The sequence below is a fragment of the Parambassis ranga genome, chromosome 9 (genome assembly GCF_900634625.1).
Source record: "Parambassis ranga chromosome 9, fParRan2.1, whole genome shotgun sequence".
NCBI lineage: Eukaryota > Metazoa > Chordata > Actinopteri > Ambassidae > Parambassis > Parambassis ranga.
Window position 1 is genome coordinate 16,306,793 of NC_041030.1, and position 121,896 is coordinate 16,428,688.

General features: G+C 42.4%; 8 protein-coding genes across 19 annotated transcripts; 2 read left to right on the forward strand and 6 right to left on the reverse strand.

Moving 5' to 3' along the window:
* Window positions 1-22,032: 22,032 nt before the first annotated feature.
* pi4kab (phosphatidylinositol 4-kinase, catalytic, alpha b) lies at window positions 22,033-41,681 on the reverse strand. 4 transcript variants are annotated; one of them, XM_028413373.1, is made up of 55 exons: window positions 41,538-41,681; window positions 40,755-40,871; window positions 40,125-40,218; window positions 39,824-39,912; window positions 39,669-39,741; window positions 39,324-39,586; window positions 39,124-39,190; window positions 38,743-38,891; window positions 38,577-38,642; window positions 38,377-38,473; window positions 38,071-38,262; window positions 37,847-37,947; window positions 37,595-37,724; window positions 37,059-37,188; window positions 36,859-36,954; window positions 36,590-36,773; window positions 36,074-36,177; window positions 35,782-35,950; window positions 35,646-35,696; window positions 32,282-32,390; window positions 31,807-31,943; window positions 31,585-31,718; window positions 31,412-31,494; window positions 31,249-31,319; window positions 31,023-31,147; window positions 30,848-30,929; window positions 30,663-30,746; window positions 30,328-30,412; window positions 30,086-30,210; window positions 29,310-29,324; window positions 29,101-29,193; window positions 28,859-29,015; window positions 28,641-28,768; window positions 28,401-28,559; window positions 28,165-28,316; window positions 27,975-28,082; window positions 27,762-27,889; window positions 27,522-27,680; window positions 27,332-27,411; window positions 27,026-27,225; window positions 26,861-26,951; window positions 26,228-26,395; window positions 26,076-26,129; window positions 25,885-26,005; window positions 25,660-25,789; window positions 24,670-24,813; window positions 24,514-24,584; window positions 24,319-24,425; window positions 24,133-24,237; window positions 23,922-24,047; window positions 23,704-23,824; window positions 23,418-23,577; window positions 23,246-23,335; window positions 23,081-23,164; window positions 22,033-22,998 (listed from the first exon to the last, which is right to left on the reverse strand). In XM_028413373.1, the coding sequence occupies exons 1-55, from the start codon at window positions 41,634-41,636 to the stop codon at window positions 22,947-22,949; spliced, it is 6,309 nt and encodes a 2,102-aa protein (XP_028269174.1). In that variant the 5' UTR covers window positions 41,637-41,681; the 3' UTR covers window positions 22,033-22,946. The 4 variants fall into 4 exon arrangements, with proteins under 4 accessions (XP_028269174.1, XP_028269173.1, XP_028269172.1 ...); XM_028413372.1 differs by having other exon boundaries at window positions 30,086-30,205; window positions 30,323-30,412; window positions 41,538-41,636; XM_028413374.1 differs by lacking the exon at window positions 29,310-29,324 and having other exon boundaries at window positions 22,941-22,998; window positions 30,086-30,205; window positions 30,323-30,412.
* On the forward strand, window positions 32,666-35,360 carry serpind1 (serpin peptidase inhibitor, clade D (heparin cofactor), member 1). 2 transcript variants are annotated; one of them, XM_028413376.1, is made up of 7 exons: window positions 32,666-32,796; window positions 32,965-33,228; window positions 33,431-34,074; window positions 34,172-34,320; window positions 34,417-34,541; window positions 34,664-34,808; window positions 34,925-35,360. In XM_028413376.1, exons 2-7 carry the CDS (start codon window positions 32,966-32,968, stop codon window positions 35,114-35,116), a joined length of 1,518 nt encoding a protein of 505 aa, XP_028269177.1. In that variant the 5' UTR covers window positions 32,666-32,796; window position 32,965; the 3' UTR covers window positions 35,117-35,360. The 2 variants fall into 2 exon arrangements, with proteins under 2 accessions (XP_028269177.1, XP_028269176.1); XM_028413375.1 differs by having other exon boundaries at window positions 32,742-32,846.
* Window positions 41,682-41,904: 223 nt separating the features above from the next.
* Window positions 41,905-44,959, forward strand: snap29 (synaptosome associated protein 29). The gene is made up of 6 exons (XM_028414274.1): window positions 41,905-42,034; window positions 42,704-42,937; window positions 43,057-43,250; window positions 43,507-43,592; window positions 43,672-43,776; window positions 43,971-44,959. The coding sequence occupies exons 2-6, from the start codon at window positions 42,704-42,706 to the stop codon at window positions 44,129-44,131; spliced, it is 780 nt and encodes a 259-aa protein (XP_028270075.1). The 5' UTR covers window positions 41,905-42,034; the 3' UTR covers window positions 44,132-44,959.
* Window positions 44,960-47,080: 2,121 nt separating this feature from the next.
* Window positions 47,081-59,920, reverse strand: LOC114442059 (somatomedin-B and thrombospondin type-1 domain-containing protein). 2 transcript variants are annotated; one of them, XM_028415329.1, is made up of 5 exons: window positions 59,447-59,920; window positions 50,695-50,877; window positions 50,245-50,335; window positions 48,387-48,545; window positions 47,081-48,294 (listed from the first exon to the last, which is right to left on the reverse strand). In XM_028415329.1, the coding sequence occupies exons 1-5, from the start codon at window positions 59,694-59,696 to the stop codon at window positions 48,189-48,191; spliced, it is 789 nt and encodes a 262-aa protein (XP_028271130.1). In that variant the 5' UTR covers window positions 59,697-59,920; the 3' UTR covers window positions 47,081-48,188. The 2 variants fall into 2 exon arrangements, with proteins under 2 accessions (XP_028271130.1, XP_028271128.1); XM_028415327.1 differs by having other exon boundaries at window positions 50,695-50,880.
* A 1,669-nt stretch (window positions 59,921-61,589) lies between these two features.
* On the reverse strand, window positions 61,590-76,876 carry si:dkey-178e17.1 (tricarboxylate transport protein, mitochondrial). Its single transcript, XM_028415184.1, has 9 exons — window positions 76,334-76,876; window positions 69,306-69,413; window positions 68,030-68,129; window positions 65,421-65,559; window positions 65,182-65,266; window positions 64,938-65,042; window positions 64,728-64,843; window positions 64,535-64,608; window positions 61,590-63,940 (listed from the first exon to the last, which is right to left on the reverse strand). The coding sequence occupies exons 1-9, from the start codon at window positions 76,443-76,445 to the stop codon at window positions 63,826-63,828; spliced, it is 954 nt and encodes a 317-aa protein (XP_028270985.1). The 5' UTR covers window positions 76,446-76,876; the 3' UTR covers window positions 61,590-63,825.
* Window positions 76,877-77,442: 566 nt separating this feature from the next.
* On the reverse strand, window positions 77,443-99,640 carry cltcl1 (clathrin, heavy chain-like 1). 4 transcript variants are annotated; one of them, XM_028413544.1, is made up of 31 exons: window positions 99,338-99,640; window positions 92,849-93,056; window positions 91,332-91,600; window positions 90,098-90,259; window positions 89,767-89,880; window positions 89,289-89,660; window positions 88,865-89,065; window positions 88,612-88,764; window positions 88,393-88,515; window positions 87,825-87,962; window positions 87,575-87,739; window positions 87,263-87,443; window positions 87,005-87,168; window positions 86,787-86,912; window positions 86,561-86,703; window positions 85,569-85,803; window positions 85,368-85,490; window positions 85,146-85,291; window positions 84,884-85,067; window positions 84,462-84,654; window positions 84,223-84,380; window positions 83,981-84,145; window positions 83,622-83,897; window positions 83,018-83,167; window positions 82,796-82,927; window positions 82,597-82,707; window positions 82,252-82,422; window positions 81,878-82,099; window positions 81,570-81,590; window positions 79,062-79,137; window positions 77,443-78,976 (listed from the first exon to the last, which is right to left on the reverse strand). In XM_028413544.1, exons 1-31 carry the CDS (start codon window positions 99,377-99,379, stop codon window positions 78,837-78,839), a joined length of 5,064 nt encoding a protein of 1,687 aa, XP_028269345.1. In that variant the 5' UTR covers window positions 99,380-99,640; the 3' UTR covers window positions 77,443-78,836. The 4 variants fall into 4 exon arrangements, with proteins under 4 accessions (XP_028269345.1, XP_028269344.1, XP_028269346.1 ...); XM_028413543.1 differs by having other exon boundaries at window positions 81,564-81,590; XM_028413545.1 differs by lacking the exon at window positions 81,570-81,590.
* Window positions 99,641-100,401: 761 nt separating this feature from the next.
* LOC114441473 (B-cell linker protein) lies at window positions 100,402-108,806 on the reverse strand. The gene is made up of 20 exons (XM_028414424.1): window positions 108,781-108,806; window positions 108,626-108,691; window positions 106,772-106,797; window positions 106,633-106,661; window positions 106,509-106,546; window positions 106,241-106,331; window positions 105,798-105,865; window positions 105,664-105,667; window positions 105,470-105,574; window positions 104,779-104,807; window positions 104,236-104,272; window positions 104,034-104,103; window positions 103,932-103,962; window positions 103,716-103,752; window positions 103,540-103,636; window positions 103,362-103,399; window positions 103,185-103,228; window positions 102,558-102,626; window positions 101,591-101,749; window positions 100,402-101,507 (listed from the first exon to the last, which is right to left on the reverse strand). Exons 2-20 carry the CDS (start codon window positions 108,626-108,628, stop codon window positions 101,391-101,393), a joined length of 1,092 nt encoding a protein of 363 aa, XP_028270225.1. The 5' UTR covers window positions 108,629-108,691; window positions 108,781-108,806; the 3' UTR covers window positions 100,402-101,390.
* A 472-nt stretch (window positions 108,807-109,278) lies between these two features.
* plat (plasminogen activator, tissue) lies at window positions 109,279-119,457 on the reverse strand. 4 transcript variants are annotated; one of them, XM_028415135.1, is made up of 15 exons: window positions 119,352-119,457; window positions 115,314-115,411; window positions 114,992-115,034; window positions 114,563-114,697; window positions 113,759-113,869; window positions 112,365-112,539; window positions 112,176-112,267; window positions 111,911-112,085; window positions 111,732-111,817; window positions 111,582-111,647; window positions 111,287-111,491; window positions 111,069-111,205; window positions 110,679-110,819; window positions 110,399-110,547; window positions 109,279-110,315 (listed from the first exon to the last, which is right to left on the reverse strand). In XM_028415135.1, exons 2-15 carry the CDS (start codon window positions 115,374-115,376, stop codon window positions 110,148-110,150), a joined length of 1,746 nt encoding a protein of 581 aa, XP_028270936.1. In that variant the 5' UTR covers window positions 115,377-115,411; window positions 119,352-119,457; the 3' UTR covers window positions 109,279-110,147. The 4 variants fall into 4 exon arrangements, with proteins under 4 accessions (XP_028270936.1, XP_028270932.1, XP_028270934.1 ...); XM_028415131.1 differs by having other exon boundaries at window positions 114,911-115,034; XM_028415133.1 differs by lacking the exon at window positions 119,352-119,457 and adding an exon at window positions 116,734-117,078 and having other exon boundaries at window positions 114,911-115,034.
* Window positions 119,458-121,896: the final 2,439 nt, after the last annotated feature.

Genomic DNA, 121,896 nt, shown 5'->3' on the forward strand with positions numbered 1-121,896 from the left:
GATTTGTAAAAGGTTTGTAAATAAATCATTTCTGTTATTTCTGGGACACTGAAGCTGCTCACATATGTGTATGTGTATGTTTTAAACTGTATCTAAATCAGTGAAAGGACAGTTATGTGCAACACATGCAATTTAAAGGCAAGGAATCTGTCAGCCACTCAAATAATAAGTAAAGCTGCTGTAGCAGGATTCAAACACACTAATCGTGTAGTGCTGCCCATCCTCACTAGGAAAACCTAACATGAGTTCAGTATTTCAGTCCCTAAAACAGTACATGTGTCCGTATGACGTTTTTTCTTATTCATGTTATGAATGTGTCTTTTAAGATGATCTAAAAAAAAAAAAAAAAACCTTTTCTACTTTTTATGACAAATCTTACAGAATGAAGCTCATGGCTCAAGGGCTCAACCTCAGACTCCTGAGTGAAGGGCCGCCACATTGCCCCCATGTACCACCAGTGTCCCCTGCCTACTTCCTTAGTTGGACATTTGTGGCTGTATCGTTCCCTCGATCAAAATAGGTAACAGACTAGGGCAACATTGTTTTGGTTTGTAGGGGTTCAATCAGGGCAGGAAACAGGGCTTCTCTGTCCATATGTAAAAGCAGCTTGTGTTTCTGATTCTAAGGTGTGTGGATTCTCTTTGTTTATGTAGAGGTAAATATATTTGGATTTTGAGCATCAATATCACACATTGAAGCAAAAAGATAATCAAAGTGGAAAAAAGAGGATTATAACAGTGTGCATGTGACTGCTTTAAATAAGTGGCTCCACTGGTTGTTTCTCAGTCCTTCGCTGTGTATAATGAGACATGCAGCTCATTCAAGTCATGAACGTTTGACGGGTGTGATGAGGGGAAAGGTGTTTGTCTCCAGGAGTAATCAGTGTCACAGCTTATGGGTAAACTCATTTGCTCTCTAATCTCCTCCCCTTTGTAATAATTTGTTTATATCTCTCCTCCTGTGTGTGTGTGTGTGTGGTTTTCTTTTTAATTGTAATTCCCTTTGGTGGCGAGTGAATTAAAACTTGCTTCCAATTTATCACTCACTGGCTGAGTCTCGGTGTTAATCAGTGTGGACACAAACACACTTATCTCACACACGAGCCACCACAATCACACAGATAATCATGTGTTGAAAACACAGCAATTAAATTACAGGCTGCTGCTCATATACAGTGCTCATTTAATAACAAGAGTGTTGCACATTTTTTCTGCTGTATCCCAAGACGGGATGAGCATCATTCTCTTAAAGGAAGCATACGTCCAACCATTCATTAGCTCCATTGATACACAGGATGGACCAGTCTGTCAGCGTTAAAACACATCCACACCCACAGCTTAGATCCAGATAACCTACGGTAACCTGTATATCTCTGGACTGTGAACGACAACCCACACAGGATGAAGATGTAAACTCCACACCGACAGGCTCCATCCTTCAAAGAATTCGGCCTGTGTGAAAGAAAAAAGCATCTAATTTCAAGGGTTGAATATGTTAATATAATGAAAAGAGCCTTGGAAGATGTGGCATTGTTAGAAGATCTGTAGCAGAGTTTCTGTGAACACACAGCTGCAGTGTGGGTTTTTTTCTCCTTGCTAAAGGCCTTCAGGATGTGGTGTACTCATACAGAGCTGTTATATAGACTTTATGTAATATTATAGTTATATACAAAAGGTAGAGCTTGTGTGTCTCTCCTCTCCTCTCCTCTCCTCTCCTCTCCTCTGTGAGAATACCTCCTCCTTCCTCTAAGCATTTCACTTTACGCCTCAGCTCCTTCTGTAATTGGACAGAACTTCCTTTTCCTTCTTTTTTCTTATTTCTCTGTCTTGCTCTCTCTTTCCCTGCAGCCTTTGTTCGTTGTCTCTGTTGTTGTCTTTTGAACATTTTTCTTCTTTTCTCTCAGTGACAGAGGAAAAGAGAGGACTAAAATAAAGGGTGAGGGCTGCATGTTGAAGTGTACGAGGAAAACCCCCTAACAGCACTGAGCTACACCCTTTGCCCTGAAGCCACCAGGGTGCATTGTGGGAAGAAGGTCAGTCAGGCTGTCTGTCTGTAGAGAAGAACAGTTGCTCAGTTTACAACAATGTGTAATATTTATGGAGACTAAACTGCCTTCTATTTAGCCTCTCATCTTACTCAGATCACAGACACATAATGCTTAATTTTCTGATCTTAAATTAATGTTTGTTGGTTGTGATAAATGTTTTCTGGGTCTTCAGTTGGCTGGCAAAACAAGCTGAAATGTGAGAGAAGGTGAATAATATCACACGTGTTGTGCCACAGTTAGCTTGCTTTACATACAGTTGCATAATCTCCATAAATATTAGTGACCCTGCACAAAAAGTGTTGCACCGACACATAAAAAGAACCTGCAGTCACAGCTGAATGGGGTCATTTTTAGATTGAAGGCACCTGGAATGGGTTTAATAACCTTAAGAGCTGAGCCTGACCCTGTATTCAAGACACCATTACCATGCTAATGCTTACACTGCAATTGTGGCAGCATTGTTCAGTGAAAGCTTTTTTTCTTTTTCTTTTTTTTAAAGTGTGCCCGTATGAGTGCATTAGAGAGAGACTGAGAGAGAGAGGGGGCGAGTGTGAAGCTGCTGCATGTAATGAGTGTACATGTGTACATGCGTGCGTGTGGCATCCACAGCTCGTGCTCATGGAATCAGATACTTCCTGCGCCTGATACCTTCCAGGAGATAATGGAGCCCACAGTGGAAGAGTGAGTGGCAGCTTCTTGCAGGGGTTTCACAGATTCATCAGCTCTTACCTCGCTCCCAAGTTTCTTCCATGCCCTCCCCCAAGCTTCCTCTCCTCATTCTTGGCTCGTGGTGATTGGCTGGTAGAAAGGAAGGATGTTATAGTGTATGAATAATTGAGGAGGTTGGAGAGAAGGAGAGAGGCAGAGATGTGTAAACTGACCCTTAGCTGTCTTCACCCGGAGTCAGTCCTGCTCCGGAATCTACCTTTGACTATACACAGCAGAAATAATACCTGCCAGGTATAGGAAAGGGTTAAAGATAGATAGAGTCGAATGGTGAACCTGTGTTTCCCTTTGAACCATGGCGCTTGAGTCTTATAGCTTAGTGTGTGTGTGTTTGTGCGTGGGTGTGCACGAATGAATGCATCTTCATTCAGCCAAGGGTCAGACTGAGGTTGCATTGCACTTACCCTTCCATTCCCACGAGACCACCACATTCTGCAGCTGTACATGGTCGTGTGTGTGTGTGCGGAAGAAAGCATATATATTTGTGTGTGAGTGGGTGAGTCGGTGAATGAGTTTTATGCCCTCCTGGTTTCTTTTAAGGATCCTGGAGAGTCACAATGGAGGAAGAGATTGTTGCCATGCAGGCTTGACCCTATTCAGCTCCTAAAAGATGTGGAGTGGCTGCAGTGAGGGCCAGTGCAGGCAGTCAGGCTGTGTGAGGCTGATGGGCACTGGAGACCCTTAAAGGCAGGTATACACACCACACACGCTCTTGCTATACCTTGCGATGTTGCCATGGTTTCTGGGGAATGTCGTTGGGCAAGTTGAAGCACGTCTGTGGTAATTCCACCCTGCCTGGCAGCGCTGTGTGTGTGTGTGTGGCAGACAGGAGGGTAAATATGCTGCAGCATGCAACCAGCGAGCTGATTCCAGATTTCACATGAGGAAAAAGACGAGGAGCTTATCTGTTTAGACCTAATATGTGCTTCCACAGCAATATCATTTTTCCACAGAGGAGCAAAAAACAATGATTTCACAATGAGTCAGGACTCAGGACTGTGTGATTGATTGGAGCTTCTCCTCAGTGTGACTCAGTGCAATGCTATGTATGGAATTAACAATTATATAGCTACAGTGATAATGAGTATTGATTTGGTGTGGCAGTGAGGCTGCTGGTCATAAGACCCAGTGCTGTCATGTTTTCTTCATGTCATGACAGAATGGCCCCTGATGTTTCAGAAAAACAGCTCCTTCTGTCTCAGTGACCTTTTCTCTGCAGCTCATCTCAGCAGGGATCTGATAAACCTCGTTTTAAAAGCTATTAATTAATAGCTTCATTCTATTCTGGGAAACAAAGAGTTAAATAAAACATCATCAAGTGAAATTAGCCACCTAATCTGACTGTCAAAATTATACCAGTCTACAAGTTTGTTTACATGTAAGAGGCTGTGGTTAGCGTTTGGTTTAGCATGTTTTGTGCTGCTAATCTAAGATAAACAATGTAATCTAACACAAAATTACAGACCCCAAGAACACCATCAGTTCTCTGTCTGCCTCTGCCTCCATTCTCTGTACTTCATGACTGTCTGCATAATGCAAACACACTACTGCACTTAGCTGCTGACTTTTCCAGAAAGTCAGGCTGACATGTAAACAAAGTGGTGTGTAATAAGTGAATAAATCAGCTGTCAAGGTATGTCTGATGCTGTTGGTAATTGGTTAATACTGTATATGTGTGTTTACCTCACACCTTGTTTGCATGCTGTTTTTTTATGACTCTTAACAAGAGCATGACTCCTAGAGCCTCGGTGACCACATTAGTGGTGAGCACAGCGGGTGAAAGTAAAGCAGAATTATCCTTTAAGTTTCGGGTTATGTCTGTTAAGTCATCTCATTGGAAGTGTTTGCACAAGTGTATACCTGCAAGCCTATAATCTCCCTACAAATATATACTAGCATATACAAGATAAACTACTACTCAGTCTCTCTCTCTCTCTCTCACACACACACACACCTATGCATAAAAGCTGTGTCCCGGAGCTGGGAAGTGGCCTCTTGACTTTGAATGTTGAACCAATAAAAGGCAACTTCATTATGGTCTCACCTCCAGCAATTGGACAGTTACACCGCAGCAATAAGTCGACAGGCAATAAAATCATGAGCTACCTCAAGGGGACGAATGAGCCGCACACACACACACACACACAGAGGAATGGATTTATTAATCTTTACTCAGGGTCTTTACATGCACATGTACATTAGATTAAAGGTAAACTCAGCTCTTTTTTTGTTTAGCAATTCCTGTACAAAAGCACATTTTCTGTTTTTTTTTAGACTTGACTCCTGACACACACACACACAGGATTTGCTCCGGGCTTCCTATATGTGGTTATTTGTTCAAGCTCTGCATCTGTGACGGACACTTTCAAACACTGACTGTGCTCCAGTTATTTCATATTGCTGTCATTTCCTGGTTTTTACTGTGGGGATGTGCAGAGAGAGGAGAGGGAGATGATTGCTTTACTCAGCCCACCTCAGCATTACTCCTCTCTGTGTGGGGTCTCAGTGGCCCTGTCCCTTCTTACGCTCTCCAATTCAAAACACCCACCCTCGCCCTTAATCATAGTGACCCAGCCCACCTTGAGCCTATCTGCTTTGGCATACTCAGCAGTACTGCAGTAATCAGTAATCAGCCTATGGGTCTAATCTTCTCTCTATACCAACAGCTCTCTGGGCTGTTCTGTCATTTCATCCGAGTCAGAAGGATGAGAGCTGAGCATCACTGGACCACTGGGCCTTTTGTCCACACAGAGAAATGTCAATCATTTTTATATCAGTGGGCAATAGCTGCTGTGAATGACTTGATATATACAAGAATACAGATGGAGACCAGGAGGAGTGTGTACGGACAACACACTTTCAGGAAAAAGGACAAAAGTAAATATTGAACATGCTGTATAGTGGTTGTGTATTCATGGTGATTTGCATGATTACACTGCTCATGGCTTAAGTCGTTCAAATGTAATAATTTTCTTTGTTGATTGTTTGATTTAAACCATTTTTGCAACACTTATTCAGCTGATTAACACTTTTTCAGACAAACAACTGATTCAACTGTAACTGTTCCTTCTGTGTCTCAGCTAGTTGCTCACGCCTTTGTTGATCTTGTAACACAAAATATAAAATAAAGTCAAATCACAGTCCTGGTGCTGTCGCTCTGAGCTTTTGGCAGCGGCTTCACAGAACACGAATCTGAAAGTGATGTAGAGCGTGGAGTGTTCACATACATGCCAGCTTCAATCAGTTACTGCGCCGCACCTTTACGTAGTATCTGGAGGAAAGAGCCTGCACACAAAGACATGTGGGGGTGGGTGTCATTAGTGTTGCTACAGCAACCTCCATCAACCCCCCCTTCCTCATTTTATGAATTTTCGCCACAGTAATCTAGCCCAGATATAGGGAAGCGGCAGTAAATGATTTATTAACAAGCTGATGGAATTATTCCTGATCATCACTCACAGACATTAATTCTCAAAGTGCTCAAATGTGACACTGTACATGCATTCATTTGCTGTACAAATAGGCATTTACTGGCTGGGCATTTAACAGAGGTCATCTTCATCATCTTACCTCCGATCACTTTCATTTAAAGGAGCACAGCATCTGAGGCATTATCTGATTTAATAATCTTGTCATCATAGTGTCACTCAAGGCTTAATACTGCACCGTTTTTGCCTGAGAGAAAAGAATGCAACTTAGTGCAGTTAATATAACTCAGAAATCCAGGAGTACGTCTGGTTTAGAATGATTATACACGTCACAGGGAAATCAATTAGGTCATCAGGCTGTGTGTGTGTGTGTCACCAGGAAATGAATGAAACCATTGACAGATCTGCTGTAGGTGACACTTAAAGCGCTCTCTCCCTACAATCATGAAGGATAAAAACACAATACAGCCTAATGCATCATCTGCAGTAACATCATATAAACCAACATGTCAGCAGCATACATATAAAGTAAGACGGGCTAATCTTAATGCATCCCTTTATGCATGAAACAGGCCACAAATCACTGAGCGACCACTTTGTCTTGGAAGCTTTGAAGCTGCTCATGTGATCAGCTTCAGACTGAGCCTTGTTCTGTAGAACAATAAAGAATGGGCCTGAAATTTTACACAGGAGAGTCACGATGCAAATCAATCAAGAACAATCAATTGGGCATCATAGAGAAGTGTTGTGGTCAGTTTAACTCATGTATGCATAGATAGATAGCTCAGACCACTGTGAGAATATGAGCACTGCATTGTGGGAGCTCTCTTCCATTCGATGTGCAGGTCAGGCCCCCTCCATACACCGTGTTCTCCCTGCTGTCATCATAAAAACCTGGTCGCTACAGGATCTGATGGTGGACTGTGTAAACCCACATTCTCTGTGATCGCCCCCACCTTTTTTTTTTTTTTTAACCACTGTCCCTTCTCTCTTCACTGCTTTATTAATATCCTTCCACATATCTGGCAATCTCCCTCTTATTCCGGTCTCTTTCATAACCAACCCCTCTCTCGCTCTTTTCTCTTTCTTTGCTTTCTGGCATGTTCATTAGTCTGACAGGAGAGTGCTGTTAATCGTGGCGAGCAGAGGAGGGAGGTGAGAGAGCCCCAGGTCCATAATGGGAAGCAGCATGGTGCATATGGTACATAAACACATCAATGCTGCCACCACAGACGCCCTACAGAAAGGAACCGAAGAGCTGCATGTGTGCGCGTCCTCAACAAAACAATCATTATCATGACCATAATAGGCACGGGTTACACACACACACGGCCAAGCGCTGGTTCACAGGAGAAAGAGCACACGTTCGCTATAAGGTTCCCTACAGGTCGTTCATTAGGTGCTCTGTAATATTTGGGCCCTTCCTACTGTACTTCCTGCTGGATAATCACCTCAAATGGTTGCTGCAGCTAAAGTGTGTTTACACTACTATTTCTTTGAGACTATTGACTGAAATCTGACAAGTGTTTGAGCAACTGCTGTTTAATTACCACCCATGTAACGAGTGCCAATTTTTTCCCAGTAAAAGAGGCTGACAGCCAAGTACCAAGACTGGCTCCAAGAGCGGGTTAATCCTCCATTAAAAATGGCCGAATGGATAATCAAAGGTGTTTACAGCCTGGTACAAAAAGAGCTTTTGTCTTTAACTGAACCAGGGTTCATTTTAATGTAAAACACCCATTTAGACCTAGAATTTAGGGTGAGGCCTCTGAGCAACAGTTACTTCAGCTCCACCCCTACTCCACCTCTTTGCCCGTATTTGGATTAAACTGTAAGGGAAAACTCACACTGAGCTTCAAAATCAGTCTTTAGGAAAATCTAGTTTCAAAGGTGTTTGTCTATGTGCGGATAAAATCTAAAACCTGATTACTACTATTTTGACCTATGATCCAAACTGTAATATATTTTAAGGCTAATAAGCACACTTTAAGATACATTTTATTGAACTCAGATACAGTATCATGTGATCTTGCAAATGGAAAAAATGAAGCCCTCAACTCTAATTTGACATAAGAATAACATGAGCCTGTTCCAGCTGTACTCTAATGTGCCCCTAACTATGTTTAATTCTGCTTTAATCCTTCTTTTTTAACATTATTTTAAATGTCACCCTCTCTCTATCAACATTTAATTGAGGGAATAATCTGATTAGTAATGGATAACACTAACTTTGAACACTTTGTCTCCTGGCTCGTCAGCTCCGGTGTGGACGTGTGACACCAAGAGCACGAGGAGAACTCTTGAATAACCTTTCTTGTGAAGCCTTCATCAGGATCTGTCAGGGCTGTTTGATTAACATTAATGGAACCAGCCCGCATTTCTCACACTGTTTTCTCTGCTTGCCCTTTTCCCTGATTCTGCTCCTTCTTCCTCTTCAAACCCCCTTGTCGCCCGTCACTGCTCCCTCTATGATCCATGTGCGTCCTCACTTTTTGTTGTCTTCCTTCCATTATTGTCATTCTCTTGTCTTTATTGTCCTCTTACCTTAATGACCTCCTCCTTTCTAACCACAACTGAAGATGCTGCCTCCTCCTCCTCTAGAACTAGAACACCTGCATCCTCCCCCCTCCTATATCCTCCATGATCTCACCCCTACAGTCTCTCCGTTCTCCCTCTTTCTTCTGGCCTCACCTCCATGTTCTCCCTTCCCTCGATCTTTCTGCTGTATGCAGATCACTCCCTCTGCTTTTTGCTCTCGACCCTTCTTTCGTTTCTGAAAATCGTGTGGTCCAGCTCCATTCATCTCTGTCAGCCTGTATTAGTGCCATGAGGAGCACACACACACACATGTAGGTCCTCTGGTTTGGTCTGCTGTGGGGGGTGGGTGAGGCCATGACAGCAGGCCTCTCCAAAGCTGGCCAATGAATATAGATCACCTAGCTATTCTCAACTGCTGGGGCCCTGAGACCCTGGCCGGCCCTCTGGGACTCTGGGTTCTTAGACTGGGTCAGACCTGCTCTGTGTAGCATTTTTTCACCAATACAGCACCAGCAGGCTTTCTGCGTGTGTTGTGTGAACACTTTGTCAATAAATGGCCAATTGGGCAAAACACACATGAATGCTATTGTTTGAAAGAAGAGTCCAATTAAATTCTATTTCATATATATATACTGTGTATATGGAAACAGCATAACTCCAGGAATACCAGAGGGGAACAAAGCCAGCATCTCTGGGTTTACTTCAGCAAAGCAGATGGAAAAATGCATGTGAGGTTTTTAGTTAGTGTTCAAATTAGGGCCAAGACCACAAACATCGTGTTGTTTCATGTTGTGTTTTTAGACTTTAAGGCTTATTTATTAAGCTGTCACTTGGACAGGAATCATAAATGTCTAATTCGTCAGTGCAGGTGCAATAGACCAGCATGCTTTGCAGCCATTGACTGGCTCCTGCTCTTACTTTGCTCTCTACAGGCTGAATGACACATGTATTCAAATGTAATATGACCTCTGTACATACATAAAAGATCAACACCAGATGATCAGGCTCAAGTCCTCAGGTGCTGGTGTATGCATGCGTGTGTTGTTGTTGGCTTGTGCTGCACATCTGGAATGTGTTGCATCATGCCTGCTTGCCAACGCCTGCGTAACTTGTGAATGTTTAACACTGCAAGAGAAAGAAATCAGCGGTAAGCCTCCTGTGTAGCTGCGATCAGCCACTGTGCCACTGTGGATAGGTAATCTGTCTTGCTGTATTGTTGGACTCGTGCTCGTGCGCCCAATCCCCTGCAAGCATGCAGTAGGCATCCTAATCTGCTTGGAGAATTACTAAACCAGCTCTAAGCTCAATGCTGTTGTTTCTTTAAAAACACTGAAGGAAAAAAAGAGGCCTCATGTTTAATCAACTGCTTAATGCTTACATTGTGTCTGCAGGCTGTTAATTAGCTAAATTATATATTGTAATGTTAATTTCACCCTTTCTCCCCATGTCTTTTATATGCTTTAAACAATGTATTGATGAATATGTGCTCTGGGTACAAGCATACTGTGAAATTTTAAAAAAAGTGCTGTTGCAATGATCTCAAGCTCAAGGCATTGGATCACCCTCCCATGATCTCATTAGGTGCAAATGACCCACTTGGTATAAGCAGATTGCTGATGAGTTGGCCAGTCTGAGGTCTAAATGCCACCAGTGTAGGAGGATAAAGTAAGAGTTAGGCGTACAGGGAGGCAGGTGAGCACGGTAAAGAATCTCTGATTAGATTTATTTATTTACTTTAACACCAAATCATGAATTCTTCTCAGGCCAATAACAATAAAGCAAGACATTTAGGACTGACCACAGCTCGGCCTGCAGGATGAGAGCTGAGCTAACCCAGCTTAGACCTCAAGAGAGTGATGCTAGCTATCTCGCTAACACTGATTGCACTGTGAGGCAGAGACTGCTGTGGTCTTAAAACATGTGATTGTGCAGCTATTACGTGGGCTCAACCCAAATCATGGATTATGTGGACATTTCTGTGTGTTTTATGTTACACCTGAGCACTAGCCTGGGACCAGAGCTTGTAGTGTTGTTCTTTTATGCTTCACTCATTCATTTTGGCTGTTTATGACATGTACTCACATGTGTAACGCTCCTCACAGTGTTGAAAAAATAGCAGTAAAACTAAAAAAAACAACAAAAAAAACTACCTAAGCCAGTGTAAGATGAGTGTATAAAGAGCACAGGAGAATGTCATGTAGCAAAGGCCCAGCTCCAGCCCCTCTGCCATCATGTTATGATCTCTGCATGCATGCACGTACACACACGTTTGTGGAGACACACAAACACCCAGGAACACATTGCATGCACGTACTAGCAGTAAGTATTAGAAGAGGCACCTCTGCTCCTGCAGCAGTTTGCTGATAAAACACACCGAACTCAGTTACCAGGATTGTGACTGTTAAATCTCTGACACTGTTAAATTGTAATGGTGTTTGGACAGCCCCCAGGACAGTTGGTGCCACAGTTGAAGGTGTGTTATCGTTTCTTTGCGAAGCACAATTGCCATCCGGTGATGACTAATGTTTCCCAGGGCTATTTGAGATTCAAACACAGACAGCTGAACCCCGTACACGCCCCACCTCTAACATGCAAATATAAAGGGAATGGCCTCCAGACCCTCAGGGTAAAGTGCAGAGGGTGGTTATTAGAGGCAGAGAGAGAGAAAATGAATAACAGAGAAAGCAGAGTGAAGAAAACGATCCACATTCTTCCGTGCCAAGGGAATCTAACTTCCTTATACCTGTCAATGACAACAATGTGGCTGCGCAATCAAACCTGTGGTACAGGTTGCCCTGCTGAGAGCTGTAAACTCTGACTAATGTGCCGCTCTATACTGCAGCCAAGCTTTTTACGAGTGCAGACAAAGTTTTTTTCACACACACATTTGAGCGTGTAGCTGTAAAGTGTTTATACACACAGTTTATAAAACAGGGCGGAGCCAGAAAACAGAAAAACCCCAACAACGCACCAGAACTTTAGTGTCATGTTGTTGTATTGTTGCTGTCTCAAAGACATACTAACAGGAAATGAACAGCCATGAGTTTTAATCAACAGAACTGGACCAGTCTGTAAACCGGCTGATGTTCTTTCACACACAGTATGGGCCCAGTTTCAGCATTTCCTCTCTGGTTCAGCTGTGTTTCAGTCTGGTCATGCCACGACTTTCTATTTTGCACAGTAATACCTGTTACCGTGACAAACAACATAACTTCTCCCCTAGTGCTAAAACTTGGTGTATGCAATGTTTTTCTATTTTTTTGTCTATCTGGCACTAGATTACTAGATTACCAGATTACTGGATTACTGGATTACTGGATTACTGGATTGCTTTTGGACATTAATTTACATTACTTTAATCACACATTAAATTTAAAAAGAAGCACGAGCTGTTCTCAGAGACGAAGAATCTCACCTATACAGAAGGAGGGAGAAAAACAAGTCTGCCCATTTTACTACAGTATGGAACCTCCCAATTTAATTTGTATAACATCTTTTACAAGCAGAATTGTCTGTAGGTTTGTACAGAAACCCAGAGTCTGACCCCTGAGCAAGCACTTAAAGGCAAACAAGAAGAGGTCCTCTTTAACCAGAAGTGTGTGAGATAAACAATATCGGCAAGTGAAGACAATACACACTGTGCTGGTCAGAGGCGCGGACTGCAGGTCAGCATGCAGACATGGCAACAGAGATCCCTGCAGAAAGACACAGATACGTTGATTGATAAGTTTGTGGCCTAACGTATTAGTAATACTTCTTTGTCTGAGAAGAACTTATCATTGAACTTCAGTATGTGATAAATCACTGATTTATCATCATGTCAAATACACATAGTTCTATAGAGAGAGAGAGAGAGAGAATGTTTACATAATTGCAGAGGGTAGCAAACCCTGACCTCTGTTTGTGCGTGCATGTGTGTGTGTGTGTGCAGATTTTATGTGAAAACGAGGGAGAGAGTCGTTGGCTGCTCCCTGACCCCTCTCGTGTAAACACGGACACACTCCGACGAGGTGCTGAATGGCAGTGATTATGAGAGAGAGAGCTCTGTGCCACACACACACAGACACACACACACGCACACACACATGCTCGCAACACTGGGATCGCTGCCAAGGAGGGAAGACCTACAGAGCAAGGCTTCCCCTGGCTCGCTGCCAGCACTCCATAACACAGGGAGGAGGAGAAGGAGGAGGAGGAGGGTGGAAGTGGGAAAAAGAGGAGGTGAGGAGGAAGGAAGGAAGGAAGGAAGGAAGAAAAAAAAGTGAGGAGGGAATGAAAGTTGGAAAGGTTTTTTGTATGGGGTCTTAGAAGAAAAATACGTTTTCTATAGTATCAGTGTTTTAAAAAGAAAAATGTGTATTTAATCAATGACAACATCAAAAAAAGAATGAATTAAAATTAACAGGACCACCGAGAAGAATGCCAGCACTATCACTGAATCACCAGACCAATAAAAACCAACATCTTCTGTTTAAATAAGTCGTCTATGCAGTGAGAGAGCAGTGCTTCTTTAGAGAAGCCGAGCATGCACTTCAAAGGTGAGTGGCAGAGAGACGCCATAAGAGAATAAAGGAGACAAAAAAAGGACAAATAGACAAAGATCTCTGCAGGGTCACGTGTTGTTTGCCAGGTCATGCTTTTGCTGTCCTTTGCCCGTCTGGCCTGTTATCACAGAGTGGCTCAGCTTGTCAGCTGACTACAGATGGCCATGTGCTGACCCCTGCAACCACTAATCAAATCATGTGATGGCTGTATTTGCCCCGAGAACCACAGTCAGCTGGACATGCTCATCTTCCAACACAAGAGAACTCCAGTCACAGAAAAGTCTGACAGGGAGACACTTCAGCGTTATCAATGAGGCAGTAAATAATTATACAGTAGAGAGAAGTGTGAGCGATGTTTCTGCTACTTCACGGCCACGCAGACTGCTGTGAAGACAAGATGTGCACTTACCCTGGGCTGTGATCCTATTACGTTTCATACCCCCAGTATCCAATTGACAGAGGTCACATTTAGTCTCCTATCAATGTGACCTGAACAATGACAGTGCTATTTATGGTGTCACAAACTGGATCAAATTCACTAGAAGTCCATGCAAGACGCTGACTGAAGTTAAAGTCATTAAAAACAACAGGTCAGACCACACATGACAACTTTTAAAGGTGAGCAAGCTCTTTACATCCCCTCTGAGGTCAGGGTTGTATACTGACACAAACATCATCATATTTATTCCCATTTCACACCCATTGAATTTATGTTGTGCATTTATTTACTGTATCATCCTAGAAATGATTTCAAGTCAGCTGATGATGCAGAAACATGACAAGTCTGCAGGGCAAGCAGAGGGTCGTTTATTGGTTAAGAGTAATCTTAAACAAATCCTTCTTTTAAAGAGGACCAGCACAGGAAGTAGCCAAAAGCTTCAGCTAATGACCAGAAAACATGACACAACAGCTGCTGTGTCCTCATCCTCTGCTAGCACACACAGGCTTTCAGAAAAACTGACTGACTTTCAAAAATCTCATCCTTCTTATGACACATCTGTGGAGGACACAACCAGCGAACCCTTAGCCGTCCTCAGTACTCCATAATCCTCTGTCCATCCACAGCATCACAGTACAGTACAGTAGCTTTACGTCCCATTCTGGATGGCCAAACATGATTTTATATATATAAATAAAACTCCTGCTGGTGGTCTGATTTATAAGTCTGCTTTATTGGAAGAACTCACATCACACGTTGGGAATATATATATATATATATATATATATATATATATATATATATATATATATATTCCCAACGTGTGATGTGAGTTCTTCCAATAAAGCAGACTTATAAATCAGACCACCAGCAGGAGTTTTATTGCAGTGTTCGAGCAAATACTAATCAGCTCACACAGTTTGTAAATATGACATGGCTTCATCAAACAGCTCAGAACGTTAATAATAATAGAAATAACCTGGTGCACCTTAATGAAAGAGCACGCTCTTGTTGCTAGCTTGGATGTGATGTTTAATACAGGAAGATGTTTGGATATGTTTATAAGTACACGGTGTTTCCCAGACTGTAGGACCTGGTATCAGTGGTTCCTGTTTATATTTTATCAGTCATAATGTCCTGTCCATAAACATTAACATTTCTTCCATTAAGCCCATAGCCCCTTTGCTTTCCTTGGTTCACTGAGCAGCATTCTTGCAATATGAGCCTTCCTCTGTGTGACGCTCAATTTTCTTTGATGCTGCAAAGCTGCACTGGCGAACTGCAAAACAGAATTTGACCTATGTAATGTCCTTTTTAATCAGAGGTAATTGACACAGATAGACCTTCATCATAACTGCATGTGCCCTTGCCAACCGTGTATAGGAGCCCTGCAGTGCTGCGTCGCCAAGACATTCTCCGCTTACAGTAGGTCGACTAAAAAACAAAATCCCAAGTAACTCACAAGTGTGCTTTAACTTTCAAAAGAGAAAGAGTCTCTTCTGGGACTCAACCGAGCAGAATGTTCCCCATGAAACTCCTGCATGTTAAATTGTGCACTTCTTCCCTCCAAGCTGCCTTTTTTTTCTGCATGTTTTGCACAGTTATGTGAGAACTTTGTGCCACTGGATGGTTCAATTAATATACAGTAACCAGTTTCTCCTTTTAGCCCTCATTCTCCTCCCTCCCCTGCTGAGGGGAAAAATGTGTCTCATTCCAATTTAATGCATGGCCAATTCCCACATCGACAGAGCAGTAATTAAAATCCACACGCAAAGCCCCATTCATCAGTGGAGATGACAGAGAGAGGGAGAGAGAGAGGGAGAGAGGGAAGGTGGGGGACGGGGGCTCTGTCTCTGTACCCTTGAATTTAAGAATCCAAACTAGCTCATGAGGAATGAAAAAAAAGCAGCATGGAGAATGAGGCTGATTTCTCCAGACATGTGATACATGTTGTTTTCAGCTCTGAACTACAACTTTAAACAATTACATGCCAAAGTGTGTTTGTGTGTGCAAATGAACACACAAACATGTTACCCCCCCCCCCACCCCCCTTTGTTTTGCCTCACTCTCCAGTACCTGCAGCATTATCACCTCATTAGCATTAGCACCCACCCATTTAAGCCCCACCCCTCATATTAGTAATTTCTCTCCCCCCCTGTCTTATAACTGATCCCCCACCTTTTGCACCCCGTGGCAGATTTTCTGTTTTGACAGAAGCCCTGCTGTGCTCTCTTGGCTTCACACACACACACACACACACAAAACACAAACACTGCACGACCATGACCCTCTGAGAGACCTGTGCATATCCACAATGTCCTTCAGGGGTGTGGGGACACCAGAGGGGCTCTGGGAGGTTGGCGGGTGCATGTGTGTGTCATTGTCATTGTTTGCTGTCTGTGATTACGCGTGTTGCCACCAAGCAGCTGTTTGCATGTTTTATCCTGCGCCTTGGTGACATCACACATTTGAACTCACTTATATCTGCACACCAACATTGTAAGAGACTCTGGGTGCATGCTGCGCCACACTTCAAGGCGATGGAATGGGGCTGTTATTTGTAGATCTGTATTTCATATTTAACTAAAAGGAAAGGTCCCCAGCAAAGAAATTCAAAAACATAAAATCTTTCTTCCTGCTGCCCCTTCAGTCCCAGCAGCCATGGCATATGTCCAAGGCTTCCACACCCCTCTAACCCCCCTTCACTGCTCCAAGTCCCAACCTTCTCTCTGTCTCTGCCTTTTTTCTCTCTGTCCTGCAGTGGACTGCACTTGAGCTTGAATGGCCAGAGCGGGACAGGCAGCTGCCTGGGCCCTGTGGAAGGACGGGAGGGAGGGAGGGAGGACGGGAGGGAAGGAGGAGGTGGGGTGCATAGATTTTAATGAGATGCGCAGTGTCAATGGCCACTCTCTCTGAAGAGGGCAAGAAGAAAAGGGCGCTCTCTCTTTCTCTGCAGTCCCCTCGTCTCTGTGCCCCTTCCTTCGGCTCCCTCTCTGCCTCTCCTGCCCTCCTCCCCAGCTGGCGAGGGGCTTTGTTAGGCGCCAGATGATACCCCAGATGCCCCAGCTCAGCCGGCCCTTTCAGCTACATTCACCAGCCTCCCCTCAGGTCAGAGGTCACCACTGGGCATCTGAATGGGTCTCCGTGGCAACAGTGGCCATGGCGGTTGAGAGAGTGGCAGAGGCTTTTTGTTGTCGACTGCTGTTGCTGTGGACAGTGTTTAATTAATCTGTTTCTTCTCCACAGAGAGAAGTGAAGTACAATTTGGGACAAACATCAGTCAATAAGTAAAAACAGTGCAAAAATAATTCTACTCATTTATTTGGAAATCTGTTTATTGCATTAAAAAGTGTTATAAAATCAAATGCAATTATGTGAGTAGTTTTAAAAAGGTGAAGTGTTGCTGTTGTTCTGGCTTTAATATAGAATTACATGATTTTGTGCTGATGTTTTTTTACCCAAATTTTTCCAAGGGACCTTCCCAAAGGGATTAATAAAGTATATTCTATTCTATTCTCTGATGTCGCTGCAGTTTGGTGCTGCTTCAGCCCTCTGCTGGCCAAACACACAACTGCATGATGCACCATTCAGCTTCACTGGATAACTGTGGGAAACTTTATGCATATCACAGCTCCGTTTTAATGATTTGAGAAATGTGATTTCATGAGTTTTTGTATCAGATTTTTTCACGTGAGAGTCAAAAGGAAGGTTTAGAGGCTGTGTACTGCAGATGTGGCATAACTCTGATGTTTGAGTAATGGTTCAATGTATTGTAGTCCATGCTCGTCTTCTTGAAAGAAACTCGGCAATGCCTTATATTTTTTCTTTACCAGAGAAAGACTAGGATTTGGTATAAAGCTTTAAAATGTGCCGGGCTTCACCCGCTCTGATTCGGGTGTCCCTCGGCTCTCCTCTCCTTGCAGCCTCTGTTGGTCACGCTGTCCAAACAGATCAAAGGTCACACGATAAGGAGAGGGTGAACACTGGGGCCCATTCAGCAGCTCGACCAATAGCGCAAAACATGTGGGCATCAAGAAACAGAGAGAGAGAGAGAGACAGAAAGGAAGGGACAAGGAGAGAGTTTTGGCCCCAGTGTGAGTCTTGACAAGCTCTCAGCGAGTCTTTTCTTTACAGCAGCCACAGAGAAGCTTTTTAAAACACTGATTTGTGATGCTAATACAGCATTATGTTCTGAATACAGTGAAATATATCATCATGACGGTCTCACTGTTGGTGAAGATGTGTGCATATCCTCCATTTGTGCACTGTATATTTGCATTTTACCAACAGGCCTTTAGCAGGTAAACAGTGGCTGTATGTTGGTTACGCCTGTAGCTGTGACCCCTCCCTTAGGTCATTATCAGATAACACAACTGATCAACAGTGAACTGGTTAACCCCACCATTGCCCTTTAGGCCACATACTGTGTGTAGCCAGACGAAGTGTCTGCACTTGTTTTCTCATTTCTAATCATATGTAATATCTCATAAGACCTTCAGTCCATTGCTGGAATATTTAGAGCTGCTTGTTCTTCACATAAACATCCATGATTGTAACTCTACTACGCTAGGCTAAATAGTGGTATTGATGATATATCGCTGCACCATAACAATGCATGGCACAATACATGGGGTGTGGGGGATAAGTGAATAATCATGTCTATTGGCTGCTGGTTTTATTTAGGTGATCTCTGAAAGCCAAAGAACAGACTACAGTGATGATCATTGTAATGTGCTCCAATAGTTCACAACTAGGTGGACTCTTACAAATACCTGGGTGTTCACCTCAACAACAAACTTGACTGGACTCACAACACAGACGCACTGTACAGGAAGGGCCAGAGCAGGCTCTACCTGCTGAGGAGACTGCGGTCTTTTGGAGTAAAAGGGGCACTCCTGAAGACCTTTTATGACTCTGTGGTGGCATCGGTCATCATGTACGGTGCGGTCTGCTGGAACAGCAGCATCACTGAGAGGGACAGGAAGAAGCTGGACAGAGTCATCAGGAAGTCCAGCTCTGTCCTGGGCTGCTCTCTGGACTCAGTGCAGGAGGTGGGTGACAGGAGGGTCCTGGCAAAACTGACATCCATGCTAGACAATGAGTCCCACCCCCTGCAGGATACCCTGTCAGCCCTGCAGAGCAGCTTCAGTGGCAGACTGCTCCACCCTCGGTGTGTGAAGGAGAGATACAGAAGGTCTTTCCTTCCTGCTGCTGTCAGACTGTATAATAAACACTTCTGATAGGTGCAATACTTACACACCACAGTGTGCTTTTATTTACTGTTATTTATTTAGTTGCACGATATACAGTTTATAAACCACTTCTACCTCCACTCACCTGTGCAACAACTGTTAATATGTAAACTGTCTATTTTATAATGTATATATCTTTTTCTTAACTTATCCCTTGCTGTCTGTATGCTGTTGCAAAAATGCAATTTCCCAATTGTGGGACTAATAAAGGTTTCTTAATCTTAATCTTAATCTTAAAACTAATAATCTTAAAAAAAAAAGATGATGAGAAGTGATGATGATGATGAAGGGGCTAGCCTGACATCAACGCTGCTATTCAGGGCACAGCACTCCTGATTAGCTCCAACATCTCATCAATAGGCCTGACTGTCTGCTCTGGCCTTTGGACAAATAGCCCTTTCTACTCAGCATCACTCCTTCCAGATTCAATGACTGGAACAGTTCAGAGAGGAGTTAATTATTGCATAGCACATGGTGGGCATACAGGGCCGGCTGCATCAGTCCAGGAAGCATAAATGTATCACAAGACACCTCACGTTTTAATACATGACATGAACAAAGGCGTGTGGAGCCACAGTGTGTGTTTGTAGAGAGACCAAAGGGAAGATCATGAGGGTGCTGATGTGAAGAAATCACACACATGCTGACAGTTTAGATGTCTCTGACACGACTGCACACATACAAAGGGACAGGCTAACAGAATAAATATGAACACAATGTAAAGAAATAATGGTTATAACACTGTGGTAGAGCATGCTGAGCCAGTGTGGTTTCCATCAGCTCACTACATTAAGTGAACGCAGTAAATGTAGCTGTGGCTTTATAATGATGCTCGATCAGACCTGAAGCTGGTGCAGATTTCCAGCCTGCTGTGTACATTCAGACATAAACATTTTAAATTTGAAACGTCTGGGATTAGATCAGTACACCTGCATGACCACAGGGAGTAGCCATGACATTCAGTGATCTGATCACATCAAAAATACATCAAGGTGTTTCCCCTCCGGACATCTGTATGCAATGAAATATTAACCAAACACAGCGTTGAGATGACACCCACGTGTGGCCATCAGCACCCTTTTCTTTAATTAAATACGGAGGTTTTTGATCAAAAACTGCTGTGAAATGTGAAAGCAGGAACAGAGGAGCATGCTGTCATGGGATCTCCATCTGTCTCTCACTCTCTCCATCTCTTACTGATTGTTTGGCCTCCAGTGTGTTGACTTGAGCTGTGTCTGCTGTTTCCTGAGGGCTCCCACTCTCCTCTGCTGACACATCCAACAGACCACCCCCGCATGCCCCCTAACACACTCCAGGTTATGTAGATGCTGCGGTAATGCTGTTGTTTTTTTTTGTTAGATAAATAAATGAATAATTCAAGATGATGGTAAAGATTTGGAGTTTATCTCCCCACAACGAGTTGTATAAATAATGCTGAATGTCCCCATTCGCCTCTCTCTGCACTCACCCATGAAAATAAAAGTGAAACCTGCCAGTTTGCATCTCCTTGTTTTTTATTTTATAACATAACTTGCTTTGCCTGCCTCTTGTCTCACACAGCTAAAACAGGCAGCTACATGTTTGCCCTCATGTAAAAGTCAGGTCTCTGTCAGAGGGCAAGACATTCTTCAAAAGCAGAGTCCATCAGTGCGGCTTTACAGGCCTCAAACTCTTCTGAAGGTCACTGTCATTATCTGAGAGGAAAACAGGTTGACGGCTGTAACGATTAAGCTCAGTTTCACACATGTTTCAGTGTTATTATGTCATGAGCACAGTGCAATTTTTGAAAGCATGAGAATAAGAAGCTACAACATCACACCATAAAAAAGCTCGGAAGCACACATGCCCTCTGGTGGACATAAACATAATCTAAATTCTTCTGGTTTAAACATCACCTACAAAGACTTATAAAAGAAAATAGATTGGATTTTATGATAGTGTAGCCCTCTACAGTCAGTCATGAGTTTGTTTATAGGCTGTTTCTGTAAAGTACTTTTCTGTTATCACTCAAACTGAACAGTGGTGGAGGAAGTACTGAAGCTTGGTGCTTAAGTAAAAGTACAATTACCCAACAAAATATATACTTAATAAATGTAGAAGTGCTACATCAACAATCCTACTTAAGTTAAGTTAAGTACTTACTTTTAAATGTACTTAAAGTATTAAAAGTAAAAGTACTCACGCACCAAATACATATATTTGATTTCTGTTGCAAATGATATATGAACAGGTTAAAATTATCAAAGAACTCATCTTATAATTAAAATGGACAATGTGTAGTTAATTTACATTTTCAGTACAGACATCTCTGAAATACCCAGAAGCAGCTATGGACAGGTCTGTGTGTCATGAGGCAGGCTGTGGGCATCAAGTGAACAGAGAGGCTGCTAATAAAAAACAGGCATTCACCATTTTTACTGTGTCAGTATTCCTGCTGTAGATTCATGTTATGATTCATGTTAATCAGAGATTAATGGATGGATCTGTGTTCGCCAGACCGTAGCTAACTCGTCAGCTAACTGAGCCAGAGCACCAGCATCATGACTGAGGCTCATTATAAATACACAGCTCGCAGCGTGACACCATCTTCATGTCTGACCTCACATCAGTCCAGCACAGCTGAATACAGCTAAATACACTTGTAACTACAGACATTTTAAAATATATAGTGGAGTAGAAAGTACAGATAATAGCTGCAAAATGTAATGGAGTAAAAGTATAAAGTATGCACTATTATTTTTACTTAAGTAAAGTATAAATACATAAATACATAAAAAGTACAGTAACCAAGTACAAATACTTACTTAATACAAATTCTCCAAATTCATCCTCAAACATCCATTTTATAATCAGGCTACCAGTGTTTGGCTCCAAATTACATTTAATTTAAACACTTTGGACTGGAATATCAAAAGATTACAGGCTGCTCTTCTTTTAACAGAGAGTGATTACAAACTGTATATTTTAACTATCATGGATATCAAAAGCTGTTTCTCTACCTGACAGTACAAATAAACTAATATATACAATGTTCCATAAGGCACCAAGAAGGAGACAATTTAAGTTAATAGATCTTTATTTGATTTAGTATCTTATGCATTCTCATTCAAAAGGCATGAAGATAGAAAAGGAGACAGAAAATGGGTCATGGATATAAATATACAAAGAGAGGCAAAATCTTTACAACCAGTAACAATACATGAAGGCTTAAGCTAACCATACAGACATGGGGCACAGCACTTTGGATTACTAATCACCAAAAGCCACAGTGGACACAGGCCACATGGTAGTAAACATTTAACGTCATGCAACTGCCCGACATTTAAGCTGTGCCTTGAACCTCCATACACAAACAATAGAAAAGTCTGATTTATGTGCATTTATCTTTCCCTCCCTCCCTTCCCCCCTTTGGCAATGCTAAATATACAAAAACTCAACCCCTGTGTTTTCCAAAACTTGTGTGCAATATGAAAAAATACAGACAGCATAACCCATGTCTATACAGTCAAGTCTCACTGTTAAATACAAGACGAGTACCATGCCACAGAACAAAGAGCTCTGACTGGTCCATTAAAAAGAGAAGCACAGTATTACAGTCGAGTACAAGATGACAGGAGAGGCCACTTTGGTCAGAACTGAAACTAGTCGACTTCCAACCTCGTCTAAAATCAACATTCACAAACAAACCATTTAAAATTGGCACAAAGCATTTACTGAACGTGCAGATTAGCAACGGCTCATTTCTCTAAGGAAGTCAAGATGCTAGTGCAATCGTAAAAATAATTGATAATAACATTGATTTCAATGTAATAAATAAGAGACGACTAATGTAAAGAACAAGAAGAAAACACAGAAAACAACAATCAGCAGAAACAATGAGCAACAATCTTCAATGGTGAACATGAACAAAGGCACACACACACACACACACTGTGTACCAGGCAATATACGCACATGCTGAGGCACAAACGTTTAATATGGGATCTGATTTTGGTAATACTGGATCATGTCGTAGGTTCTACTCCTGTAGAAGAAAAACCCAAGAGAGAAAAAAAAATCAGATGAATGTTTCCTTAAAGGTGAAGAACATAATAAGCTGCACAGACCTGTTACTGAGGAAGCAGTTCTGGATGACTTTGATGATGAATGAAGCTGCGTCTTTCTCGCTCAAACCCGGATTAAATCGCTGCCTGAATATGTGGAACAAGGCTGTGAGCAACAATTTTTAAAATGCTCATCTGAATGAAAACAAATCCACACGTGAGACTCACTTGAGCAGTTTGATGGTCTGTCCTCTGAAGCAGGGAAGTCCGGTGTCCAGCATGAGGTTAACTAAAGACACCACTGCATCCATGTAGGGCCTGATTCAACAGAGAAACAACGCTTTATACCAAACATTTCACTGTTCAGTCAGCTGTTACACACTCCATTCTACACACTCACCTGACAGCGAGGTATCCCCTCACACACATCTCCATGAACCACTTGAAGGGCGTCGCCTCCATTTTTCCACCCATGATCATCACCATCTCATCGGTCAGCTTGATATCTGGCTCCCAGCCGAGGTTACCGCCTGGAGAGCTTTCAAACATGAACCCAAAGTCTGGAAACACACATGGAGAATAAGTACATCCTCTCTTCCAGTACTGCACTGCAGCATGTCTTCCACTATTAAAACACACACAGTTACTCAGACAGAATGACATTAAAAAGTGAAATATACACATACCGATGTGGATGAGGTGGCCTTGTTGGTCCAGCATGATGTTGCCGTTGTGTCTGTCTTTAATTTGCAGCAGGAACAGCAGCAGGCTGTAAGCTGCCATACTGCGGATGAAGTTGTACCGTGCCTGATACAAGTGAAGGAAAATCAGATTGAACTGTCAGTAACTAGCACCACTAATGACTGACTGATGGCTGAAAAATCCAGAGCAATAGTGTGTTCACCTTCTGGAATGCTAGCGTGGATTCATCTCCGTACTGATTCCTGAAGTAGTCGTACATGCCGAAGTCTGTCTGTCGGCCCAGTTGGTCACGAGACTTACAGTCCGGGATGCATTCAATCACTCCGCACTGTGGTGGAACACCAGAAAAATTAAGAATAAGACGTTCAGTTTTGAACATTCAGTAGCTCTGGTTGAAAAGTGGATGAACCTACTCCAGGGGCTGTGGCCACCACCCTGTAAGGAAACACATAGAGATCCAGGCCCACCAGCTGGAAGATGTTCTTGAACAGGCTGATGATCTGCAGTGCCAGCATGTCCTACAAACACAAAAACAAATAGTAAAGAAAAAAATCTGGCTGAAATAATTAAGTTAATAATCAGCGAAGTGAAACGGAGACCTGTCTGCAGTCATCTCCAACTTTAAAAATGGCCGCCTGCCAGCAGATTCTCTTGGCCTCCTCTTCATTTTTCCTTTCATCCACAGAATCCGAGCGACACTGCAAACCTGAGCAGAAGAAGTCATGATGAACAGACTCTCACTGACGAGGGGACACCTTGTGTCCTAAAATTAAACTTTTCAAATGATTGAGTACCTTCTTTTTCCAGCTCACTGACTCCACACCTTCTAACCTTGAACTTGGCCAGGTAGGGAGCTTTGGCAGCACTAAATGGAGGCACAAAGTGAAAATGTTCAGGGGAGCTTTTTCTGTCTTTGTGAACACATAAGAGATAAAACTTTTGAGGCGCACCTCTGCATGGGGGTCCCAGACGTGTAGTCTATATCCAAAACTATGGCCTCAGGGTTACTGGGAAGATAACAGCCAGGCTGAACTTTGATCTGTGACATGGCTTCCAGACAGGCCCTCTTCCTCTCCTCTCCTTTGGGAAAGGGTCTGACCAAGACAAACAAAAACAAGTTAAATGCACAGTTCTATACTGCTGAGGATAGCATGCATGGGTATCTCACGGAATGACTACAGATCACAATGACAGCTAGGTGCTGCTGTTAATTACAGAGTGGAGCCACAGGGGTAAAGACTAATGGACTGGAAGCCGGGGGACAGCAGAAGTTTGTCCCTTGGCTTATTGCAATTAGTCCTGTAATGAGGGCAGAGGGGAATTTGTCACCCTCTAGTGGGCTGACAAGACAATCTCTGGATGAAACCTGCAAGAAAACAGCTCATCAGCTGCAGACTGTACACACTGGTGGACAGGTAGTCAGGAGCAGAAGCACAGAACACAGCGTTTTCCACAACAGTGCACAATCGGAGTGACATAAGAGCAGCCAAATGACAAATAAATGAACAACAGAGGGATTTAGAAAGCAGAAGGGGTTTAGAGAGCAGAACACTGGTGGCAGGGAAAAGAGGAGCAAAACATCTCAGCTCATGGGACGACCTGTTACCACCTCACAAACACATGCAAGGTCACCCAGAGGGAAAGTTAAACTGTACAAACCAGCAGCACCGGGCTTTGTATTTCTACCTGTCAGATTAGGACTATGTTTTATTGCATAGTAAGTAAGCATTGAACTAAATACAGATAATAAAAGACAAAGAGAGACAGAGTAAGGGATGAAGGTTAAAAAAAGGTGATAAAACTTTAGATAAAGGCAGAGGTCATGGTTAGTAACAGTACTGCAGGGTCATGCAGGCCTTGTTGAACCTGGTATTTGCTTTAGTGAAAATGAGACAGCCTTAATTAACCCCTCCCAGTGAAAGATTTAAGTGTCTTCATACTTGATAATGGCTGACACGTTGGTGATCTTGTTGAAGAAGTCGAACTCTCTTTGGTAAAAGTCTTTGGCAGGGCCAGACAGAGAGCCGGTTATCTCCTCCACCATCTGCTCCAGCAGCTCACCAATATCCGCTGCACAGAGAGACACGAGCATACTTTCTTTTACATCTGCACGTGTCTGTGTTGTATAGTGTGGAGGTGCACAGATCAAAAAGAGAATGTCTCACGGTCTTTCTGATTTCCTTCCTCATCCAGGTATATGTTGGTCTTCATGTTCCAGATGAACTGGTGAGCCAGCAGTTGAGACTTCTGAGCGGCCCATAGGATGTACTCTCTCACATAACCCATCTACAGCAGGAGACATACACTATCAGAGTCTATCACGTGCACTTGCTTTGTCAGAAAACTGGACATTTACCTTGTCGTAACGAAGAGCTTGGACAATCTGAGGAATGTAAAATAAAATGGCATCCTAGAAGGCAAGAATAAAAAGAAAAAGCTTAAGACTCAAAATTTTAGGCTAAGAAAACTTAGAGTAACTCATTGTGTACATGTACTGTGTGTTCATACAGGAGGGAAGGAGCGGAGCACTTTGACCCCGTACTGAGCAGTGAGGGGGTGAGGAGGGTACATGGAGGAGAAGTACGACAGTCCAGTTGGGGGATCTGCTGGGGCCCAGCACAGGATGTGACTCAGCTCTGGAGAGTCAGCATCAATTGTGTGCCACGTCACCAGGAACTGAAGAAAAATGTAAAAAACAACAGTCCGCTCATATTTATATAAATAAAATAAGCCCTGCTAAATGTGCAGAAAGTACCGCAGGTTTAGATCTGATGTTGTGCTAACCATCCTCTAGAGGAAGCTGTGTTTATCAGTTACTAAAGTGACTGGAATAAACAAGATGTCAACCAGGATCATCTGCTGAATTACAGAGGTCTTTGGGGAGGGCCTTACTCTTCCTCCCCTGCTTCTTATTTAGGCAGGCATGAGGCTCATTAAGAGTTCAATCAGGCAGAACTAAGCAGGAGAGACTGAAGTAAGCTGGAGGGAAAGGGATTACTCAATAACACAATCGTGTCTCATGGGACAAAGTTTAAAACAAAACATGAAAATGACAAATAAAAACTTCTGCTAGATTTTGCTGTAGTTTTTGTTAACAAATATGTTCATTAAGCTGCCTTCCTGTTGCTTTGAGGATCTCACCTTGACGGCTTCAGGAACATCACACACAGCAGCTGGATCCATTCGTACCAATCGGGTCACCTCAGAGACGATAGCCTCTGTGTTTTTAAATCTGAAACGAATAAATATGCAACTTCAATGTGCAGGCCAAACTTGTGGTGTATTGCATTGTGTTTCTCTGTGTACCTGGCAGGTAGCTGCAGTGCGAGGTATGGTGATATGCTCCAGGCCAGGTTGACATTGTCCTTCCACTGTTTCTCCGTCAGGCTGATGTACTTTGACCTCCAGTTAGCAATGCTGGTCTCCACTGACTGTTCTGTGGTAATAGCAAGCTCCTGAGTGGACAGTGGGTTGTACCATATTGTCAGCCGCTCAATCTCACTGGCCTGGAGATAAAAACACAGGTTTAGGTTAGGTTTAGGTTTATTCCTATCATGATGTAGTTCCACTTATTACAACATATTTGTGAATAGAAAGACTTGCTGGAAATACCAGTAAAGCCAGGAGCAGAGTCCTGCGTTTCATGTAGTACTTGTGCAGCTGAGAGCCTCTGTTGCTTTTCTTAGACAGTCCTGAAACAGTACAGGAGCAACACATGAGTATTACATACAAAGCTTTGACATATATATGAACAGATTCGGTGGAAGTTTCACGGTGATCACATTCTCTGCGTGTGTTTCACCTGATTTCTTGGATATGGTGGACATCCCTGAAGACAGAGGATAGGTGTTGATCCATCCCTGAGCAACCTGCTGCCTCTGGCCGACTGCCGCATCCAGGCTGTTCCGACTGTCCGTCACTGCCATGACAGACAGGCTGTTCACGGACATATCCTGAGGATCTACAAAAATAAAATCAATTATCCACGTATCCAGAAAAAAGGCCTCAGCTAGAAAATACAGGCCAGATTTCTCAGCTGTACCTGGAGGAACCAGCTGGTTGGCAGCCAGATACTTCTTGTCAGACTGCAGGCTGGCATAGAACTTGATCATTATACTGATGTCTTCCCTCAGTCTCTTATCTGTCTGAGTGGGGAATTTGGGAGTGACACTACACAGAAACAGAGAAGGTAGACAAGTTAGAGGACAGAGGGACAGCTTTAAGTCATCAAACGTTTTATTTGATGTTTTTCTACCTAAAGTAGTCAAAAGCTGTGGAATAGATCTTCTCTCGGAGCACGTTTCTGATGGTGGCATTTGTCACAACATCAGCATGTAGAAGAGTCAGCCCCATCGTCAGCAGTCTGAAAAACAGAATGGAATGTCAGTGATTCAGAATGGAACAATTTTCACTGCTGTAGACAGACACTACAGAAACGAGAGTACCTGAATCTTGGGCCGATGGCAGCAACATGACAGTTTAGGCTGCTTTTGGATCCTCCGACACTGAGGGACAAGGATCTCTGCAAAATGGCGGTGAAAATCTCCACCTGGTCAACACTGCTGTACTTCGCTATCTCAAACCTCTGCACCAAGAACTGAGAGAAGAACAGACAAGTTTAACAAAAGTCATAAAGTGACATTAAATAATGTTATCTCAGCATACAAAAGCTGCCACTGACCTCTATCCAGAGGAAGTGAGGGATGACATCAGGTGCACAGGGTGTCGGCTGACTCTCCTCTGAGACAGCCAGAGGGCCGGCCTCCACCTTAGTCTCTGAAAACAAACCCATCTTCAGCTCCACTGTCATCTGCCACGCTCCTGCCATCTCACGCATGAACTAAGAAGATGGAGAAGACAAGATGAGAACAAAACAGACACAATGAGTCAACAAATTATTCCAAGAGAGAACTCTACTCACTGGCACTTCCACACCGTTGTGTGCAGCCAGGAGCCATTCCCAGCAGGCAATGGCCGTTTCCATTCCATGTTCTGTAAACATCTTCAGCGGAGACCAGCACAGATGGTGCAGTAGCAGAGGATCGCAGTCTGAAAATACAGACAAAATACCAATTAAAATAAACTGCATTATGACAAAAACCTGTTAAATATAAAACTAAATGAGGCAGAGAAGCTTACTTTTTGTAGTTATAAGAAGGGCGGCCATCTTGAACATGGCTTGGGTGAAGGCCTCTGGGTCTTTTTTGTCCAGAGCGGTGGTCATCTGATGAATCATCAACTTGTTGAGATCTGACTGACTGTGAGTCGCCTCCGAGAACTGGATCATCCCAGCCACCTAGACGAGACATTAACAGAGCAGTGAATGAAACTCGATGCAGACAGCATCATACAGCACACCAATACTTAACAGCAGGCTTTACCTCTCCTGTGTACCGATTTCGCAGGTTGAGTGATGCCATGAAGTTGGAGTAGTCCTTCTTTACACATGCTGGTCTCTCTGTCAGCTGGGTGGTCTAATGAGAAAGCACCATTTATACGGCTCTTAAGTAAGATGCATGTCTGTTCTGTAACAGTGGATATACTATCATGCCTGAAGCCCTGTCTCTCTATATTTAATATTTAGACCAACCTGAGGGAAAGCAGCCTATGGTTGGCCACATGATGGAGGACAGCACCAGCATAACCAGTTAGCCAAATGGGCAACCAGCCAACCAACCCACCCGTCCATTGCCGGTAAGTAACCAGGTAACCAGCAAATCCGTAAACCAGCCAAGCAACCAGGTAGGCAGTTCGATGCAGTTTAATAAAGACAAAATAGACCAAATGAAGCAAATGAAAAGACAGATATAGCAGAACGCAGGCCCAAGAACATATAAGAAATGCATAGCAAGCAAAATAATACACAGACCTGTTAGCATGCACACATAGACATACACTACTGTAAACAACCGGATGACTAGATTCCAATTGTTTACAGAGCTTTAAAATGCATACAGACAAAAACACATAAAACACACACACACGTATATGCACAAAGGATTCAAGACTTCTGCTCAGTACTAACTGAACTGTAAAGACAAAGCCGCTAACTGGCACATTTGTTAAATCATTAATGATTATTAATATAAAAGCCATTAATGTAAGACAAATGTTAATAAGCATTAAGTCTACATGGTTGTAAGACTATTGGGGAACTTCTGCTTTAAGACCATGACGGTAAGTATTTAGAATATATTTTAAAAACTAAAGCATCTTTAGAGATGTGTTTTTTATATGCAGATCTTTTTTAATACACTAAAAGATCACCCATATATACATATAAATTCTGGGCTAGATCAAATATTTATAGAACAATAACCTCAAGTTTTGTGTGCAGATATACATGGATGTGTATCTATGACTTACACCTAGTGTAGTACTCTGTCTGTTGTAGCCTGCAAAGTGCAGTATGCTCTCTGTGGCCATGGCGAGGCCGGTGTGCTGGGACAGTCCTGACACCCAGTTCTGATGCTTATTCAGGTACTCCTGCATTCACATGGGGTCAGGTCAGACAGAGGAAAAGGAAAAACAATAACAGCCAGTCAACAAGTAATATTTTTAAACTCTACCTTTATTGGCCAACATAAAGGTTAAAAAACTGACCTGCAGGTGAGACTTTGTGACTGAAGGAGCCCATTTCATGGCCTCTTTCAGGATCTCACCACAGCGAGCAGCAAAGTCCTTCACTATGCTCTGAGATAAGGAAATAAAACACAAAACTGCTTTATGAAGAACTTTGGGAGCATTTTCCCCACTGATGCTCTAAATCACTTAACATGAAAATCTATTTTTAACAATGAAATCAATTTATGTTACAATTAAATCTTTAAATAATTAAAATTCTGAAAGATAAAAAAAACTGACTGTGGCGTCACTACTGTGTTAAAAAACAATACACTGCTGCCCTCTTGTGGTCATAGGTGTAATGACAGCCTGAACTCACCTCTCGAGCTTCATAGGTGTCAGGAACTGTGATGCTGTATGGGGTGTCTGGAATATCATAGTAAGGCTGATCCTTGTGAATGTCCTAAGTGATAATAGAGAAGAAATTTGCAAGTTTCGCCCCATATATTTGTACAGAGGTACCAACTAACAACCAGGCTCTGTGTGTTCTCTGCTGATACTTACAGCACTTAGTGACAGAGAGAGCGTCTGCAAAATATCCAACATGGTCTTCAACACTCGACCACTCCAAAGCAGATGGGGGAATCTGGATGAGAAGGTGGGATATAACAAAACATGAATAGTATAAGGGGGACGAACAACGTGGAAGCAAAGACAAAGTTGATTGACTTTGACTCACGTCTCAGCCAGACCAGAGAGGTATTTGTCTGCCACTCTGCGGATCCTCTTGTGGGTGTGGTTAAAGTTGATCAACAGGAACTGGGCATGACGCTCCAACTCTTCTTCATGTTCTTTGGTCTTTGCCTAAAAACACAAGAGATACACAGATGTTTTACACAGTGGTACTCTGCTCTGTAAATTCGATGATGCTTACTGTGATGTAGGAAAATGAAACCACTGCTTACCTTCTCTGCCATCATCTGGAGAAAGACGTCGAACACCTTATCGCCAACACAAATGATGCACTGCAACATGCCTACAGATCAAAGACAAGGCAGATAGCACTTACTTGTATATGTTGAGAAATATGGTACAGTAGCTAATGAAGAATAGCCTTGAAGCTCTCACCAGATTTGTCTTTCTGTATGGCTTTGTCTTCAAAGTATCGGAACATGACCTGGAACCTGTCAGGATCATTGGATCGCAGCATCCTGAGACAGGACGAGACACAAATTTGTTACAAAGTTACACAATCTGGCCCCACTGTATTAAAGCTGATTTAGAATCACAGTACAGCTGACCTCATGTATTCCAATCGGTAGACGGAGAGCAGGTAGGTGGACATGGCAAAGTCCAGCTTGTTAATGAGGGCAGATCCTTCAGGAGGCGGGTCGAGGAGGTTGCTGATTGTTGCCCTCAGTTCACTTAACTCAGCCTAAAGGACAGAAAATTGACAAAATCTGACAGTCAGACCTGCTATTTTTAAAAGTCCTTAACTTTGTGCAAGATAATGAACACTGTACCGGAGTCACTGTGTCATTTTTCAGTGCCGAGTTGTATTGTAGTTCAGAGCGAAGAGGCTCTCCACTGGGGAAGGTGAGGAGTGGAGACTTGGTGGCAATCTCGCACACACCCTCATACCACTCCTCTGGCCAAAGCCCTGGAAGAACAAAATATATATGCACAATGTTGGGATGCTCACATCCCTAAACCCATCAACAACAACTTCTGAGCAGGCTTTTAGAGTTACACAGCTTTCTTACATGCATAGTTAAGCTTTAAACACTTATGTAAAATGTTGGAGGTGTCTGACTACTACTTCTTCAGTGGTGCTGAGATGATGATAATATTGACTACTTTCTGGACCTTTAGTGATCTGTGTGACATATAATGTAAATGTAGGAGGAGTTGAAAGGCTTCTACCCCACAAACAAATAAAAGGCAGTGAACAACTTGACAGCTTGACAGAGTTTGAAACACATGAAGTGTGAAGCATACCTGATCCTTCCACAGCAAAGCCCATGACCACAGAGTACAACCAGAAGTCTCTGAACAGCTTCTGGAGGCGGGGCTTTGCCTCTTTGATTGGCGGAAGCCGCCTGGTCAACTGTGAGTTAGAAAGATAGGAGAAAGACAAAAAAAACAATCATTAATGCAGTATTACACAAATGACAACAATCTACAAGTAATGACAAAAGAGTCATTCCTTAAAACACAAAAATGTAAAGTTGTTTTCCTGCAACCAGTTAAAGGAATTAATACAAATAAACAAACAAAAAACATTTGTTACCAGATTAAAGTTTAATTGTTGATTTAAGCTACATATTTTTTAACAGATGAGCAGAATTGTGAAGAGTTAAAGATTTTAGTCAGTCACAGGACTTTTTGGTCTGTTTGATCTGGTCTATTTGTTCAGGAGAAGCCCACATCAAAGTTCAGTTTTGTATTCAATTCTTTGCTCTTAGTCCTACATACAGAAGCAACACAGCACTTCCCACCAGCACACAGCAAAGGTAAGATGAACTGCAGCTGCTATTAAAGGATAGCCATTTAAAAACCTCATGTATGTACAGCGTAAGACATATTAATCTAACTCCTACAGATGTATTTGCTTTCTCCTTTAAAATGTACTCATTCACTAAGTGACAGTAAATGTTCATTCCCTCTGCCTCTGCCTTCAGGATGTGGGTCATCACTGTCATCTGTGCGGCCTGTCTGCTGGCCAGTCCGTGTCGGGCTGGGATCAAAGAACTCAGCACTCACTTTTCTGACCCTAAACCGGACCCCAGAGGCTTTGAACTAGGTGGCGCAGTGGATATAGAGGCCATTCCCTTAGAGTTTCACAAAGAAAACACTGTCACTAATGACCTAGTTTTTGATGGCTTTGAGGATGAAGATTATATTGATTTTGATAAGATCCTGGCTTCAGGCAGTGACGACTATGTGTAAGCCTTCAAGTTTTTATTTGTACCAAATTATTTTATATAAAAATATGAAAAAAACTACAAAGTAAGACCTGATTACAGTTTTATTTTTCATTTTCAATCTGCTTTAGGACATATATACACATAAGATGCAGGTATATAGATGTGTGCAATCTAATGTTTGAAAACTCAGATTAATGATGAATTTCTGAATGTTTCTCAGTGAGGGTGATGAGATCGATGAGATTGCCACACCAGCCCCAGACGTTGACATCTTTGCTGAACCTACTGACCCAAAGATCCGCCGTGCCAGACTGCTACGTCTGTTCCACGGTCGCTCGCGCCTTCAACGCCTCAACATCGTCAACGCCCATTTTGGTTTCAAACTCTATCGGAGTCTTAGGAACGATGTCAACCAGACTGATAACATCCTGCTAGCACCTGCTGGGATCTCCATCGCCATGGGGATGATGTCTTTGGGTGCAGGTCCTGGGACACATGATCAGATCTACAATGCCATGGGATTCGCTAAATTTGTCAACGCGAGCCACCACTATGATAACACGACAGTGCATAAGCTTTTCAGGAAGCTGACGCACAGGCTCTTCAGGAGGAACTTTGGCTACACGCTGCGCTCTGTAAACGATGTCTATGTAAAGAAGGATGTGTCAGTGAAAGATTCATTCCGTGCGGAGACGAAGACTTATTATTTTGCAGAGCCACAGTCAGTGGACTTCAGAGATCCTGCCTTTCTGAACAAGGCAAACAGACGCATACAAAAGCTGACCAAAGGGCTGATCAAGGAACCACTCAAGAGTGTAGATCCAAATATGGTGCTGATGCTGCTCAACTACCTGTATTTCAAAGGTGAGTGGAAAAGAAGTCATCATGTCCTCCACCTGCATTCAAAGGACTATGTCTATGACATCAGTATGACTCTTTGCTTATTTGTTTGTATGTACAGGTACGTGGGAACAGAAATTCCCCAAAGAAATGACTCACTATCGCAACTTTAGAGTCACTGAAAAGACAAATGTACGCGTGCCAATGATGACCAACAAGGGGAACTACCTGGCGGCTGCTGACCACGAACTGGACTGTGACGTCTTGCAGGTTGGTGACCTCGAATTTACTCACATTTACGAATGGAGAGCATATAAACAAGTGAAGTGAGCAGCATAGTAGGGATCTAAATAGTCTTATTTTTAGCTCCCATACACAGGAAACATCAGCATGCTCATTGCCCTGCCCAGAAAGATCACTGGCATGAGGACCCTGGAGCAAGAGATCTCACCCACCGTCATCAGCAAGTGGCTCAAAAACATGACGAACAGGTCTGCTGAGGATGCAGTCAGTTCATTTTTAGTGGACGCTGCAAAATATGTGCTAACAGTTTGGGTAGAAATGTGTAGATTTGGCACTGATTTGGAGGCCGCTGCTCTATGCCTCTCTTTAGGACTCGTGAGGTTGTGTTGCCTCGGTTTAAGCTAGAGCAGAACTACGACCTGATCGAAAATCTGAAGGAGATGGGCCTCACTGACATTTTCAAGGAGAGTGGAGACTTCAGTGGAATGACCTCTGAAAAGGTTGCAATGAACTGGGTGAGTAGCACTTATTGTGTCACAATGTTACTAATACATCCTAAACGCCCTATCAACTTCATTTTTCTACTATTTCTAAATATTTCTGACCTCATTGTATTGATCTCCCTCTGCAGCTGAAGCACCAAGGGACCATCACTGTGAATGAAGAGGGCACAGAAGCTGCTGCTCTGACCCAGGTGGGCTTCATGCCTCTCTCCTCTCAGATCCGCTTCATTGTGGATCATCCTTTCCTCTTCCTGATCTATGAGCACCGCACAGATTGCCTTGTGTTCATGGGCCGGGTGGCCAATCCCTTACACAGCTAAACAAAAAGCTACAAAGCTAAAGCTCTTCTTCATCATCGTGTTTAGTCCCTCTGAGCGGGTCAGTGAATGCTGGTTATCTGTCAGTTAATGTTTTATCTTCCGCAGCAAGTCTAGTGGATAAAATCTCACATTATGTAACTGTTGTTGCTCTAATAAAAAGGACAGCTGGAAAAATAAAACGATAAATAACAATCCTACACAACAGACAAGAGCTTTTGTGAATAAAAACACTTTCATTAAGTTATTTTAAAAAGAAGTGTTACTACTTTAAGTGTCAAGAATTAATGGTCTTTACTTGCAGGTCTGTTTATACTGTGGCATATATAATCAATATATTGTACTATGACTGTGGGAAACAAATAGATCAATAAAAAAGAGTTTAGCAGAGAACTGGAAACAGACTTTTGCACTGAAGCTGAGTAAATATTTAATCATAGAGTTAAAACCTAACTAACAAAGTGGATTATTAGAAGTCATGGGGCTCATTCCTTTGTGCTCTTTTGACATGGACACATGCAGCAAAACTCACCACAGCAATCACTGGAATAAGCACTCCGAGATTTCCTGCACTACTTGAAGCCTAGAAAGATAAGTAGCCGTTAATGTTTTACCAGTGAGGCTGTTATCAATATCCTGTTTTGTTTGGATATTTTATTCCCATGTACCTTCAGTGCTGGTCCCTTGTCTGAGGCCCTCTCGCTGGCCCTCTTTCCTTCCAGGCCCAGTTGGACAAACAGTTCTAAAAGGTTAACCATCAGTTCATCCACCAGCTGCTCCCCCTGCAGGTTGGCTGCAATGTTGGCCAGTGCGTTTATCACTGCCAGAGAGCAGTGCCTTGAAAAAGATGCAGGGAACAGTTACAGGATAGTCCCTTTGGTACTGCTGCTGCTGCTGATCACAGGAAAAATAGGGTGAACTGTCCCTTTAAGCAAAAGCAGTCCCTCTTTAGACACTGACCTGTAACCATGATCTCTGTAGTCTTTGGTGGCAGAGTAGACCACTGAGCTGGCTTTCACGCTGATCTGCTGGAAGAGATTCCACACCTCCTGATAGATGTATTGCTACAAGACAAAGGAACAAGGAGTGACACAGTGAAATCTGGATCACAAGCACTGAAAGCATGAACCTAAACATGTGTATAAAATATATATCAGACTGAGCAGGGGAACTGTATCTGCTACCAGAAGGTCTAATCCATTTTCAGTTCTGTGTTGATTGCAGTAATCACACTCAGGGTTGGCTGGGTGTCAAAAACACCCAATTACACTCCATTGGAGTGAAAACTAGAACACTGAAATCTATTCTTAATGCACACCAGCACAACAGGTTTACAGTAATTACAATGTGTCAGCCGCTTCAGGCATAAGCAAATGGGTTATTTAGGTTCTGAAGTGATTATCAGCATCCATTCCCTGACTACACCAGCACTTAATACTTCTGGAACATATAGTATGTGTAATCATTGTCTCTTACATTTCCTGTAATGACCATGCAGCCAAGCTGGTCTATAATGAGCACATCCAGCTGTGAAGGAGGCTGGCAGAATTTCTGTTGAAGGATTTGCAGGATGTGCTCCATGACTTTAGGAGTGTCTCTCAGAGCGACAGCAATGTGGCCCAGCGCTCGGATGGTGTGATCTGGAATCAGATGAGCATCCCTGGCACAGAGATGAGTTATATTTTTAAACCCGTTCATTAGTGTCAAGGACTTTTTAATATATTCCAACTAGACATGCTGCTCACTTGTCATTCTCCTGTGAAATGTACAGGCGGTTGGATAGACTGGCCAGAAAGGCCTCGACTATCACATGGTCCATCGTCAAACCAGCTTTCAGACACCTGAGGGAAAAAGTTGATTTTATATACATTTTATAATAGATAAAAACACATAAAATGAGTCACAACTGAATTACAGCGGTGCCACCCGTGTGTTTGCCTCTCACCTGCAAATGTTGTCAATGGAAATGTCTCTGAGCTGCTCGTACATAGAAGGCTGGTCCTTCCTGTTTGACAGCACATTGAAGGTGGACTGAGAGTGCTCATTGGTCACATTTATCCTAATTTCTCCTGTGCCTTAAAAAAAACATTACACACAACAAACATAATTTTAACATAATAATATTTTATAAAGTGTAAAAACAAGCAGTGCATTTTGCAGGACAGCACAGACATAACCTAAACTGAATTTCCATTTGACACTCAGATCAATGCTGGATGAGAGCCGGATGTAACAATGACGCTGATATTGATGTCATCTCATCACTGTATCATCAGCCACTCCACACATCCCTCTGATTATTTGTGTGGAACTTTCCATAAGCTAGTTGTGTTACGTGACAAACATCAGCTGTCTAAACACACTTTCAGATTAATCTCACATGCATTTCATGAATTGATGCTGCTTTTAAACGTGAAAAATATTTGTATTTTAAGCCTCTGTGTATTTTAGAACAATGGCTCCAGTCTGTTTTGAATGTACCTGTGCTGTACTGGTTGTGATACTTGTAAAGTTTTACAAGAACAGGTGAAGGAACCACCAGGAAATCCCTGAGGGAGGTTGTGGCAGAGTGAGCAACCACAGGAAACCTCTCACACAGACGTCCCAAGCCCTGAAACAGAGCAGACAATCAGAGAAAATTAAAAAGAATACACAATAAGTTACAGATAATAAAGACTTCAGCATTTGAGGTGCAAAACATCTCAACCTTCTTTCCACCTCACTGTAATATACCTGCAGGCAACAGATGAGCAGGGGCATATGAGCAATGATGACTTTACTGGAGGTTTTTGACTGCAGCTTCTCTGAGAGCTTCATGCACAAATTCTCAGCTCCTAAACAAAGACACAAGGAGGGAACTGTGAAGCAGTGGGTACAGGAGAGCAACATATCCAGCTTCCCTCAGATCATGAGGTCCAAACACACTGCTCTGCTCGCTCTCTGCTGCAATTGATTACCTTGCTCATCTTTGACGGCCCACACCATGAGGTCCACGCAGGCAGCGTTGGCTTGGCAACGAAGCTTCAGGGGGCTCTGTTCCCCCGGCAACCCCCCTGTGTCATGGAGTACCCGCTGCAGCTCTGATTGACTGCTGCTGAACTGTTCCAGTACAAAGTCATGCACTTCCCGTACAAATGTTGGCTGCAAGGCTAAGACACATCATTGAAAAAATGATTACCATATAAAGCAAAGCAATCATACTCTGTTCAGCTTTAATGCATAAAAAATGAGCTGTATGCTTATGGACCAGATGAATCTTTTACCTTTTATGTAGTACAGTGTGTCCCGCAGCATTTTGAACACACACACATAGAGAGGGTCACTGATGGTTTTGTAATAGAGGCTGCTTCCAGGATTAGACTTACAAAAAACAAGACAATGACACACAAGATTATTGAACTGACAACAGCCTATTATTATTATTAACTTTGCATTTCTAATTTTGTTGAAATTTCAGAGTTACCTCTGCGACTTCTGTTATAATGGAATCCAGAGTTTTCAAAAAAGATTCAGAAACAAAATTCTTCACCTGTAAAGCAACATGCAAACACTGGTTAAGAAACAAAATACAAGAAGGGAAGCAGCAGAGGTAATGTCCTGGTAAAATGCTTTTTTTGTTGTTACTGCACCATGCTGAGGAGCTGTCGCAGCAGATCAACAGGCACGTCCACCTCGTTTTCTCCAGCTCCCAAGAACAGTGGAGACACTGAGAAACTGGAGCTAACTGTGGAGAAATAGTAGTCAGGGTCCACTGTGCTGCTGTCAGGAAGATAGGCACCTGTAATCAAAGAGACCAGAAGACAAAACAAGTCACAAGTGGGACAGCATCTGACCGGCACCTGCAGGGTGATTTGGGTAGTACCTCAAGGACATACGAGAAAATACAAAAAATAGCTAACATGACATTCTTTAATCTACTATGCAAACTAACATTATCTGTGTCTTCAGGCTATTATTACTGTACACAAGCCTGATGGCTGAGTTAACAACTTGTATGTTCAAAGTGTTACCTTCAAAGTAATGTGGGCCAGGGGTTGTAGGAGAACAGGGGGAGTGGCCTCCTGGATCTGAGCAGATCTATGAAAAAATTAACTTCAATTAATTAACAAAAAACGATTCTCTGTGATTTTAGCTAAACGCATCACAATGCATGCTCTGTCGTCTTCTCTGATTGTTCCAAACTATATGAAACATCACAACCCACACTGACCTGTGCAGAGGAATCCGGGTTGGTCACGGTGCGTTTGCGCAGAGAGTCACTCTGGCACACTGTGAGCAGAGAGGAGGGCAGAATAGAACGGAAGTCATTGAAGGACCTGCGCCGCACGCCCTCCGTTTCCTCTGTGACGCAGCGGGCCTGAGGAGAATCTTTGGGGAATAACTTAGACAGCAGGGCTTCATCTGTGTTGCTGTAGCGGCCAAATGCTCGAGTCATGCCGAGCAGGCTGGGAACAATATACCTGCACAGAAAGACTGCAAAGGAGAGTGCAGCAGTGAAGTAAAAATATCATTTTGAGGGCTGATGACATACTTGTATTTGTACATATATATATACCTTTGTCATGATTATCAGGTGTTTGGCACATGTCCTGTAATGCCTGCATAACCTCCATTATAGTGTTTAAAATCTATAAGGAAAACAGAAGAAACAGCACCTTAGCACTTGCAATTCTTTGGTGATAATATGTTATCACCAGTCTTCGAGCTGACCTCTAGGCGGGAGTCTGGGTCTCTCTGAGCCACATCTGACAAAAGCGTCACCAGACAGAAACTGAAGTTTTCTGCAACTGGGAGGAATTCTGAGGAGTAACACCAAGACATAGAGTTAAAAGAACAGTGGATCATGCGGTATAATGGACAATATGCAGCAAGTTGTTCAAATCTAATGTCATCTTATGAATGAAAAAATATATAAAACTAAAGAACAAGAATGACTACTGTTGTATATTTCTGTGGCAAGTCAATAAAGGCCATTGTGAATCAAACCCTACTGTAAGAGGATTGTTCTTACCCTTTCCTTTCTTTCCCAAGCTCTCTTCGATCCATTGGACCCGTGGTAGCCCTCTCAATAGGCTCAGCAAGTAGGAAACAAGTATGTCTTTGTGCTGCCAGAGTAAAGCAAATCATTACACACCACAAACAACAGTAGCAACTGGCAGCGCGTTTGTTTTCCTAACATGCTCTGATAAATCAAAATTCTAACAGTTTGTTAATTCTGACAGTCAAACTTGGGCCAAAGAAAATTTATCATAATGAAGAGTGAAGCTGTCATCTCTACACACTCAGCTGCAAGGGAAGCTTTGCACACCATGTCTCAGTGTGATGAGGTTAGAGGCTTACACGGCCAACTGCATGTCTAATCGCCAGCCTAATCAGATTATAAGAGCAAGCTTATCATAGTGATATATATGGAGTCTGTGGGTGGTAGCAAAAGTAGAAGTAATTGTGCTGCTAAGGAATTAAGTCTAATAGTGTATCAATATATCATTCCACCACATCGCTTTTTTAAATCAAATTATTGTTTAATGTTGGGATTTTGAAGCCACCACAGTATGGAAGTTAAATCACATAAATCTGATGTGTCTGGTGTGCCGAACCAGACACATCAGATTTATGTTTACAGCTTAAACCGACCACCCACCTGTAAACCCGATTCCACCAGAAACACAGCCAGTGCAATGACAGCATCTCTGCGACGCACATCTAGAGTGAACACACCGCGCACTTCCACTGGACACATACATTGTAGCTTCTGGACCTGCAGGAGCACAAACAGAGCTCTTAAAAAATACATATACTGTATGAATATGTTTGGACATACAGCATCAGCATTTATAATAACATATGATTTGTTCCTATTTCTATATTCTTTGTGTTTATTTTCCTCCCTGGGATCAATAAAGATTCAGAACCAAGCATTATGACCTACCACCTGTATCTGCTATTTATGACTTTTGATAAGCAGTCCATATGCTAAATAAAATAATATGTTCCTTCGATTTAAAGCACTATATGTAAACTACTTTTTCACAAATTTTCTTGTATTGGCAAACAAATTATTATTGAAAATAATCGTGTAAATGTATGTAAAGCCTAACAGCACAGTCTGGAAACCTGTTTGACTGCAGTGCTAATCAAGCCTGACCACTCTGCCAGCCTGATGCAGTAACAGGCAGCTCAACAAGCTGCGACGCCACTTTCTTCTGCATTGCTCCCTTCTGTTCTTACAGGGTTACATTACTTTTAACTACAGTGGCCACACACATCTGTCATAATGTTAGCTTGGCTGTCACGTCAGCGATCAAAATAAAAACCGCCGCCAGTGCGGAAGCGGAGCTACACCCTGAACAACGCCGTTACTAACTACTGCTAATTAATACACATCTGTTTAAGAAGCCCATCTGGATCTCTCCCCTTTCCTCACCTTTTCGACGGGTGCGGGGCGGTGGGCAGCTAAAGAGCGGGCCAGGGACAGGACTGTGTTGAAATAAAACCCTCTCGTACCACCTCCCATTACAGACATGTTTACCCCTACATCAAACCAGCGCAATTCAGCGACTGGAGGAAACAGCCGATCAGCAGCAGTAAGCGCTGGGAGAGCCGCAGTACGGCGGCTCAACAGGGACAATCTTAACGAGATGTTGGAGTCAGATTACCATAATACACGCAGGGGTTTTGTGCACAAACATACATACTGTTACCACTAAAATGACAGATAAACAACACACAGTGCCAACCAGGATTATAATACAGATGTTTCACTGGAGAAAAAATGACTTCCGTATTACTCTGTGCGTTTTAGTTGCGCATGATTGGCCATATTTGCTGGATGCCGCTACGTCACTAAACGTGACAGGAAGTGTTCAGTCGCTCTGTCAGCTGATAGAGTAACAACAACGGCTGCTGCTAAAACGGTCAAAGGTCTGTATCTTAATTTGATTCCACTTGTGCTTTTACAGTGTCATTTTGTACATGAACTATTAGACGAAAAGAAAATGCCCTTGTTGGCAGTGCGCTGCGCTGTCTTGATGTGTGGATTTAATCATTTACTAGACTAACGGTCTGTGTTGATAAGCTAGCGCTTGGCTAGCTAGCCAACACCCAAGGGTAGATAAAAACTTAGCTGAATTCACCCCTATAATGTTAAATGGTTTCTCTTTCTAAGATAAAGCTTTTGTTTTGGCAGATGATTAGTGTGAAACATTGTGATAGTCTATAGCCGTGATATAAAACTAGTTTTGTGATATGAAAAGTGCAGTTAGCTGAAGCTAACATGGCGGAGCTAACATTAACTTAATTTTCTTGGGAAATACTTGGGATGCCATTCGAGCTGACCGCTTGCATAATGACTTAAACGTGTTTTTTATTTGCACTAATTACTATGCTGTGCTTTGTTACTAGGACTGCTGTTTATGAAACGTCAAAACCTTTTCAAACTCTACATTTGATTTTTTTTTTTACAATATAAAATAAAAACATCTGATTAATCACGAATGCTTTTTGGTAGGCAGAATTAGCAAAGTTACGTATTAAGAAGTCAGTGTGTCCTAATCATCAGTTACTCTTCTACACTATGAAATTTCTTCACAGATGGCCTACCCTAAATCCCACAACCCATTTGCAGATGATGATGACGAGGAAGATTTTAAGCCTAAAAGTAGGGGTTTCAATGATGACCCCGATGATGGGCTGAGTGAAGCAGAGAGGAAGCAGCGATACCTCCAACAAGAAGTGATGCGCACAGCTCAGTCTGCTGTGGACAGCAGTTACCGTTCGCTCGGCCTCATCTATGAATCAGAGAAGATGGGTGTTGAGACTGCAGAGGTATGTGAAACTAGCAGGTTTATCATTATAATTTCATTGTCAACAGAAGGTCTCTTCTTACTCCCCAGCTTTGATATCTATCAGCCTGTCACCCTCTGTTTGTACCTGTGTCTCTGTAGGAGCTGATTCGACAGGGCGAGGTACTAAAGAGGACAGACAAAATGTTGGACAACATGGATCAGGACCTAAAAACCAGTCAGAAGCATATTAACAGCATCAAGAGTGTTTGGGGTGGCCTTGTCAATTACTTCAAGGGCAAGCCAGAAACGAAGCCACCACCCGAGCAGCCAAAAGCCTACGAGGCCAATGACAAGTAAGTTTTAGTTCTTGATTGTTTAGTTCAGCTTTCATCCATCTGAAAATTTGACTGTGTGTTGGAGATTTTCAATAAAGTTGTTAGAGTAATGGCTTCATGATTAATTGTGGCTAAGTAATGCTTTCTTACTTTACTTAAATGAAAAGAAAGTCAGATTTAAACAGCTTTACATAAAATATTGTAATGCAATGTTTTTTTATTTGATTTGTTATTGAATGCCCTTGTCTTGAACAATTCTTATCTTCGTTCTCAGATTACACTCTGCCATGTCCAGTAGCAGGGAACATGAAGATAAGTACCAAGCAAGCCACCCTAACCTAAGAAAGTTGGATACTGGAGGTAAGCATGTGCAAAATCCCTGGCATGGCCTGACCATACTAAAAACTGGCTGCTAACATGTCTGGCTTCTATGTTCCAGGATTTGGAGCTGCTGCATCGGTGGATGGCGGCTCATCTAGACAGAATGGATATCCTCAGAACAGAGTCCTCAGGGAGGCTCACCAGACCCTTGACAATAATCTGGGTATGCAAATCTTTTCATTTTAGTTACTATTTTGTCTAAGGTAGTTAGATCCAGATGGCTTCAACACTTTTAATAATTCTGTTATTTCTGCAATGTATCTTAACTAATGTAATTTACTTTGTTTAACCATGAAACAACATTACTGTCTCGGGCATAGATGATAATGATGTGGATGTCCTTTGTGCATGATATAGATGAAATGTCGGATGGATTGAGAAGACTAAAGAACCTTGGGCTTGGCCTCCAGTCTGAGATTGAAGACCAGGACGATTCCATTGATTCTCTGCTGAATAAAGTGGACAAGATGGATCTTAAGATCCACAACACAAACCAGCAGATTAAGAACCTCAAATGAAGCAAACACTTGGACTCACTCACTCTTACACAGACAAAAACTGGCAACAACTCACTACTCTCTCCAACATGGCCTTTGTTTAACTTTATTTGTTTTTTTTAAAATGGATTCTTCCACTTTCACTTGTGAGTTTTGAAGGGAAGACTCTATTCTGTATGTGTGTGTGCTTCTCAGTTCACTCTGTTTTATTGAATGACTGCTTTTCTGGCTGAATGTATTCAACTGAATTGCTTGAGTATGTTGTTTTAAAAGATGGCAAAAACACAATTGAGTAATCAATTAATTATACAAACGAGGAAGGAAATTTGTGACTAACTGAATAATTTACTATCTAGATGAAAACTGGATTATTTGTTTTGTTTTGTTTTTTGTTTGTTTTATGTCAGTGTTGACTTTCCTAGACCTGTCACTATGTATGTATGAACACACAAGCAAGCAGCAAGCTGAGCTCTAGTCACTTTTGCCTTACATGTAACATGTATGTACATTAGACTAGCTTTTGAATCTGTGCCATGATGGTGTGCTTCACCATGAGATGGTTCTGATATTGATGTTTGATTTGTATGGTCATGTTCTTCAATGCTTTCCTGTGCTTTTTATGAAATTGTTTTATATTGATTGGTGATGTAGCTGCAGAATGGGATTGAGTTGATATTTTCAGCCAAAACAATGTGAACAAAAACTGATGGAATGTCCCCCAATTTCACAAGAACGACCTTTAAATTCTAAGTTACTGTAAAGTGATCAACAGTAAGAAAAAAAAGTTGTTATTCAAGGTTACATTGTTTTTACATTTGTGATGTATTCAATAAAAACCTTTATGGGGGAGTCACGGGTGTGCTGGGGATTGTTTAGTGGTGGTGCAGGATATGAAAAGCATCACAAGATGGCGCCATATTTCTAATTTGGAAACATGAGCATTTGCCGAAAAACACTATTAAGGCCATTAAATGTGCATGTTAGCAGTTTGTCATAGTTTTGGTGAATTCTAATATTTATGTAGGCTGACACTGCTAGATAAAGGAACAGGTATTTTTTTGCAATTTAAGTTTAAAGCAATTTAATACAAAACAGCATTGAATAAATGTAAGTATCAAATACATTGGGAGCTTGACCCTTAAAAAAAAAACATGACACCAACCAAATAGCTTTGCTGTGTACCATCTGTGTTACTCTGTGCTACTCAGGTCCTCATGTTGAGGCGTCCATTCATTATCATTCCTCTGTGTTTGACCAGCTGCTCTTACAGAGGCAACAAGCATTCATTAGGATGACTTGCTAATTACAGTACATGCGTCCTAAAAACACATACACAACATCAGGGAACAAAACAGCAGGGAAAAAAGGGGGTACCAGCCACCCAGGGCCCCAAGTTGAGGGAGTAACCCTGCATGCCTGGACTTTAAGGCATTGTTTTGATACCTTGACTGCTGTACACATGGTGTAAATGCACAAACAAGGTAGATGGAAACATGAAATACAAAAAGGTGCCTGAAGCATATACAGTGTGAACCAGAAAAAGACAAAATTCAGGGCATAAATAGCACAATTTGTGCATGAATAGGTGCATCATCACGGTTCTTTAATAAACTAGGACAACCTGTGTTACAAAAATATTCAAATGTGATGATATCAGGCAGCATCTGTGGATAAACATGCTGAAGAAGGGACCTCAGGTTGAGATGTAACCATACATTTACCAACACCACGAATAAACGGAAGTCACCTCTGGGTTCTTTCCCTTCATGCCATACATAGGGGCCGGGAGGGCTTTGAACAGCTGTCTTGTCAAAAGCAAACAGTGGCCGTGCTGTGACAAAAGCCAACAGTGCAGGAATGCCCCCCTTTTCAGCGGCAGTAATCCCAGAACACACTGCTGTCGGAGCCCATCAGACACTGGGCCAGAGATGGGCCTTCCTGCCCTTTGGAAAGCGGGTTAGCAGCAGAGGCAGGACAGCAGAGGGGATGGACTGTCAGGCTGACAGCACTCTATTGCCACTGTTGTAGTAAGAGAAAATAAAGAGTTGTGCTGACGAAGGAGTGTTTGGTAGAGAGCTGGGTAAGAGGAAGGAGGGAGGAGACCACAGGAGGGAGGGCGGCAGGAGCAATTAATGGAGGAGGTGAGGTTGAAGCGCCTTTGAGATGAACAACATTACCATGTACAGATTTCTCTCTAACAACACATTATTAGGTGTCAAATTGTCTGTCAATTCAGTCATCTCACTTTATATAAAGCCCTCTCAGATGTACCTGTGGTCAGTCTTTAACATTTTTCAACCAAGCAAAATTTCTTTGTTATTCTCACCTTAAGGTTTTAATGGGTGGCCTGTGTTAAGTATACAACCTCAAAAACATCCCCAATCTGTACCCTGATATGAAAAGTCATACAAATTCTACAGACACAAAGCTTTACCTTTACCTTAACATTGTGAAGTAAAATCTTTAGTATCAGGGTTGAGTTCCAACACTATCCCCTCCATGTGCAGTTAACTAGTCCATATATCACACAAAAAAGGAAGTTCCCCCCAAACAAAAAACAAACAACACAAGCAGTTGTACTGACAGACAAGGAAAGGCCATCCAGTGTGTCTTCGGCCTCAGGTTTAGCCTGTCCACACTCCATCTTTGACAGTTTCATCACAAAAACAAACCCCAAATTGCCACAGAATGCAGCTTAAAAGACACGATTATACACATTAGTTGTCAGTTTGCTTGTCGTCATCCCCTTTGCACCCCAGGCAAAAATGTCAAGAATGCAGCAAAAAATATGTTAATACGTGCATGTTTGCATGTGCTGTTCTTTTTAACCAATAAAATTCTGCACGTCAACACATGGTTGAGCTGACAGGGATATACTTATCAGGGTTGTGCTTATAGTCGCTACTGCAAGAGGGAGGGGAGAAGTCAGAAACCTAACAGTGATCTGATGGAATGAAAACATGACAGGAGTGGGAGAGGTGATAGTATAGTTCTTTATTTTCACTAATGGACAGTGTACAGAGTATGATGTGCTGCACTAATAAAATCATCGCTTGTTTTATAATAAATAAACACACAAACACAGACATGGGAGAGAAGCGATAACTGGGATTACACCTGACCCCTTCTTACATCAGCAATTTCTGCTGAGACGACAAGAACGGAGACATAAAAAGATTGTGGGAGTCTGTGCTGTTTGTATTTGTTTGATTTTTTTTGCAAGCAGGGTTAGCTGTGAAAGAGAAGACTTGATGAGTCTTGGACACAGAGGACCGAGAGAACCATAGTGAAATTCTCTGGTATGGCTCCTTTTCCTCTCCAGCAGTATGAAGTCTGAACAGCTGATTAAAAACATCATTGACTGATCATCAGAAGAAAAGAAAAGCTTAATGAGAGACAAAGACACATATCTAAGCACCTGAGAATCAATACCTGATATTCAACTTCACTTGCTGGTTATAGATGTTGAAGAGAAATATTAACAGGAACAAAACATAGATATATTGACTCAAGGATTCTAGCAAATGGATACAACTTGGATGAAGCAGTTTTTAGCGTCTCCAACCCATTGATGATTTAGGACTCTTTGGATTGGGGCTCCAAACTGAACTGTTTGATTTTAAATGGGTGTGGCTATATAGACACATATACATTACACATAAACAATTATAAGTAGAAAATGTATAAAGCAAAATAATATATATATTTATATATATATATATTTGTACATTATGCATTAGCAAATGCACTTGCATTGGTGGAGGTAGATAGCAAAGATTTCAGAGGTAAAAAGGCATATAGATGTTGCTGTGCTTTGGAGAAGAGAAGTACATAACGTGGTGGTAAAAAATGTGGAGTTAAATGCAAGAATATCTGTGTGCTTAGTAACGGTGTATACAGTACAGAGTATGAGGTGAAAGGGAAAAAAGGCAGGATACTGCTGATCTCCTTGAGTTACCCATCCAGGAATCTGGATGAGGGGGTGGTCTGGCTTGGCTGACAGTGGCTCACCCACAGTGAGGCTCTGAGGGGGACACCTGTCCCTGCATGCACTTTGTCTGGGAGCTGTAATGTCAGCTCAGACAAAGAGTACAGAGTAGGGAGGACACCGGCAGCCCTCAGAGGACGACTCCCGAACCCAGGAACCATGACAGCCTGGGACTGAAGCTGCTGCCCAGAACGTTCTGCAAAAATGAGTCACAGGGATATGAACAGATACACGACAGAAGAAAATGAAGGGATTTTATTTTAGTTACTTTATGGTAGTTTTGTTTACCTAGTGCTGACCAGGCCGTCGCCTCCACAGCGATTTGACTTTGACATGGCATCACTCTGACACTCTGCACAGACCAGCCTCTCTCTCACCAGTTGAGCACTCCACAGTTTAGGGTTACACGCTGCACTGGCCTGTTTCACTCGCAGGTACACACAGTAACTGCAAGCAAAAAGGGAGATAAAGAGAAATATTTAAAATGTGTTATATGCACCGGTCAGTTACTGGCTCAAATAGCTCAAATGGAAAAAGTCCAGATGAAGACACAGAACCACAGGAGAGCACTCCCTTCCCCTCCTCTCCATACAACAATCCAACTTGGCTGAAGGATGAAAGCCAAATAGTGATCCGACCCAGTTAAGCAGACAAAATACAAAATTTGCAGATAAGAGATTCGCTCCATTTGAAGGTGATCCAGCAATGTCATGGTCACCTGCACCATCCTAATATCAACACAGCTCAGTCTGCACCCTGGAAACAACAACAGAGTCTTGTTTTTCTCATCACTGTGTTCTCTGGGAGGCACTTTGAACTTCACCCCACTATTTATTTTGTCTCTGATTCAGTCAGCTGTGACAAAACACCATCCACAGTGGGGTGGTTTGTCAAAGACAACATGAAGCTTCAGCCTGTAATGCTTCAGTTTTTCATATTATGCAATGCCATTCAGTATTCAGCTCTGATTTGACACACGAAAACCATGGAGGAGTTCTTTTTTTAGCATATACCATTATTTCAGAATAATGAAATGACAGGTGTGAGTATACAGTCTCTAACACATTTGCATGTACATGCACACATGCAGTTGTTAAAATGGTATTTCCTTTCTCTGGCCCCTCCTGTAATTAGGGTTGAAGTGCAAAAACTAATCTCAAATGCTGTAAATCCATGTTCATTCCACTAAAAATGTCGTCCTGTGCCTTAATCCCTTCAAGATATTAATGCAGGTTTGTGTTAAGCCTTTGCATGTAAAGTAAGAACTGAATAACAGTCTCCTGTTCTTATCCAGTCTCCACCTTGTTATATTAATCACTCAGATAATTTTACAGACATCCAAAGTCATCAGTTCAACCCTCATTTTCTGGGTCAGTTTCCATTACACAACCATGGTTACACCAGATGTCTGTGTGAAAACACCCTCATTCAGTGTAATTCCAGCTGAATTAATCATATTTATGAGTAATGTGCCTTCAGTTCCCCAACGGTTTGTATTTCAGTCAAAACAAAAGTATCCAGTGTCCATTTTAATTAGCGTGAAAAGCTCTTCTCTTGTCTCTGATTCTTCCAGCTCGGGGAACATCTCCAATCAGCTCAGATCAAAGATGACATCTTTTCAGCGAGGGGTTTACCTCTTACACGGATTACAGATACCTTATCAGTAAAGGTCAGCTCATGAAGCAAATATTCAATGACAGGGTTCACGTTACACAGCCAAATCAATTTCAAGCCTCTGTGTGCTATGACAACCTTGGCCTTGGTCCTTCTTTTCTAATCTTTTAGCTTGGGTTTGAACTGAAAGCAACCTTTAAACCGTGGGCAAACTGAGGAGAAACACTGATATGAACATGGGATGAAAACCAGACGCCTTGTAGACTGAAATTAGGAGGTTCATGCCAGAGTGAGTTACATCTGAAAGATCCCAAACATTACCGTTAAACCGTTACACCTTCCATATCTGCATGTATAGGACACAGACTGAAGTCTAAAAATCCCTCAGTGACAGAATACAAACATGCACACATTATCATTCAACACTACACGGTTCAGCTGTAATAACACCCTCTGCACTGATTGCGCTGAAACACATTGCCGCAGACGACAACAAAGTTAGTGGCTTGCAGCTGCCTAATAGAGGCTTTACCTGGCCTTCTCCTCCTTCATCATCATGTGTGGTCGCCTCCAAGGATCCTTGAAGTTCCTCTTAAAAGAATCAGGCAGGATCTTTGCCACCTCTGGAAATCAGGTGATAGGGGAAATGATCTTTAAACATATACCATACTTAATCTGCAGCAGTCACTAAAACTGACTGAAGTGATGTTCGTTTTTTCTTGGCAATCGTCTCCTTGATAAACTGTCTATCTGTGTTGCAATTCAGCTGTAAAAAGCACAACTGAGGTGTTGAAATAACACAGCTGGAGATAAGGCTAATGTGTTTCTACATTTTTCAGAATTCACTGGGGTGCTTCTTGTTAACGGTTTAACGAGAGGCACCCCAGTGAATACTGAAAAATGTAATAAATAAGAGTTCAGAGCAGGAGTAGTATTTATAGCCAAAGCAGCCCAGCTATGTAGAAAGAAGACACAGACTCACCTTTTGCAGTGCTGCATATGGCGTTGTTTCCAAAGCATCCTCTACGCTGTTTGAGGTCAGGACAGGGAGTGCCTCCATTTCTAGGCGGAACAGATACTTGGCGAATCCTCTCTGTGCTGCCAACTCCACATGGAGACGTGCATGACGACCAAGGACCCCATGATCCAACCACACAGTCAATGGCTGCTGGGGAAGCAGAGAGACACAGAGATCAACCTAAGGTTTAAGACAACCAGCAGGGCAGACAGTTTTCACAGTTCTAATGGTTCTTTCATCTCTGGTTAGAAGTAGTGAACTCAGCTGTCACCCACTGTTACAAATTGCAGGACAAATCTCTCAGGAAATGGCAGATTATTGCTCATCATGTGCCAAATCTGTTTCTCATAAGACCCAAGGGGGTTTATGACACAGCAAGCTGACACTTCATCATGGATCTTGTCAGTGGTCTCCTGAGTGGTAATTGTGACCCTCCAGGATGTGGGTCATTTTCCAGGTTCTGTGCAATGTTTAAATCCTGCTGCAGCCTTCTTCACCATTATGGAGCATCCTTTGCTACAGTTGACAGTTGAACACCTAGTTTTTCAGCCTCAGTGAGAGCGTCTGTCGCCTGCACTGGCATCTGAAAAACTTTAGGGTTCGGGTAAGAACCTACAAAGGACTACATAATTTACTTTACAGCATACACACATCTGCAAAAGTTCAAAGTCTGTCTGAAGCAGTGAATAAAGTGGAGATAGTGTTAAAAATAAGTGAAATTAGTCCACACTTTAAATCCACTCCATCTATTTGGAACATGTAGCCACCACACTGAACACCAGTCAGAGAAGCAAAGCATTGAACCTGTTATCGCGGGAGACATACGCAACAGAACGACAGACTACTGAGCATGCGCACATTCTACAGGTACGGGGTCTGTTGGGAGTCCACACAGAGCGCAAACACAAACATTTACTCGAATGAGAAAAAAATGTGTCTGAAAAGACGAATAAAAGTAAACGGAGCGCGACAAAGCAACAGCTCGAACAAGGATTAATGTTGGCCCGGCTTTTACTCGCTGGCGAGAGCTGAAAGACGAGGAGGGATGACTGATGGACTGATGGAGACCTGGTGCTGGACCATGTACCCGGTAAGTAAAAGTTGATTGCTAGCTAGAAGCTAACATGCTAGGCAATTGACGATAGTTCTGATGACATGTTTGAGCACACAGCGCTAGCTCCAAACGTGTTTACCGGTGTCCTTAGCTGCAAGTAAACAAATGTGCGTGTAGAAAAAGAGTTGTAGCAGACAATAACGTTCATCAGACTTGGTGAGGAAACATATTATGTGTTGGAAGTCCTTAATGGGTGGATCTGTGAGGGACCTATTACTTACCCGTGTTCTCTGATCTGACTGTTTTTGAAGCTCAGGTGTTTCTAATGACTGGCTAATGACTATGATGAGGAGCTGAGGTATTGGGACAGGTTAACGACCCTTTCTAGTCAATCCAGCTAGAGTGGGACTGAATATGGATTGCTTTTAAGATCGAATCTGGCTATTGCGCACACATGCTCCATCCAGTCTAGGTGAACTGCTGAGTCCTGTGGAGGTGGCTCTCCTGTTTTGTGCCATTCTTCTGTGGAGTGGTTGTTTAGTTTTACCAATGAACAGGTCGGAGCATTCCTCACTGCACTGGACTGCATATATTGCATACTTTCCCTGGGAGTTTTGTCCTTCGTGTACCGATTTCTGTCTTAGGGTCATGATGGGTTTGAAATGTACCAGGATGTCGTGTGGTTGTTGAAGAGATTTTACAGAGTTTCTCTGATGCTCCTGACACATATGTGATGACAATGTCAGAATCTTCAGTTGTAGGTGAAGCTGATTGGTACAGTTTGTGCTCTGTGCTGCAGGGTTCTGATGACTCCCAGCTTTTCTTCCAGTGGGTGGTGGGAAAACAGCAAGTACTGGTCTGTGTAGGAGGGTTTCCTGTACATCTCCACATTGAGGCTTCTCTCCTCCTCAATGTGAACTGTACACTCCAATAAGGCCAGATTGTTGTCCTTGGTGTCCTCTCAAGTGAACTAGATGTTGTTGTCCACTGCTGTGCTGTGTTCTGTGAACCCTGATTTGACCCAGGTGTCATCCACATATCTACCAGTGAGCTGGAGCAGTTCAAGGAAAGGAGAAGGGCCAGAAAGGAATTCAGGGCCCTTCTCTCCTCTTCTTCCTCGTAGAGTTTGGCCACAATTGGAGACCATGGTAATCCCATGGTGCAGCCTGCTTCTCTCTGTGAAACTTCCCATTGTACTGGAAATAGGTTGTGGTCAGGCAGAGGTCCAGCAGGTCACAGAAGTGGTCTGGGGTGAGGTTGGTTCTGTCCACAAGTGTATTGTCTTGTGAGAGTCATCTCCTTACTATCTCTGTGGCTTCTGAGGTGACATCAAACGAGATCATGGTTTTCTTGGTGAAGCCACACAGATGGTAAGGAGATGCCTCTCACAAGACAACCAGCCATTTCTAGCTGAACATGGATTGATCTTAGACTCAAAGAAAGCTGTAAATGTTCCTTTAATCTTTGCTGTCATGCCTAAATGCTTGGTTTAAAGTTTAAGCTGCAGCATGCATCCTCATATAGACTTCCACATACTGCATTGAGCACTTACTCAGGTAGGCAGGTGGCAATGAGTGACTGGGTCATTAGCAGCTACTTATGTAGGATCAGCTAAACCCAGACTCAGGAAGTCTGTGACCCCAGTCATATGTGTGGGGGCTATTTAAATAAAAGGGCTAATTTTGCATCCCGTTTCTCTGGTTTCCCTTTACCCCACGCCTAAACACACACAAATTAGTGAACTCAGCACAACACATAAACACAGCAACAGCAGCAATCAGGCTCCCTGTTCAGTTGGCTGATTTAGCCAATTACATCAGGCTAAGAGGAAGCTGTATTACTTAGATGGCTGCTCCGATCAAAGCCAAAAGACTCCAGCAGTAATCAAGCCCTGTCCAACACAGAGCTTTAATGGTGGCAGACATTTAACAACCTTGTTTTTAGGAGGAAGTGCACACGTCACATAAAAACATAAACAAAAAAGAAGACGGGCTGTCAAGTGCCAACATAATTTAATGACTGCAAATATCTTACTGAATTAAATACTATATAATTATGTATAATATGTTATTTTTTTCATGAACTTTCATTTTTAGTATAATTTAGTGAGAGCAGGTGCACACAGCTCGAAACTCTTTGTTGTTCTTTGTGAAATAAGAGGGAAGATAAATATACCATAACTGAATCTAATCCTCCCTCGTCATCTAATCTCCCTCACTCTATCTTTATAATACATACTCAACCCCACAGTACAATGCTGCGAGTGAATAAGTATGTGTGTGTGAACAGGAGAAAAAGAAAGAGAGAGAGAGAGCTTTCAAGGTGCCGCCTGTTTGGTTCATTCCCATGGTCCTGTTGGGGTTTCAGAGGAGGAGGGGGGGGGCGGCTGCCTCAGTGACACAGCCGATCCACAAAGCCACTGTGGAATCTCTGAATTCCTGCACATTAGTGCTGCCCACCTGACGCTCGCCTTTCCCATATCACCACACACACAAAACATTTTCTCTCAGATACATCTACTAATTTAAGCTTGTTCCACCCTAAAACACACATACATATGTATATGTTTTCCCGTGTAGACTTGTTGAGAGACATGAACTTTTTTAAAAGATTATTGAACGGCATGGTGCAATCAGACACTACAACCGTATCAACTTCCTACTCTTGCCTCCTCCACCTCTTCTTATCCATGCTCCTGCCTGCCTTTCCTTCCCTCTACATCCTCTGACGTTCACGGGACAGTTTTTATGTTGCTGTTTTCTTTTTCTCATAGAGGGAAAAAACACAAGCAAGAAGGGCAGGTCTTTACTACACAGGGTGTGCTCAGTGAAACCGATAGGGTCGGTGAGTTCCCGCACCCGTGGGGGGAAACAAGGCTATTATCCCTCTGATCTACACCGACAGACACACACACACAAGCAGGACTAAGGCCCTGTCTGGAAGTCTCAGGCTGTTGGCCCTTAGCCACCAGAGGTCAGAAGGCAATTACCAAAACAGTGGTGGTCCACCAGTCAGCTTCTGGTACCACCAGTGCAACAGACCCCACCACCCACATGATAACCCTGCTGACAGTCTGACACAGCCTAACCCACACATCACCCTTGTCCCCTGTTTGTTTAGTTGACGAGAAAGTCCCCATTTAGAAAGTGAGCCACCACCTCTAACCTCTGACCCCAAAACAGGAAACAAATAGGACTCATCAGCATGTCTTGCTTCTGTCTTTTTATAATCAGATATTTTAGTATAGTGTTCCTGAATAATTTAAACTAACAGTGTTTTTATCTGAAACAGTCTGTTCTTTAATCTTTTTGGAGCACAAGGTTTATGTCAAAGTGTACTTTTAACTGTAAAAGAGAGAGAAAACCTAAAAGAAACTGAGAGTAATCGTAGTATTCTTGTGTTATTGTGTTGCTAATTTTCCTGCCAGATCTTTAAGCACTGACCTGAACCCAACCAATGAATGTGTATCCAACATCAGCTCTTTTTATCTTCTAACTTTTCAGCCAATCTCCAGTCACTCTTGTTACAGTGAGATAACAGCGTACTATCTAGCTTTTCAGATTTCTTTTCTTTTCACTGTCACTGAACTGTGCTTCCATTTTAGGGTTTCACAACAAAAGAATTAGTAGACCTGCCCACCCAACTTCCTTTATCTTTTTCTCCCTTTATCACTTTGTCCCCCACTCTTCCTGGTTCTTTCACCTCCATCTGTCTCCTTTTTTGGGTCCTCTACTCCCCCTCTTGTCTGATGGGACCCAGATGTCCAGCTGCTCAAGCAGACCACTGCTGCACCTCAAAACCTCCTCCATCAGCCTGCCTCCCTCCCTCTGTGGAAAGCTGGGCAGTGGTCCCATCAGACAAGTCTTATAATGTTCAGCAACACAAGAAAAACCACATGCCTGTTAATAGGGGTGAAGGACATGGGACTGAGCCCTAATAACAGGTTAGCACGTAAGTGTTTCCTGTAGACACCTTAAAAAGGAGTGCCAAACAAACCAAGTAATTAAAAGGATTCATTACAAACACAGCTGAGGCAGATTATCTGTTGGAACTGATCAGCTTCGCAGACGTGTTTATAGTCCTCACAACACCATGGAAATACAAAGAAATATTATTTTTGAATACTGATTCCACTTAAACCTAACAAAAATATAACTCTTTTCACTTATCTTGTGTTTGTAGCAACACTGAAAGCATTAATGTATATGGACAGATGGCCCCTAACCATCTGTTTTCAAGTTTGACATAAATCAGAGGAACTAAAACAGGCTCCTTTAGGTTTACATTTTTACAACTGAATGATTGCAAAACTTCCTGAGACAGACTCCTAATGTGTCCATTTTATTTACCATCGCGATAGTCCACATAATTGTGAATGTATGCAGAAGTAAAAATGCTAAATTGCATACCAAAATAGGCATTCTAATTGTGTATTTCAATGTTTATCTTTTTGGATTATGCATGTTAGTAAGGCGGCAAAGCTAATACTACCATGCTAACACAATCATGTTATTATGTATATTCTGCTAATAATGTCATGCTAACAATAGTTGTTAAAGGATTGGTTTGGCCAAATCTTTCACCTATGTAAGCATCAAAATGTGTCCCTCTTAGTCTGGATAATCCACAGTGGCAGCTTTCCTTAAAACTGCGTCATGTTAAATTTGTAGTTGGCACCAACTGAAACATGTAAAGTTCAAAAAGGTTTATGGTCATGAAGGAGCCAGAGGCAGCACATCAAATTTGCAATCAGCAGCATGCAGCGTGCAGTATGTTAGTGCCAGGAAAGACTGGACAGTAAGATGTTTGTCTCAAAAGATTTCAACAGCTGGCTCATTTCAGGCTGGCTAGATAAAAACATTCCCTTTATTCATGAAGGTGAAACACATGGGAAGCAAGGCAGAAAGAGAGGGAGTGAGCGTAGGTGGAAAGAAGCAAACATGGTATGACAACATGCAGTGCCCTACAGGAAACGAAGAGAAGCAGGAGAAAGAGCTGAAGATGAGCACACCTCTTATGTGTTTGAGGTAGAGGCTGTAGTACATCTTCCTGTTAGAGTGAGAACTACCAGACCCCTGTGTAGGAGAGGAGAGGGGCTTCCCCTTCCAGCCTCCTGTGGGCCAGTATGATCTCTAGAGTCTATAAAGTGGAATAAACACTTATCTCAATGGGAAACGTGCTGTGAATTATGAAAAGTGCTGCTAAATGTTTACGCATGTTTAGAAATTAGCTGGGACTGATGCCAAAGATAAAAGTGTGTAAGTGCTTAGTTGGAATTTGAAATATTTTCAGTGTGCATGAAAAAGACAAGAAATAAAAAAAATGCACAAAATGCCCACAGGGCTTCATTTTTTTGCTGTCAGAAGTCTGAAAAATGCCTTTTTACTAATAAACCCAGAGTAAATTGTAGTGATGAAGATGCCAAATTATGTCAAATAACTTCACTCCCACAAATGCTAAATTAAGTTGTATATCTTAAACTATGTATCTTCTTTCTATTTTCTGTGGACATCCTCATAATAGCTGCTGTATGTTTTCCTTTTATAAAACCTAAGGGAACATGCATAAATCTCACTCTGATTGGATCATGGTAAACAAAGAAGCCACACTTTTATTATGGGTTACATACTTTAACAGTAATTAAATCAATCTAGCTTCCCTGCTTGAAATGTTAAATTCATTCATACATTCATGGAACATCTTCCTGAAAAATACCTCTTTTAAATTAGTGGTCTCCCCCTCTGAAGAGCTTTAAGTGTTTGTGTTCAAGTGGTGCAAACAGTGTGTCTGTGTTTTTCTGTCTCTCCTCTGATGTCACCCACTCCACGCTCTTTGCTCAGCTACACCTGACATGAGTTAATTACAGACAGTGATGGACAGTACACAGACAAACTCCCTGATGCGTTACAGAGCTGCAGGCTCAGATAAAGGCTATGTGTAATGTGGGTAAGAAAATATCAGGGCACTTTGATGGAATGGAGCCAAACCACAAGATGCATGAAGTGTTTACACTGTAAAGATGCTCAGGTTGCACAGGGAGGAAGTCCGGGTATTTTACTGAGCATCACTCAATGCTTCAAAGGATGTAGTTAAGGTGGCGTGTTTCGAGTTAAGACTTAAGACTGTGGAGTGATTAAAAACGTTTTAAACTTTCATGAATATTCAGCAGACACGTTTTGATTTACAGCTGTTCTCTGCATCCATCTGGAAAACATCCAACCAGTAACACCTGCATCACACCACTGTGCCCGGCTGTTGTTTGTCACATCAGGACTGAGCTGTCAAAGAGAAACCCATGAGTTCCACTGTGCTATAAATGACACGTGAGTGAACTAATGTTCGTGGCAGCTGTGACCTCTGAGAGACCAGAGACTGTGTGGTGATGACTCAACACTAACCTGAGGTGCTATTGTGTTCAGTTTCAGCTGAGGATGGATGAAGTGATGCCTGGAATCCACCCAGCTGGCTGCTGGTTGGTGAGGGCTGTTTCTACATCAGATGAATCTGAGGTATAGCTTTTACCAACACTTTTTATGACATTCAAAGGCCACTTATTTCCACTCTTCATCAACAAATGACTTGTAGAATAGCACCACTCTAAACGTCTAAACTAAAAAAGTAACATGGTTGCAGTATAACGTGTACACCAGTCATAATGTAAGTAGATTAAAATGTAGGAAAACTTTCTCTTTGGAAATAATTGTACTTAAATAATGATTAACAGATCTGTTATCTTTGGAGTAAACACTGAGGTCTAATACACTGTATTATAGCCTCCATCAGAGTGCCTTTGTACAAACTTTTAGCCTGTCTGGATGAGGCAGCCTGCTCACATCACAGCACAGATAAAGCACTTAAACAGAGGTTCACTGTGTATACACAAAATGTGCCTAAATAGAGGGATTGCTGCAGCATTTAAAAAGCTCTTTGCTTCCTGCAAGTGCTGGTTACTGTGCACTTAAGACAGAGGGTCACACTCTGAGGGTATCTATGCACAGATAATCACTCCTTGTGAACTTGAGTTTCAACATACTACAAGAGTTGCCTCAGTTACAGGTCAGAGTGTTTCCTATCTGTCAAATCTCAGACACAGCTCTACTGTAATCCTGACCATCTTAGGCAGTCCGTCCCCATGGTGTCCATTCCCTCATTTGTCCTTATATAGCAGCAGCCAGGACGATGAGGGAAAAGGTTAACCAAACTCAGTCTTTTAATCAGTTGTGAGCTCATGATTCTGTGTTTGTCTGTGTCCTTTGCTTCGCTGAGTGGACTGCTGTTGTTATCTGTTTCCACTTCCCATCCTCTGAGAGACCAGGTGGCGCAATTTGAAGCTTTAATGGGGAAGGCCAAGGGTCAAGACTACAGACTTGAAAACTCTGTGTACTATGTAAACTATGTACACACAACTAGCTTTTGTAAAATTTTTACCAAGTTTTCCTACAAGTGGCCACTCAAAACAAACAGGCATAGATGTCACACTGTAGAGACAGCTATGTGCAGTATGTCACACTGTCTCTCTGTCACCTCAATGCCAGTCAGCCATCACCCAAACTAGACAACAAAGAATAGCTTAGTGTATTTGGAAACTAAACAAAGTATATCATGTAAATAAATGATTTTATGGAGTTATTTGATGTCAAACCGCCAGAACAAGCAACTCACCAGATAGTTGGCAGACGCGCCGATAGTCCTCGCAGCAGTCTCGGGTTTTCTGACAGTAGGTATCACAGTAGCACACCGTTTTCCGCTTGGTGTACTCAAAACATTCGTTATTCCGGCCGGTGCAGCAGTTCGGGCTCGCTCTCTCCCTGCAGCCCGCTTCAGCCCGTGAGACAAACTCCCCGCAGAAAAGCGCCAAATATCCACAAACGACAAAACCCAGACGCGCCGCGCTCCATCCATGCGCTCCCATGACGGACAGAATTTCTGGGACCACTTGCTTCACTCTCACTCACTCCGCTGGTCTACGCTTCGTTTTGGATGGTACTTATACCTGAATAATGTTCAGACAGTGGTTGTTTTCTATGCAAAACACAAGTTCAGCATGGTCTTGTTTACGAAGAAAATGAAGCAACTGCTGTATTGACACCTACACGAACAACTGATGCGTAAAAGTGGAGCCGAGTGCGCGTAAGCGCTGCTCTATTTGTCTGCCGGACACCGCCCCTCAGAGCTACTGTTGGTTATTGGGAAAGACGTACAGTACCAGCCTCTCTCTCTCTCTCTCGCTCTCTCCCCCACTTTCTTGTATAATAAAACAAAACAGTGACCTTACTCGTCAGACGTGTTTTGCCACCACTGCTGCAAATAAACATATAGAAGACGCCACAAAATAGATCAAATGAATGTTTTTTTTATACTTTTGCACTAATTCTGGAATTAGAAACTTTTTAAGGAATCCAAAACGGCTACACAGAGATCAAATGAAACTCTGCACCTCTATGTTTTTCACCACAATAGTAACACAATCTAACATATGGTATGTGAAACGATCCAGATCAGTTATATCACAAAATCTAATTCAGCACCACGGACAGCGGTGCAGCCGTTTCATATTAATCGGTAAATAAAAAACAAAATCCAGAGAATCAAACCTGATCATGAGGAAAAAGTTCGGAGGTTCGTTTTGAGCTGCAGGTTTTCAATCCTCTTCGCATCTACCATACTGAGAGAGAGGCTGGAGAACAATGACATTACTCACTCTTCACTGCTTCTGAGTGAATGGAGGGAAAAAAGCAATGGTGGAAAGCCTACTGTAAAACACATACACAAGAAAATATTCGTCCTGTGTCACATGTCGCTGTTTGTTGTATAAATCTTCAGTAAGTGTTGGACTTTGAGATGCTGAATAGGTCTGTTTAATCTTAAAGCTTTATGCTTAGAGTAAACCAAGCAGGGAATAGTAATGTGTGTGTGTGTGTGTGTACTTGCCTTCATTTTGGACAAAATAAAGGCAGTGGAGTTTTCAGGCTACTGAGGGGAAAAGCGCGGGGGAAATTAACTTTTCATCTGTGGAGTTCAAAGATGATCTGAAGGCCGGAGCTGTATGGTTAATGCCTGTGAAGATGAGAGATTATTTAGCCAATTTTAGGACCAACCCTTCAGCAGCAAAGATGAGGAGGAGGAGGAGGAGGAGGGAGTGATGATGTTAGGATGAAGGGAAGTTTGTGAGCACTTTGACACTTCTCATAAAGCCCTATTGTACAGTAGCCCCGAGGAGATGTGACGTCTCTCATCATTGGCGTGCGTGCGTGTGCGTGTTTGCCTGTCTGTGCGTGTAGGTGTGCGAGAGAGAGTGCAGATATTTGAGCTATAGCTCCCTCTAGTGGTAACATTTTACCATGTATTTAAGTCTCAGTATTTGCAATTTCAAATACATTTTCTTCCGTTTTTAAGGGTGCTAAGTTGAGTAATGCATGTTAAGTTTTAAGTCAATTCAGCCTTATTCATTTTAGCATGAAAAACGTGCATGTTATTTCTCACTGCAGGTCAAAACATACTGTCCTCACTCCCATCCTCTCTCATCTGCAGGGAGCTGCACATTCCTTTGAGCAACAAACACTAAGGCACCAGAGGAGTGTGTGTGTGAGAAGGAAAAAATGAGAGAAGGAGAGATGGATAGTTAATTCACCCTACATGAGCATCAGCCAAATCTGGAACAATGAGCCCCCTGTTCCTTTCCTCCCCCTGTACCTGCCCCCCATGGTTTGTCCCAACATGATCTGTTGTAACCAAAAAGGGCAGAACAACAGGCAAGTGAAAGAGGGAGGGTAAAAGCAACAAGCATTCTGCATACTTTCAGGTTTCAGATGTTTCTTTTTAATGAGTTTTGAAATTCCCTTGTACAACAAAGGACTTTACACTAAACACAGACAAAATGAAGGGGGAGGGAGGGGCAGCATTTATTGCACAAACTTCACCATAATGACCCACAGACATACACACACACACCCATCTCATAGTCTTGGTATACACAGATTTAGTATCACAGTTATATTGTCTGGCAGTTTGGTCACATTTATAGAGAAATAAAATCCATTTTAATACAATCGTTCCAGTAACACATAGAGATTATACTTGCCTTTACGTCACAAGGAGAACAGTTTGTTATTATATAAACACCATAACTGGATGATAACAGCGGATTAAAGTGCGATAATAAATCATGTTACATCTCAACAAGCATTCACCAACAAATGCAAAAAGGCACATACGTGAGAAGTAAAACCCTGAATGGCACTGAAACAGAACAGTACTGGATGTTGAGTTGAAGGGGTTATGATGTAATTCAATTTTGAACAACAGTTTATAATGTAAACCAAACTGAAATGGCAGGAGTCTGGTGACCTGACTGCACTGGAAGGTAATAAGGTCTGAGGTTAGTTTGTCTAAAGGACTCATTAAATCATCCAGACTCACAGTGAATTACTGCAAGCAAATAATTTCCTTAAAACACTTTTATGACCTGATTTATAAAAAAAACTTGACACAAGTGGCACATATTAACAGCAACAGGTCTCTGAACTCAATATATTTAATGCTCCATGTTAAATAAATTAAGGATATCACAGTATGATTCATAATATTTGCTCTTTTCTTTTAGGCTACTTTTACATGTTCTTACTCAACAGAACAATTGTAATAATAGGTTTGGTATTTGGCACAAGAATAAAATATACCATATTCTACAATACAATAAAATTCTAGTAGTAAACTAAATTTGTAATTACGCTGTATAAAAATAATTATGAAATATGTTCTGATTAAAGGCCTAGCTATGGAAGTTGGTGCAGTTAATGTGACTGTAAACTGCAGCCAGCTGCAGTCTGGCTCCTCTGAACTTAAACCCATTGTAGGCACAAGAAGAGACAGAGAGCAACACAAGCTTAAGATAATCCAGAATGACACCTGCATATGTGCAGTAAACATCTGCAAAACAGCTGTGAGTGACCAGAGACCATGTTCTTCACTGAAGGAGGGTGTTTTATAAAGCAGACCTACAGGGAAAGTGCACCAGCATGCCTGAAAAAGCAGCTGTTGGATTTCAGATTCAGATTTCCTTCCTTATAATCCCACTTTGTAAAACACCCTTGGTCCAAGATCTTGTCAGGAGTTTGATTCTGAGCATCAGAGCTGTCTAGATGTGGGCTTCTTATCAGTCTTTCCTTCTCTTCTGGATCTTCTGTCGAGCAGCTCTTTGACCTCGTCGTCAGCATGTGACACTGGCCTGAGTTCAGTTCTCTATCATTGGAAGCCATCATCTTGTCTGTACACTGGCTGACATAAGTCTTGTCCCATATGCACATAGTAACTTCATCTGTTAATTATTTGTATTTCTAATCACTTATTTGTAATAATTAATGGTTCATTTTAATGCCAAGAGACTTTACATGAATAACAGGGTAACACTTTACATGAATAACAGAGCCCATGACCTCTGTTTTTGCAAGGACAAAGTCTTGTCTCATTTTCATATGACTCAACCAATCACATGTTAGAGCTTCACCTGTGACAAATAATGTAATGAACACATTCTCAGGTGTGTTTAAAAGGACAACTAGAATACTAGACCTTCATATGAAGAGCAAACTGCACTCTGACAACATGCCAAAGATTCAACCACAGAACAAACTGCAGATCATCAAGAGCCTGAAGACCAAGTCTGCTGCTGAGGTGGCAGAAATCTTTAATGTATCTAAGCAGCAAGTGAATAGGATATGAAAAAGATTTTAAGAAACTGGTGAAGTTCATGACAATCCCAGGTCAGGAAGACCCTGTAAGACAACTGCTCGAGATCACCACTTGTTGGTTTGACTCTCCAAGGCCAATCCTTCTTTAACTGCAGCCGAGCTAAAAAAAAGGCCTGGACACCAGAAAATCAATTATGCACAAGAACAGATAGTCGAATTCTTTCACACAGTGGTCCAATGGGGAAATTAGTGCTAGGAAACCGGCATTACAGATGAGACAGATAATTAACAGATGAAGTTACTATGTGCATATGGGACAAGACTTATGTCAGCCAGTGTACATCCAGCAGCTCAGTCTGTCTTCCAGACCATGTTCAGGACCTTCACCACCTCCTCATAGATGATGAAAACGATGGCCACATCCAGACACACCCGGCCCAGCCGGGGAACTGTCCCTTTATAGAAACTACAGAGAGGAGCACATGTAAGGCATCACATTGTTAGTACTTCAAACATATACAAGTTTCACCACATCTATCCATACAATTCAAATGTTACAGTTATGTATGTGTTTATAAATATGGACCTTGAATGTCATAACATTGTACTGAAAGGGATTGTATTTTACATGCATAACCGTACCACCACAAAAAGTGATGGACCTGGTTTAGACATTCTTGTTGTTTTCACTGGTGAGTTGTTACAAGTTATAAAGTCTGCTCCCTGAGGCAATATGTATTTTTCTTTTAGACTACAGACCACACTTGTTTTTCAGCACAGCCAAGTTCACTTTTTGTTTTTGTATTTGTTTGTGTTGTGTGAAACTGATCAAACAGTTTCTTTATTGTCTTTGATTTCTTTCTATTTGCAAAGGTTTTCTTAAGTTGTAGTCTTTACTATCATGAGATTTATCTTTCATTCATCAGTATTTTCATCTTTCAGCATAAAGCAAAAAAAATTTGCACCTGCAGTACTATAAAATATTTACGATGCAAACACTGTGAAATCAACATTACAAACCAGAGCTGAGCTGAACTAAAAGAAAGCTGGAGGTACTCACGCTGCTACGCCTTCATGTCTCAGGATCTTCGCAGCACAGTCTAGTGTGCTTTTGTATTTATGTGCTTCCAGACCCTTCAGAAAGAAAATAATGGAATTGTTAGCAGTAGGCTGCAACCATCTCACAACTTTGAAGTAAAATGCCAGCATCTAAAACAAAGCCCTGAGCTTTAAGCAGCCATCCCACTGTGTACCTGCATCCTTGTCTTGATAACATCTAGTGGAGTGTTTCCAAACACACTGGCTGCTCCTGCTATGGCTCCAAAGGCTCCAGTCACCAAAGGGTTTATAGCTTTGTTTGGATTATCACCTAATGAAAGTCAGTGAAACAGTAATGGAGTCAGTCTTCCTTTTATATCCAATATTTCTATTACACACAAATGCAGGTTCTCATGTACACTGACCTTTGTACCAGTTCTTAAGAGAGGTCATCACAAAGAAGCGAATAGCCTGGTTTGAGCCTTGTTTGAGAACTGTCGCAGTTAGACCCTGATACGTCCCTCTTAGACCTGTTCAGGCAAGAAACAAGAGGATAAACACATCATAAGACTTCAGCACTACAGCATCACAGACATACACAGCTGCATTACCCTGTCTGACCAGCAGATGTCAGGTAAACCTATGCATTGCAGTAAAGCCTGTCTTTACCTTGTTCCCTGACTATCTCTCTGACTCCGTGGAAAAAGCCTTTGTATTTGGGTTTGGCTGAAGTCTGGTCGTGAATGAATTTCACCTTGGGAGATAACACAAAGGAGAGCACAGGATGATGAGAACTGCACAAATGTTTTGTCTAGCCTACATTCAGAGAAACAAGGGGAGCTTCATACTGAAATGTTTTTTTTCTGTTCTAATGTAATTAAATGTCCTAAAATGAGTTTGTAAAATACCTTCACAGTTTCCATGGGACACACCACCAACACAGCCTCCAAGACTCCGGCTCCAAGCCCACACAGCAGGCCTTTGGTGCTGTCCAGTCGGCCAGACTCATCCTTTGCACGGTTACTGAGGAATTCAAACACCCCAAACCTGCAGGAAGACAAGAGGGTAAGGTCAGTATCCAGTTTGTCCAGAAGGACTACAAATTAAGTGAATAGGTAAAGCTGTTGTGGAGGCAGACATTACCTACAAGCTGAGAGTAACATTTTAGAAGAACTGTCTAAAGCATTCACTCAGCAATCTGAAATAAATGTGTCAGCCATGAATATATTCAACATAACCGTGAACAAATAGAAGGTGAAATTGCAGGGAAACGTAATGAGGTTCCTCGTTATGAATAAAAAGCCACATAATTACACTGCGTCTCATCTGAGCGGAAAATTCTCACCAAGCACAAATAAAAGCAGAAACTTCCGGAGACAAACTGCTGAATGTGCAGTGCGTGCGTTTGTGTGCGTGTGTTTGTGGGGAAGGCTTTTTACTTTATTGTCCTGCTCGTGTCCTCATTTAAGATACACCAATAAACTGCAGTGTGTCAGTGACCAACGACTGACCAGCATCCGCTGCCATGGAAGCCGGCCCAGGGACAGAGAGACAGGGAGGTGGGGTTTGTGTATCTCTGCAATCAGAAAATGTTGTGCCAGCGAGTCCTTTACAAGAAAGGTTATTTATAGACGGAATTGAATTGTGGTGACGGCACGATGTGGCCTGGTACGTTCATTGAAGGGGAGGGGGAGGACAGACACCAGGTCTTGATAAATGTGTTGTCTTTTCTTAGGCTGAACCGTTTACCTGCCTTTGTCAACAGTCGAACTAAATTCATCTCAGACGCTCTCCTCGTGTGATTTTATTTTTCAATCTGCAAGCTTCTTCTCTGCTCATTAGGCGTCCACATCTGTTCCCGTCTCAGTCCTTGCACAGATTCAGGCTCCCTCACAATTAACTGACTCCTACTGTCAAACAGGAACTCATAAAAATGAGTCCCTGTGCACACCTCACGCTGACTACAAACAGCTTTTCACATTTGGAGAAAAATAAAGTATGTATCACGCTCAGAGATGACGCTGCACTTAATAAGTTACCTTTTGAAACAAATTCTATTCTTTAAAAGCTGCCAGAGAGAAATATGCCACTGTCAGGCCTGTTCCTTTGCCAATTTACTCGCCTTCCCATTTAACAAACTTGCTTGCTTTAACAAAATGCTTAGAATATGACACATCCTTTGGCCGATGTCCACAGCCAGAGATGAGTCATAGGAGACAGCAGAGTGCTGCCCAGTCTTCATTAGTGGCCCTTCAGAAGAGAAGGTGAAGGAAAAGGAGAGAATATGGTGAAGAAATAAAGGAAGGAGGCTGTGCTGACAGAGAGGAAGGATGAAGGGTTAACAGAACGGAAAAGGTCAAAGGCTCTCTCACACGTCCTTCTCTTACCTCCCTGACAACACTTATGCGTTCTGTATATGGAGCCTGATGGTGCACAGGCAATCAGTTAATGGGATGGGAGGAGAGACAGAGGACGGGTAGAGAAAGAAAGACAGAGGAACTAAGGAAAGAACAGACTCTATAACATCTCTCTTTCTCTGAATTTTCATTTTCTTGTTTATAATCTGATGATGTGAGCAGGAAGAAGAAAGGTGAAACAAAATAGCTCCAAAATAAAAGTCTTTTTTTTAAAGGTTACACAGCATGTTTCTAAAAAGGAAAAGCGACAAACATAACAGAAAATTCTCAGTTGAATTATAACAAAAACGTTCTGACTCCCTCTCAAAATGATGCTGATGGATGACTGACAGTTATACTGAATGTGCATGTGCGCACACACACACACACACACACACACACACACACACACACACACACACCAGAGCACCAACACAAGTCCCACTCTCTTGTGCCCCTATTGAGACCCTGTCTGAGTTTGAGTGGCGTCTTTGCTCCGCCTGACTGGGCCTGTCTCTCCATCGTACCGACAAGCTCTACCCTCCAGCACAACACACACACACAAAATGAGTGAGAGGAAGGGAGAGAGAGAGAGAGAATGAAAGGATAAAACAAGCAACAAAAAGCTGACAATAAAAGCGTCTGGCAGCCGTTTTTGCATTGCGTTGTCTGTAGATAAATGTCACTGCTATAAAAGAATAACATAATTAATCTGAAGGCTAGTGTGACATTTATGCCTTGTGGGTAATGGAGTAGAATAATTGGAATGTGTTAGTTGTCTTGAGTTTGTGATTCCAGCTAGAAGACCATAATGTTCATGGTTTTCAGCCTTTATTGCACAGGTAGATGCTTCAGCTTTTATATTAACACAGGACATAACAAGTAAAGTAAAGATTGTTTCACATAATTCCTTGCTTAGTAAAGTTGCTCTACAGATCAAATGTATTTATGTATAAGCACTGATATTTATTCTAAAGGTTAATGACTATGTATTGTACAAACAGACAGCTATAAGAATCAGAAACTTTAAACCAAGACAAGCCTGGATTTAACTTTACAGTTGGGTAAATGTTATCATTTTACACATACTAATAATATATATAATCGGCTGTTTCACGTACCTGACAGCAGATTTGGGAATGGATCCATACAGCAGTGAGCTGAGTCCTCTGTACAGTCCTTTGACACCATGATTCTGTACTGTCTGCTTCACACAGTCACCTGGAGGACAACATGAAGTATGTTTTATAAAACAACTAAATACATGATGACATGTATTACTTATGTTTTACATGCATTTCAGTATTTTGCATTTTGATGTTCACATCAGCCCTGCGATGGATTGGTGACCTGTTCAGGGTGTACCCTGCCTCTCACCCATAGATAGCTGTGATAGGATTCAGCCCCCCATGACCCTGCACTGCAGAATAGAGCTGGTTCAGATAATGGATGGATGGATGGATGTTCACATCAAGCAAAATAAATGAAAAATACCAAAGCTGCAGTCCTTTAAATGGCCATCTAAGGCTGCCTTTAAAAGCAACTGACCACACTGACTATGTTAAAATGTTCAGTTTTATAGCAGAAATAAACATGTACAAAATTGGTTTTGATCTCCACCCATTTAAACACTGTCGTGTAATTAGGCTCTGCCAAGATGATGACAGCTCGAGCCTCTGAGCTGTAGACCTGGGAGTGTCCATCTTTATATATAGCTATGGTACAATTTACTGAGTTACATAGAAAATACGTTTTTTTTAAGATTGAGCGCATTAATCATAGAATGATAAAGAACTCACATCTAAGAATAATGGTGCTTTTTTTAAATAATTATTTATGTCATGAGTAAATGAAACCACAAGCTGAACTTTGAAACTTGATGTTTCCTTTGAACTTGTTTCTGGCTCTTGGAGACATCAGTCCAGCAATCCATGTTTTGCTATTGGGCCAAATGCACAACTGAGCGAGAAAAGCAACAGCTGTCTGTGTGCTCATTAGCATGGTCTCCAATCCTCAGAGCCCCAGCTGACATTAGCAGATCCTGGGCGTTGTTTGTGTACGATGCTGGTACGCACGGATGGAAGTGTGTGTGTGTGTGTATGGTGTGCATGTGTGCACTGGTCTGTTCTAAGTCATATAAATACAGGCACAGTGACAGCCTGCCAGAATCACTGATGTACCTGGGGATGATGGGTAATTAGATAACGAGCTCCTGACAGAGACAGAGATGGGATAAAGAACGGAGAACAGAACATAGATAGATAGATAGATAGATAGATAGATAGATAGATAGATAGATAGATAGATAGATAGATAGATAGATAGATAGATAGATAGATAGATAGATAGATAGATAGATAGATAGATAGATAGATAGATAGATAGATAGAGACTCACCTATTCCTCTATATTTTGGTGGATTGGCCTTCTCATCCAGCTGTAACTGGGTCTTTACATACTCTGTTGGAAAGGTGATGCAGATCTCTATGCCTCCTGCAAGTCCACCTGAGAAGCACATAATAAACAGTAATTAATGAAGCCAATCAAAAATTGACTGATAAATAAATAAACAGGTCAAGACAGCTTTGTTGACATATTGCCTAAACTTAGTATGACTGTGGCTGCAGCCTTACCCAGCTAAATTCAGTTCCCTGTTCCACCTCTTTTAAATTACAAGGAGCTGCCATAACGCCATGGATCATTACTGTGACGCCACAAATGGCTTTCACTCCATAAACATTAAAAGCACTGCTGCTGAGGGAGGGAGAGTAACGAGCTGGGCCAAGATGAATCAAGCCTTCCTGCTGAGGCCAAAAAAGTCTGAACAAACAGTAAGAGGGTTGTGTGAGGAATTTTAGCTTCACATTGGAGCACTTTCTCTGCCTCTGTGTTTGCAGGAGGGAAATATTCAGACAGAAATCTGGAGATGAAAGACAGTGAATGAATGTGTGACTCTAAAAGCAATTAGCCTGAGAGCCACCATAGTCAATAAGTTAAACAGATGAGAACAAGTGTCCAAAAGCGAGGCTAACACACAACAAGATGAGTCACAAGAAAAGGAGCAGGGATAGGGAGAGGGCTGACATTAATTAAATTATCCACTCAGCCTGCAGGGAGGGGCTCCATTACCCAGGCCAAGACCATCCATTAAGTCAATGACACAGACACACATGCACTCTGAACAAGGGAACCACGCACATCATGTGGTTACACAGAAACATGCAGACTAAAGAAATTCCTGTCAATAATGAGGAACACTTTACTGTACTAGATGTGCATTAGTCACAATGTACCGAAAATAATTTACCACAGCAAATCAAAGAATGGGTAGTCAAATATTAAATGCTGGAAGGAAGTCAGCACAAAGTTGCTACAATTTAGTGAATAAAACATCTTTTACTTTCTGTTCTTGTGTATTTTATTTAGTTTGGTAATTTTGCACTCCTCACTTATGTCCTTTAACGTGACTTTTGTCACTGTGGCACCTATGTAGCTAAAGCATCGCCTGTACCGCATCTAAGATAACATCGTATATTTAGTCTGCAGCATGCTTTGGAAGGGTGGCTACAGGGTGTGCTGTGCAAATGTGCAATGTTTTGGTGTCTTCATGTAACCTGCATGTTTCACAGTATGAAACAATCAGTAAAAAACTATTATTACATATTACTAATAACATAAAGAATGTGTAAAAAAATGTAGGTATTGGTTTGTGTCCTGTTCCACATCTCATTGGTCTCAGAGCACTAAAAAGCTTCTAATCCCCTGGCTCTTCGTTATCTGCAGATTGAATTTAATAAAGGAAATCAATAAGGAAAACTGGCTTTTACTTAAAGCTGCACATAACCCCTCCTTGAACCTATCCTTAATGCTAACACGCATTCAGCATAGTGTTCTTGTGGTGAGGTCTGAAACTCGCCACATGTTAATCACCAGGCCTGGGAGCTGTAATTCTCCTAATCCTTCTGAACTGTTAGGAAAATGTGATTCAGCTGAGATGTAACAGAAATCACGTGAGCATTACAACGCTCCATTCTAGCCACCACCACCCCAGCTCAGTGGGTCAGTGTGTCTTTAGTAAAAAAAGAAGAAACAATGAACATTATTCATCCGTTTTCTGCAGACAGTGCTGCATATAAAAACCAACCAGTAGTCAGTCAGAGGCAGCGACTCAGCAGCAGACACAACACATGATCAATCCTCATCAGGCGTGGCGCTCGATGGAAGAGAAGCAGCAGCTTGTTTGTCTTCTAGACCACTTTGTGGCCTACATTCCACACACATTTACACACAGATGACACCCTAAATGACTCCCGTGCAGCAGCCAAACGTGGGTACAAGAGCAAAATGGCCATTAATCTTTATCTTCACTGGCTCGCTCTCCTCTACTGTCCATGATTTTTTTTTTCCCCAGCTGCACCCTCCTTCCTCTCTCTCATTCCCCCCAACTACTCATCTCCACACACTGTCGTAAAATCAATGCATTCACATAGATCTCTGACACCTCCTATTCCATGAAACGATACAGGAGAGAACCAAGAGAAGCTGCGCTGCGGTGCAACAAATAGGCTTTTATTCAAAAATGTCCAAAATGTACACTGTAGATTAATAAATCAGACACAAGCTGGCGTTCTGTTTAAAGGTAACGCTGTCACTGGCTAGACGAGGTTGATTTATAACCTAATCGGTGCTCCTAAGGCTGTAACTCTACCACTAATACTGCTGCTACACATTGCATGACCAAAAAATATGAGATTTATTCCGCATTTATGCACATCCATGGTTTAACAGGAGCTGAAAAGTCACAGACTTACTAAAGTCATGAATATTTGCACCAAATGTAATGGCAATCCATCCTGTTACTGTCAGGATAGATTAAACAAAGTAAAAAAATGTGCAAGTTGAGAGATTCATCAATTCTTGGGACTATGAATGTGAACCATAACCCATCAATAGGTATTTCAGGCTGATATACCACTTTCTTAAAGACCCAGACAAACCAAACCAACATTGAACAACCTGCACTGAGTCCAGTATTACATCAAATCAGCTGATTCTGGGCAAAAGAAAACGCCCATGTGGTGCCAGTAGTGTCTTTTGTCGTTACTTTAGATGTCAGTGTTTAAGTATTAAAAATGTTCAGATGAGACCATACTTGCTCGATCTCGTTCAAGAGGCTACACAGCCAATCAGAGTGATTCTTAGCAGTGACCACCATTTTAGGAGGAAAAAAAAGAGTCTGATGGCCATGCCACAAATACTAGTCAGCTTGGTGATTCCTGACCCTAAAACATTTATCGCAATATCCACAAAATACTGAGTTTACAACCACTTAAAATCCACACAAATGAGAAACTGTAATCAAACACAGTTTGGAATGTGTCCTTTTTCTCACTTAATCAACACATTAGTAAAACCCCTACTCCTTTTTTAAATTGACTGTCACACACCGTCATGAACGAAAGCAGCACAGAAACACAGATTCACTTATTTACAGGGGAAGCCAGGTGAGCCACAGACCGCCAGCTGACGGGGAGGAACAGCTTAGTGATTCTAATTAGCATCCAGCACATCTGGTCCACTAAGAAACTTCCTTTTTTTTGTCAGAAAGTTCTGACTCCCCTGAACATATGTGAAGCCTGCTGTCGTGTTAAATATAAATAGATTCTGGTGATTCAAACAGTCAAGAAAAACATTCAACAGTGTGTCTGTGACCTGTGCATGTAGCAGCAAATTAATGATCAGTTTTGAATTTTTTATCCATTATTAATTCAGATTCAGTTCTTTATTTAGATGATTATATCTGACTTTCAATTCTCTGGAGGGAGGAGAACAGTGGAAGGATGCTGTTACATCCATGTACCAAACAGAGAATATCGCCAGAGGACTGATGCACTTCAAACACGAGGTGTCTTATTAATATATCTGCAATATTCCTCAAAAGATGAAAAGAATTATTCATCTGACGTCTGGCCTTTTAGGCTTCCTCTGTCCCGAAGAAGACTCCCTAATTCATCCACTGATGCTTAATTACAGGGTGGATGTTGATTAATTTTACATAGAAGCTGCTTTAACTGAGTAGAAGCCTGCAGCACACAGAGTAGTAGTAGTAGTACAGAGGTTTACATGAACAGGACGGGTTGTTTTTAGTTTGTGCAGATGGAAACGAGGCTTGCTACAGGAAGAAACAAGTGGTTTTGATTTGTTGATCATCTACTTTGATTCATGGCCGGTCTGCCATTGATTAAAGTTAATTTTATTGTTAAAGGAAAGTTTGCAAGAAGGATTCTCTCCCATTATTAGCCAAGCAGCAACCTCTGAAGATGGAAGATGAAGCCAATGACAAGTGTTACAAACTACAGTTCCTCAATTGGCCACTCGAGGGCTTCAAAATGGAATCAATTCCCAAATACTACCAATAAAAGCCTCAAATTTAAGACATAAGCTTAAAAACTGCTCTTCAGAGAGCCTGTGGGTGTTAACATGAAAGGATTATTGTTCATCTTCATTTAGCATTTTTTAGCTTATTGTTTTAGTTTAGCAGCCAAACAATAACACGAGACACATACATCCCTCAAGACTACAAATCAACAGCAAATAGGATTTTTAAGTTTGAGTCAATCATTTTTCAGGACTTTAGACTGTTGAAAACCATCACCCTGCTGTGAACACACCGTGCAGTTTATGACAAAAAAATGGTTGTAGTATGTCTAACATATACATATTATTCTGTGTTGTCTACTCCATTTAAATGATTGCACTTTTCTACGCTGCTGTTTATTTGTGTGTCCGTGGGCGCATTACATTGACATGTAGCTGACAAGCTGTTGCAGTGGGGGTTGAACCGAGCACTGCACTGTGATTTATGATCCTGCCTCCTGGTACTTGTGGTCTGCGAGCGACATGAACAGTAGATAGGAGTAGACTGTGTGCGGCGTTGCCTGTGACGTGAGGAAACGGGGGGTGAGCCACAGTCTGATGAGCCCTCTGAGCCTGAGAGGAGACAACTACTCAGAAAACCTAACTGGCTGCCCCGAGGCTGGAGAGGGAGAGGCGATGGGTGAGAGGAGGAGAGAGCGTGTCATAAAAACAAGCCTGTCTAAGCGCAAAACCCAATCTATCATGAAATCAAGTTGAAAAGCAAAGTTTCTCATTCTGTCCAAACCTCTGCTGCTTCTCCACCGAAAACTATAACTGAAAGCCACAAACCAGGACCAGAGTCCCATTTAGGCCACTCTCTCTCTCCCTCTCCCTCAGGCTTCATGCTGATAAAACTCGCCCTCCTTCCATGTCTCAACTTCAGTCATCACCAAAGGAACACTTGAATGAACCAATGGGAGCAGAAAGAGCTCACAGTAAATTGTGCGCCCTCCTCCCAGCCTACCATCCATGCTCCCTCTTTATTCCATTAAGCTTTGACCTTCTACTTCTTGCTTTGTCTACGTGAAGCCTTCAGGCATGTGCAAGTGGCTCACACGGACATGCTGTAAACCATAACAGATACGTCTGAAGGAGCAATACAATGTCATGAATAATGATCAGCTGGCTGATATCTGAGGTTACACGCTAAGAGACGGTTCATCTATCGCTGAGTCATCCTACTGACACACCGTTATTTCCAAAACACGCAGAGAGATAAATAACTGGTGTCTTGACAGCGAGGCCTGGAGGAGTCAGTGAGGGTGAACAATGCGTCCGTGCTGCTGTAACGAAACTGGACCGACAGGCCTGACATGGGCTAAACGGGCCCAGAGAGAGGGGCAACGCAGGGCTACGTCCTGTCATTCAGGCGGTACAGGACTGATGGGGGTAGATCTCAGGATGACATCATTTCGTCTTCTGTTATCACAAAATCTTTACAAACCACAGTTTAAAAATGAAAAGACGCGTCCCAAAACAAATGACTTCGAGGCTACACACACCAAAATAAACACAGGTGACACAGATAAGAATCAGTCTGAAAGGCGAGTCCATCGTTTGAGTTGGAGACTGCAGCCACAATTATAATTTAAATTTAAATATTATGAGTTTTTACCTGTTTATGTCATTTATGTTGCACTGTATCACTGCATGTTGACAACATTCATAAAAAAAAATCAATAATTCCTATTATGTGTATAGCAAAGATTAATCACATATCACATATTATTAAGCTTCTGATAGTTGAATATATTTTTTGTATTGATTATTGAAAGAGTTGCATCTGCACAAACAGTTTTTGTGGTTTCAACTTTAATCAAAAGGAATCATAGCTATGAAATATTCAGTGTGGAACAGGCTGCCAGCGCACAAAGCTGAAATCAGTGTGAGTGCTGCCAGATATCAGCGTGAAGCCTTAAATGCAGGAACACCTCAGAGAGGCTCTTCATCAGCCTGGTGTGCTGCAGCCTGATCATCACACACACAGAGGTCGATGGGGATGTGGATGTGGGGGCACCGGGAGGGGGGGAATATCAGGGGGGAAATAAAATAATTTGCAAAATAAACACAACTTACTAATTAATTAATTAATTCAATAGTTAAAGTAAAAAAAAAACTAATCATTGTGGACTAATATATACACATGTGTGTATGACACTTGTTTCTATGGGAGGCGTTTATCAATATTTTAGTATTTTAGTTATCACAAAGAAATCTAGCTGAACTATTTTTATTATATTGTGTTGAAGCTTCTGTCATTTTAACTGCACACCATCATAAAGTCAATTTAGCGGCCATTACAGTGCTAAAAAAATCAACAGTTCATTGACTAAATCCTAAAAATCCTGCCATCACCATAAAGTAGCTCCATGAATTTTCTGTCTTCTTGCTGCTCTGACCCTGCATGAACGGCTCCAGTGTGTGGCCTGAGGAGAGAGTCCTCTGCCCCACTGCATGCTCTGATAGCATTATGTAAAAGTACACTAGAGGTAATCTTTAGATTAGGAGGATGAAATCACGTCTCTGCAGCAGCAGGTAAGACCTGAACATGACAGGACAGACCTGTTTTATGAGCTCAGATTGGATGCTCACGGAAGAGAGTGAAAAATATGTCACCTAAAATAACTTGTTTTACCAGAACAGACAGACTGACACACACACACTTCTCTGTGCAACTTCAAGCCAAAGCGATTCCCAAAGTGACACGTGTCATTTAAGGGCGAAACGCCCAAAAAACAATGTCTATCTTGTGCAGATTTTCCAAGTTATTTCTATTTCTACAAACTAAAAGTGATAAATATGCGTATAATTGCTACATCTCTGTGCTGAATTTCTGCTCCAACTCTGCAGTTTTCTCTCACTGCGCGCTGTATTGTGTCTGTATTGTACTTTCTTCGCTCCGTTGCGCAGACCAAAACAAAGCTTAAGTGTCTGAAAACTTCAGTGCAACTCACAAACCCGGTGACATGTTCAGCAAATCTGGAGACAAACCGGAATGAAGAGCTTACCTGCCAGGATCGCCTTCCCCGGGTGGGTTAATTTCGCTTTACCAGCCGGCGCCGCTGCCGCCAGGCACCGTGGTCTGGGAAAGGGGCTGATAAATGTGCGTCTGTCCTGCATGATGAAGATGAAAATACACAGGAAAAATCCGCAAAAAGCTTGTGATCTAACGTAGTTCAAGTATGTCGCTGGCAGTTTTTCCAACTAGACTGGAGCGCGCAACACATGTACAGCCGCTGTCTGGTGCGCTTTTCCTGGATTCAGGTGATTTCTGCTGCGCTCCGGTGGATCTCTGTGTGTGTTGACAGTGGGCGGACACTCAGTTTGTCGAGGAAGTTAGGAGCCTCTACATCCAATGTATGTTACATGTAACCATGGCAACACTGTTTCACGACGGTAGTGCGTAAGAGCGAAAAGCAAAACCGGAAGCGATAAAAGGATGGATAAAGACCTGTGTGTGTGTCCGTATCCTGCTGCCGCGTGGAACTTTGCGATATCTGCACAAAGTGAACAACAGCCACCAAGTATATAGCGTGACAGTGGTCAGCGGGCGTCACGCTGTGCGTGTTTTTTAGGGAGAAACCGGCCACTTTTATTCCGGTACAGGAAAAAGGGCGGGGCGCAGCCGCTCCCGTCTTTCTCTCTGGGTTAATTATCATATATATAAACAGCTCAGCGAGCAGGAGTAACATCCTGTTCCATTGTTGTTACACCGTTTACTGCCAAATAGCTTTCGCATTTCTCCCAGAAGCAGCTAGAAATGTGTCCAAACCACCCAACCGCACCCTCTACAAACAAAGAGGCACGCAGCTCCCATCCATCCATCAGGTCCTGACGGCTCGGTGACCACAATATCAGCCTGAGTCCAGCAGAGGATGGAAAGTGCAGCACAGCTCGGTTAAACCACATTCCATCCAAACAACCGCCTTTAAAAACAACAACAAACAAAAAAAAATTGAAGAGCGTCTCCTACTGTAAGAAAATGGCACAAACGGACACTGTGTGCAAACTTTATTCCTCTTTCTGAATGCATGTAGATAAAGGGAGCCTTTCCTTCCCAGTGTTGAGACCATGATGGGACAGAGCTCATCAAACAGGACAGGAAGCAAACAATAACTAAACTGTCAGCACTGAGCAGCCTGCCTCCAGACTCTGCTGTTTATTGACCTGCTGTTTTTGCATTTTGTCCTTTTCTTACAAAAATCATAATGCTTTTTTTTAAGACTACAACAACACTATAGACAATACATACGGTATTCCATAATATTTCACTTCTTTGATTAGTTAGGTATTTCAATATATTTAAATTATACATGGTTTTCAGTACAATAATGATTTTTTTTTTTTTAACCAGCCGGCACCAGGATGTGAGCTAATGTGTCCCCCCTCTATGTTTTCATCTGCCGGAGTCTGTCAGAGTTTCATCACCATGTTCTGTTAGTTGTGTGAGCCACTTTCATCGTACATCATTTCACTTCTGACACAACATTAGTAATACTTGATAGACTTGAGTGTAGCATGAAAATTGTGCTCCTGGTTGCAGCATTTATAGTTTGGCAGCACATGCACAGACTACAGCATCTAGCTTTTGTTTCATTATTTCTCCTGCTTTCTTCACAATCGTCCCAAAATGCCACCTGTTAAAAGTCCCAAAAGTCAAACCAGCAAAAGTTTTTTGTTTTTGTTTTACAGCTGCAAAGAGGGAAGTGGAAATTTAATTGAGTATCTCTCGGTTTGGTGACGTATCCCACAAAGGCTTTAGAGGCTACACACACACGCACACTCACAGTCTCACACACACAAACACACTGTAACCTCATAAAGAAGTGTTTTCAGTCCGTATACAGCGAACACTTTGTACCTGTTGTGAAAGGACAAACAAACTATTGCACAGGAACTGTCTTTCTAATCAGAGCACGAGACAGTTGTGAAATTAAACAAACAAATGAGCCAGTTTCTCTTTTTTTTCTGCCTTTTCAAAGTGTGTAAGGCTGTACCAGTGCTTCAGGAGGGAGATGCACACACATGCTCCTCTCCACTCCTCAGTGAAGTCTCTTCTGCATCAGTGCTGGAAACAAAGTGAAAAATAAAAGAAAAAGAAGCTGCTCTATGAGTAAGAAAGTCTAGATGGAACAGTAACAGGACAGAGTGGTTGGGTGGAACTTATGTTATCTTCGGTTAATTCCTCTAGGAGCTGAGAGGTGACGCCATGCTGTGTGGATCAGTGATGCAGTTCTAATGTTCAAACAGAGGGGAGACAGGAACCGCCAGCCTTCTTCACTGGGTGTGGAGAAACTAGAGACGAAGGCTTTCTATTGCAGTTTCAGTGACCTCGGGTGGAGTCTCGTCAGGAAATGATGGCCCAGCGAAATGTCAGCAGTCTCTGAACCATCATTCAAGACCTGCAGCAGCACGTTTCAGTGTAGTTTCACGTCCAAGGTGTGTGTGTAAGTGTGTGTGTGTGTGCGTAGGGGAGGTGGGGGTAAAGGAAGAGGAGGAGAAAATAGGGCTCTACATGTTGAAGCCATAAGCGGGCTGAGCAGGGTAGCCTGCGGCAGCAGCAGCAGTGGCGGCAGCAGGGTAACCATAGCCTGGATACGCTGGCTGAGGAGCCACAGGACCTGGGGATGCAGTCAACATCAGCTGCTGGCCTGATGATTACACAAAAACACACATTAGGCCAGTGATTCAGAACCTTTAAGATCAATTAAAGGTCCCCCACAGGGTGACACCTACCAAACACCATGGGCTGAGGCTCTGTCACCTCCTCTTCAGTTTTCCTTTGGCTTTCTGCCTCCTCCAGTTTGTCTACCTGAAGGCAGCAAAGAAAAGACGAACGATCAGATGTCGCTCACTCTCGCACTGTTCATTGTAGGTATTCTGCAAATATGCTGGATACCCACAATGCACTAGTTTCATATCCAGGTTTCTACACCAGTTTTACTTGTGAGACTACACTTAGGTTTTTACTTGGTTTCAGACAAATTAATAGTGACAAACACATTGAACGAGTTAAAGTTCATTAAAGAAACCCACTGCTGAAAGACAAAACTACACGCAGCTCCTCAGAGTGCAGTTAGGGTTACCTGAGAGAAGATGCCATGCAGGTTTGGTGAGAATTTTCTACCACAGATTTCAGTACAAATGTTAAACGTTAACAATTAAAGGGTCAGTTCACCCAAATCAGAAAAGCAAACAGTTTCATTCTTAGTGGTATCACTGAAACTCCTTCCATCCCAGCTTTTAAAAAGTAATTTTAACAGAAACACTTCCTTCCAGATTTACTGTCCTTGCTCTGTGTTGTTCAACACTACATTCAGTGGACAAAAAAAATGTAACAAAGACCTTTGTATCGGTGATGAGGAAAAATGTTTGGCTGTTTTCAGAAAAGTAGAATCACACAATGGGACAAAATTGTGCTAAAACACAGCAGTGTAGGCCAGTCAAAGGTTTACTGGCAGTTATGGTCATGTTTAAGGTCTGATGATGATGGTCTACAGCAATAAAAGGAGAAGATTTCTGATTGCTAAATTTAGCCTGTTATATGCAAAGATACCACTCTGATTTGTGATTTGTGTGAATAGACCCTTTAAAGTACTATTAAAAAAACTAGAAAAAAGAACTATAGTAGGGTTAAAGTAGTATTACATTAAGTATCAGGTAAAGGAGAAGCTATTCAGTACATGCCTGAATGCTGATGCTATAATTCCAGCCAGTTCTATATATCACTGAATGACAATTTCCACATGCATCCCATTCACGGCTGAAGCAGGCCCTCCTGCCAGTCTTTCCTCATTCTGCTGGACTCAAATCAAGCTACATATCAGAAGCTCACAGGTTCAGCTCATCCTTGCCAGGCATACAGTACTGGGCATAGCACCAATGGCAATAATCACTGTGTGCAAAATCAGTAGCTGTGCAGGTTTCTGATGTAAGTGCAGCTCAAACAAGGAGTTTAAGTTCAGTCTGAATTTCTGTTGAGTCATAAGAGAAGTTCAAACATCACCTACAAAGCTCTTTTCTCTACCTGAGAAGTGTGACATTCTTAAATTCATTTGTAGAATGAACTGTATGAACTTCCATAGAGACGGAAGAAAAAGGGCTCCATATTTTAAGTGTTTGCAGCCCTACTCTCAAACCTGGAGTTAGAAACGGGGGGGGGGGGGGGGGGGGGGGGGGTGCATCTGATCTCCAGTGGCTTGTTCTCACTATGTTTTGTATAATTAAACTTTCTCAGTAAAAAGTTTCTAGAATGTAACTTAATACTGGATGCAGCCCCGAGAGAGAGAGAGAGAGAGAGGAGTTAGAGGGTGAGAGGTATCTGTTAGGCTGGGACAGGCTACGGTAATCCTGGTCCTGAAGAAAAAATAGTGCCCAGGCTCTGGCTCCAGTCATCAACACAAAGTCAGAAGCTACTTTTTTTAGACCAAAATATACCTCCTGAAGAGTCTGGTAATTTTTTCAGGCTTTTTCATTTAAGGGCTAAAAATGGCTTATAACCATACAGCTAATTATACTGAAGATACACTAACACAAGCTGCAGTAATGTTATAAATGGTTGCACTCTGTGTCAACTGAGTGGGCAGACTGAAGTGTTATAAACACTGTCTGTATGACGTAGAGCTAAATGTCAGAATTTTTATGTTTCTAGATTATATTTGCAAAAATGCATTTAATCTGCTTTCTACACAGCAAACAGCCATATTTATTACAAACGTAGGTTATCCTCGACGTTCGTGAATGTTATGTTGCCTTTAGGGTGCTGTGGAGACACAGTTTGGAACAGTACAGAAAGTACATTTTCACTAGAACGTTTTGCATGGTAAATAAAATCTTAGTGCCAGAACATTTGGAAGACATGGAGCTTGTGAGGTTGTGGAACCAATGTTTACTTTGACAACTGTGGGGTGAGAGAATCACACACAGTCTGGAGAGAATAGACTGCCACTCATCTCCTACAGAGATGAATGTGGACTCGATTGCAGGAACTGCTGTTGGTTGCACTGAACATCCATAAAGGCTATTGTACTTATTTTCATGTATTTGCTTATTTAGTGCTGCTGCTGATGTGGAACAAAAGCCTGTGCACTAATAACTGCAATTTTCTGGGACCAGAGCTAGTTAGGCCATACTCAGTCTACAGTTCATGCTAGGTTCCTACATCAGAAACCTAAAAGATAAGTTACAACAAAAAAAACAGACGGAACACAGAGGAGAAATAAAAAGAGGGCCAGAGACCATCACCTTCGCCGCAAACTCATCAACCTGGAAAAGAACCCAAAGAAATGACCTCATGTGACCTCACAGGAACTCATGATGACTGTGGGCAAACACACTTAACTTCCATTACTGAAGAAAGCCTTTCTCTCTGCTTGCTTTTCTCAGTGTGAAGCCCTCCAGTCACATTACATGCTACTTCTCCTGCCATAAAAAGATTTACAGCTAAGAAAAATAAACTAACTAGTGTAGTACTTTCTAAAACAAAGAACAATAATTAAACCTATTTTGGCATTACAGCATAAAATTAAAAGAGACTTTTCTTGTGTACTAACCTTTGTGAGGTACTCTCTCATGACCTGGATGAAGTATGGCATGGCAAAGTCCATAATGTTGTGCCTCCAGGCCAGCTCAAGCACCACGTCAGGGTGCAAGAGATCATAGGAGGCAAACAGGCAGGCAGCAAAGCACTCCTTCCTGTCCTCCTCCAGGAACCACTGGAGCAGAGTCTCTGCCAGCTCAGCATCCTTTGACTCTGCAGCGTACAGCATGGCATCCTGGGAAATGACAGAAATATGTAGTATGCTTAAATGAGTCACCATAATACCCTAGACTAGTGTGGAAAATGATCTCTGTGAGATGTTATCTGAAGAATAAACAAACAAACAGTGCCATCTATGGGCGCATGGAGGCACGGGACATTTCTTACTTTATAGAGTTTGTCCTTCTTGCAGAGCTCCACGCTCTGTCTCCAGCGGTTGTTTCCCTTGTACAGATAAGCAGCGATGCGCCTGAACTCGATCAGTTCGTGCTTCTCTAACCTCTGAGCCAGGCCGATGGTGTCAAAGTTGTCGTACGCATCAATGGAGGCTCTCAGGCCCTGTGGAGGACATGACAGAGGGGAATTACAAGAGGCAACAGCAACCAGCAGGGATGCTCAATCTGCTCAGCAGTGCCGCCTAGTGTTCACAAAAGCTAGAAAACACTCAAAAAAACAAGCAAGAATGTTTTGCATTTGCTACAATCAAAATCTATAACAAAATAAGTGAGAGACCTGGTAGTCTTCCTCCTCTGTCAGCAGATTGTTCAGAGCTTCATTGACCGACTTGTTGTTGTGACTCTGGACAGACCGCAAGTAAGGCTTCACCAACTTCAGCTGATTCACCTGATCAAGAAAAAAGAACCTGTGTCATGTCATATCAGCAGCCGAGTTAAACAAGCATATTACAGAGGGTGACTTTGCCGCTAGTTACCTTGCTAAAGAAGTTCACAGCTCGGTTGTGGTCCAACCGAGGAGACAAAATAGTCAGCAGGTCATTCAGTAGGAGAGGTTTGTACTCCAGGTAGAAGGAAACAGATTTATAGTACAGCTCTACATTGGCAACCTAAAGGTTGAAAAAAGACACAAAGTCAAAAAAACAAATCCAAATATCAGGTCCTTGCAAAAGACATAAACACTGAAAAAACATGTTTACCTTTGTAATAATATCTTTGAACAGCCCTTCTTTCCACGCATCTGTCGGATGAGTCATCATGGTGATAACAGCGTTGTCGTACTCCTCGTATTTATCGTAAAGAAAAACCAGCTCTGCCCATAGGTGAGACTGCTCTGCTGCACGGAGGACCTGAAAATACAGAAAAAATGTCTCGTTCACTTTGTTTCTGGAGTAAAGGATGTCTTAATGCTTCAAAGAGTCTTAAACATGCCTTATTTATACACAGCAGCTCTTAACATAAAATCTTAATTAGGTATTTGTGAGGCAGAAAATGCCAATACTATTAATAACAATATTTAAAATGCAGTTTTATTAAATGTGGTAGAAAAAAAGTATTTTTAACATTTTACATGGTATCAATATGTTTCTTAGTGTTTTTGTCTGCAAGCTTTTAAGGATTTGAAAACAAAGAAAATAGGTCAACTTTCCATCTCCTGGCAACAGATTTACGATAAGAAACTGAATGAATATTTAATCCCAGCGAAATGTCACTAAGATGCCAGCTACAAAAGCCTGATTTAAAAAAAAGCAGAAATCTTTGCAGGGTAAGAAATCAGAGCAGAAAGAAGAAGAAGAATTAAACCTTTGGGATGTTGACTCTAGACCAGAAGAGCTCCAGGTGCTCCCTCATCTTCTGAGGTTTGAACTTTGAGTAGAGGATGGCGAGCTCGGTGAACATTCCCATATGAGCCCGCTCCAAACCCAGTGCAGCCTCCAGGAGGGCAATGAGTTCCTCAAAGTACCCGCGGTCCTGATAGTAGCTGATCAGGTCCTCCAGCTCATCGGCATGGATCACTATGTGAAGGCCGCAAATCTGCGCCAGCCGAAACTCTTCGCCGTCCACGCAGGCAAAACACACCTGATGAACAGAAGGAGAAGGGCATATAACTACAAAAAACAAGAAGGACTTATAGAAAATCTGTTCCTTTCTGTTTGTTTTACCTCCTTCCATGTCCGCGTGCTGTTGGCTTTCCGGGCGCTGTCCACAGCTGCCTGGTACTCTCCCAGGTGGACTAACGTTGATGCAAGTCGAGCAAAGTTGGACACATTGTTGTACAAGAGTTTGGCTGCTTCATACATTCCCTCCTCATAACATCTATCACCCACCTGCAGAGAGAGGACAGACACAGTATGAAGTGTCTGAAAACGCTGCTTTAACACCGCAGCTGGGAGGTTGTTCTTACCTGCTGTATGTGAGCATTGTTGGGCCCACTAACGAACTCTTCCAGCTCAGCCAGACGGTTTGTTTTAGCCAAAGCAAAGATCAGTTCCGTCTCCACGTAAGACTCTCTGGCTTTCTTTCGAGCCATCTGTAAGAACTTCACCAAGTCCTCCCAGTTGTCTACAAAACATGTTAAACGTTACCTCAGGTCAAGACAGGAAAGACAATCAACATAAGTTACACTACAGAGCAAAGACTCACTGTTCTTGCTGGCTGCATTCACCACCTCCATGTAGGCTGACGGGTCCACGGCTTTGATGTACGAGTCAATGGCCTCCTTGACCAGGTCTCTTTGCAGCTGAGCTCTGGCTAACTGGCTCCACACTGCAGGCTCATTACAGCGCTCTGCAAACTCATATGCTCGATCCAAGTTCCCTATGTGCTCTATCAATACCTTAGGACAGGAGAGAGCTGCACTATAAGATCTGACATACTGGGACTTAAAATAAAACTAATCAGTTTACAATGGGTAATACTTTGTGGATCAGAGGATGGATCAGAACTCAACAAAATAACTCCTTATGGAACTTGTACTAGACTGAAACTGATACACGAAACAATATAAATTGTAGAACCTTGTCAAAGTCACTGCAGCACTGCAGAGCAGTAATCATTTATCTTACCTGTATCGCTGAGGTGTTCACGTCAAACTTTTTGAAAATAGCAAACGCCTCTTCAAAGAGCTCATTGCTGATGGCAATATTTGCGATGTCTGGAGCATCATAGTTGTCCAGCCTGTTGATGTACTCCATCACCCGTGTGCGGTCTGCCTTTATGGCCGTCAAAATAAGCAGATTCTGGAGGTTTCTGGGAACAGAGGGATTGTGTAACAGAGCTTGGTGGCTGAATTGTCATTAGGGGCATGAAGCTGTGAGGCTGCAGTACCTGTGTTCACTGAAGACCGAGTTGTCCAGTACGATCTTCTCCAGCAGTTCAATCAGCTCGTTGGGCAGGTCTGCAGTCATGAAGGCTTTAACTGTGACAGACACCTCCTCTGGGTCCTGTGTCTCTGACAGCGCTGTTTGCACCACCTGAGAGGAGTTTATATAAATAAATAAACTGAAAACACAAATCAATTGTCAGGAGCTGAGCAGGAGGACAGCTCACCTGGTCGATGAGTTGTCTTCGGAAAGGGTTGTTCTCTTCCAGCACGTTAGCCCAAAGCTCTGGATCTTTTCGTCGTACCAGATACCGAGCCTCACTCTTGAATAATGAATTCTCATTACACACCTGAGAAGAAAAGCGTGATTAAGCTTCGCCTCGAATATTACAGAACTATGATGACAGCGTATAATGTCATGTACACACTTTGATGAGGTCCAGGTCACACTGTCCTCTCTCATAGGCCACACAGGCCAGGTGAGGGTCTCTCTTCTCACAGTAACGTCCCACCACAGCGCTGTCATAGAATAGGTTCTCCTTCAGGAAACGTTCTGGTGTGTTGTTGCTGTCAATGTAGATCTTTGCCAGGGCATTGTGGGTAGCCGGCTCCTCACACCCTTCATGGATACGAGACTCCAGCCATGGCAACAGAAGCTTTAACCTGACAAAAAATAATATCATCAAAAACGATTACCACACTTGTGGGTGGATGTAGTTTTCCTCTAGCATAAGTTGCAGCCACTAAACTAGACGGCAGTGTTGTGCATTCAGCAGTGTCATCTAATCGTACAGCTTCTCACATTCGTATTTGATGATAATGTATGGAAACCAAGGATGGGGTCCCACTGGGTACATTGGTGCTGAGCTGCATGACTTCAGGTCCAACTGGGAGCATTTCAGAGACGGAGCGCTTTCAAACGCTGCCTGTCCGGACCACAGACTTCATGTAAAAATCATTTCTAAACAGTTTGTACTGGACTCTAGCCTCGGCATAAATTTGGAATATGATAACAACAACCTGTGGAAAATAATGAAGAAGAGGGAATATTCTTCTGCCACCCTTATACGTCGCTTTTCTTTTCTCTCTCTCTCTGCACGCATATATAGTGTATTATAATGCAGCCGAAACCCTATTAAGCTCAATTGGACTCTCTCTGCGACTGGTGCCTGACACGACTCAGCATTAACATAGTGCCAAAATAGACTCAAACACTGAGCAAGGTATGAAGGCTGGATCTTTACCTAAATGCATATTTCAGCATTTTTTGTGTCACTGTTTGAAGATTAAGGGACATCAGACAACATAAGAAATCGCAACAAGAACATGCTTATAATTCACAGTGCCTCTGAAATAATGTGTTCTCATTTTGATGTGGTTATTTTTTACATCTGTGACTTCAGGATGTAACTCATCTTACCTGTTCCTCTTTTCTACTTCCTCCACCAGCTCATCTGTAGAAAACTGCCCCCTGACCACCATGATTAAGTTCTTGATGACATCCTCAGCACAATCGACATCCAACAAGCCGCCGATAACCACAGGTAAACGACTGGGGTTCACCTGAAAAGAGCAACATGTTTAGAGCAAAGAGTCTGCATGTGGCTGGATTTAGATAAAAAAAACCTCCTCAGGTTTGATCTTACTTTCTGTACGTAGATTTCAATGTATTTCTGCAAACTGTTGCGGTAGAGGTAGAGCACCAGGTCGTGGACAAAGTCAAAGCGATCACACACAATGATCAGAGGAAGCTGATCTGTTAGCTTAGCTTCCTGTGTAGAGAAAAAAGACATTCAGTTGTGATGATGTCTGTCAGAAAAAAATTTGCTGAATGATCCAAGACAGTCATTAAGGGTGTCTTTACCTTGAGGAAGTTTTTCACCCTGTCTGGATCATAACAGTTGCTCTCCCTACAGATCCGCTCCACTTCTTTGATCTGGCCGGTCTTACAGGCAGCCTGGATGTATTTAAAGTGAACATCAGGCTCCTGGCTGAAATTCACAATCGACCCGAGGAAGTAAAACAAGCCTTGAATAGAAACAGTAGAGGGAAAAGCAACAAAACCGTTAGTTCTGTCAGAACGCTTGCTTAAGACAATCTCTCACAATAACACAACACCTACCCTCATAACTCTTGAAAGACTCAAAGAGCTCCACTAACGCCTGGGTTCCCAGCTGCTCATGATACTTGGAGGCTACCTGGACACATAGCTGCAGGTTCTGCCTGATATTAGCTGACAGCATGGCCCGTAAACACTCTAGAGAGTCTTCGACTGACAGGGAGCCAAAAAAGTTCACCAGCCACTGAAACAAGAGAGTGAGACAGCAGCATGACGTGGGTTCGTTTTCACATGTCATGAAAAGAAAAGTGTAAAAATGGCTGCTCTAGAGAGAGAAAGGTATTTATAGGCATGATCACACTTCTACAGCCGTACCTCCGGGTTGAGCAGATGTGTGTGCACCACGGCTCGTTTGATGTCATACAGGTCTGTGTAGTGTTCAAGAGCTCTCTGTAGCAGGCCTGCCTTCTCACACAGCTGAGCAACGTGTGCGCGGTCATAGTGTGTGAACATCTGGTTCCCCAGGATTGCATCTGCTACCTGAAAACATTCACACACAAAATGTAATATCACCAAAGGCCAATCTGCTGCTTGCAGTATATTAAGGTTAAGTCTGACTGTTTACCTGGGGGGCGTGTATGAGGTTCATCTCCAGCAGACGTGTCTGTAAGTGTCCTTCGGCTGGGCGGTTGTTCTTTAAAGCATCCAGCAGGAAGGAAGTGCACTGCTGGATGAGGTTTCCCTCCATGAACACATCCACAATCTAACAAATAGGAAAAAGTTTTTTTTTTTTTAAATTTCCTACCATCTGTGAACAATGATTTGGGTTAGCATGCGAGGTAAGAGTCACACACTGTTAAAAACCACAGGCTCGGTAGCCAGATGTTTCTGCTTTTCATATTTAATGACATCTCAGGAGGCCACAGATGAAAAAAGGGCTGAGGTCTTCAGAAAAGCATCCAGTCACACACTTTCTGTTTAAATTAAGCAGGGTGATGATGTGGCTTTAAAGGGAGAAAAGGAGGGGGGGAGTCACTGATTCAGGGAATTCCTGGCATTACTGGCACATCTGGAATAACACAGATGGAGGCTCCCACACTGGGCACTGTGTTGTGTGTGTGTACTTTGAAAGAGGAAGGCATGAGTAGGTGTGAGGTTGTGTGTCTCTGATGAGGTGGTGTTAGTCTTGGTACCTGGTTGATGTTGGCCAGTGGCTCCTCATCTTGCACCAACATCTGGGCAAACTGAAGTCCCTGGTCTGGATTGACCCGCATCACATTCCTCAGTAGGAACACCCAGTCTGGGGTGTAACCCACCTATAGACAGGAAGAGGTTTAATATATGAATATGAGTCTGTTTCCTTTGAGAATTTAATTTGGAAGTGGAAAGAGCAAGTCTGTTGTCTTTGTTACCTTTTTAGCATACAGCACTATCTTCTGGAACTGGCCTGTCTCTGCAAAGCACTGGATGACCTTGTTGGGGACATTAGCTCTGAGATACACACTGAGAGCCAGTGTGGGGTCCGAGGCCTTCACCAGGTCTCCCAGCTCCTCTGAGCACTCCAGCTACAACACATAGAGTTATGAGTTTTCATCATTATCACTTTCAAGCTGTACTTCATAGCTGTGTTAGAGCACATGTGGACTTGTTACCATATAATCGTACCTTGTCCTCCTTCAACCATTTCTCCAGTAGTTGCTTGCGCCCCTGTTGCAGGACAGGTCTGCACAGCTCCAGAGACTCAAACTTGTTAAGCTGGCCCTGATCCAAAAGAATACCAAAGTACTGCAGAAGAGGAGAGGCCTGACCCGGCTGAGCTGGGACACTCTGGAACTTCCGGATGGTTTCTGCTGTCCGCAGGATGCCCTGAGGGGAGGAAGACATCAAAGAAAATAAGAATTATTGGAAGAGGAAAAAACCATGAAGAAGAAATTACTTTTAAAGTTGAATTTCCTTTTTATTGTAGTGAATCCACATAAAAATCACATCCTTAAAAATAGCTTTTAAATCAGAAAAATACTCAAAATAAATTTGATCTACATTATGCAGCATTATGTTAGCATATGCAAACAATTGGGGACAGGCGTACCTTGGGTGCTGATGCAGCAACCTTTGCAGCCTCTGAATAACTTCCCTGGGCAAACAGAGTGTTAAACTTCCTGCCAAAAAGCTCTTCAGCTCCAGCAAGGTTCGACCTCACGGCCATTCTCAAGGCCAGATCAGGATTCTGCAGGACGTTGGTGGCATAGTTGACAATGTTTTCCTCTTCAACACACACTGACAACACCTGTCCCTTCTTGTTGACTCCGATGATGCCCGAGGTGGCTTCATGAGGAGCAGTCACAAAGATGGTCTCAGCACTGATTCGGTTCATGTAGATACACACTCCAGACTCCAGGTCGTACAGGTGAATGTAACCGTACTTTGTGATCAAATATATTACACCATGTTTATTACCAATCTGAGGAGAAAGATCAGAGAGAGGGAGAGAATTTCAGTTTTCAGCAGACACTCAGCAGTAATTTCCCCCCCAAAAAAAAAAATGAGCAGCAGTGGTTCTTTCCAACCTGCATAGCTACGGGAAAGTCTGTCTGGGCCTCTGGTGGGAAGAACACATCCACTGCTTTCTTAGAAAATGGCTGGTTTCCTGTTGCTGGCTGACCAACTTCAATGATGTGTAACTGGAGGATGAATGATCACGGTGAAGAAAATACAAACATGAAGACCAGCAGCATTCATGACCATCAACAAACGTTCCTGATGTCAACATTTATGTGTTATTTTTCTGACCAAAATATCATTTCTTCTAAGATTTCAATTTAAATACTGCTTCTTCTGATGCAGTTCAGAGCTCTGCTTTGAGTAGATGTTGACTGATAGCATCAAAAGTAGCCTAACCTTTCCCCCAGCCTGTGAGCGCACAGCAAAGCAGAAGAGGGTGGAAGGTTTGGCATTTCCCTCCACTTTGAACTCCCCAAAGGCAGCAGCATGGCCCTCGATGGGCTGGGACACTTTCCTGTCAACAGAATACAGCTGCATCGCTCCAACCACACGGTTTTGCTGCAGGATAAAGAGACAAGAAAGAAAAATTGAAAGCAATTATTGATGCATTTAAGATCAAAGATGGATGGAAGGGTTCAGGCTTTGATGAGTTTGTGTTGGAAATGTTTTGTTTGGTCTAATTTGGGAGAAATAATTGCTTTTTAGTCAACTGACTCAATATGGGAGTCTGTTTTGGCAAAACAGCAAGAAAATACCCTCTGTAACTCGTCATGATGTAACTCGCCACATCAGACGTGACGCGAAATGGCTGGCTTTAGGATCACTGAAAGTATCCACATTCAGTCATTCCGACATCAATTTGATAGAAACGTTCCTCATAAACTCATTCAGACAGTGACATCGAGAGTTACTGCTATTTGCCAGATGTGTGGAAGTTATTCTGTGCTTCCTTCATTTCCTTCTTTCTGCACGATACATCCATCCCTCTCAGAGAAATCCAGCCTCATATTCGGACAGCCTGTTTTTCATTTGGACTTGTTTGGCTGCGTAGGTCCTCTGATGTCTGGACTTCTTTCTGGTTGTAATGTTGTACGGTCTTATCTGCTAATATGACTCCATGCCTTTGAGGCTTGTGTCGTGTTCAAAGTGATGCATAAATGTCACTAGGTTTGACCTAGTAAGATTGCTGTAATAACTTTTATAGAGAGGTAACCTTGGTAGTCATTTAATATACAGCAGACACATTTAGATGTCGTTCAAAGGAGTGTATCTCTACAAGGGAATTCAGCTAGACAAGCTAGAAAGTGCTGTTTTTGTGTGAAAGCAACATTTGTTCACATTTTACTGTTTTTATAACATAAAACACTTTTTTAGTTTAACCGTTTATCAGAAAAATAGCTGGATCTCTGCTTTAAAGCTCCATCTGTGGGTGTGAAAATGAAACCTTATTGTTGCCCGGGGAAGCCAGACAGACAGAGAGAAATGTGTGATCTCAGATAAAGTTATTGTACTCAGGACCTTTTCATCCAATGAGGCTTCTGATGGGGGATCAGAGAGATAAATCATTGCTTTCAAAGACATGTGTTGTCATGTGCTCCTCTAAAGCATGAGTAAACGTGTTTTTTCATACCTGTGCAGAAATCCCTATCAGCAGTAACCACTTCTGTTGCTCGTCAGTTCTATAATTAATGATCTGACATCCGGCCAGACTGGCGTGCCGATCGAACATTTTGGTTGGCTGGGAATCCCCCTCCATGCTCCAGTGATAGACGGCTGTATCCGTCACCAAGGCAACCGTGTTTACAGATATCCACTTCCAGAACATGACCTCCTCTGTCATGGTGTGAGCCTTCATCTTACTCTTCATTTCGATGTTGAAAATCTGCAGCGTCTTGGCAGCTAACAGGTGGCAAAAATAATGAATGAATGAATATAACAAACTGGCAGCAACAATTCAAACAGCTGCTGTGAATAATACACACATGGAGACTTTGAACATGTGCGGAAACTAAATATAGCCACATATATTTGGGACTATTTGAAGAGGAAAACTGTTTGCAGCATTGATTATTTAGAGTAACAGTCACTTAGCATAGTAGAGGCGGTGATGGTGATGTTGTAACTTTCTGTGTATTGACCATTAAGGTGGATCAATATGATATCAGTTAAAAAAGGAAACAAAAACTTATAATATAATAATATTGTGCATCCTCAGCGACACCAGTAATGTATGGTCTGGGTGAAGACTGGAGCTGCTGTGCATCTGCACACACAGCCTACATGATACATTTAGTGGCATCCCTTATAAGCAGTGAAGAAAGAGATCTGAATGTCGGTATGGCTGCTGGCACATGCTCAGACACACACCCTTTTTGCTGTGTAATATCTGATAATGCATACCGCACATACAAGTCATGCTAACACATGTGTAGTTCTTATAAATGTAGAGAATATGCCAGAATTTTAGGTCAGAGAAGGTTGTCTGTCTTTTGATTGCTTATTGGTCAAAATAGGTCTGCAAACTTGAAAGGGGGGAGATGGGGGAGAAGCTTTTATGAGAGAGACATGGCTACTGCTTCATCACCACAGAGTGCCAGACAGGAAGACAGACAGAAAGCAACTCACCGTCTGAGAAATGACAGAAAGCAAGGGAGAAAAAGCAAAGTGTCAATCAGGTAAGACAAAGATAGACCACAGGGAGAGGGCAAACAGGGGTGTATTATCCTCAGGGGGGGAGGGAGAGAGAGGAGAGAGAGAGGCATTATAGGCAAATCATTGTGATCAGCGCTTGTGTTTGCGCTCTAAGGGTTAGATTCAGTGTCAGAAAATCAATTTGCACAACCAATTTAGTACATTCAGGCAATAGAACTGACGACATATTTACAGCATCGACAGATTATTAGTCAGTGCATGACCGTGGCACTCCCACAGCAGATCTAAATCTGGTAAAACTAGAGACAAATAAACAGTGTGCAGACTTCTAGATAGGAACTCGAACAACAATAGCAGCTTCGGTGATTGATATAAAGCCACTCATGATAAAGGCAAAATGTTTTTTCTCACAACAATACAGTATTTCTCATCTGTCAGGCAGTGCTGTTGCTGCCTGAATGTGTTGCTGTGTTGCTGTATGCGTAGCCATCGTACCTTTCAGGGCAATGACCTTGCTGGCGGGGTTCATGATGGCACTGTCGGCAGAGATTGGTCTCCTGATTGGGTTGGTGGGGTCGGACATGTCCACGATAACCACCTGGTTCTGCTCGCCCACCTTTTCTCTGATGCAGATGAACTTGTCCGACTCCATGGTCAGATAGCTGAAGCCGATGTTGGCTGGATTCACACCCAGGTTCTGCAACTGTAAATATAACAAACAAAACATTTGAATATTTAATGTTAACCACAAAACAGAGTCGAGTTTGAAAGGCATGTTTTTAGGAAACATAGAGATATATCTCAGAGATTGTGATGTGTGATGCCAGCTAGCCTAGCATAGAGAAAGAACACAGAAAATCTTAGCCTGGCTCTACTCAATGGTAGAAAAACACAGATTTACATGATAAATAAATACATAATTGTTACAACCACATTCATACAATCATGGGACGGTGTGTGTTCAACACAGTTTATTGTGGTCAACAACACTGAAGTGTAATTCTTCAACTTAAGAGAGTATGTCTGCATCACAACAACAACAAAAATGCCATGGGAAAATACATACAGGAGCAGCTGACATTTGCCTTGAAGCGGAAAGAAGCAGTGGATCAAAACAGTGTTTTGATTAAAATAGCAGCGGGTCTGCTCCAGTTTTCCAGGGATATTCTTAAAGGTTGTTTTCCAGACAGCAGGTCTGCTGGTACATGGAGGCAGGGGGGGGAAAGTGTGGGCACCGCAGACAACAGGATGTTAAATCAACAGAGGTTCAATTTATTGTTTTATATGGATCCTAATAATCATCTGAGTTTACTGAAGAATTCTTTAAATGATGGCAGATGAGGGCAGATGTGTTATTGTTACATGTTACCATTATATTTGTTCAACACAAAGTTCAAAATTGTGTTGAACCAGTTTGACTGTTTAATCATCCGTGCAGCCAGAAGTTTAATCATCACTTGACTAGTTGAAACTAGAAACTAGAAAAATCCCTTGAACCAAGAAAAACAGTCTAAATACTTTAGCAACACAGCATCAGCAAATCTGATTTATTATTCGGCATGTTTCATTTCCCAATAAGAACGAGTCACAAAAACTTTGACGCAGCAAATCTTAGCAGAACTAACAAACATGAAACACTTCAACTATGTTAACGGCTGCTGCACAGAGGAATTATTGTGCACATCGACCAACTGACTGTGGACCAAGAGGACAGACCAAAACATGCACTCTCCCTCTGATGACTGAACTGACTGCATTATGCAGTCTGAGGCAAGCGGAAAGGAATCCTTACGCTCATCACAAGGACTGTACTATCTCGCAGTTGGCTGGCAGAGCAGCACAACAAATCATGACTGCTGAGCCATTTAAATCATGTCATCTGCAAAAACAGGAAGGATGGAGCAGATGAGGGTGGATAGAATGGGGCTCCAAAAGGAGGCTTTCGATTATAGATTCACTCAAGAAAAAGCATTTTTAGATGTTCGATTACAAAAAGCAGGGTGAGAAAATCATTTACAGCTGCACCAATCAATATTTTATAATCACCAATGGTCAAATTACTTTATGTAATGTGGAAGGAGCCACTTTGAGTTAAAAAAGTAGCACACCGCAGTTATCCAGCTGTGCAGTTTGTTTAAGCCTGGCACGCCTTTCTAGCCTATTTAAGCTCATTTGTTTTGGTTTATGACCCAAATAAAAAAAAACACAGTGTAACTTTTCAACCTTTAAATAACGTATACTGAAAAAATAACTGTCACTTGATCAATCACTTAAATAACATTTCAACCAATAACACTAGGTACTGTATATCAATGGGGATTACCAGTACTCTGAGACAAGCTCAACTTCCTCTAACAAAACCATCCTAGAATGCGTTTACTTTCATGATTAAGTGTTTATCAATCTGTTTATTTATTAATAATACATTAATAATAATAATTTTATTGTATTATCCATTGATTTTGAGTGCACAGCACAGTCGAACGCTGAACGTCCGACCGTCTTTTGAAAGCAGTAAGACTATGTCTTTATTGGATAAATGCAGAGAATCGTCATTTCTTCGGACGCTGAGCCGGGGACGGGCCAGGATGCTAGGCTTCCGCATGATGATTGGTGGAACTATCTAAAAGGCTGAACACCTTTTGATTGGCAGGAATTAGGAAACAAACATCGGCATCGGAACAAAGTAGAATTTAGTCCCTAGAGGATGTGAGAGAAGTTGTGAAACAATGAGCTGTCCAACAAATCTATATACAGTTGAGTTTTGTTGTGTACGTTTCGTTTCAATAAGTTCTGATTGGTGGCAATAAACATGCACAGAGACAACAACAAAAAAGAAGAACACTAGAACACTGTGGTCGGCATTTTAGCTTCTTATCGTCAAACTGATTAATCAATAAGGCTATTCATGTATTTATTTAGTGGTTATTCAATTTGGGGACTTGGGTATTTCTTGGATTTTTGTTGTAGTTCTGTTTACTGTTTCGGTGTAAACACACTTGTCAGCTAAGCTTGGATTCTAAAACCCCTGCACTGAAACTTGCAAGCAAACTTGCACAAGAACAACCAGCAGGGTTGTTGCATTATGCTGCATCCCATCACATTGTTCCACCACCCCACCAGCTAGAGTATTTGCAGCCTTTTCCAACCCCAGCTCCCAAAAAGTGCCACTCTGGACAGCCCCCTACTAATCAATAACATCCTTATAAGATATAGGATTGGATTCCATAATGTAATATCTGGAAATATCCCTACTAATACTGTGATAATGAGCTCAACCTCATCAGCGTACAGCTAGTTTCTGTGGGTTATGGGGGCATACAAGATAAAGGCCACGGAGAAGACCTGAGGGAGGATTAGAGCCATATGCTGCATCTCTACAAGTCTGCCAAAACTATCTGTGGGAGGAAAGGGGAGGGAAGCTACAATAAAGATAGTGGGGGAGAAGATAAGGATGGGAGTGAAAAGTGGAGTCCAGCATCCTGCTAAAGGACGAGTGTTGGAAGAGAACCAATGAGAAGAAGAGAAGTCAGTGTGATGAATGCACCTCTTAGGAGAAACAAAGAAGGATGGATGAGGTGGTAGGTTGGTCTGTTTAGTGCAGTTCCCGTAACACAGGCCTTCGGCAAATTACAGTCAGGGTGGGGAGACTGACTCACTGGAAGAACACCGCCCCCCCGCACTCCTTCTAAGTAGAACATTCCAGACTAAAATCACACTTCAGCTACAACCTTCTGTCTCCAGATACCCATAAACTACCTCCATTTATACCTCTCAGACTCCTGCAAGTCTTCTTCCCCCAACAGCTGAGATAAACAATCACCCAAACAGCCACAATATCACAATAACAAAGGCCCGATGATACAGCATTGACGGTATTTGATGAGTCATAGACTGGGTGGACACATTGCATCAGCAGCTGAGGGTTTTGGGTTCATGAGATGATCGCACAAACAATTAAAAATGGAGGAATGCAGCAGAATGCAGAAAGGCAGGAAGATACAGCTTATCATAAAAACTTTAATCAATATCTCACTGTTGATGTGTCAAAATGCAAAGTGTCAGCCCATCATAGATAGATATTTATTGCTGTGCTTCACTGATCATTTTTGGCATCTTTCAGCTTATTGTTTTGGTTTTATATCCTCTTTCATGAGCACTGCTGTGGCTCAGGTGGTAAGAGCAGTTGTCCAGTGAGTACAAGGTTGGCAGTTTCATTGATTGAATTGATTGAAGATTGCTTTACAAAGCTAAAAAGAGAGATAAGGGTGGCGCATCACTGCAACAGTGCTGTGTGATACATGCAAAGCTAACCTAGTTCAGAACTAAGAGGGTGACCGAGGGTTGACTGTGCTGTTGACTGTGAGCGATATGAGAGATATAACAGTTACAAATCTTCTCACTACAACAAGCTAGCTATGTAGCTCATGAACATTGATACCACTTGGTGCAGGTTTTTCTCACTGGATAATGCAGATGTTGTCTTACTGGTCTTAGATAGGTAGCAATATATTTGGTCTAGACTATATAGATGTTACAGTTACTCTTCCTAAAAAACTGAACATGAGCCAATGCTAGAAGTCTAATGTGGTGTAAGTTAAGAGACACTGACCTAACAAGAGTGGGTTTAAAAATCACCCCATCTGGTCAGAGCTTGAATGCAGAGGATGTTCATTTATGTGTAAAGCTCTGCAGCTTTAAATTAGTCGCTGCAAGTTTAAAAGTTCATGACTCATTTAACATCAGAGAAAGACACAATACGAGTATTGTATGTGTGAATGCATTCATGATTGGTGACTGAACACAGACTGAACTCATCCGCAGCAGCCGCAGATGGGTTCTGTCGTCCTGCTTCCTACCCTGATGTGATTTGCCTGACTCAAACAGGGCCTGCTTACCTCATCCGTCCATCAAACACATCCGCTGGTTTGGACGTGGTGGCATTATTTTCATCGTTACAGATACGGCAGCATGAACGGCTGCAGAACAGCAGGTCGGAGTCTCCCTACTGAACTTGGCAGGACAATGTTCAGGCAGCTTCAGAGCTGCAGGACATTTTGCACTTACACAAGCTGCTACAGTACGTAGGCTGCTGCACTAGACAGCCAGCAGCTGAGCCACACAAGCTTTCATAATTCACCATTCTCTGTCCTTTATCTTACCCATATCCTACTCCTCCATTAAGTTAGGTAATGACACGCGTTGACAAACACAGGACAGACAATGGATCATAAATTAAATCAGATTTAGCACACAGCCTAGCTTTAATGATAGTGTGAGTGTAACTCCACAGCTTCTGGTGTGCAGTGATCAAATGAATACTGCTGAATCAGTGCAGACGTGGAGACATCATCTTCCACGTCTGCAGGTTAAAGACAAACTGTGGAACTCTTTTATCTGCTGGATCAACAGGCTGGTACCTCATCCTCTGAACCCCAGGCCCAGACTGCAGACACTGAGCTGTAAATACCAGGCCAAGAAAAAAAAAAAAAGCTAAACAACTTGAGGCCCAAAGTCCAGGGTTTGCAAATTCCAAGCATTTTTCACTCTGCTGGAGCCACCTAGATTCACAGGGGGATACGACCGGGGCAGAGCTGGGATTTCACGGTAGAGGTGGAACGTAAAGCAGTCTGCCTCTTATCACTGTCTGGAGGAGAGATTGCCTTAAGAGATGTAAAAAGGAAAAAGGTATGTGCATATTAACCCAGACATTACTAGGTACTGCACTGTGCTCCATCAGCGTACTGCCGCTGTCAGAGAGGAGAGGAGCCGGCTGGGCTGCAAGCTCACTTGGCCGGCACAGTTTTTTTTTTTTTTGTGGATAAAGGGTCTTTGGCTGAGAAAGTGGGGCTACTGGCCAGAGGAAGAGAGCACAGAGAGAGACAGGGGGTGGGGACTCTTAGTGAAAGGCCATTTCACTGCCTGCTGTTACCATAACAACAGGCTACAGACCAGGGGAGGTGGAGGGGTGCGTCACAAAGTTTCTCTTTTGGCTGCAAGACACCAGGCTCCGGGGGCTGCTGTGGGACAACGATTTAAAGTCCAAACCAGGGGAAAATGGAGGGAGGTGGAGGGGGGGGGGGGTCGTGGAAATAGTTCCCCCACAGACGACCAAATAAATGGCTGGTTGTTTTCCTTTTCTTGTCACGGATTGTAAATGGGCATTTTGTGATATTTTTTTTTCCACCAGCCGATGAAGGACCTCTGGGCCTTTTGCTGCTCTCACAGACTGACACTGGTCATTTTAAAGCTGCACAGACAATAAAGAAAAGCAACAACCACAGCTGGGTGACACATTCAATCAATATATTATTGATGCTGTGATATGACTCCACAATTCATGCTCAAATTATTGGTTTTTCTGGACTTCCAGGCAGCATCACAACAAAGTGAGAAACTAGTTTAGATGGGAGTGACAAACAACAACATAAAACTGTCTAAACCTCACATTATTTTCATATCATGGTGATTTTTTTCCCCTCAGTTACGCCCAACTGTGCGCAAAAAAATAAAGAAATAAATGAAGCTGGAGGTTACAAAGTGGGAATATGTTGCTGCAGGACATGACAACAACATGGTAGCAACAAAGTGCCATTCAGGTCTCAGTTACAATGTGAGCACGAACAGCTGAGCTCAGTTGTCGGCAGCAAAACAGTGTCAAAACAGCGCAGTTTGCATCGGAGAGGACTGGAAATGACAGCAGGCGTTTTCACACTAGAAGGGGGGAAAACTGCGGCACACGCACGCACACCGGTCCGCATTGGAGCTGTATACGATCTGACTGTTCAATTTTTACAAGTCATCATCTGGCCGGCAGAAGAAAACTAGGCCTGTAGCTATATTGAGCACCACCCTGCAGCCCTATTTCAGATTCCATTTAAATGCGACATGTGCCGTGTGCGCACCTACATGAACGGGGAGCGGCGCAACACACAAATAAAACAGAAATCAACAATAATTTAGGCTTTTTCTGTGTGTGCTTACCTGCAGATGTTCCTGGAATCGTATCGGTAGTATTTGAGCCATTTCTGGAGGATTTCTCTGTCCGTGAGGAAGGAAAGGGGGAAAGGGGAGAACAAGAGGAGAGAGGTGGTCTTGCTCTGTATGCGCCCTAAACGCCCTGGAAAAAAGTGAAAAGGATGGGCTGAAGTAGGAAGTCTGGGTGGCCTCCGTTGGTATCACACGAATCCACTGACTGCTCCCATTCAGCAGCCCCCCTACGCCAGTCCTGAATCAAAAACTCCGCGCCTCCGCTAAGAAAACTAGTCCACTCCAACTACTACTGAGCCGAACCACTTCTTCCTTCAGCCATGTAAGGATACGGGGCTGTCCTAAAAACGCACCCTTACTTTTTGTCATTGATGACTTTGCATTAGATGCTCGTGTTGGGGGTTTGTTTGTAATATCTTCCCCCCTCTCTCAGAGCTGTCAATACATAGGGTCGGATGTGCAGTTTGTAGCCCTCCGCCGCAGCCCCTTCCCCCTTCCTTTCCTCCAACTTCGAAATCAGGGCTTGTGACGCGCGCCCCACCTTTTCTGCACATTTCTGCAAAAACTGCACATCTCTACGGAAAGTGTGCTAAAGCACATTTGACATGCAGATAGGGTTTTTTTTTTATCCCGCAGGAGGTAGATGTGCATGTTTTTGTTTTCCAGGAGGGAATCAATGAAGCTCATCATCAATGTTATGTTTGATGAGCATAAATGTACAAACTTATTGTTTTATGTTAATTGTTGGACTGAAGACACACAAAGAACATGGACACATTTTTAACTTATTTTACGGGAAAATAAGGAAATAACTTTAACATAGGCTATATATAATCAGAAAAATCTACAAAATATTGACACTCCACATGACACTCCAAAACAAGACTGTAGTTAAATTTAATGAATTGAATGAAAAAAAAAACACATTTTAACATAGTTGTTGTTACTTCTCTGGATGGTATGGTATGGTCTCTGGTTCTGCTCCTGTTACAGACCTACAAGACGCCCCACACCCACCTGCCAAATAAATCCCAGCTCCAGGAAGTTATTTTGCCCTCATTTATGCAAATACTACCTCTGCAGTTGCACAAAGCACATGTAGCTTTCCTGCTTCAATAACTCTTTTTCTTTTTATTTGATGATATATATTGTCTCATATACAACCCATTATGATAAATAATATGCGGATGATAACATGGCAACAATCTGGAGGCCTCTTTTGTTGCTGATAAGCATGATTCTTGCTCCATGTGCAGTTTCAGACACATTCCATCCAACACTTGGCACGTATCAGATTGGATTTAGTCCATGCAGTACATTTAATTTCAGTGATGTGTGTAAGAGTGTTTAAAATGATCACAAAGCTAAATATAACTCGTATCTCTGAGTAATGTATCATGCTCTTATTATTCTGACATGTGGTTTTCCAGTCCTAAGATTTATGGTGTGACCACAGAGAACAAAGTTTCACCGTGACAGGAAGCAGGTGTTTCCACTAGTGTTTGGTCAGCACACACACACACACACACACACACACCCACACTAGTGACCCACTCTAGTGACCCACTCTGACAAGGATCCATCACAAGCTGAGGTTTGACAACAATGGAGGTTTGAGTTTACTTAACAGGTTTCATCAATCATGACTCACATAAAGACCTTTGGTCAGCTGGTTTCTGGTGTCAGAGCAGAGATAACATGTAAAGCAGATGTATCTACAATATCACACAGTATATTTTAAAGTGGAAAAGATACACACATATGTTGATATGCTACTTAAGATAAAATAATTGATTTCTCTAAATCAGTAAAAAAAGAAAAAGTGGTGATGATTTTAGCTGCAGTGCACAGCAAAATGTAGTGAAAAGCAGCCTTCGACAGCGAGACCATCTTCATTCAATGATTCATCTGAATGAGTGCTTCCTTGTTTGTTTATCTTGTGCAATATTTCTCTGTCCTTTTCCTGTGTTGCTGTCATCATTATACACAGTAAGTCTTCATGACTCAAGAGAAACAAAACCTAACAGAGGCCACTGAAGTGTGGTTTTTAAGGGCGTACAGGGTGAGTTAAATTCGCTGTGTGCTTGGCCTGGCTCTTGCTGTCTATCAGAAGCAGCTGATTATTCTTGTGGTAAGAAATCATCTCGTCCAGACTGCTGAAAACCTGAGATAAAGAGCGAGAAGAAGGTGAAATGAAAAGCCAGACAACAGACGACACTCCCCCTCTCTCAAACCTTTAGCCCTCACCTCTTCATTCTTTTTGCCCTCCTTGCCGAGGGCGTAGCTTTGTGTGTCCTCCAGGAAGCGGATGGGAATGTTGTAGACCTTCTGCTGGTAGAGAACAGCGAGGGTGTACGGCTGACGGGTGCTCTGAGCCGAGCTGTGTCGGATGAGGAAAGCACCGTCCTGTTACACAACAGGACAGAGAAAACATCATGAATAAAAAAACAAAAAGAGAAAAAGAATATTTCATTAACAGAGACATTTTGATGGAGAATATCACAGCCGGGAATGTCTGAATGTGTCTGACTGTCAGCATAAATATGCATTTACAGTCTGCCGAGAGGGAAAGACATAAGCACCGGTGTGAGAGAAGCACTTGTTGCTGCACATCAACATGGAAAAGGCTTATAAAAACCATTTAGAGTTCAACATTCTACAGTGAGAAAGATTATTCATGAGTGGAAAACCATGCAAACTGTGCAATACTCAGAGAAATACGAGCTACACCCCAGAGCACTGAGCATGTTCAATGTTCATGTCCTTGACGGCACAATTAGAAGACTCTTCAGTCTAAAAAACACAAGAAAGCACAACTGAGGTTCACCAAACTGCATCTGAAACTGGCACGCTTGAGGAACAATGTCCTATGGACAGATGACACCAGTGGAGTTGTTTGGCCTCAATGGTTGCTGCCATGTCTGGTGAAAACCAAACACAGCATTTAAATACAAACACCTGTCAAGCACAGAGGTGGAGGGTTTGGACACCCACAGGATCTGGGCACCTGGTCTCCACTGTATACCAGAGTATTCTGAAGGGAAATGTGAGGCTGACCGATGGTTAAAGCTTGGTCATGCAACAGAACAGTGATCCAAAGCACATCAGAATGGCTGAAAAGTATGTCTAGTCAAAGCCGAGACCTCAACAGCACCAGTGTGTAAATAAAATCAGCTGTTTATTGACCAGGAAGTGAGAGATAAAGCTTGTTTACCTTGCTGATTCTCTGCAGGAGATCCTCGGCTGTCTTTCTGTTGCAGTCTCCAGCAAACCACTCTTTGTCCTGGAAGATGCAGGGACACAGTAAATACAGATGCAGGTTAACACAGGTGTCGGGCAGCATCAGCCTAATGTGCACATAAGAATAAATGGATTCGATTCCAGTGATGGTCACTGTGTCCTCACAATTCTTAGGCAGCAATTCTTCCTTGACTTCCTTGCTATCGTTTTCACACATTATTTGGTTAGGCATCAAAACTAAACAGGAAAATATCTACTAATATAGTACAACAAGCCCAGTGAGGATGAACAGCAGCTACCGAAACCACAGCTTATTTAAACACTAAAAACTCAAACACCGCTGCTGGTGAAGCTGCTACATGCAGTTGGTGTCATTTAACAGTCTGGTGGGCCAACGAGGTTAAATTATTCAATATGAGCAGCATCGTCGCCCCCTAACTGCGGACAAAATAGTTAACCAGTGAAATATGTTAATATACTTGCTGAAGTCACACGTTTTACTTGCAGTTCGACATTTTCACACTTTAGTATTAGGCTTATTTGTGGTCTGTCCACTGCTGGTTCTTAATAACTGGATTTCCAGTGCACATCGGTACCATACCTCATTCCCAGACTTTTTGGTGACCCTCATCCCACCGAGGGATGCTTAAAATAAACAGAAAACATGTCATCAGGAAGCTGTATATTTAGCAACAACCAGAAAAAGTCAAATTTAATCTGAGCATTGTTTGGAATACAGAGCAGACGTGCTCTCGTTTATTTAAAACTGTGAGCTTACCTGGAGTCTTAGTGTTGGCCACAGGAGGATTAGGAGGGCTGGGGCGAAGAGAAGGAGGGTAACGTTACAAATAGATGTAGCTTATGCAGATATGCTGTTAGACTGACGATATATAAAAATAAGCTGGATATGATGCAGTTTTGTTGCCACAGTCCTCCTTGCATTGCTCCCCTCTTACCACGGTTTAGTTTCTTTCAGGTTTGTAGGCAGAGGGGGCTTGATAGTGGGAGTCGGTGGAGGGAGTTTGGTGGGAAAGGAGGCACGTCTGTCTTCAACTGAAGGAGCAGCAGAGACAACACACATCATCAAAGGTTTCTTGTAGATGTGACTTTTAAAATAAGAAGCAGTCCCCACCTGTTCTTAACTCGTTCGGCGATGGCAGGACTGAGCTCTGAGAAGGAGGGAATAGATGTGAGTGCTGTGTCATGCTGCTGAGTTTAATTTCCGAGGTAGGAAATGGAAATTCAATGAGTAAGAATGAGCCTCTGTCTTGACAGTCTTGCTTAAAATGAGGGCAGAGCTTAGCATAAGGATGTGATAAGAAGCACTGAGATGAACAGACACACTTACAGACTTAGCTCTGGGAACTGGAGGCTTCATCCTGCAGACAGTGAGAATGTTCAGTTTCAGATCAGGGCGTATCACTGATAGGATGAAAGCTGCTGCACTTACATGGGGATGGGAGCGGGTGGTTTGGTAGATGGAAGCACCTTCACTGGGCCTCGTGGGGCAGGAGGGCAAGCTGAGGAGGAGAATTTTATATTTTTTTTAATCACACTTTTAATCTGGAAATGAAGCCATGTTGTATACATTGTGATGAACCTGTAATGAACACCATTACAGCTACTTTTTGTAAAATGTGATGCAGACTGACCCGCTGCTGGTTCTAAGTAAAGGTCATCATTATCCTCCTGAAACGCAAAATGATAAATATCATGAGGAAGAAATGCTACACAGTCTTTAGAGCCCTGCAGTAGGTGGGTGTCAGTATACATGTATAGCACAAATGTAGCAGCAGATAATCAAACACACATCCATCCTGTTATAAAGCACCGAGCCCCCCTGGGAGCAGAAACATTGTCGGTGCCTCGCTGCACCTCCTACAGGAGTGTAAGACCCTCAGACTGAAGGAGCTGTCTGCTGTCTCTTCTTTTTATGTTTCTCTCAGGGTGAGTCTTGCAGGAGGATTATGCACATAATGAATTTTTACAGACTCAAGAGAAGATTATATATCATCATATCACAACATCACAACTCTGTAACTTTATAACAGAAGAAAAATGCATCTATTATTGCATATCTTGATCAAAAAGTCTTACAAAAAGCCTGTACATACTGTTGACCACTCAGAATTATATTGAAAGATAGAATAGAACATAGATAGAATAGAACATAGAATAAACGTAGCAGCAGCTACCTGTTCCTCATTTGGGTCCAGATAGACATCTGAAATGCAGAGGGGAAATATTGTCAGTGATCTGTGTTATATCCCATAATAGTAAGGGTTAACAGTGCACAAAAACAATGTCAGTTCACTAGCTTCAGTTGTTTTGATGATGCCTCACAGCAGGAAGGTTCTTGTGTGGGTGTGCATCTTCTCCCTGTGTCTTTGGGGGTTTTTCTTCCTCCCACATACCAAAGACGTGTATATTAGGTTAAATGGAGACTCTGAATTGGCTGTATTGTGAGTGTGACTGGTTGATCATATCTGTCGTCTATTGATAGCTGGGATAGGCTCCTGTGACCCTGTAGTCAGGACAGAGGGTTCAGAAGATGGTTGGATGGATGATAGGATACATCAAGGGAGTGTTTGAGGCTGTCTTGATGCAGCTCCAGCAGGTGGCACTCTCTTCCTGCTACAATCTTTACTTTCCAAACACTCAGTGGTGGTGCATCATTGTGATTACAGAGATATCTGTAAGAGGACAGGTGCTTTTCAGCAGCTGTATCTCTGTAAAAAGCCCATAACTAATAAACAAATATTTATTTGTGTGTTTGTGCCAGATCACCACTTTAAGATAAATATCTTCCCCTCAGTCAGGACTCGCTTACATGCAGAGGAATCACTGCCCTGTTGTGAAAGGCTTGTTTGTGTCTGTATACTGCACCTTCCTCAAAGGATGCAGCCACTGGAGCTGTAGACGGCCGGACTCCGAGAGGAGGAGGCATCATCTTCTTCCTCCCTGGCTTCTCATTCCTGTCTATCTCAGGAGCTGAAAGGGAAATGGGGTGAAGTTAAGAATAAAAAGTTTTACCCTAACTGATGAAAATTAGAACATCAGAACACACATGAAGCACTCACGTTTCTTTGTGGTGGGGTTGTAGTTGAAATCAAGGTGTTGTCGAGGTTTGTGGATGGGAGAGATGAAATTATTTTATTAAGTGAAATATAAAAAGACATTAAAAAAAACATGACCTCCAGCTCTCAGTTATTACCGATGATTTGTACGGCCTGGGCTGGGGAGCAGCCTGCCTCTGTTGGACGGCTGTATTGTTTGGCCTCTCTGCGAAAAGTCACACAGATTAAGAGTATATTCACTAACAAGGCCACACCGAGTTAACAGCTTTATTAGGAAATCGAGGATGTGAGAGAGGAAGAAAAGGTGAAAGGGAAGGAAAGGAAGATTCGAAAGGAAAGGGATGAGGGGTCAAAGGGACTGGAAGGGGGTTAGGGGGATGAAACGAATGACACCCCCCCCCCCCCCCCCCAGGGTCCCCATAGAGGAGCATAGAGAAGAGAAGGTATGGGACAACATTGGGGCTTTGTGTGCTGAGACAAACAGAAGGGAGGAGCAGACACACCTATATAGGTATTCACATAAAGTGTCTATAAGTTTTATGTCTATACCATCCTATGTGTACAGTAAAGACTCAGTTACCCAGATAAATGTTCTCCTCTTGTCTCTGTGGGACTTTTACAGCTTGGCGCTCACAGGGAGGCACTTCATACATGTCACTGTCCTCATCATCCTGCCAATAGCAAACAGCCTGTGAGTAACATGTTTACATTCATTCTACAGCCCTGAGATGGATTGATTGATTGATTAATAACCTCTCAGTGATGTATTTTTCTCACAAACAACTCAAACCAAACAATATCATGTGGGTAAACCAATGAAAACACAAATCTGTTTTCTTCCTACTTACAAACTCGTCCTTTGGCCACCCGAACTCTGCGTTGTTGTCTGAAACAACACACACACACATAAGTAGACAGACATGGGGTGGATCACATCACAGCAATGTTTCTGAGGTAATTTTTAAACCTCACCTGTCCTTCTGGGAGGAGCCGGAGGTCCTCTGTTGTAGAAACAAAAAGCAGAAACTCAGAACCGCTGCAGTACATTCAGTTTTATGTGCATTAAATATGAATAAGGGAGAATAAATAAGGTTTATGTCATTGTACTCACAAGTTCTTCAATTTTCCAAAGAAGCTCTGAGAAACAACAGAAACAACAGAGGTCAGAGAAGTGCACAGAAACTATGATTAAGCACCCTGTCTGGGCTGTAATCATTTACTTTTAGTTATTTATCAGCTCCATCCATTGACCTGAGTTAGAGCTTGGTTTGCTGCAAATGGGGATTTTCTGTGGGGTTTTTTTTGTAGGATTTTAAACACTCAACACTCTACAAAGCTACGAAAGTCAGCTTTTATGTCAACCATAGAGCAGTTGTCCTTGCTTCTTACTGGGAAGTTTCATATTACCTTATCTGCGGAACAGCACTGTCACTTAATACACCTGACCTGCTGCAGCTGGGTCTGTCTGACATGCGTCAAACAAATTTGCAGTTTCATTTTCACATACAGTGACTGTGCTGTATTTTTTTTTTAAAGTTATTAGATATTTACCTTCTTAAGTCAAACCATTGTGTTATTACTGAGCAGGTACAATTCTGTGGTACTTGACTACTTTTTTAGGACTGCTTTATTTTGCATTTTCAGTGCATTTATTTCACTAACATTTTTTGGACTTCTTCAAAGCAGTAAGGTTTAAGGACTTCTTCTTCCACACATTTATGTTTTTAATCAATAATCTCCATGGTATTTGAAGGCTTCTTTACAGGTGCTTCCACATCTGTTTGAAAGCAGAAGTACATTAATGACATATCTGTTGAATCACAGAGAGAGCGTTTATCTGCGGGGGTGTAACTGAGGTGAGCAGGTGGAGTTTAACCTACACGGCAGCCTCAAATCAGGAAGTGAAGATTTGTTCCCACAGTGAAGAAATGTTGATGTAAAGTAAATGATTCTAAACAGAGAAAGTGGAGGGAGGGAGGGAGGGATTGCCTTCTGTGACACAGCATGTCAGCAAACAGTTGATAAATGAGGAGCAGGTGATAAAAGAGAACTGAATCACTCTTCTGCTATTTATGACCGCTCCCCCTCACACAGTGCAGTAATGCCAAAAATATCCTTATTTCAGGGCCGGATCAGGTCTCAGTCTGGGTTCTACTACCTGCTGGAACTTCTCTCTGATGAGAAACTTCAGAAAATGCAGAGAGAAAAGAGCTGCGCTGAGGGGAGCAGCAGGAAAAAGGAAAAAGTGGCTCAGCTGAGTGAAATCTGATGCAAACCAGGACCAAGACACGTTACCATTCAAATGATTCACTGTTCAGACAATAGATGGAGTGTACCAGTGTTATCACTGTGTTCATTACATCCTTACATTACCGTACATTACATACATAACTCTTTATTTTCAGTATTTTTGGACAGTTTCTTTTTACACATGTGCACACAAAAGCAACACAAGATGTTACACTAAATGTGTGATCCTTAATGTTTCATTTAATTATTAAAAACACCAAAAATAGCCGAGCACCTGCAGCTGCTGCTCAGTTTAGTGTTTAAATATTTAACTCATTCAGCTGAGCTCAGTTTTCAAAACAAACACTTTAACTTTCTACAGGACTGTCAACATTATCTGTCCTGATACCTTAGGGTAAACATTGGCCTCCAGATAATCTGCATACACTGTTTGTCCGTGGATTTTTAACTGTTTGTGCACCCCCCCCCCCCCCCCCCCACACACACACACACACACACACACAATCACAACTTTTGTTGTGTAGCTGTCATCATATCTTCATCATATCTTCCCCCCTCATCAGAACTCCAAATGAAATGAAATAAAAGTAACTGCATGAACAGTTCACAGAGAGCTTCGACAACAGCCAGCAGCCCATTTCCTCCTTCACTCCACCCAATGTTATCAGAATCAAAAACACTAAAACACAAAAGAAAAATGAAACATGTACTTTACCATTGTCAAGATTTGGGGTCGAGTCTCACAGCTCAAGTCATGAGGACATATCTGTGTGTTTCGGTCCTTGGATGCAAATGGTTTTATAGATTGAGAGCCTGCGATACAGTGTGAATGTGAAGCAGCGCTCTGCTGGCTTCATTTGCATTTCCTACCTGTGTCAGACAGATGGACGGCCTCACCTGCTGCTCCTGTGCCCGCTGCACATTTTCCAACCTCCTGACAGGCTGGCAAATAACATCCTGTGTGTCCAGTCTCAGAAATATTGTGTTGTGCCTTGTGAGTATATACTAACAGTTCATTTTTATTTTAGTAGTAGTAGTATCTATCCTCTCTCATATTGATACACAAATGTGTGATCAATAAAGATTCAGAACTGAGGCTCAATTTAAATTATTGTATATATTGAATATTTATATTTAATATTAGTAAATATTGTGATATTTATCTTATTACTGATAACTTGATTTTAGTTAATGGACACTTTTTTATGTTTAATTGTCCCTGATTGATTAGGGTTGGAGTCTTATGGACAAATGTAACACAAACATCCAATTTATGAGATATATGTGATTTGAAAAAGCTCAACTTAAGTGTTATCAAGTAATTTTTAACATACATATTGATCTCTCGTGACCCAATAAGTGCACATCAGATTCCAAATATTATTTATTGACAAAGGAGTATGTTGTCAGATGTGGTTATAATGACAGTGACAATTAAAAAAAACACCATCACACTCGGTCTGTTACATATTTCTACAAAACAGTGTAAAACATATAAATATTAACTTAGTACAAAACATTAAACCCCTCCGTTTCCCTTGTGAGTCTATCAAAGTTAAGCTTTGCAGTCAATATCAAAGGCAGTTTAAAAGTATAAAATCAATAATCAGAAACTATACATGTTATATACATGCTGGGCTCAACCCAAGTGCTCTGCTAAAAAAAACAAACAAGAAAACAAGTTTGGTTCATCCATCTCCGAGGTGGCACTGGGAGGCAGGATGAAGAGTAAACAGCATCTGATCCAGCAGATTAGTTTGGATGAAGAGATGATTTCATTAAACTGAGTGAGCCAGTATGTGTAGAAAAATGCCCCTTTAAGTAACACAAATGTTACTGTGTGGTTGACCGTGCTGTGCGAAGTGAGTGATGGATTAAAAGTGCTACTGAACAGAAGCTGATCATTGTGGCAACATACAAACCAGCCAGAGAGAGCTAAAGGCACACACTGCACAGACATGTTCCTGTTTTTACTTCCTGAACCTCCGGTTTGGAGGAGAAAACACACAAATGGCCCAGAAGGAGGGAGAAGAGCTCAGTTTCTGTCACACAGAAAAACCTGAAGCTTGAGGGTGTGCTTCCTCCACCTGTTTCAATTCAGAACCACAGATAAACCAGCTCCCAGCAGCATCAGAGTCCTGTGGAAGTCTCCGTCTATCTTAATGACAAACACATCTGTTTCACCCACTGAGTTTGTGAGTGTGGTCATCAATGGTTTCTCTGCAGTCTCTCTGACTTTAGACTGGGTTAGCTTTGACTTTGTTGTTGATCCAGTCGATGTAATGGGACACTCGGGTGTAGACGCCGGGTTTATCCTTCTGTCCGCACCCGTCGCCCCAGCTGATCACACCCATCAGGGTCATCCTGTTGTTGTTTCGACAGACGAGCGGACCGCCGGAGTCCCCCTGTGGGTAAAATCCAAAGAGAGAAACAATGTAACCACCATGATGGATTTAATACGCAGCTTCAGTGTAAGAACTTTTCTGACCTTGCAGGCATCATCAAGGCCTCGGGTGTCACCTGCACACAGCATGTTGGAGGTGACCGTGCGTCCAGACAGCACATCTGGGACGCAGCGCTCTCTGGGCCAAAGGCGCACATAACCCCTCTTAACACGCTCAGAGTACTCTGCAGAGACTGTGGAGAGTCTTTAAGTTAATATTTCAGCAATATCTCCAGAGCTTCCTTACACCGCCCCCTGCTGGCCAGTCACATTTTTTGAGCAACATAATAATAATATATAAAATAAAAAAAAAATTTAAACTCACATTCTGTGTCTTTTCCATAGCCCGAGATCTCACACTCGGTCCAGTCGGGCAGCAGCAGCCCACGTTCAGGCAGACACACCGGCTGAACCTCTGGAGAGTTTACAGCACAGATGCCAATGTCCGTCTCCAGCTTCAAAATAGCTGCAAAGTGGAAAGTGACCAGAGGAAAGTCAGAGTAATGCACTGAAGCAGAGAGAGATGATTTCAGCTTTTAACAAGGCTCTGCTGCCCACTCAAGCTTCCATATCATCACTGCTGGGGGAGAACAGAGAAAGTGACGTCTGTCCGCCTGTTTTTGTCACTTTAAAGCCTGATCCGATATAATTTATGAAACTCTGACCACGTCTTTATTAACAAACCTAACATAAACTGTGAAGATAATTGTCTCACCAATGTCATTGTCGAATGTTTCCGGGTCAAACTTCTCGTGGATCCAGTACTTCTCAACATTAAAAATCTGCTCGCTGCTGGAGTTCTGCTTCCGAAACGTTCTTCCCAAAACCACTTGCAGTTTTTCTGCTTGATACCTAAAAAAAAAATGAACAATGTGTTTGTATGCTACATGAAAAACATGTTGAGCTGTGCATGTTAACTCTCTTTATTCCTACCCGTCCTCGAAGCAGTGTGCCGCAGACAGGACCCAGCAGGAGTCCATGAGGATCCCTCCACAGAGGTGGAAGTGTTTCTTGTGCTTGGCGTGGTAAACGTTAATGGCTGCCTGCCACGGCTGCTCCGTGATGTCGCTCTCTCTGCCGCCAAACATCCGGAACGCCGGGCGATTCAGAGTGTTGTCCAAGCGCTGGCCACATGTACCTACAAGTGGGTGAAATGTTAGGATGGTTCGGTCCAGCAGGAAGTTGACTCTAGGGGCGAGGTGCACAGGGTGTGAGGATGCCATCATACCTTTGTTGTTGTTGTTGGTGGTAGGAGCACGAGGGCCCAGAGTGGGGATGATGGATGGACGTCTCGCTAAAAAAAAGAAAAATAGTTAGGACATGACTTCAGCTCCTGAACAAACCGTCTGACTTAATGCATGAAAATACAGAAACTCACAGCATTTGGGTATGTCACACAGCTCCCAGGTCAGCTGCATGTTTTTGTAAGTGTGACACCACGGACCGGCATCACCATCTGGATTCCTGTGGGAGACAAGAAGAGAAAGTTCTTTAGAAAAAACTTGTCTGTGCATGCAGTGGAGTTGTACCAAAGACAGGAAGTGCTCTTATATCAACCTGCAGAAACTGTGGCTGCCCAGCCCGTGCTCCAACGCGTCTGATCTCCAGGCGTTGTAGAGTTTTCGCCTGACAGCAGGAGAGTCCCACGGGAGGCAGCGGGAGCCGCTCTTAGTGACGGACGCTGTGCCTCTGTATGACTGGCCGGAGCCCTGCATACATTCTTGGTACTCATCTGCTCCAAACCACACACAGAGAAGCAGCAGGTGATCAGAGTTTCTGTTGTAATATTTCAGCTTTCTGTGAGTTTAAAGTAAATCTGTACCTTCTGTACATTTGGGCACGGAACAGAACTCCCACACGATCTGAGTGCCTTTAAAGATGTAACACCAGGGAGTGCTGTCATTGTCCGGGTTCCTGAGGGCACAGTGGAAGGTGATAAGTAAAGGTACATCTCCAGCTCAACATGCTGCATATGTGTGTCGTCGGACACCATTAAAGGTGTGTAGAATACCTGCAGAAGTTGTGATTTCCCAAGCCAAGACTGCTGGCACCACTTTTTCTAGCCGTGAACCTCCTTCCTCTCAGAGACGTGGAGTTCCAGTTGATGCACTCTGCGCCTGAATGGCTGAGGCTCCACGTGCCGCGGTACCCTTTGCCCTGCCCCACCATGCACTTCCTGTTGTTGTCTGTTGGAGAAAGTGACAGAAACTGGATTTAGTCATTCATTTCTATATAAAAGGCTGATATCATCCTAATAACTGACCTAATTCATTTATTCTGACACAATAAAGTCACAATAATGTTTATTAGATTTGGAAAAACATTTCAGAACATTTTGGACAAATTATCATAAATCAGGCCTCAAGTAATGTCTCATATAAGACATTATATGCGTCCCGATGGCATTTATATCATAGTTTTCCAATTAGAGGTTTAAAACAACGACCAAACATAAACTACAACGATCATAAATGCGATCAGATTTATAGCCTGGTCATATTAACATGTCACTCCTTTGCTGAAAATCACTTTGCTGTGGCCACTGGGGTTCAGATAATTATCCCACTGAGAGGGTGGGGTGTCTCTAAAGCCACCAAAAGCCGCCCGCAGAAACAAAAACATTTATATCCCAGAATGTCTTTCCATCGTTTATGATTCTTTCTTGTTCTCCCAAAACCACAGGCCAGCAAAGCTCTGCGTCACACAGGCAGACTGTGACTTTATCAGGAGTCACTGACAAGTTTTAATCAGTGTTGTGTCACAGGGTGGATGTAGCTGGACTTACTGCTGTAAACTGTTCATGTTGTATAACAAGTCAAGTGATGCTGAGGTTAAATTATTGTTTTACATTACAATAATCCACTTTCTCATGAGGATTTAGGTGACAATCTATACAAGATATTACGGTATGGGTACCCAGAGAAGGTCCACATTTCCGTTACTATTCATCAACTTTAAGAAAACATGACGGAATATAATTGATTTAATTAATATTTTTAATATTGGAAATCTCAGATGTCAGGCTGTACTGTACTATTTATTATATAGCCATCATTTAAACTGCATGCAACAAACCCTGAGCAGAGGTGATGGGAAACTTTCAGTGCACTACTATGGTAATTTTTACAAGTTATTGCTGGACACATCCGGGGGAAAAGTATCTATAGCTATTACATTTCTCTCTGTCTGGTCTTCTACATTTCTGTGTTGTCTCTGTAATGAATTTTAAACCTGAGCCTTTAGCTGTTATGACCTTGTGTCCTATCATCCCTCTTTTTGACAGTGAGTTTTTTTGGACACTTCTTTCGGCTGCTGTTGATCCACTTTTAAACCTTTCAGCCTCTAATTGTTAATTGTGCTTCAGATGACACAGTACTTCATGGCGCTTGTTTCTTGAGTACTTACTGATCTCACACTGAGCTCCGCTGAAGCCAGGCGGACACTGGCAGATGTAGTCAGACGTGTACACGGCCTCCTTACAGGTTCCTCCATTATAGCACTGAGACATGTAGCAGTCTGGAAGAAGCAGACAGGGAGACGTTTAGTCACTCACACGTCATCCAATTTTTCGGAACAGTTTGAATAATCTTAAAATGATTGATTGGATGTGAGCACTTGTGTACGCAGAGGATGAAATTATGGTTTTGACTTATGTGTCACATTTGATGTCTGTGTGTTTCTGTTGGTCCGGACTTACAGCTTCTCCTATATCATTCAGAGTATTTCTTTCTACAGCAGAAGTGCTTTCATGCCTTCTGCAGTCCCTTTTTTCATTTATTATTTCAACATTTCCTACAGGCTCAGAATAACAACACCCCACTCATTCCCAGCGGCATGAGCTCACAGATGTTGTCGTTTTGGCAGACTTAACTGTGGTTGTAATTTGTCTGAGGGAGGGGTAATCATGCTTCACACAGAATTCGTCAATGGGGGGTGAAAGTTGTGCACGAGGGCTGGTCTGGCGAGCGTATTTCAAATAATCTCAGACTAAATTACGCCCACTGGAAAGTACAGTAAGCCAAAAGCTCTTCATTTGGATGCTCTAAAATGACAGGGATGTGGACACATGAGCGAAGCAAGCCAAAGAAAAATAATCATCTGAGGGTAGAAGAGCAAGTGAAAGGTAAAGACAGAGAGGTCAGTGAGGCCGGACTGACTGACAGGCAAAAAAACAGTGAGTTTGTGTTGGTACATTCATGGCACACTCACTGATGACGGGCACAATATGACAAAGCTCTCGTCCTCTCAATGCACAACGGCAAAACTCCACACGCTGTCCCCTCCATTGCAGCCATGTGTCCCCATAATTACGCACTGCTGACGTCTCACTATCCACACAGAGTGCTGAGGAAACACACACACACACACACAAACACACACACAAACACACACACATGCAATAAGTACACAGCCAAACATACAAAAAAACAATAATTTTCACATTAAAGACACAAAAAAAGGGGAACACAAACAAAGGACTCATCAATGAAATTGAGGATGATGATGATGATGATGAGTGTGGTGAGTGTTATGAGGGAAGATAAGGATGAGGCTCACAGGAAGTGTCAAAGGAAGGTGAAGACTTCTTGACATGAATAATCAAAAGCGTCCTTCTAGCTGGCTGCCTGTCAGGCTCACCTCTGTAAAAACGGGTCCCTCTTTTAGTGCGGACCAGCTCCACCTGCAACAGAGAGCGCCGATTAAACACACAGCAGCAGTGCATGGCAGCCAGTGTTTCCATACACTACTGAAATAAATACGCCTCATATGCAATCCTTCACTGTAGTCAAATATCACCTGAAACATTGTGTGTTTTAAACAGAACAGAAACACAAATGCAAAGAATTTAAACGCCTCAGAGGGATTTTAAACCACAGGAAACAGGACGTATTATGATAGGTCCTCGTTAAGTTTGCAGCACCATTAACGATTTATAACACTGTGGTGCTGTAATACTTACATTGTCCGCTAGACAGCAGCAGAGAGCAGAGAGGAGAGTTAATATTCCCAGCGATCTGATCATGGCTTTTCCAGACAGCTCGAGTTTTCTTTAATTTACTGAAAGCAGAGAACACACACACACACATATATTAGAAAGATTTGGCCGAGCTATCGTGACCTATTTTTCTTTGAATCTGTGGATTAAAACTGTGGATTAAAGCAAAGACGTCAATCAAAAATGTGAGACATTAATAAATCCCTGTGGACATGTGCACAGAGGAGATGTTTGCAAAAAGGCTGCAGCCATAGTGTGTAATATTTGATGCTTTGCAGGTCCATGAGAACCAAACCACAAGGAAAACACTGGCACCTCTGCAAAAGCAGTAAGGGAGTTCAGTGCTGCATGCTTATCCGTGTGAATCTGCCATGAAAAACTGAGCCGACAATTGAAGGAAAACCCTCAACACGGGTCACCTTCCTCCATCCCCATGTACACTACTGAGGGGAGAAGTAACCCGGGACATGGTGGACGAGTGAAGTTGACTTCAAGACTAAGACAGGAAGTCCCATAAGAGACTTGACAAGTTTGCTTTCTACTTTAAATCCATTTCCCTGAATTGTTTGCTTTTAACATTCCTCTTTCAGTGTTCATTTATACTCCCATACCGTAAGGCCATTTATCACAATTCCAGCTGTGAATAAACAGGAAGCAGATTATCTCCTCTCTTAACCAAAAAATGAGACACAACATCAGACAAGACAATCTGGAGGAATGAAAGGCAGAGAAGAAGTTTCCTGCTCCAACAGAGCGAAACAGCAGCTGCAGGAGAAGAAAGTGACTGTAAAAGAAGGAGAAACAGAAAGTGAAGTAACCCTAAAAATATCATATTCTTTGAAAAAGTGGTTTTATACAGAGAAGTCAAGAGACGAGTGCTCCTCAATCAAGTGTGAGTAAACATGAGTCACACGGAGGAAGGAGCGGTGAGTGGAAGAGTAGAAAGCAAAGTGGGAAAGAGAGGAAGTCTGAACAATATCTAAATATACATAACAGTATATACAACATAATAACAGCTTCAAAATAACAGTACGAAACTTCTACAGACACATGCATGCAAAGACTCACACACACCATCTGCATACATGCCAATGTTACACACTCCTCTCCGGCTGGTTCTCCACTGACTCATCTTCTGTGGTTGAGCGAGCTAATATAAAACAGGGCTGTGTTTTCATATATCGGTGAGGTAAAACAGCTACGCTGGCAGCTACACACACACAAAGTGCTCAGGAACGTGGAGCTAATCAACACTTCAACGCACAAAGATTTACCCTTCATTCTGCTCATTGTGCATCTGAACAAAGACTCCCCCTCAGGATTCAACTTATAAATCTCACACACTCACCATAAAGACCACAGGTCCCTGTGAAGCTGTCCTTACCTCAGACCAATAAAAAACCCTGTCGACCCCGTGCTGTTACCCCCCAGTGGAGCCTCACTGGCAGAGCGACAACAACACACTGGTTTCCTTTTTGTTTCCTTTGTGCAGCTGTTGAGCTCCGTTCAGTCGCCCCTCTCTCTCTCTGCGGCCCTGTCAGCTAAAAACATGTGTTTCCTGCTGAAATACTGACAGCACAGGGGCCCTGTGCGTTACGGAAGTGTGAGTACATATCAACACGCACACACACACACAAACATACGGCAACATGTGCACATCAGATGAGAACACATGTGTATCCCACCCTCTTTAAAGTCACAGGCAGAGGCCCAGTGTGGGTAACATCAGCTAACACGGCTCTTCTGACACTCCCACAATGCAGCTGCTTTCTGTGGTCTGTCGTACACATGAAGAAATTAAACACACATGTATATATACATATACGACTATTTTTGTGACATTTATGTGACAATTAGGTCACCACCAAAGTGCCAACAACAAGTGCCATTCCACAAATGGCCACTTGAGGCTTTCTCCAAAAGTGAGCTGATCCTGAACAAAACACATTTACAGCCAACTGGAAAGAACAGTTTATGACGACTGTACAGGTCGAGGTTTGATTGACAGAAGGGTGGCGCCTCAGCTTCACTTTGCCCATTGTTGAGCTGAATTCCAAGGCTGCAACTGAAGACTAATTTTGTCTCAGTTTCTCACATTTTGAAGGCTCCTTCATGCACAGCCATGAAATGACCGGATGCTTCCAGATCCAACCTATCCCAAGATTTGCAGTGCAGGCAGGACAGTATCAATCAAGCTTGGTAGAAGTCAGCAGAGCAGAGGTCGCACCTTTGGAAGATGCAGCCTCTCAGTAGAGAGGAAGCTTTGGATTAACCAGTGATGTAAAGCGTCACCACTCTAAAGTAACTCTTTGGAATTTATCTTTATAGTTAGATTAACAAAATACTGTGAAATACATCATAATGCATCTTTCCCGACTAACTAAAGGTTCAGAGCTCAATGATAATGGAGAAATCAGCTAATGAGCATGAGCTACTGGCAGTGACAGGGTTAAGGCTTTTTGTCTGCTACACCCCATCTGTTAATAGTTGTAACATGTACCATCAAGCCTGCAGCCTGCAGAGAGTGTGGTTCCCCTGGTTAGTAGGTCAAATTTGAATGGAAGAAATGAAAACATCTTTGGAGTATCCGCAGCCAGACTGTGAGTCATGAAAGCTGGGTTAAGATGCAGCGAAAGAGAAACGCACAAACACTCCAAAAAATGTTCCAATTAGCATGCTGGGAACTGGTCTGAGGTGCTGACCACAACCTTTGACATCTTAGTGGGTGAGTTCAGAGGACCATTAACGTGTATGTGTAACGATGATTGTGTGCTGAGGTTGGACATTCTTGTCTTCTGGACCCAAATGTCAACACCAGGATGGTTAGACGGTGTGCAGGAATGCAGTGGCACCTGAGATCCAAAGTATGTGTGTGTGTTTAGCTGTGCACTTTAAAGCATCTCTCACTTTTATTGTCTCTACAGTAAGAATAAATCTGAACATCAGATCTGTTTTGAACTGGTTGAGCCTGCTTACTGTCTTTCAATAGGGCGTTATTCTATGCATGTGTGCATGTTGTGTGAATGTGTTATGACTGCTGATAAGTAAGCTTCTTAAAAGGCATTATGCATTCATTACTTGGAGGCTTTCAGTCAAACCAGCTGTGATCCGGCTCTGTAAAGTCCCACTGAACAGAGAGCTGCATTGTTTCCCTCCAGCTCCCCAATGTGTGACTCTTTATCAGACCGAAACAATAAGACACAGGAGGCTGGTAAAAAGAGCCGGTGCTGACATCAGAAAATGAGGAGATAATGCAGCATGACATGGCTACATGTAAAGACATGAAAGGATGGAGAGTGAAATAGGAGAAGGATGAGAAGAGAGGAGAGGAGAGGAAGGAGGAGGAATTAAATCCCAGAGGTCAGCAGGAAGAGCGTGAGTAGTCCTGAGTCATCCCAGCCTCCAGGACTGCATAGACAGATGGAGGCATTGATATAATTTACTCCCAGTACCACATCCATTATATGTGAAGTGTGTGTGTCCAGAAATCACTTCTGACCGTCATTCTCTGGATGTTATTCCCACAGCCTCATCCAGCATTATCCTCTGTTTTCACCTGCAGTCTCTAAACTCACCCTGTGACTCACTAACAGCTGAACACTCAGTGGATCCTCTCCACATGCAACAGTATCAGTGTGATGGAGATTCTCAGCACTCACAGGGAAGAAAGGCTGATAAGAACCTGCAGTAAGAGATCCTCTAACACACACACTGAAACCACTGATAACTACAACCTTCTTTACTCACAGAATGCTTTGCACTCTTAACTTTCTGAGACCAGGAATGAAGAAGGTGGATGCTGATGTAGCACCTCATCACAGGAGCCACAGCTGCTTTGTACTAAAATCACTAATTAAATACCTTTAATTCCCTTTGACGTACATTAACATGACTCCATGCAACGTGTACATTAATAAGCTATAACAACACTGTTCGAAACGAAATAAGAACCGCTAGAAAAAGCCGCTTCTGATTAAAACCATAAATAAAAAAGTCTCTTACCAAATCTGAAACCTTCTGCACCGATCGCCTCTGCGTGTGTTTGCAGCGCTCCTCTGATGCGCTCTGACTGCGCTGGTATTCCTCCTGCTCCACGTTTTTATCAGCGCGCTCCGGTGCGTAAAAAGTGGGAAGGGCCGGTGTGGGAACCGTGGCGGGCAGAGCCGGATGATGATGATGGTGGTGGTGGTGGTGGTGATGCAGCCTGCTGGGCGGGGTCTGTCCCAAGAGCTTTAGGAGGTTTTAATGGGACAAATCACAGGAAAAATTCCTTAAAGGTGTTTTCTGAGGAAATAACGTCCTCCTCTGTAAAAAGCAACATGAAAACATCCACAACTAATAATATGGGTCTTTTCATTGATATAATCTGCCATTTACAAGGACCACCTGCAAGAAAACTACACAGCTAATGTCAAAAATAAATATCTGTAACTTTATTTTCAGGAGATAGACTGGGCCCTGTCCACAGACTCTAACAGGTAATGACTGACATGAACTCTGGTTTATCAGCCGCACTGAGTGTTCAGTCTGTGATGGGCTGTGGCTGTAACCAGCTGGCACCAGGACCAGGATTTTATTACAGCCACACCCCTATCCCTTCCTCGGGAAATCAGTCGCTTAGCCTGAAGAATATAGCCCCATCTCTTCACAGAACCACAGCGGTTTTATTTAGAATAATACATTGTGTTTACAGTCACATTAAATAAGTGTTAATGCAGCACTCCAGGATGTTTGGCGTCTGTCCACTCTGCCTTCAGCTGTGTTAGATTACAGGGCACCACAGCTCCAGGAAACTCACACACAAAATCTGACTCAGTCTGAAAGTTACATGTTACATCATGAGTCTTATCTCACCACCATTTATTGATCATCATCATTTTTATCTGATTACACTGCCCATCATATATATACTGTGAGCAGGACGCTTGTGTCTTCGGAGAAAGAGCTACACAAACAAACCAAACTCTGTTTAAACATTTCTGTTTGCTGTCTTCATGTGTGGGTGAATGTTTCCACAATTCCTGAGCACAGACTGTCCAGAATACGTAATCAAAGTATCAGGTGTCACACGTGATGAAGGTACAAGGAACTGTGTAGGTGACGTTTAAGCAAAGACAGCTCAGAGTTTCCAATGTGACACAGGATATACAGATATATACAAGCAAACAAATAAGATGTAAAACAGTTTAGATTAATTTTATATATATATATATATATATATATATATATGGACTAAAAGTACAAGCTGATCATGTGTAAAAAGCAGCACACAATGCCACATTTGGTCAATCAGACTTCAACCTGATTCGACACATAGTTCTGTTTATGCTCTTGGACCATATCGCCCGACATACAACCTTATATTATGTTTACATTAACAGAACACATGATTGACTGACATTATCTGATCATGGGATAAATAAAGCCACAAAAGTCAGAGTAAAGGAGGTAGGGTGAGGCACCTGCTTTTTGTTTCGTATTTGTATTTGACATAAAAAAGCTACTAGGCATTAAAAACAGGGTAACGGGAGCTTAGGTAAAGATCATCTTAAAACACACACATTCATTTTCTGCTGTAATCAAAGCAATGAACATGTAGAGAGGTGGCCAGAGAAACACTCAGACATGTTCAGGTTTCAAGGACTGAAATGATCGACCTCATGTTACGTTTTCCTGGTGATGACAGGCTGACTATAATAGGCGGTCTTTATCTTTGGAAGGTTTGGAAGGTAAGCTTAATGTTGGCTATTAGAGTTGGCTTGCCTCTTACTCAAAGAAGGAATGATGCGTGGCAAAGTGTTTATTTGTGGTTGTAGAATCTTGCATTACATTAGTCAGCGAAGGCTATTTAAGTTGGCAAGCTGACAAAACAGGACTTATAAATTAAAAGCAGCAACACAACTCCATAAAAGGGTTTAAAAATGGTTCATAACAGAGAGGTGGAGTGCTTTGTTTCAAAATACGGCCTTTGTTTGGTGGTAAATGCTGTCCCACAGCCAACTGTTTATGTTCCTCCATCTGAAAGATACATCTGCGGCCATGAAAACTGCAGTTTATTGTAAAAACTTGTGATATACAACATATAGTCCTAACAAGAAGTGTTCACTGAACAGTTTCACAAAAAAACTGAAGGGTACTTTTTTTGACAATGTTTTGACTTTTAAATGGGACATCATGTGTGCACACATTAAACAAACAATTTGTATCTCCTGGTGGTATCTTGAAAAAATAAACACTTGTGTAATGATATAATTGTGGACGTTTAAGCCATTTCCACTGACGTGACTGCACAAAACCAAATAAGACAACAATGCTCTCTTATTTAACGTCTTTCGTTTTTCCCCGGAAGCCTTGTGTTTGTATCGATTTGGAAGCAGCATTATATGTTGTTTATGTAAACAGGAAACACCTTCAAACATTCCCACTCTGATAACATGGATCTTACCCACCCCTAAAATCCTGTCAGAGAAGCATCACGTACATTTGTTGCAAAGAAATCGAGTGTGTCAGCAGTATTAGAGAGTGGGTTCAGTACAGCAGGTGAAGA

Excerpts from the sequence above, each read along its gene's own strand:
- serpind1 (XM_028413375.1), top strand. Across the intron at positions 34,075-34,171 it reads CAACTACCTGTATTTCAAAG|GTACGTGGGAACAGAAATTC; the intron begins GTGAGTGGAAAA and ends TTGTATGTACAG. Across the intron at positions 34,542-34,663 it reads CTCAAAAACATGACGAACAG|GACTCGTGAGGTTGTGTTGC; the intron begins GTCTGCTGAGGA and ends GCCTCTCTTTAG.
- pi4kab (XM_028413371.1), bottom strand. The coding sequence starts at position 41,636 with ATGTCTGTAATGGGAGGTGGTACGAGAGGGTTTTATTTCAACACAGTC. Across the intron at positions 37,948-38,070 it reads GGCCGTCAAAGATGAGCAAG|GAGCTGAGAATTTGTGCATG; the intron begins GTAATCAATTGC and ends GTCTTTGTTTAG. Across the intron at positions 31,495-31,584 it reads TACCGATTGGAATACATGAG|GATGCTGCGATCCAATGATC; the intron begins GTCAGCTGTACT and ends GTCCTGTCTCAG.
- snap29 (XM_028414274.1), top strand. The coding sequence starts at position 42,704 with ATGGCCTACCCTAAATCCCACAACCCATTTGCAGATGATGATGACGAG. Across the intron at positions 43,251-43,506 it reads GCCTACGAGGCCAATGACAA|ATTACACTCTGCCATGTCCA; the intron begins GTAAGTTTTAGT and ends CTTCGTTCTCAG. Across the intron at positions 43,593-43,671 it reads AAGAAAGTTGGATACTGGAG|GATTTGGAGCTGCTGCATCG; the intron begins GTAAGCATGTGC and ends TCTATGTTCCAG.
- LOC114442059 (XM_028415327.1), bottom strand. The coding sequence starts at position 59,696 with ATGGGAGCGCATGGATGGAGCGCGGCGCGTCTGGGTTTTGTCGTTTGT. Across the intron at positions 48,546-50,244 it reads ATGAAGGAGGAGAAGGCCAG|TTACTGTGTGTACCTGCGAG; the intron begins GTAAAGCCTCTA and ends TTTTGCTTGCAG. Across the intron at positions 48,295-48,386 it reads GACGGCCTGGTCAGCACTAG|AACGTTCTGGGCAGCAGCTT; the intron begins GTAAACAAAACT and ends TCATTTTTGCAG.
- si:dkey-178e17.1 (XM_028415184.1), bottom strand. The coding sequence starts at position 76,445 with ATGCAGGACAGACGCACATTTATCAGCCCCTTTCCCAGACCACGGTGC. Across the intron at positions 68,130-69,305 it reads ACCAAAATATAGAGGAATAG|GTGACTGTGTGAAGCAGACA; the intron begins GTGAGTCTCTAT and ends GTTGTCCTCCAG. Across the intron at positions 64,844-64,937 it reads TCTTAAGAACTGGTACAAAG|GTGATAATCCAAACAAAGCT; the intron begins GTCAGTGTACAT and ends GACTTTCATTAG.
- cltcl1 (XM_028413543.1), bottom strand. The coding sequence starts at position 99,379 with ATGGCTCAAATACTACCGATACGATTCCAGGAACATCTGCAG. Across the intron at positions 93,057-99,337 it reads GATTCCAGGAACATCTGCAG|TTGCAGAACCTGGGTGTGAA; the intron begins GTAAGCACACAC and ends TTATATTTACAG. Across the intron at positions 84,146-84,222 it reads ACAATGCTCACATACAGCAG|GTGGGTGATAGATGTTATGA; the intron begins GTAAGAACAACC and ends CTCTCTCTGCAG.
- LOC114441473 (XM_028414424.1), bottom strand. Across the intron at positions 106,332-106,508 it reads GGTGGCCAAAGGACGAGTTT|GATGATGAGGACAGTGACAT; the intron begins GTAAGTAGGAAG and ends TGCTATTGGCAG. Across the intron at positions 103,400-103,539 it reads CTGAAAGAAACTAAACCGTG|CCCTCCTAATCCTCCTGTGG; the intron begins GTAAGAGGGGAG and ends TCTTCGCCCCAG.
- plat (XM_028415131.1), bottom strand. The coding sequence starts at position 115,376 with ATGATCAGATCGCTGGGAATATTAACTCTCCTCTCTGCTCTCTGCTGC. Across the intron at positions 113,870-114,562 it reads TCATATTGTGCCCGTCATCA|ACTGCTACATGTCTCAGTGC; the intron begins GTGAGTGTGCCA and ends TGCTTCTTCCAG. Across the intron at positions 110,316-110,398 it reads GCCTTGATGATGCCTGCAAG|GGGGACTCCGGCGGTCCGCT; the intron begins GTCAGAAAAGTT and ends TTTTACCCACAG.